Here is a 144,179-nt window from a genome sequence, read left to right as displayed (position 1 = left end):
ATGTAAAGAGGCATTTCCTTTATCCGGATAAATAATCATCATCTCTCTAAGAGAATATTCCTGGAACAGATAATTTTTATGATAAAGTACGCTACACTTTCAGTATACTAAATTGTCTCAAAGGTAACATCTTATAAAGACTGAAGTTTGGGTCAGGTAATGTTTCTGTTGGAAATTTACAAACCCTTTTGCCCTGACCTAGATCTTACACCAATATAAGTCAGGAGTAGCTCCACTGACGTCAAGGGAGTTACACTAGGGTAAAGCAGGTGACATCAGAATCAGGCTGTTTTATTTCTGAACAATGAGACAAGTTGCAAAGGGCATCCAAGATAAAAACAACTGGGCCTGAAATCTGTTCTGTGTCATCAGGGTGCAAGTAATAACAAATTCTTACTGGAATGGGGGCCAGCTCCGGCCCCCAGAAGGGGCGGGGCCTCGGGTGGAAGGGGTGGAGCTAGAGGGATCAGCCTCCCCCAGCCAATCCATCCATGCTGCCGGGCAGTGATTTTAATTGGCCCAGGGTTCTGACTGCTACTGGTAGGGTCCATACTGGCAGGGCCACCAATGCAGGGGGAAGAGGCAGTGATGTTAAGGGCCGCCGATGGGGGAGGCAAAATGGGCCGTGGCAGCACTTTAACATGGGCTGTGTAGGGACTGGTACCAGCGTCTTGCCAGTACTCTGTACAGGCCCATACCGGCTCACTTTCACCCCTGTGTGTCATATTAATTATCTTATTAATAATTGCAGGCTAGAAAGTGAAAGCATCTCTATTCTAAATCCTATATGATGAAAAGTCTCATTGTCACTTATAGTTACTTACTTTACCCAAATGTTCCAAACGAATGGTATTTTTTAAAGAGGTTTTATTGCCCTTAAATCTAATGTAGTAAACAAGAAACACTAAACTCCAGTTCATTTGATCACTTGAGAGTTAAAACATTCTTATCATTAACTAAATGGGAGGTGTGACTGGAGTCCCAGTGGGAGCCAACTGAGGTCAGTCAGTTAGGGTGAACTGCAAAAAATGGGGCAGGCAATCCCCAAAGCTGGTGGATATTCCAATACTTAGCTTTACCAAGCCGGCAGGTGCCACCGAAGCCTGCCTGACTGCTGTGCTTGGGGAGGCAAAAAAGCTAGAGCCACACCTCACTGGTTACTCAGAAGTCAACAACACAGTTCCCTTACAGTAACCCTGCCTCAGGCCTCCTCCTAGACATCCAAGTCAAATATGAGGAGGATTACTGAAAATCATTTTCATCACATAAAAAAGTTCTACCAATCCCAAAGGATCAGACACATTACCTCCAGGTTAATGAATATTTTAGATCTTACCCAAATATATGCTTACAGGCAATTCTTATTATCTAAACTAAAATTTATTTAAAAAGAAAAGAGAGAGAGTATAGGTTAAAAGATCAGTATACATACAGACATTAGTACAATCTTGAGCTTCAGATTCACAGCAGAGATGGTGAGCTTTGTAGATGCAAAGAGTTCTTTCAGAGATAGTCCATAGGTTATAGCTGAATGTTTGTATTCAGGGTGGTCCAGTCAGCACTGGGATCTCAGTCCTTGTGGCTTAAGCTTCCCCTGCATGAAGCCTCAGGCAGATCTGAGATGACAGGATCAGCCATTTTTTATTCATTTTCAGGCTTTCTTGTGATAGCTTGGAGTCCCTTGTCGAACAATAGACACTCATTTCCTGAGTGTCACCGGTAATTATTCACACGGATCCACATAAAGCAATTGCCTGTTTTTCCACCATTCGCAGATGATTTGCTATAGATTTCAAAGAGAGATGAATACAGCAATATCCTGTCTTTACAGTTTATTTAAATGTTAAGATGTCTATTTGATCTCTGAATTAACAGAGGATAGCAGAGACAGGGACTGTTTGAGTATATTGCTGACCACTGTCAATATATATATAAATACACTAAAACACAAACATTATCTACCCATATGTTTTTAAGGATTGAATTTTAGTCATTTATCCTTCAGGATGCTTAACCTTTTCTGGTCATGCATCACAGGAGGAAATTATTTGTACAGCCTCCTACTTTCTCTTGATCCTTGGTGTAAGTATTTGATTGTTCTCTTCTTGATGCATTTTAAGCTATTGTGTAAAAAGTTGAATTTGACATGATGTTTAACATAGGACCAGCTCTCAAAAATATAAATGTTTCACCTTTAGGAGTCTGGAGTCTAATACAACTACCTGAATTGCCAAATGAAACTCCGTGTGTGTGAAACAAAACTTCTGTTTTGTACGGCTCTGTTTATATTATTAAATACTGTTGACTACAGAGCTGATATTCCTTTATTACATTTGAAACAAATTTCTGTTACAATTCCTTGGCATTTTTTAGCCATGATTGAACATACTGTATGTTGCTTGTACTCATCTTTTGCTTTTTGTACTTCTGATGATATTTCAAGCCTGGGAGATCATCAACTGAAAGACCGCAATTCTTTTAAAATTGGGACATAAGTAAAATGGTTCCTGGGAGCTAGGACCACATTGACAAATTCTCAGCCCTCCAGGCAGGTATAAGTACTGAGATGTTTTTGTTTTTCTTCTTTGTCCTTTATTTAGTGTCAGTTTGCTAACCGAAGTGGAGTAAATAACTCACATCAAAGAGTTTATTTGATGAATGCTGCCTTTTTAGCTAGTCACAAATTATCTAGGAAAAGCTTAACAATTTTTTAATGAAAATTCACCACGTAATTTTGGTGAATTATCATCTACAGACCATATGTGAATAGCTTATTGTGCACATTTGATATTCAAAATGTGTTGGCTAGTTTTAACCAGCTGCATAGGTAAGGTATTATTTATCCTACCTAATAGTATGAATACAACTCTTAGAAATAGGGTGGAAACCAGTCTCAGTTTGAAATTCATTTTCAATGAATATTCTTTGATAACTGTTTAAAATTGGTTGTTTCCATTAAAGTTTGATTGAAAATTTTCACCGAAAGTAAATATTGAAGAGATGGAAGTGAATTCAAATTTTCTGTTTGACATGTTCATAGGCCCTTTTTGGAGACATTTCTACAGCTGTAGTGCTAACCTTTACATGGTCCTTGCCCTTCCAGTAGTCAGAGTTCTCAGAGGATAGCCTCTGCTCCTTTCTTAGATTAATCATAACTCCTTGACAGTTTCAATTTTGTTTCTGTTTCCACTGACCACACCAGTGACTCTTGGTACCTCCCTAATCCCACTGGGACCTTTCCCATGCTTTGTTACAATCACCTGACTGTAATTCTTTAACTAATAGTGTATACACAAAATCTTAGATTCAGTTTTTAATCTCATTATTTTGATTAAGTCCAGGCAAATCTGAACCCTCTGGCAGATTTAACTACAGATTTGAAAAAGTTTTACATAATGTATAGGCTTTGCAGTGCCTTTCAGGCCTGAGTTATTTTGGCTTTTGAAAGGTTTTTGGAACATTCCACCCTGTTGGAAGTCATCACTGTAAATTTTATTTAATTCATTTCTTTGTCTAAGTAATGTATGAAATGCTTATCATAAGGCATCCAAGCATGACACAGCAAAAGCCAAGATACAGTACAAAGCATTAAATCAGTCAAAAAGTGCTAGTTGGCCAATTAGCATTTCTTGCACTGTAAACAGTCATCTACAGGTGGTAAAACTGGTTAGTAAATTTGAGTGCCAAGGAACTTTGTAATATAATTATTATATTAGTGAAAGCTTTACCTTGTGTTCAGCTTTAGCTTAGATTTCATAGACAATGTTGCAGAAACCAGATAATTCACACTAATGACTAGGAAACTCATTGTGCATTGTGAATGTTGTCAATAAGTGACCAGAACAAGGCTTAAAACAGAACAAGATGAACTTTGTTCATTTTGACTATTATAAATTCTGTTTTAACTTTTTATAATGTCCCAGAAAATGTACTATAGTCTTTTTTGTAAAAATAAGAAAGTATTTTTTTAATTTTGAAGCCTCCCTTTCAGCCCTCTATTATTCAATCTTTGCTGACATGTGAGGTGCAGCCACATTCTCCCCATTTCTCTATCCTACCCATCTCGAATTATACAGCATGTGGATTAGCTGATATAGTTTATTAGCCAAATTCTACTACATGGGATAAAACCTACTTTCCTTACTCACATGGAAAGATGAATGAATGGATCAAATCCTGCTCTCATTTTATTCCATAGCAAAAGTTCCAGTGACTTTAAAGGAACCGGGGTAGAACATGTATTGAAGCCAATAGTCCAGATACTGGGTTACGATGTGGGCTACTTTGTATTCACCACTGGTGCAAAGCAGGCTAACAGCCAGCATAACCCATTACGAGAGCTCCATCCCAGCAGGAGAGAGATCTTCCAAAGTGTGGATCCGGCCTACCAGCTCCTTCACTACCCCCCCGTTACAGATGGTGTGGCCAGGGGAAAAGGAGAACAGCCAGAGGGTTCCTGCACTTGAGCAATCCTTTGCTGCTGTAATAGTCCTTAGCAGCCCTCTCTGTATATAGTATCATGAACAGGACCGGGTCTACTGTTTTTGCAGCCCCAAGCAGGGCACCGAATTGCCCCCACTGAAGGCAGGGGCAGTCCGTGTGCCATTAGGGCGGTACGTGCGTTTCCGCCACGGCGGCAATTCGGCGGCAGCTTCTGTTTTCAGCCGGAAGACAGAAGCTGCGCCGCCGTGGACAGCTGAACATAGAAGTTGCCACCGAATTGCCGCCACTGCAGAAACGCACGTGCCACCCTCACGGCACACAGACTGCCCCCGCGCCCCCATCCGCTGTGGCAATTTGGCGTGCTGCTTGGGGGCAAAACAACACGGACTGCTACCCCTTGCAGATGGCTGCCCCAAGCATCAGCTTGGAATGCTGGTGCCTGGAGCCAGCCCTGATCATGAGAGAGAAAGAGAACTAAAACTTCTAGAATAAAGGGCGGAAGATCAAACAGTAAATGAACCAGCTGGCACCAAAGCAGCAAAAACAGGCATAATGGGAGTCCAAGAATCTGGCACAAGTAGCCAGAAAGCTAGCCAAAGTGGCCAGCTTGGGATTCCCTTGGTGAAGGAGATTCTCCAGCTACTTTAGAGCCACCATAGCCAGCCCTACATCACTGACCAGCTAGTGCAAGCAAGCAGGTGGCTTTGTCACCTTTGACTTGCCCCACCAGGTTCTGTGTCCAATGTAGCTTGGCCAGATGCCAGGATCGGGCCCATTGTATCCAGTGATGGATGACTTTGTACTTAAATCAATTTGAATGGTTCTGGTGTGAAGAGCAACACTAAAATTAGTTATTGCTTTCTTTTTATAGAAAAAATAATTTTCTTGGAATGCACCATTACAGCTGCCTGCGTGATTGATGAACCATTGCTGGAAAATACCAAGGAGAATATTTGCACAATACTGAAAGCAGAAGATGTAATTATACCAATGATCTGTTTTTTCTTGTAATGCTAGTTATTATGGAATTTAAATGTTCAGTTTCCTGTCAAAAGCAGCAGCAGGGAGAACAAAGTAATGTCCTTACCTCCGCCTGAGTCATTTGTTTGTAGACTACTGAACTATTAAACTCTGGTCTTGTTTGCTGATATTTTTTCCTTTTGAAATCCATGGCTGTTGTCAGTATATTCTGCAAACAAGTGTGTTCCATTTTTTATTATTTAATCCAGGAAGAAGTCAATAGTGTACATACTCCATTTAGAATGTTCTGAGCTGTGCTTTGAGATCCTAATCTTTTTGGCCATATTTTATCATCTTAAATATGGACCCAGTTCATAGCAGTCCTTCCTTTTTGGGGTTCTGTACAGGTACAGAATGCAGACAACTGGAGGAAATTAACCCAAATATTTCTAATTTATGCAGGTCCAGGAAAGTTTACCTTTTGTCATTCAGAGATAAGTGCAGAAAACTGTTTTTAAAAGGCCGACTTCCACACATGCCATTAGTTAAATCCCAGTAATCTCAAAAAGTCTACTAAGTGTATTTCACAGGATTCATTTCAGAATTTTCGTCAGTCTTACTTTGATAGGGTCTTATGTCCCCTAAAGGATGATGGACAAATCTTGTGCCATCTTGCATTCCGTGCACACTTCACCGCTGGTGCACACAGTGCATGGTCATTTACACCTGTACAAAGGGAGCGGGGCATGTTACCACTGGACCTAAGTTTGTTGAGGATTCTGATTTGGTAGCATTTTAGTGCTGCTACAAATGTGGATGGCTGCATTTTGCAAGTGTAAATGAGGTGTAAGTCAGTGATAAGATTTATAGAGGATATAGTGAGAGCAGAATTTGACCCATGGTATTTGGTAGTTATGAAATGTTCTTTTTGTTTGTTTGGTCTTTAAAAAACACTTGTACTACCTGTTTCCCATTATTCTGTTCCTAATCATAGAAAGTAAATCATGATCAATTGTCATCTTTTTGTGAGTTTCGGGAATTGGGCAAATGTTTTCCTCTGAGAATTAGAGGGAGAACACAAAATATTTTTGGCATGATTGATCCCAGATTTGAAAAGTTGAAACATCAAGTACACGTACCCATTACAGTTCCACCTCTTGTCTGAGCTTCTCTGATTATTCCAGGACAAAAGGATTTCTATTTCTGATTTTGTGTGGTGTGGCACTGTCAGAGAGTCCCTGGGTGATGCTCTGGAACTGCTCCCCACAAAGCCAGTCAGGACTTTGGGGAACCTCCCCTCCCTTGGAGCAGACTGTCTTCAGGGCAAGAAGCTCACACAGCTTCACCTTCCTGAGTCTGACATTGGAGCATTCAGCATATGCCCCTCCGTGTGCTTCCCACAGTGAGTCCGCCCAGGCTGGGTCCTGGGGAAGCCAGAGGGTCTTGCACGCACCCCCACTTCGCTTTGCAGACGTGACCCTTAGCCAGCCAGAGGTTTATTAGATGACAGGAACATGATCTAAAACAAAGCTTGTAGGTACAGAGAACCGGACCCCTCAGCCCGGTCCATTCTGGGGCCCAGCGAGGCAGATAACCCCATCTGCCCTCACTTCCCATCCCTAGCCAGCTCCAAACTGAAATTCCCTCCAGCCTTTCACTCAACCTTCCCCCGGCTTCTCCCCCAGCCTTTGTGTCCTTTGTCCAGTTTCCCAGGCAGAAGTGTTACCTGGCCTCCAACCCCCCTCCTGGGTTCTTATGTTACATGTTCAGGTGTTCTCCCTTCCCCAATGCCAGCAGTCCCAGCAAAACTCCCTTGCAATCTTCCCAGGTCAATATTCCCCACTCAGCTTCAAATAATACATCAAGAACGTTCCCACTTAGTCACAGGTACACTTCCCCTTGGCATGCCCCCTTTGCATCCAGGCATAACTTTGCTGGTATCTTCAGCTCCAAAACTTCCTGCTGGCTGTCTGCTTCTGGCTTCACAAAGTTTGAACCACTTTTGGGGTACCACAGACAAGTCTAAATGAACCTGAATACTTCTTCTGCCTCCTTGGACTAACTGAATTCTTCCCTCTCCACTTGCAACCCTAAATCAGGACTTCTCATATAGGAGCCTACCATGCCCTACAACATGCTTCTCCATTTATCTTCCCATTAAACCCTAGCTCTGAGTTCCCCTCTGACAGAGGATAAGTCTACACAACAAAGAAAAACCCACAGGTGCCTGTGCTAGCTACCTCAGGCTCATGGGGCTCAGACTACAGGGCTGTTTCATTGCTATGTAGAATTCTAGGCTCAGGGCCCAGGCTTTAGGGACCAGTGGGGTCACAGGGTCCCAGAGCCCAGGCTCCAGCCCGAGCCCAGCAATCTACACAGCAGTGAAGCAGCCCGAGCCCAAGTTGACTGGCATGGGCCAGCTATGGGTTTTTCTTTGCTGTGTAGACATACCCAGAGAGATCTCCATCTTCTCTATAGTCTCACTCCCCAACTTCTTCAGTCTACTTATTATGGCCTAACTTTCACGCCTGAGGCCCAGAGCCAATTCCCAGGTGCTCACCTCCTCAGGTGCAAAGCATGACTAATTGTGTGCATTTGCTAGCCTTGCAAGTGATGGAGGGCTAAGCCAGGTAGAATCATAGAATCTTAGGACTAGAAAGGACTTTGAGAGGTTATCATAAACCTAGTCCCAGATTTGGACCTTAGCATCCAAAATATGGGGGTTAGCATGAAAACCTCCAAGCTTAGTTACCAGCTTGGACCTGGTAAAGCTGCCACCACCCAAAAAATTAGAGTGTTTTGGGGCACTCTGGTCCCCCCAAACCTTCCCTGGGGACCCCAAGACCCAAATCCCTTGAGTCTCACAACAAAGGGAAATAAACCTTTTCCCTTCCCCCCTCCAGGTGTTCCTGGAGAGATACACAGACACAAGCTCCGTGAATCTAAACAGAGGGATTCCACCCTCCCCGTTTCCAGCCTTGGAAAACAGAAGTACCGAGAGCTAATCTCTCTTTCCCCCTCACCCAGAGGGAATGCCAAGTCAGGCTAGTAAATCTAACACACGCAGATTTCCCCCTGACTTCTTTCTCCCACCAATTCCCTGGTGAGTACAGACTCAATTCCCTGGAGTTCCCCACTAAAGAAAAACTCCAACAGGTCTTAAAAAGAAAGCTTTATGTAAAAAGAAAGAAAAATACATAAAAAATGGTCTCTCTGTATTAAGGTGACAAATACAGGGTCAATTACTTAAAAGAAATATGAATAAACAGCCTTATTCAAAAAGAATACAATTCAAAACACGCCAGCAACTATACCATGTAAATACAAAAAAAACCATATAAATCACTATCTGATCTTTTGTACTTACAACTGGGAAACAGAAGATTAGAAAAGCAGGAAACAGAGATCCTTTCATAGCCGAGAGAGAGATAGCTACAAGACAAAGAACTCAGACACCAACTTCCCTCCACCCAGACCTGAAAAAGTCTGGTTTCCTGATTGGTCCTCTGGTCAGGTGTTTCAGATTACTTCTTTCCAGGTGAAAGAGACGTTAACCCTTAGCTATCTGTTTATGACAGAGGTCATCTATCCAGCTACATGGGGGGAGGGATAGCTCAGTGGTTTGAGCATTGGCCTGCTAAACCCAGGGTTATGAGTTGAATCCTTGAGGGGGCCACTTAGGGATCTGGGGCAAAAATCAGTACATGGTCCTGCTCATGAAGGCAGGGGGCTAGACTCAATGACTTTTCAGGGTCCCTTCCAGTTCTAGGAGATAGATGTATCTCCTATTATTATTCTGTTCCATAAAGCCAAGCAACTCCAGCACTGTGCTGATGTCTCTGCATTGTTGAACACCACATCAAATGTCAATTCCCAATCAGAACTTGTAACCTTTTATGACCAAATGAACAGACCCTCTGTACACCAGGGGTTCTCAAACTGGGGCTTAGGACCTCTCAGGAGGTCATCAGGTTATTACATGGGGATCGCAAGCTGTCAGCCTCCACCCAAACCCCGCTTTGCCTCCAGCATTTATAATGGTGTTAAATATATAAAAATGTGTTTTTAATTTATAAGGGGGGGTCACACTCAGAGGCTTGCTTTGTGAAAGGGGTCACCAATACAAAAGTTTGAGAACCACTGCACACAGTAGCTGAAATATACAGAAATAGTTAATGGGGCAAAAATGCTGGTGTAGACATAGATACCTGGATTTTCAAGTGGCAGATTTTAAAAATATCTGATAGCCAATAGATCTGATTCTACAGGAGGGAAAGACTACATGTATTAAACATGGATAAACCCATTGTAGCAGGGTTGCTTGTCTCTTTAAGGGTCAGGAAGCCTGGAGCCAAACAACCTTGTATGATCATCAGACCCAGCTGGGAAGAGGTCAAGTGATCCCTATGAAGGCCTGAAAGGCCTCAGGGGAAGAGCTGTGGGAAGTAGATTGGGTGTTCTTCTGTGCATTCTCTTTTGGTTGGGGGTGCAAAAAAGTTGTTTGTTTTTTTTTTTGGTGAGTTTTGTGTTTGAATTAAATCGTAGCCTAAGGGAAGGATTAGAAAGAGATTTGGATGTGACATTAGTCCTTCTTGGGCTTGAGTAGACAGACCAGCCATTTACACCAACGTAGGTGAAATGTCTCAGAAGGTGACTCGATCAGGCAGATCAAGCTATTCACTCATTGATAGTCCCAACTCAGAGTTGAGGCACACTTGGTACCCAGCTTGTATCGGTTCTGTGCATAAATACAGGAGTTCAGTCTCTTGAGCAGCCAAATCACAGCAGTGAAACTCTCCTCCCCAAAATGTAATTTTTCAGGTTGGCATGAAAGCAAAGCAATTTCTTTAATGTAGTATATTAATATATCCATGGTTTAACTTCCTGGCAATATCTCTGTTAGTCTTCCCTGACTTAATTTTGAACCTGAAGAAATCTTACAAGGCACAAATGGATCCTGAAAACAACAATGTGGTTAACCTATGCAAGGTGAGAATTGTTCAGATTTGTAGGCATATTAGAACATATAGAGTTCTCTCCATATAACTGTAAATGAACAACCTAAACTTTGGAGATTTGTCTAAGATGTTTATATTATTTCTCATGGGAGAAAACAGAGGAAAAGCTTGGGTTTATTCAGCTGCAGCTCTATTCTCTGGTGTTCTATACGAGTCCTAATATTTTAAGCATTATATATTTTGCATCTGTAAATGCAGGTTTTCTAAAACTAGAACACCAAATTTAATGTTTTTAGAACACTGTAAATCCAGGAACTCTAAAATATAAGCAGTATTTTTTGTTGATCACAGCATTATAAAGCCATTAGCTATGCTCATGCTTAATATTCTCCCAAGCAACATATGAGCATAATTTCATAAAGGCTTGTTGGAATTTAATGGATCAACTTCCTTAAACAGACGTGTCCTGTTTCTTTTGTTTCCTTTTCTGTCTTTGTGGAGATTGTTGCTACAACATTCCATCGATGGTCTCTGCATTTAGTTATTGGTTTCCATTCTAGCACTGAATGCTTCCTCTCTAGCACCTGATCCTTCACAGTATCTTCCTGTTTGGACTGCATACTGCCTTTCCCCCCATGTTGTAAAGTGCTAGGCATATTTATGAAGCTATAGAAATATGAACTACATTCCTATTCAGATTAGTTCATATGCATCCATATGCATTCCTATAACACAGGGGTAGGCAACCTATGGCACATGTGCTGAAGGCAGCACGCGAGCTGATTTTCAGTGGCACTCACACTGCCAAGGTCCTGGCTGCCGGTCTGGGGGTTCTGCATTTTAATTTAATTTTAAATGAAGCTTCTTAAACATTTTAAAAACCTTATTTACTTTACATACAACAATAGTTTAGTTATATATTATGGACTTATAGAAAGAGACCTTCTAAAAAGGTTAAAATGTATTACTGGCACGCGAAGCCTTAAATCAGAGTGAATAAATACTCAGCACACCACTTCTGAAAGGTTGCCGACCCCTGCTATAACACCATCCGGTTCTTATTGCCTACAATAATAATATAATCTACAGACTTTGTCAGTGCACAGCATTTAGCCCTCATATCTTGCTCTGTTTCATTCTCTGTAATGCCCAATATAATATATCCCTTGAATTAACATGTTCAGAACAAATATGAAATCTGTTCTCTCTTTCTCTGGTTCCAAATGTATAGTTGTTAAGACTTGAAAAATTGAACTAGAAACAAAAAGTTTAAATGTGCTTAAAGATTTTCCAATACTCACAGAAATGTATTAACACTAATTTAAAATAGGAAGCATTGTACTAGGAAGATACTGTACTCAATGACAAGTTTACTGAAAAGACCCATTTTGAGAAAACACTAACTTGGAAGAGACACTAATGGGATTTCACTGAAACAAATGCATTTCATATTTCTAAAATATGATATGGTAGCATTTGATTGCCAAGGAATATGGTGGATTTTATGGTGTTTCACGAATACAAGGTAAGGTGTTAAAAGATCAAGAAATAATAGTAATTTGGTCTCATAAAACGCCAATTCAGATTTTTAATTCCTGTCTGATGCTTTGAAGATTTAATGTTTCGTCTTAGCTTTAAATATTAACATTGATCTAAAGATTCTCAAAAACATTCATGTCAGTGTATCACTGGCTTCTCTGACTATTGCCATGTAACGGTTGCTCAGGTTAATTGACCCTTCTATATTACTGTAGTGCCTGTGTTGCACTGCAGCATCAAATTGCTTTGCAATTTCCTGGTTTTTCTGGAGGCCCAGAAGTCTGCTTGCTTTTTTTTTTGTCAACCCAGTAAATTACCTTTATTTCTCTCAGCAGCTTTAGTTTTATAACTGTTTTCATAGTAATCTGTGTTGCTGTACAGAAAGAGAATGCAAATATTTAGCATGGGTTCAAGTTTACTTCTTTGCTTCAATGACTTGCAGGAGATTGTGCCTCTTCAGAATGTCTCAGGAGAAGAATGAATAGCTTAAAAATATATGTTCAAGGAAGCTTTTCAGTTTATTGATCCTAAGATACTTTTCTAAGCTTGCTTTGATAGAACTTCATAAATAGAAATAATAGTGTTGCTTTAAAAGAGATGGAAAAAATAATCGATACCATATATATCTTTTAGATTGTAATTTGCAAAGAATATGAATCGATGGGAGTTATGCATGTGAATCAAGGGTAGTATAAAGCTCACATGCCAGACCTACTTGGGTTTTTCGGCATAAGAGCATAAGAAACTCTGCTGCAGAGTTCTTCTCCAATTGTCCTGTAGAAAGGCATAGTTTGGCCCCTAAACCCACTGTTCCATATGACTGTGGGACACTTTCAAGGGAGAGAAGTTCCATATGGAAGCCTCATCAACTCCACACTGTACAGTCCCCCACTGGCAGGTACACCAAAACCCCCTCCCCTAGCGTGGATTTTCAGCCATGTAGCAAGTGAGGACTTGCGATAATCTCCTGGTGGATTTATGCTTAGATATTCATCCACATCTGTGAGTGGCTACTCCCTTCTGCCACTCCTGTTCCCTCTACAACCTGGACTTTGAGGCTTGTCTAGACTAAAATTTAAAGGGTTGGAATCATGAGGGCTGATGACCCGGTCACTGGGAGAGGCTAGCCTCCGACCCCAACCCTTGTGCCTGAGGCTCTGCCCCTCCACCTCTCCATCTGCCCTCCCTCCCCCAAAGGAGCCCATAGTTCCCCTCCCCAATGCCTCCAGCCCCGGCAGCACCCCCAGCTCCAGTGCCAGCCAGTCCCTGCAGGAGGCAGGCAAGCCAGCCCCAACTAGCCTGGGCCAGGGCAGAGCACTGGGAACTGCAGGAGGGGGCCTGGGAGTGGATCATGTGTGGAGCCACACCAGCCTGTTTGGGGAGGCACAGTCTTCCCCAGCCTATGATACCAGCCACCCATGGTTGGTATTAACATGTGTTTGCTAATACATTCTAAAGGTCTAGTGTAGACAAAGCAGTATAGACCTAGCACATACTCAGCTGGTGGAGTTCAAGTCTAGTTTCCCTTGCTGCCATGTGCTAGATCTATACTGCATCATCTACACTGGACTTTTAGAACATGTTCTCAAACAGGCTAACAACACACCTTTAAATCCTAGTCAAGACAGGCTTCAGGGGCAGGAGAAAATGGAGCAGAGCAGTGCTCTCCAAGCATTGTGGGTTTAAGGGACTCTGTGCCTCTCTGATGACAACATAGGCCATGTCTACACTACAAACTGTGGGTGAGACAAGTTAAATCAGTGTACACCATCAAAGTCTGTATATCGCTCAGGCACATGCATGCTTGTCTGCTTGCATCAGCACTGTCCATACTCACTAGGAGTACTTGTGTCAATGTTAAGTGCAGTTCACCATGGATGGAACTCTGGTGTCTGGGCAATGCCTTTGGGGAAATTTTCACAATGTGTTGTGAGATAGAAATGAGTCACCCAGGGATCTCTGGAAACTAAGAGTCAAATTCCCAGCATGTGACTTTCTGGGGGGCATTGTGATGCAAGTGTGTAAGGCCATTAATTGTCTCTTTCTACACAGGACTGTGAATCTCAGCAATGTGCAGGACATAGTGGATAGATTTACAGCAATGGGGTTCCTGAACTGTCGTGGGACAATAGAGAAAGTGCAGGGGCCCCGGGCTGGGGTCGGGGTGGGGAAGAGTCATGTGGGGAGGTCACGTGCTCCCCCCCTTTAGCTGGTGCTACCCATTTGTGTCCCTCCCATCTGTGCAGCATACCAGTAAGAAATTAATTCTACTCACCACTGAACACATCTTACCTATTCTTCTTTCTCCTCCTAGTTAGGGTCAGGTTTTCGAGTAGTGTGGAGTTGGGGGATCCCTCAAGGCTGCCACTCCAGAAGATGCTGATTAAAAACAGACAGATGTGCCCCTGGACTTACAGACACAAGGGAAAGATAAGTGTCAAAATTTCCTTTCATTATTCCCATAAACACTTTCCATACGACATACTTATTGGCACTTCACCTGTGGAGTGCCTCAGCACACCACTGCTCTCTGACCCCAGTCGTGGTGAGAATGGCCCGCCAGGGACAAGGGGGAAGTATTTTACATTGCATTAAGCTATAACATTTCAGTCCCTGTTCCATAGGTGAGAGAGCAGGGCAATGGCAGTGAGTATTGGCCCTATTTTCCACAGGTTGCAGTGATCTTACCTAATACCTCGCTCCTGAGAGGCACAGAGAACAGAGCTGCTACTGATGTCCCAAAGCTACCTGGACCTGTAGGCTGCTAGCCTCTTTACACACGATCAATATACGTGCTAAGTTCATCCTTTGCCCTACAGCACAAAGACAACCTGCCAACAGTAGATAAAAAGGAATAGTACTGGGGGGGAAAAAAATCTCATGGTCTATGGTACTGTGAAGTAAATTTACAAGGGAAGTGGTAGCCCCGCTGCTTAACCATACAAAACTGATGTAGGCAAACAACTGGAGAATATAATATAGGGGAAAATCCTTCATTGACGGTGGAGTGGGCTAGTATGACTGTATGAATATAGACCTAAGGGAAGCAGGCCAGAAATTCTGATCGCTCAAGTGAATATTTACAATACGTTCAGGGAGACATATGTTTTTGTAAGGACAATCATGCATGCGGTGGTATTAATCAATGAACACAACTGTCCAGGTTTCTGTCTAGCTCAGGGGTCGGCAACCTTTCAGAAGTGGTGTGCCGAATCTTCATTTATTCACTCTAATTTAAGGTTTTGCGTGCCAGTAATACATCTTAGCATTTTTAGAAGGCCTCTTTCTATAAGTCTATAATATATAACTAAACTATTATTGTATGTAAAGTAAATAAGGCTTTTAAAATGTTTAAGACGCTTCATTTAAAATTATATTAAAATGCAAAGCCCCCTGGACTGGTGGCCAGGACCCAGGCAGCGTGAGTGCCACTGAAAATCAGCTCACGTGCCACTTTTGGCACCCATGCCATAGGTTGCCTATCCCTGGTCTAGCTCATCATACTGAGTCACCTTCCCTAATTTGGCATGAAAAAGACATGACTGTGTGCGCAGTGCTAGTGGAGTTGGGATGCCAAAGGTCTGGGCACAAGTCCCAAGGAGCGTTGTGGAGAGAGGTGTTCTGCTGCTGAATCACACCCAAGCTCTGAAGCAGTCAGGATACAGAAGCCCAGACAAACTGTCAAAGCCCGAGTCTGGTCTATATTGAACCCTGGTTAATTTATCTCCATTTATGGAGTTATTTTCTGTCATGCTGAATATTGCGTTACTTTTTGGCTGCTTCAGTGGAGACAAAATATTTAAGATGATTTAAACAAGTAACAAAATCCATTTTAAACCAAAAATTACCCCCAAGTGGTGAGCTTATTGTGTGTGTGGGTTTTTTGCTGCTGCTGTTGGTTTTTTATTATTTTTTTAAAGCTTTTTATGTAACCTTCCTGCTGGGAGAATAATCAAAGAGCGAGATCCTCAGCTGGTGTAAGTCAATGTAGCTCTGTTGAAGTCTGTGGAGCTCCGCTGGTTTATACGAGCTGAGAATTTGGCCCCAAATGTTTTTAATGTTGCACTAGGAAAACTTGAAACATTTTTGTTTTAATGCTGACGTTCACTCCCTTTCTGAAAGCAAAGTAATGAAATTCTTAAGATGATAAAGAAGTGCTTTGATTTCACAGACACGCACATTCCTTAGAGGACTGGATGGCTCAGGGTTTTGGCAGTGGGATACAGAGACTGTGGCCAGTTTAACTCTGGTCGAAGTCAGCGGTAACTGGCAAGTCATTCCCCTCCAAGGCTCTTGAATAACAAAGGAAATTCACACTCCTTGAATTATTAAAACTATGGAAAAACAAAGTTCTGTACCAACACGTTCCAGCATTTAGATATATTGTGGTATGGGAGAGAGAGATGTCCAGTGGGTAGAGCACTGGCCTGGGACTTGGGAGGCTGGATTCTACTCCTACCTCTGCCGCTGGCCTACTGGATGACTTTAGGGAAGTCTATTCCTCTCCTAGTAGCTCAGTTTCCTCCACTATTAAGTGGGGATGGTGACACTGACTTCTGTGTAAAGTGCTTTGAAATCTACTGGTAAAAAGTGCTACATAGAAGCAGAGGTTGCACTATTATCTTTGATCTAGGTTAAATGAGTTGGTGTTCTTATTTCTTACCACATCACTGGAATTGACACTCTTGGGGACAATCTCAGCAGGTAGGGTAAGAAGTAAAAATAACTGCAGAGTGTAGAGCAGAGGTAGGCAATCTATGGCACATGTGCCGAAGACGACACGCAAGCTGATTTTCCGTGGCATTCACACTGCCTAGGTCCTGGCCACCGGTCTGGGGGGCTCTGCATTTTAATTTAATTTTAAATGAAGCTTCTTAAACATTTTTAAAACCTTATTTACTTAACATACAACAATAATTTAGTTATATATTATAGACTTACAGAAAGAAACCATGTTAAAATGTATTACTGGCATGCGAAAACTTAAATTAGAGTGAATAAATGAAGATTCAGCACATCACTTCTGAAAGGTTGCAGACCCCTGGTGTAGAGGGAGTCAGCGTGGAGGAGCAATCTTCTTTCATCTTCTCTGGAGATAATCGGCACATAGCCTGTGCCATTCCCAGGATTTGACCCTAAAGAAATATGTTCTGTTAGTTAAATCAGTTATAAATATACTCTGCAGTACAATATTTAAACAGATACTTATTTTCCCTCCTGGTTTTTCTCTCAGAAAAGAGCAAAGGGACATTGCCCAGCACTCTGTCACAGGGTAACAGCTGCTCTACCAGCACTCTGATCACCATATCAATTAAATCACCCAGGAGTAAACTCAGGGGACAAAACTGCTTAGCTGATGGTTAGAATGGTCTGGGGAGAGTTGAAGCACTAATTAGCCTGTTAACTCAGGGAGTAGAAGCAGGTGGGCAGACTGACTGGCTTTGAGAGTCAGACCTAAGGTCTAAGGGGGTTGTTGTAGCTAAGATGCCAAGCAGTGCTGGACAGGTGATAGAACACTGTAAATAAACCACCCATGATGTTTACAGGCAGAGAGTCTCTAACCAGTCTTGTGCATGGAGGAAGACAGGAGTGGAGGGGACACCCCTTTACATACCCTGAACGTTTTTTATGCAGTAAACTAAAGTGAACCCTCCCCTGTAGACGAACTTGTTACTTGTGAGACTTGCAAAGAAATCTGAGTCGACACAATTATTCTTCCCATTTACTTCCTCTAGTATCTTGAGTCTATTTAGTATCCTAAGTGACTTATGTTATGTCTACACAGGGATAAAAACCTGCAGCTGGACCAAGTCAGCTGACTCTAGCTCATAGGGCTTGAGCCAAGGGGCTGAAAGATCACTGTGCAGACTAGACCGTAGGTTGGAGCCTGGGCTGTGGAACCCTGCAAGGGTGGAGGGTCCCAGAGCTGGGGATCCAGCCAGAGCCCAAACGTCTACACCAATTTTTAGCCCCACAGCCTGAGCCTCCTGAGTCCAAGTCAGCTAAACCAGGCCAGGTGTGGCTGTGCTGTAGATCTTTTATCCCTGTGTCTTTTATCCCTGTAGCCTCAGGAGCTTTTGAGACCATTACCCACAGGGCCCAGTCCAAAGCCCATTGAAGTCAATATGAGTCTTCCCACTTGGAGGGCTTTGGATCAGGCCCACAGAAAGTGAGACTGTTATGTCCTAGATATTTGCATTGCAAACACTGCGGTGAAAAATAGCTGGGTGCCTACTGAAGGTTTTTAAATATAGTGAAAATTAATGTAAATGTTTTTGTTTTGCTAGTACAAGGTATGTGGATTAATAATAATCCATAACATGACTTACAAAAGCTGTCTCCTGTTGTCACTTGCCTTTAAAAAAAGTTCTCTTATGAGACCGCTGCAGGGCAGATATGAACAAGGAATTCATCCATCCTTATTCACATATCCTGGGTTTACTGGGCATCTGTCCGAGGTTCACTTAGACATCTGGAATGGTTTATATTAAAGCAGTGTGTTACCGTGTGGGTGGCGAGCAGTACTTTTACACATGCTCACCCTGGAACTTTCTCCAATGTGTAAAGGTAGCCTGGACTTCCTAAAATGTAGTATCACCGTATCCCATCACTCTCATTAGAACTTTGCTGTTATGTAACAGGCCCCCTTTGGACTATCCTTGAATTGTTTGTTTCATATTTTTTTAGACAGATCTCATCAGTTCCTCACCTTTGAAGTGAAATTAGAGCAATAATACATTTAACACTGCCAGATTTAAACATGTGCCAAAAGCATTACAAGGTAGATTTTTGTTGTTTTTAGAGAATTTAATACTTCCTTCAAAACCCTGTGGGCAAAATATGATGTTACCACATAAAAGTGGATGTCTATACAATAATGTGGTTTGGCCTTCTTCTGGTGTAAAGAAATACTTAATGGCAATAAGTCACACTTCTATAACACTGTCCATCTGATGATCTGAACGTGCTTCACAAATGCTAAAGAAGTTATCCTTGGAACGCTGTGAAATAAGTAAATACAACCCCCTTTTTACAGGTACAGAGACATTCAAGTGATTTGACCAAGAGCACTGCAGAACAGGGAGTTCTGAATTCCAGTCCTGTGACTTAACTATGAAACAATCCTTTCTGTGTCCTCCCTAAAATAATATTATGCTCTGTTCCAATCATTAGGGAATTTGATGCTCTTTTTGAAGATCTCCAAAGAATGTCTGTAGGAAAATAGCAAAAGACACAGTAGCATAAGCTGTTTTCAGGAAGGACATTAATTATGTACGTACATATGTAACATTACAATAGTGCCTAGGATTTTCTCTATATTTCATTTAAAGAATCCTCTTTTTGGCAATGCTGGGTTCTCTATAGTTTATTTAAAATATACTTGGAGACTCAAGCATTATGCTATTGGATCCTTTCCACTTGATGCCTACTTGCCAGAGCTAGGGTAGGGTGCTGAGTCTGTGTTTCCTTTTGTCCTGTGAAATTCGTGTTAGTAACACCTGCTTCACTTTCTGGGGTATAAAAAATGCATGGCTCTATATTTGTGTTGCATTTAATGAAAAATTTATTTCATAAAGATTTCAGTACAATAACCTAGGGTGCTTAGAATGCAGTCGTTAATGAGGTGCCAGTGTTATCTTTGCAAGCCCCATGTAAGGACCTGATCCGACTCCCACTGATGTCAGCGAAAAGATGCCCAGTAACTTCAATATAGCTTGATTTCGCCCTGTATGAAGTTCATAGTTCCATGGCTGCCCAGAGGATTGAGGAGGCCTGGGGCAAAGCAATTTCGGGGGCCCCTTCCATGAAAAAAAGTTGCAATACTATAGAATACTATATTCCTGCAGGGGCCCCTGTGGGGCCTGGGGCAAATTGCCCCACTTCCTCCCCCGTCCTCTGGGCGGCCCTGCATAGTTCACTTCAGGATGGAATCTGGGGAACCTGTTTCTTTCTAAAATGTGAAGGAAAACGTGTTCCTCTTGTTGCTAGATCTAAGAAAGAAATATACAGAGGACCATTATAGCTTCAGGGCCAGCTACTCAGCTGGTGTAAATCACAGCACTTCAATTAAGTGACTGCAGCTATGTTGGTTTTATACCAGTTTAGGACCTGGCCCCACATTCTGAAGGCTAGTCCTTAACAAGGACTGGTACATTTTAATATTTGAACGAATGTATGTTCATATAAGGGAAACCAGTGTTTCAAAGATATATATGGTCAAAGTCTTCCCACAGTTACACTAGTGTAAATCCAGAGTAATTCTAAGATTTATACAAGTGTACCTGAAAGAAGAATTTGATTCCTTTAACCGTTAATAAAGTTCTACAGCTTTTAATGTATCTGAGACTTTTAGTGGGAAGTCAATGGACCTGACACTTAGATTAATTGGAAACACTGAAACAAAGTGCTTTGCTCATTGAGACTTAGGTTTGTTAGTAATGCTCTGCAGAATCTGCATTTCTAATGAATCCAGATTCCAACAAATGCTTCATTAAAATGAATGGTGATGACCTCTCATGCGTATTACAACTCCTCTGCGATATAATGCTTGTCGATTTTCAATGAAGCTGAAGGAAAATCTGAAATCCAACATATTTTAGCAATTAATTCCAAGGGGTTATTTCTAAGTGTGTGAGTGTCATAAAGGCCATTGGTTTGATGGTGGTACGGGGTGGCAACCAAGTGGTTCACCTCATGAGTTTCCCACAGTTTTTGCATGGTCCCTGCCAGGAAATTAGATCCTGAATCTGTAAGGATGTCGGAGGGCCAACCTACCCTGGCAAAAATGTCTGTTAGGGCCTGACAGACAGCGTTAGCCCTGGTGTTGCCTAGAGCTACTGCTTCCGGCCATCGGGAAGCAAAGTCCATGAAAGTCAGTACGTACTGCTTTCCTCTGGGCGTCTTTTTTGGGAAAGGACCCAGAATATCCACAGCTACTCGCTGAAATGGGACCTCAATTATGGGGAGTGGCTGGAGAGGGGCCTTGACCTGGTCTTGGGGTTTTCCCACTTTTTGGCATACCTCACAAGATCGGACATACTTGGCAACGTCCTTGCCCATCCCCTACCAGTGGAAGGAGTTCCCCAATTTGTCTTTGGTTCTGTTCACCCCAGCATGGCCACTGGGATGATCATGAGCTAAGCTTAAGAGCTTCCCCCGGTAGTTAGTTGGAACCACCAACTGTTTTTGCGGCTGCCATTCTTCCCGGTGTCCACCAGAAAGAATCTCCTTGTATAAAAGTCCTTGGTCTATAACAAACCGGGATCGATTAGAAGAGCTGAGAGGCGGTAGGGTGCTTCGTGCCGCCGCCCAAGCTTTCTGAAGGCTGTCATCTGCTTCCTGCTCAGTCTGGAACTGTTCCCTTGAGGCTGGGGTCACCAGTTCTTCCTCAGACTGTGGACTTGGGCTTGGTCCCTCTGGAAGCGATGTAGGTGATGGGGTTGTTTCCGTTGCTGGTGAACCGCTCCCCGCTGATGCACCTGAGGGTATTTCAGGCTCTGGCTGAGCCTCTTGGGTATGGCTGTCTGCTGCTTCTGCCAGTTCAGGCTCACTGGCGCCCTCTGGTGTTGAGTTTGAAGATGTGGTTGCAATTGCTGATGCTAGTTGCTGTTCCAGTTCCGGGCCTGGGACTGGAGGCGCTGTGGCTGTTTCAGTGGTTGGCATGGAATTTGGGTTCACTACCTCTGTCTGGGTCTCTGGTAACACAGACGGGGCCCCTGTGGATGGCTCAGGAGCAGGAATGGGTCTGGAAGCTTGCCTGGTTTGGCTGCGTTTAACCATTCCCACTCTCTTGGCCTGCTTCACCTGGTTGGCCAAGTCTTCCCCCAGTAGCATGGGGATGGAATAATTGTCATAGACTGCAAAAGTCCACATTCCTGACCAGCCTTTGTACTGGACAGGCAGTTCAGCTGTAGGCAAGTCTACAGCTTGTGACATGAAGGGGTAAATTGTCACTTGGGCCTTTGGGTTGATGAATTTGGGGTCTACGAAGGATTGGTGGATAGCTGACACTTGTGCCCCTGTGTCTCTCCAAGCAGTAACCTTCTTTCCACCCACTCTCAAATTTTCCCTTCGCTCCAAGGGTATTTGAGAGGCATCTGGGCCTGGGGATCTTTGGTGTGATGGTGGTGTAACGACTTGCACTCGGTTTGGGTTCTTTGGGCAGTTGGCCTTTATATGTCCCAGTTCATTACACTTAAAGCATCTTCCAGCTGACTGGTCACTGGGTCGAAGTGAGTTACTGGAGACTGGTGAGGTGGAAGAATAGGGTGTCTGTGGCTTTCCTTGGGTTGTAGGTGGGGTCTTTGGTTGCCCTCGGTTGTAGGGTTTATTGTTGGTGTGCCCTCTGGGGTATTCGTTCCCCTTGACAGTAGCTTTCTTGCTTTCTGCCACTTCCATCCATCTGGCTCCAATTTCCCCCGTCTCGGTGAGATTTTTGGGTTTTCCATCTTGTGTGTACCGTATTATGTCCTCAGGAAAACCATCCAAGAACTGCTCCATTTGTATGAGGAGGTGCAGTTCGTCTAAGGATTTAACATTGTTTCCTGATATCCAGGCCTCATAATTTTTCCCAACGTAGTAGGCGTGTTTGGAAAATGACACATCTGGTTTCCACTTTTGGGTTCTGAAATGCCGACAGGCATGATCCGGGGTAATCTCCATTCTTAATCTGGCCTTGTTTTGAAACAGTTTATAATCATTCATTCGGTCCTTTGGCATTTCAGCCGCTACCTCTGCTAAAGGTCCACTGAGCTGTGGCCTCAATTCTACCATGTACTGGTCTTCAGGGATGCTGTACCCAAGACAGGCTCTTTCAAAATTTTCTAAGAAGGCCTCGGTGTCATCACCTGCCTTGTAGGTGGGAAATTTCCTGTGCTGTGGAACAATCATTGGCGCAGGGTTGTTAGGACTGGCTGTGTTTTGTTGCTTAGCCTTTTCTAATTCCATGGCCTGTCTGTGGGTCTCCCTCTGGAGTTCTATCTGTCTTCTGTAGGCTGCCTCTTCTTCTTCTTGTTTCCTTCTGTGGGTCACCTCTTCTTCATCTTGTTTTCTTTTGTGGGCTGCCTCTTTGGCTGCTTGTTCTCTTTTGTAGGCTGCCAGTTTGATGTTTTCTTCCCTTTCTTTCAGCTCCGCCTCTTTTTCTCTTTTTTCCAGTTGTCGCCTGTGGTCTGCTTCTTTGATTTGTGCCTCTGCCTCCAGTTTTGTCTTGGAAGTCATGGTTCCTGTTTTCTTGTGTTGGGGTGCCCTCCGGTGTTTGTTGTCTGAACTGCTGGCTCTGTTGTCTCCTGGGGTTTGCCTAGCAACAGTGCCTTTTTTTTTCTCTTCCTCTAGCTAATCTTTTAAATGTAAAGTAAACCAGAAAAACCACTTTATTTGCATGTGTATTGTGCTGGGTACTTGACTCTCAATCGGAGTGCTATTGTATAACAAAAGACCCTTTGTCACAGCTTGATAGTTCCTTGCTTAATATGCAAGCTACTGCCAGGAGAGAACAGAAAAAAAAATTTCTCTCTGGTTCCTTTTAAAACCAAACCCTCTCTGCTTAAAAGCCCCTAGCATAGAAAAGAAAAATATAATATTCTTACTGGCTTCTGGATTCTATCTTTCCCACAACGCTGCATGCCATGTCATAACATTTCTTCCCAGATCTGGATCTTAGCGTCCAAAATATGGGTGTTAGCATGAAAACCTCCAAGCTTAGTTACCAGCTTGGACCTGGTAATTGCTGCCACCAGCCAAGAATTATACAGTGCCTAGCTCACTGTGGTCTCCCCAAAACCTTCCCTGGGGGACCCCCAGACTCAGATGCCTTGAGTCTTACAACAAAGGGAAATAACCCCCTCTTCCTTGTTTCCTTGTTACTTCTTCCCAGGCTCCCCTCCCTGGATGACCCTAGGAGATTCCCTGCTTCTAGTCCTGGAAACACAAGTACCAAGAGATCTAATCTCTCTTCCCCCTCACACAGAGAGTATGCAAAGTCAGGCTTAGTAAATCTAAGACAAAGAGATTTTCCCCCTGACTTCTTCCTCCCACCAATTCCCTGGTGAGCTGCAGACTCAATTCCCTGGAGTCCCCACTAAAGAAAAACTCCAACAGGTCTTAAAAAGAAAGCTGTATATAAAAAGAATGAAAAAGGACATAAAAGGGTCTCTGTATCAAGGTGACAATATACAGGGTCAATTGCTTAAATGAATAAACAGCCTTATCCAAAAAGAATACAATTTAAAACATTCCAGCAACTACACACATGTAAATACAAAAGAAAACAATATAAACCTATTGTCTTACTATCCTTGTACTTACAACTTGGAAACAGAAGATTAGAAAGCCAGGAGATAGAAAGATCACTCTCAGAGCCGAGAAAAGAACAGACCAAGAACAAAGGACTCACACCCAAAACTTCCCTCCACCCAGATTTGAAAAAGTCTTGTTTCCTGATTGGTCCGCTGGTCAGGTGTTTCAGGTTACTGTTGTTACCCCTTTACAGGTAAAAGAACATTAACCCTTAGCTATCTGTTTATGACAGTGAGATTACAGTGGAATCATACAAAGCAATCAGTTACAAAGCCTTTCTAATAAATCCAGTCCAGAGGTCAGAATCAGGGATTAGGGATTTCTAATAAACGCAAATTTTCTATGTACTGTACTTGGAACTGATCTATTGCCAATGAAGGGAAAAAATCAAATTCCCCTATCCCTGAATAACATAGGAAACTCTCATTCCTTGAAGTACTAAAACTACGGAAACTGAATCAACCTTCCAGTATCTAGGCAGATTGTGGTATGGGAGGAAGTGTTGTCCAGTGGATAGAGCACTGGTGTGGGACTTGGATTCTATTCCTGGCTTTGTCACTTGCCCACTGTGTGCTCATGTGGGAGGGATAACTCAGTGGTTTGAGCATTGACCTGCTAAACCTAGGGTTATGAGTTCAATCCTTGAGGGGGCCATTTAGGGAAGTGGGGTAAAAATGTGTCAGGGGATTGTTCCTGGTTTGACCAGTAGGTTGGACTAGGTGACCTCCTGAAGTCCCTTCTAACCCTGATATTTTATGATTCTAAGTCATTTCACCTCCCTGCTTCTCAGTTTCCACAGCTGTAAAGTGGGGAAAAAGATGCTTCCTCTGTAAAGTGCTTGCAGATCTACTATCATAAAACACTATATAACATTATTGCCTGGTGGCATAAACACGCTCTCTGAGATACTGCTTGAGTTCTGAATGTCTTCACTCAAAATATCACTGATATTCAGAATTACTAACTCATTTAGAAACTCTATCTGGTAGCCTAGGTAACAAGGTAAGCTTTGTCCTAGTTTTTACATCTTGAGATTTTTCAGGACCCTTATTTATTATTATTATTTATTTACTGTTCAAGCATAACTTGCAGTTTTCCACCATTTGTCTATGTGCATGTGGCTAAGAAAGCCATTACAGATCTTGGATAGCCTCTTTTGTGAGTTAGTGTCGGATTTTTATAGCAAAATATGGCATAGAGTTGCTATCAGAGTTGTTTATATCAAATTGTATTAATCACTGAAGATATGCTTCAGGCATACATCACTTCATTGTTATTAGGCTGTATTCACACTGACTAAACACGGTTTATTTTCAGCTGCTACGCTCTAGTTCTTCCCCAGCTGTTCAGTTATTCTGGCCTGCTGTCTTGGCTTCCAGGTTAATTTAGCTCTGCAGCAGAACTAAATAAGAGTAGGTCTTTCAAATGGAAAATCTGGAGTTCCAGTATGTGCCGTCACGGTCACTGCAGCTGTGAGATCTGGCTTTGGTCCTTTTCAACTGTTATCCAAAGATGTGCCCAGTCAACACAAGGATTAGGGACAGGAATAGACTCTTAAATCCTTATTGCTGCATTTGGAAGCTGTCATCCAAATTAGTCACTGCCTCATCTACTGTAAAAGTAAACAGCATGCAGTTCCCTATTCACTACGTATCAGACCCTCTGCTGGTGTAAACAGGTCTACTATAGAGCTCTATTGATCTAACTGGAACTGTGCCAATGTACCCAGCTGAATTTTTGGTCCTGTGTACTAACTGTGGTGCAGTATCGATCATCTGTTTGTTAGTCCTAACTGGTTTATTTTAAATGTGGACCTAACTTGTGAAAAACAGTACTGGAATCTCGATTTCTGAGGCGTGATGGCCATTTTACCTGGGAACCTGGAATTGGCATATGGAACAGTAGCAGGCAAACACTGCTAACCAGAATGCTCATTTGATAGAAAAAATATCGGTTCCTCAGACTTCCTATGAAACAGAATATTATATTCTATAATAAGCTTAGTCCTTTGGCTCAACCTGTGCAGACTTATGCTTTGAGCTGTGGAGGTTCCAGTTCAATCTCCAGTGCTGACCAAGATACTTGTTCTTGTGACTGGCACATAAGTGCTTGTATATCATTAAGTTAATCTTCTTGTCTATATCTGTTGAGAGAGTACCTTTTTAGCTTAAGCTGTAGCAACTTCTGCCATGGGATGCACTGTTACCTAGTGGTTATTAGAGCACTGGCAAAGGAGTCAGGAGACTTGGCTTCTGTTCCAAGCTCTGCCCTGGTCTGCTGGATAACCTCAGGCACTTTCCTGTGCATCTGTTTTGCCTTCTGTAAAATGGGAATAATGAGACTGACATCCTTTTAGAGCATGTTGAGATCTAGTGAGAAACAGTGCTGTATGACAGCTAGGTATTTTTATTTGTTATTTATTTAGCTGGCTAGTGGAATGAAGCCCATTGCCTTGAACTGAATGTAATTGGAGTTGGACAATTATGGTTTTAGACCCTACATTGCCAGCAGCTGATAGAGTCTCTTTCAGCTCAAGTGGTAGATGCCTGTATTTTTGTAGCAGGAGGAACTGAACTGTATCCTGTTTGTGGCCACAAAGTTCTGAATGGTCCTGGTGTGCAGATTACAGCTGTGATGTTGCTATGTGGCAATGCATTTATTAAAATATTTTAGATCCATGTATACAAAATTTCAGGCAGGGTAGGCCTCAGGAGGGGTGTGCTCTGGGCTCCATTATTGCTTTGGTGGCCTATGTGGAGCTCTTGTAGCTATTTAAGCTTACACAATAGACTAGTGGTCCCCAACCTTTTCATCTGGCAGGCACCAGACGAAGGACTGTGGCAGCGGTTGAGCATCCGCTGAAATGCTGCTGAATTTCAGCAGCATTTCGGCAGCAACACCTTTTGATGATGTTGCTTGTTGGCGGCAAGCGTCATCATCAAGAGGTGTCACTGCCAAAATGCTGCAGAAATTCGGCGGCATTTCGGCAGATGCTCGACCGCCAGCCAGGATGCAGGCGAATTTAGATGCCCCCGTGGGTGCCATGGCTCCCGCAGGCACCGCGTTGGGGACTACTGCAATAGACTCTTTCATTTGGATTTCCTGCAGGTAGGATGCTTACTCAACCAGTTGTCACTGGACTCCTGTTTCCTGCAATTTCTGTATTGGGCACTATAGTGCATTTCTGATCATTCTACAAGCCAATGTTGATTCATAGCTCAATTGCTAACCTCCTATATGCCCTTAAAGACACCATCAGCATGTTCAGGCCCCACTCTCATTTATTAAAGGAAAGAACTACAGGTGAAAAGTTTGACTAGCTGTGTTTTGGCTGTGGAGTCCTGAAAAGGAATTGCACAAACAATATCTGTCATGGAACTCTAACCTATACACTATCTTTGTTGGTGAGAAATAATGGAACTCGGACACAAGTAGGGAGTGGAACTTCCCTTCCACTAAGCACAAAACATGTTTAGTTAGGAAAAGGTAGATTTAGTGAAAAGAGATGCAAGTCTGCGGAGAGAGCCTACTGTGGCACTATTATTATTATTTGTATTGTAATAGCAGCTAGGAGCCCCAGTCATGACCCAGAACCACATTTTGCTAGGCACTGTATAAACACATTAAAAAGAGATGGTCTCTTCCTCAAGGAGCTTATAGTCTAGCTATAAGACAAGAGACAATAGATTAATAAAGACAGTCACATGGGGGAGTACAGGGAAGCAATGAGACATTATTGGCCAGCATGATAGGGAGTGGTGTCAGCACACTAGCAGTCAAGCTGTGGTCACAGTGTAAGGAACAAGAATCATTATGTGACTGTGTGACTGCCACACAAGCCCTATTCCTACCAGTTAAAGCTTCCCCAGGAATTTTCATTTGTATCCCTGACTGGCCCCCAAAACTTCCTAAGTATTTGTTCCATGAACCTGTTTGAACTGTCCACCCCTGCTTCATTTTTCCCTGCTCCCTTTAGACGTGTGCAGTGTCTTCCCCATGTCTGTTCCATTAGTGTTTGAATATGCTGCAAACGGTCAACAGTGATGATCAAATCTACAGGGCCAAATCCTGGGAGAGGCTGAACACCCTAATTAAGAAAATGCTAGATAAAGGAGGACAATAGAGATGGATCTGGAATAGGGTGCACAAATAAGGAACCACAATAGAAATCTGACAGTGCATTGCTAGTAAAAGTTCTGTACCACAGGTTTGAACTGTCCTCATTGCTGACCAAAGGTTATTCTCTCTTGATGTATGTATATGTAACTCCTATTAGCATGCCTGGGAATTCTGCTTATGCATGAAAACAGAGTAAAATCCACTGTACTTCTTACTAGGAAAATCAGGTTGCTTATAAAGTGGTTCCTTAGGGCTTGTCTACATCAGAAAGTTGCAGCGCTGGTGAGGGAGTTACAGCGCTGCAACTTTGAAGGTGTACACATCTGCAGGGCATCACCAGCGCTGCAACTCCCTGTTTGCAGCGCTGGCCGTACTCCCGTTTTGTCTCGGGTGTAGAGGATCCAGCGCTGGTGATCCAGCGCTGGTAATCCAATGTAAACACTTACCAGCGCTTTTCTTGACCTTTAAATCAGCTGGAACATGTTTGCAACTGATCATCCTGTCAACACATCTCTTATTTACAGATGCATAGATTGATAGATTGTAAGGCTAGAAGGGACCTCGAGAAGTCATCAAGTCCAGTCCCTTGCCCTCATGGCAGGACCAAATACTATCTAGACTAGGAGTAGGCAATCTATGGCACGGGTGCCGAAGGTGGCACGTGAGCTGATTGTCAGTGGCACTCACACTGCCCAGGTCCTGGCCACCGGTCCAAGGGCTCTGCATTTTAATTTAATTTTAAATGAAGCTTATTCAAAGTTTTAAAAACCTTATTTACTTTACATAGAACAAATAGTTTAGTTTATATATTATAGACTTATAGAAAGAGACCTTCTAAAAACGTTTAAATGTATTACCGGCACACCACTTCTGAAAGGTTGCTGACCCTGATCCCTGATAGACATTTATCTAACCTACTCATAAATATCTCCAGAGATGGAGATTCCACAACCTCCCTAGGCAGTTTATTCCAGTGTTTAACCACCCTGACAGTTAGGAACTGTTTCCTAATGTCCAACCTAAACCTCCCTTGCTGCAGTTTAAGCCCATTGCTTCTATCCTTAGAGGCTAAGATGAACAAGTTTTCTCCCTCCTCCTTATGATACCTTTTTGGATACCTGAAAACTTCTATCATGTCCCCTCTCAGTCTTCTCTTTTCCAAACTAAACAAACCCAATTCTTTCAGCCTTCCTTCATAGTTCATGTTCTCTAGACCTTTCATCATTCTTGTTGCTCTTCTCTGGACCCTCTCCAATTTCTCCACATCATTTACACTGACTTTCAGACTCAATAGGCTGGTTTACTAAGAATTGTCCCAAGTTTAATGTGGACTGAGACATAAAAGAAGGGTGAGTATGTCTTCAAAGTATAGCAAATCTTTTCACTCTCATCTCTCTCTGAGATTACCATTGATTATCTGCCTGGTATTTCTAAAAGGAATAGGATAGGGGTCCAGATCTTCAGCTGGTGTAAGTCAGTGCTGCTCTTTTGTATTCAGTTAGCTACGTCGATTTACACCAGCTGGGGGACAGTTTCTTCCCTTTGGGAGTGGGTATGTATGTATTTGAAGGTAAAGAAAACAAACACCCATTTTCATCTACAAAACATAGAGGGGAAGCAGTGAATGTTCTGGCTTCACACTCCTGGTGATTTAGGAGTACTCAGGAATGAAGCCAGCACCTTAGAAATTTTATATTCAGGCCACATATAAATGCATGTGTCCACATGAAAAACTACAACATAGGGCCACTGTCACTTTAAAAATCTAGTAAGACTCATGGCTATCTGGTTAGCACTAGAATTGGAGCAGTGAAATTCCACTGGACAAGCCATTAGCGAAATGTTGATGGTGGCTTTTCTATTCAACAGCATGGAGAGAGAATATTTTTAACATAGTAACTCTCCAGTAGAAGGACCTACCCCCACCGCTATAGCAGAAGGGCTGGCTCAGTGATTGATTAAGCAGGCCTGGGTCCAGATCAGGACTGTCATGTTGGCATTGTGACACTAAGATACAGGGCTCAGTCCTCAGCTGCGCAGAATTTATACTTGATGCAGCTGAGGGGAGAAGCTGGGGAGCAGCAGGTGGCTCTAAGCCAATCTTGGGCTGACCTTGGGCCAAAATGGTCTCCAACATAACTTACAGCAGCTCAAAGGCTGCTCTTAAATTAAGCCAACTGTAGTGGGGCTGCACAGGGACTGCTGTGCTAGCTACGAATTGGGCAGATTACTGTGCACAATGCACCCCCCATCTGCCTCATACATGCCCCTCCATACCCCCTATGTGGATGGGTGAAGCAGGTTATTGTCCCTGCTCTACATCCCCCCAATAAATCTGTATCAGGGGAGTCCTTAGATGCTCCATGAGGAAAGGTTTTCACTGCTGATGCCCAGCGAAGCATGTAGACACTTCTTTTCAGAAGGGCTGTTTGTAAATATTCTGATTTTTATTAGCAAAGAAAGAAGCCTCCACCCTGCGTGCAGAAGCCGTGGAACACTGGGAACAGTGCAGATACTTCACTGGTCTCCAAGGTTGGGTACAAGATGTGCCAGAGGCTGTTACCTCTTCTGATCACGCCATTATCATGTTTTTCATTCACTTACCAGTGCCAGATTTGGGCATAAGCCAAACCGTTCACCATGCCAGATCATCACAACAAATGCGTTCAAACCAATGAAAACATATCAGCATGGAATCAAATCTGATTATGATGTCAAAACAACCATAAAATCCTGTGCTTGTTTATCACTAACTATTTTGGCTTTTAGTTTATTTAATAAGTTGACAAAATATGGCTTCAGCTGCTCAAAACTATTTGGCACATAGTTAGAATAGCTTGGAAAAATGTTCACCCTGCAAATTCTATTCCACAGTTATTTAGAAAAGGAAGAAAAGGGGAAAAAAAATCAATGCTGGGTATTTTTCACAATAATGTCCTAATTAGACAAGCATGCAATTTGATATATTTTCTGTGATTTTTTTTTTTTAAATTTCCTGGCTCCAGAAGTGATTTCCATAAAAACCTCTCTACTACATTATCCGTTGACCTCTGAATTACCCCAGCTGTAACCAAAATGATAGATATATAGACACATGTATTAGTGGTACTGAGGTTTAAAGGAAAAATGACTCATCCTGTCTGAAATCCCCAGCAAAAAATAACAAAACCCCCAACATACATCCTTTCTGAATAAAATCGGCATTAGACTATCAGCTTTACTTTTGTCACCTAATCCCTTCTCATCTAACTGCTTTTTGTACTTTAATACTGCACTACAGTTGCTGGCTTTAGCTAGACTATGGGCAGAGAAATAGGTGTTTTGGAGGATAGGAAGAGATATAGGACAATGGAGGCTGACAGTATAATGCAGTAAATGTCCAAAGCAGCTTGTCACACCTTTGGGAAGTGTCACATGCCCTCTACTCTACTGGCCTCCAGGCACCAGTAGCTCAGCTGTGTGAAGGCAGGACAGGCGCTACCTCTTCAAGTCATGCAGCTTTATCCATCTCCTTCACTGTATTCCGGGCACACAAGGAAAGCATTAGCACTGTCCCTTGTGAAAGAGAGGGAAACAGCACCCTTTAGTGCCCCCACCCTAGGTAGAAGTGCTTTGACACTGGAATAGCAGCTTCTCCTGACTTTATCAGTATATGGAATGTGTTTAAGATTTGCTGACAAGTCTTTGGGGAATTGAATATTTAGGTGCTTTTCACTGTCTCACCCTTATTTGTGGATGGTAGTTGTTATTTCTGGGATTTATTTAATTTTTTTATAGTTTTTTTCTTTCCTTTTTTTTTAAATAAGCAAATATTAGTGTTTACCATCCCAAATGTGTGTTCCTTCAATGACATTGAACTCCGCCTCCTGCCAAAGCCTGTCCTTCAAGGGCCTCATCTAAAGCCCAGTGAAGTCAGGAGAAAGACAATGACTCCAATTTACTCCACTCCAAGATTTTGGATCAGGCACCTAATCAGGCTGTCCCAGTGAATACACTGAGTCTTTAGAACCTCTTTTAGGGCATTCACATTACATGTTGTATAAAAATCTATTCCCAAAGTTTGCCAAGGGGAGTTTTCATTCACTGCACAGGAACTCATTAGAATTAGTGCTCCGATCCATTAAAGTTGGATTGGAGAGCTAATTCTAATGAGTTCCTGTGCATTTGGAGAATCTCTGTTTCTGCTCCTGACCTGGGGTAGAACAGAGCTGTAAAATTCAAGCACGGCCCTGATCATTTACACCACTTTTACACTGAATTAACTCCATTGACTTCAGAGCTGTTGCTATTAATTTATGCCGGTGTAAGTAAGAATAGGATCAGGCCCAAGGAATCCAGGTTGAATTTTAGCATTAGAGTTTTCGGGCCAGATTTTCAAGTGGTGTCAATTGATGGAACTCTGAGCTCTGCCAATTTACACCAACTCAGTATCTGGCTCATCATCATCATGCTGGATTTTCTAAAACTGAGCCTCTTATTTTTTACTCTATTTGCTCTACCCTTGGATCTCACAACTGAAAATGTTTCCCTGCCCGCATGCTTGGATTTGCTCAGGGATCACATGGGTTTCTATTCCTGAGCAGTGTGGAAACTGCATGATCATATGGAAAATACCAATAATGCTGCTACGTTTTGTTTCCATAGGAACTATAGTTCAAACCAAAAATACTTAGTCATATTGAGAAAGGTTGGCATCTCATGTAGGACACATACTGGGTTTTGTTCTTGAGCAATGGCACAACTAAGGAATTAAATCTGAATGGTAAATGGCTGTTCTGAATTGGAGGTTTGTCTCGTAATTCTTTCTGACCTTTGAATATAAATTGTCCTCATGATCATCTTGCGTAATGTGGTCTTGTATTGTGTATGCAGCTTCATACATTAATAAATTGGATGATGTATCGCTGTTATCTTCTCTTCTTTTCTCCATTTGTCAAGTTAGTTGTTCTAAGTAAAACATTTCACCAAAAAAAAATTGCTAACAGTCCTTTGGTCCTAAAACTATAAAGATTCTATTCTCTTTCAGTCTACGTACATAACTCCCATTGCTAATATAATGGCAGAAGAGCAGTTTTCTCCTTTCAGACTTTGTATTAAGCCTAGAATTTAGCAAGAGGCAAAGAGGGCTGAACATTTAGATGAACAACCAGAATATCCAGTTATTATAGTTAAGGCTAAGCAAGCATTGGAAGAGAGATAAAACCTCATGTTTCCAGGCTTGGGCAAATCTCCTAACTATTAGGGATTAGGGTGAAGCTTTCATGAGAGTCAGCTTTCCCCCATCTGCCTTCTGGAGTTTCTTATACCTTCCTCCAAAGCATCTGGTGCTAGCCACTGTGGGAGACAGATAGTGGATTTGAGGATCATGGGTCTGCTCCAATCCAGCAGTTCTAATGCCTTCCTTGGGAGTCCTGCATGGGAAAGGAGTGCAGGTTCAGGGCCATCCCAATCCATTGACTTCAAAGTGGTTACTCATGATTTATACTGGTAGATGTGAGGTCAGAATTAGGCTTGCTCCATCTAAATTATGGCTATAAAGCCACATCCTGAAGTCCTTACTCCCCAACTTGCTCAGTTCCAACAGTCCTGCCCCTCCTCTCACACCAGTTTCTAATAGGTGTTAACTTACACTGATGTATAACTGGAGTAAGTGTGATCAAAATCAATGTGCTGACTTATATGGGATTTTGGACTGAGTAAAGAGGGAGGGGCTGAATCTCCATCACTCGCCTGTTGGGTCATATCCACCCATGCAAAGAAAAGATAAGGTGAGTCAAGGAGCTCAACATTCTTGTTTGGCAGTGCTTTTTTACGCACTTTACAGATGCGTAAATGATGCCACAGGGAGAGCTCAGGATTGGGCCCATGATGAATAGTCAAAGCTTAGGATTTTCAAAGATGCCTAGGGAATTTGGACTCCTATGGGAAATGGATATCTAGATCCCTTACGTAGCTTTGAAACTCTCAGCCCAATGTCTTATCAAGCGGAGGGAAGGAATGAAAAGCTCAGGCTGACGTTGAGGAATAATTTTCACAACCTTGGGTGGGGCTGTAGCTCCCTGACTCCCACTGACTTTAAAGAGAGTTTCCTGACTGCAGCCCTGTGCAAGAATTCAAAAATGTGACTCAATCTATATCTGAGGGGGCTGTACAAAAGGAAGGAGAGGCCCAATGGCATGGGTTGCAGATGGGCTGTCAGCTCCACCTCTAAATGACCTGGCATTGTTAGTTCATGGCACAGCTTTGGACTGAGTTGTACAACAGCTTTTAAAATGTCCCCCCATCTCACCCCCCTCTTTTTTTGGAGAGTTTATCAAATATACCGTGTTTAGGGAAGAAAACGGATTGGTTGGTGTGAATGCATATTGAGGACTGGCAAAATCCACACACTGTGGGGCCATTTTAAAACATGTTAATTGTTTCTGTAAACTGTGCATCTTTCAGGTCGTCTGGACTATGCTAATTTTTTTAAATAAGGGGAATGACTTTAGGATCAGATCCTGTGGGCTCCTGCCAAGTTGTGGAAAGCTCAAAATGCAGTGGAAAGAAAACAGTGTTGCATTCCCACTGTGCAAAGGCTGGGAGGCCACATAGGGGACTTACCTGACAATAGTTGTCTGTGGGACAGCTGGTGGGGAGCCTTGACCAGTGGGTCAGCAAGCTATGTGAATTCACTCTGTGTATGTGTGCAATTGTGGCTGTGCCTAGACTGCACAGGTACTTAACACATCCCCACCCTGGGTTTTTGAAGATGATACCATCACCTCAGCACTTGCTTATCTCTTTCTCACCTCCCCTCAGAACCCCATACACTAATTTTGTGCGGGGATTGTGAGCCCTCTAGTGGTGCTTAGTGTGTTCTGTGTTTTGAAATCAGCAGGAGCTGGTTATGGAGATAGTGAAGTCTTGCCTGCCTGTACGCAGTTAGTAAACAAAATTTAGTGAAAACCCACTGGACCCATGTAGTTTCTTCATATTATTGAGGCTGTGCAAAAGACAGAACAGTGGCCAGGATTTGGTCATAGAGTTTGATGTATCCTTTCACAGTTCAAAGTGTTCCCAGTTCAGCAAATGCTGTAGTAGCTCAATCTTCATAGTCAATGTGCCTCCACACTTCCCTTGATGGGGCTCCTTTAGGGCCCAGTCTACACACAGAAATGGTGCTGATATAATTAAATGTGTTTAAATCAATGTAGTTAAATTAGGGGGGGTGTGTATGTGTGTGTTCATGGCACAGGGTTTGGGCTGAGTTGTACAACAGCTTTAAAAATGTCCCCCCACTCCACCCATATTGGATTAGGAGTGGATAATATCAGTTTAGTTTAATTTGGTATTAAAACTAAAAATTGCTATTAAATAATTCCGCGTGCCTGTATCTGTAAGTGGATGTATCAATTTAAGTACATCAGTTTAGAAACTGATTTAGTTAAATCAGTGCCATTTCTGTGTGAGGTCAGGGCCGAAGTGCAAAGGGATAGCTCATTCTCTGTACCCATTATTTTCTTGGCCTTTTTGCTAGGATTGTAACAAAGGCTCTATTTAGAACTAACTTTGGTGATGGTTTTTGTAATGGAGACATTTTGCTTGTAATAACCCACATTTCAGAGGCCATCAGATTCTAACTTTCATTTGCAGCCAACCTGACCTGTGCTGGAACTGAATCTAGAAGTAAAAGGGATAGATTTCCCTTTGTTATCTGGCATAAATCCAAAATAATTATACTGAGCTCAGCAGAGTTACCCTGGATTTACCTGCACTGGAGTAATCGAAAGCATAATTTGTCCCACTAACTTTGTATTCTGAGCTAGTCAGCAACCTGTGTTTTGGCACATTTTATATTTTAAAAAATCTGCTTAAGTATAAACTGTAAATGTTCATGACTCTTATGATTCACGGGATAAGTACGGATTTGAGTATTCATACTAATTTTAAGAATGAACATTATTTCCAAGATTAGCCATAATGGAGCCATTAAGTCTACCTTTTAACTGTCATGCATTTTTCCATCCTGGATGCTTTATCAGCAATGCATTATTACTCTGATTCTAGTATTAATACTGTAGCTAAATAAAAAGTTCTTAAATGCTAATTTCCATGAATAGTCTGGTACCATGTTAATATTATCCTATGTGAAATATACTACATAGCTATGTTGACACACAGTGTGAGCAAAATACAAATAAATCTGAATCATGTTTTAGATTTAATGAAACTTAATAATGGCATCTTTTTACTCAACAGTTCTGCTCCCTGTCTTTTCTCTATACTGACAATAATAACTTTACCCCAACTAGCTGTGCTCAACCAACCCATCTATTGAGAAAAGAAGATAGATTCATTTCCAGGTCCTATGTTCTGCATAGAACTGTTAACTAAGTTCAGTTTGTCTTTTTTTACTGGAAGTAAGACCCGAGACACACAAAAAAATCCAAATTGATTTTAATATGTTAGGCAAAGTGTACACTGTTGACATTTAGAAAAGCCATCTTTTTATCTGTAAACTGGACAAATACGATGTGCAGTCAGAGGACCAGTAAACCAAAACCATCCCCCTTTATAGTACTGAAGTTGGGATTTCCTGCATGAAGTTTTGTGAAATCTCAACTCCAAGTACTGTCTGACAGAGAGAGAGTTCTAGTAAACATTTAAAAAGAGAGAGCATGCTACCAATATGTATGTAGCAGAATACGGTATTTTCACTTGCACAGGGCCTTGCTGAAAGTGCGTCTATGTTTTGAAAAAGGTGTGGGCTTTCGGTGGAGCTTGTAACATGCCTGTCACAGCTGATTTGGGAGATCATTTTCAACAGTGTGTACTGCACCATCATTCATTGCTGTGTAATCATAAAACAACATCTCGTGCTCCTCTCCTCCAATGAATAGAAGTGAGAACTTTACATGGCCTACTAAGGATGAACTTGTTATCACACCAAACATTAGATGATCTCAGGCCACCCTCTAGTGGCTATGATGCAAACTATTACATCCCAAATTTGCATGGGATTTCTACGGGAGCGGGCTTAAATCTCTCTAGTGGAGAGGATGGCCCAGGGGTTTAAACACCCAGCTGGCAATACTAGAATATTCAGATCTAACATCTTCTGTGTTAGATAAACTAAGATGAATGCAATTTACTGTGAGGGAGAAGAGTGTCTTTTGTATGGGACCTTAACAAGCAAAGACCTGCCTGCTCAGCATGAACTGTAACCATTACAAGCAGCAAAGAGTCCTGTGGCACCTTATAGACTAACGGACGTTTTGGAGCATGAGCTTCCATGGGTGAATACCCACTTCGTCAGACGAATGTAGTGGAAATTTCCAGGGGCAGGTATATATATGCAGGCAAGCTAGAGATAATGAGGTTGGTTCAATCAGGGAGGAGGAGGCCCTGTTCTAGCAGTTGAGGTGTGAAAACCAAGGGAGGAGAAACTGGTTATGTAGTTGGCAAGCCATTCACAGTCTTTGTTTAATCCTGAGCTGATGGTGTCAGATTTGCAGATGAACTGAAGCTCAGCAGTTTCTCTTTGAAGTCTGGTCCTGAAGTTTTTTTGCTGCAGGATGGCCACCATTACATAGGATTCCTATTAAGAGTAGGAGTTTACATTGTTCTGGCCAGAATTTACTTCCCCCATCGCCATTGTGCTGTATATTTAACTATCATTCATCACCTCCGAAGATGGCTGACGGTATAAAAGAGTGATGAGCCTTACTCTAAACCTCTCTCCAATCACACCAGACTATGTGACATGTCTGAGCTGAACCTGACCCCTCTTTCTATAAAGGGCCAAGCCAAAACCCTGGATCCAAACACACCTTGAACTTTAGGATATTTTGGATCTGAACCTAAACTTTGCAGCTCAGGTTGAGAAGATACAAGATGCTAAATTAATGTTACGCAGAGACCATTATTGGTATCAGAAGAAAGAGCACTTTAATTATGACCTCTGTTTTAAAAATTAATTACAGGGCTTGCCTCCGTTGTTTGGTGAGAGGAGTAGGGGGAATGGGGAATGGTTCATGGGGGCTGGAAAAGACTGATAATATGTTTTCTTCCAGTCAAAGTACACTGACAGGGTGGATAGGGGTATTTGATGTGGGTCCACTGGAGGAGCATGCTGAATCCCTTCCCCACTGCCCCAGTAGTACCACACTGAGCCAGCCAGCAGCCTGGAGACTTAGGGGTTCATTCACAGCTGGGGTTCAGAGGCAGTTCAGGGAGGCAATACCAATTAGGAGCTACTTATGAAACCTATTTAATTCTACACCTTAAAAAAGAGGGAGGCTACTCTCATGAGAGACAGAGGGAGGATGGGTTGTTTGGTTGTGTTGACCAGAAGGCAGGGCAGAGAGTTGTGGGGAAAGTACAGGCACTATTCTGTGTCACTTGTACTCCTTTAGCTCACTGCTTGTATGCCACATGGAAGGAAATGCAGCTAGAAGCCTTTCTGAGGCTGGTGACATTGGAGAGTGCCCAGGGGTCATGTAGAGAGCCAGCTCATACAGTAGTGGGTCCCATTTGTGCTGACCTTGATTCAGAACAGGACAGGCAAAGCCTGTCTTGAGGGCCCTCCATGCAAGGAATTTTTGATACTAGATAATAAACAGGCAACATTGTTATGATAACAGAGGAGCAGCCAAACTTTGCCCAGGCAAATGCCACCTTGGGAACTTGCCAAGCTGCATCTAATTTTCCTAAAATAGAGTAGAGTGCAACCACCTCAACACTAGCATGGAGGCACAGCTGTGGATGCTACAGGTCCAAGCATGAAGTTTTCTGTCCTAAACTGAGCCGCCATGGCCGTATTCCACAGGCTACCTTTGGCTCTCAGCATTCTTTGGCAACCCGAGCAATAAAGGGAAAACTCCAGCACTGTTACTAATACTGCACCACTTGCTACATTCACAAAGAAACTGAAAGTGAATGTTGGCTTTGTCCAGAACAATTAATTGAAGTTATGCATCCTCAACACTTGTATAAGGATAACATGCCAGACCAAAGTATTAGAGTCTGAGCCAAGCACACTGAACTCCATGGGGACACTTACTGTACAACTAAATGTAGAATCGAGATCCTCTGCTGGTGTAATTCAGAATAGCTTCACTGATGTCAATAAGGTTATGACAGCTTGCCCCAGCTTTTCCATAATATAGTTTTACTGAAGTCCTAGCCATACATCTAATACAAACCAGACTGAGCTGATTAGGGGAAAAGGAGGGGAATCTTCTCAACTTTTGAATGTTTTTAAAAATGTGAAGTATTAAAAAGTGATATATTTATTTCAATCAGCTCTTTTGTTGGTAAAAAACGGGGAAAATTTTACATAAATGTTGTCAGTGTTTTTCTCAATTTGTTTTTACTCCAAAATTTTTTCAAAAATCAGAAAAATGTTGCACAGTGCTACTAACACACATACTCGAAACATATTCCTTAAGTTCATTAATCGTGAATGTTTAGTTTTTCTTTTGTCATAATGCATCAGTTCTATATCTTCCAAAAAGAGCTGAAATAAAACTCAGAATATCTTTTAACAAACAGGGCAACCGGGGTGTGGGGGACGACAAGTGGGGCAATTTGCCCCAGGCCCTGCAGGGGCCCCCAAAAGAATACAGTATTCTATAATATTGCAACTTTTTTTTTATGGACGGGGCCCACGAAATTGCTTTGCCCCAGGCCCCCTGAATCCTCTGGGTGGCTCTGTTAACAAAGCCCAGATCCTGAGAAATGAAATAGCATATCACATGTCATAATCCCCAGGACATATATTAGGAAACAACCATAGAACAGATAAATAATCCTCTGGTCCTGTGTCATATAAAACTAATAAATTCTTTACTCTTTTCAAAATATTGAACAAGACTTCTTGCCATTTCAGGTTAAACAGTCTGCCTGTCTCTTTCTCTCTCTCTTCTTGAGGATGTTCTGCTGCCTAATTAAGGAATGGAATCCACCTCTGCCCCACTTTAAATTTTTTCCGTTTGCTTTGAAAAAGAGAAGTTGATTGATTTGTTTTCACCACATCTTGCATAGCCAGTTATTATAAGAGGGGCCAGACTCAGACTTGGAAGCTGTTACTTCCATTTTGTTACACTAGGAATGAATTTGGCTCATATATCCTATGACAGGCAGACCAAGAAAAAATATTTCCCTGGAAATAATCCCAAGTACATAGTGTAAAGGCAAGTGTAAATTTATATATGAAATTCAGATATGGACATACAAAATAAGTCACTTTCTGGCAGCTCAAGTGAAATGCATTCACTACCTTACTTAATAGATCCCTGTATAAATTTGCCCAGCCATTCACTGTTTATTTATGCTGAATATACAGTGCACACAGTCTTCTACTGCCCAGTAAGGAATACAAAACTACTGCCTAACTCAGGCAAATATTCTTAAAATCCAGTGACAAACCAGAAAGTGCTCTTGGAACTCCAAAAGTTAATAAGTCTCCAAAGGAATCTGCTTCCTCATTTTTCTATGCTGCCGGTAGAACTGGTCAAATGATGGATCAAGGCTCACACTTTAAAACTTGGGATGCTTTAGAAGAATGATCCCTGGTTTTGTATCCAAAATACTGAAATGGGGATGCTGAAAAGATATGTACCAGTGGCAGGTACTGATTTGGGGGGTGGAATATTAAAAGCCAAAGTTAGTCTAGGGTATCGCTGGCTGGAATACTGCTCAAGGATTGTAAATGAGCTGAAGCAAAAATGAAAAGACATGTGTGCTCAAGAAAAAGCTGAAGGTTAAATACTATGTTGTTGCAAAAAGCAAACTTTCATGAGCAAACTGTCACTGTAGCTTTCTTCATTCATCCATGGCTGGTCCAGAGATGATAGTGTGAACCTTTCTCTGTCAGTATAGATGTGATATCCACAATCTGCTGATTTTGGATGGGCTTAGAATCAGGAATTGGATCCTTTAAACTGAGCACATTTCTGTTTGACTGGTTTTCTATTTGAGGCTGCTGTGAAATATCTTGCACACAAAAAATGGACTTGGCAAAGCAGCATAGGATGATGCATTATGAATAGGAATGTAGACTTAATAATCAGAGCTCTGGCTAGTCAGCAGTGTTCCTTAATCGTGATAGTCCCATTAGTATGAAAAAACCCTACAGTACAGTCCCCTTGAATACAAAAGTGCCTCTAGATTGCAACCTTAAAGATTGTTGTCCTTATACAGTACCAATGATTGCACATTACCCTTCATGTTGGAGAGAAGAGTTCCCCATTTACCTCCTGAGACAAGTCTGGTTCAAAATGTATCTGCCAAGGCTTGGGGTTTCTTTTCCTCCATCTGTTGGCAATGTAAATAAAACACAGTTTTTAAAAAGGCTCTTGTAATGCCATCTAGCCACATCTCTTAACTATATCATTCCCTGCACCTAAAAGGAGTAATCAGACTCACAGGTCTTTCCTATTTCTGGAGTTGATTTATTCTGGAATCTGTGATGAATGATGCATAGGGCATGTCTTATTATATTAGCTGCACAGTCATGTATGTGAGCTGTGTTGAGATGTGGTTCAAACAGGGAGGAAGAATGGTCTGTGACACAATGATGGGAGTTAAGAACTCTGTGTTCTGTTCTTGGCTCTGCCACAGGTTTCCCATGTGGCCTGTCAAAAATCACTTCACTGCTCTATGCCTCAGTTTCCCCATTTATGAAATGGGGGTAACACTACTCCCTTACCTTACAGAGATATTGTGGGTCTAAATACATTGTTTGTGATCCTGGGCTGGGAGGTGCTATCGCACAGCCTGTGTAACTCTGGGTCATTTTTGTTTCCTGTTTACTGGGTCACAACAGGCCATAACATTTACAAAAGGATCCTGAGCCCAAAAAGGTTGAGAACCTCTGCTTTAGAAACAATCAGCCTATAGGAGTTATCAAATTTCAAAACCATATTTAAAATACATGAAATAACCCTTTAAATAGCTTATAACCATGGAGAAAGAATAGCTCTTTCCTCTCATATAGGGCAGTCAGACAGCCCCGTGTCTGGAAGGGTGCATTTTAGACACTTTAAATAAACTAAACTGGCAATTTCTGGAGGTTTCTACATTTCCAGGATTTTAGCTGGCCTTGTAACGTGCAGTTGGGCAGGGTTCAGAGAGCTGCAGGAACCTCCTTGTACCATAATTACATTAAATAGGAATATGAGCCATCAAAATTCTTCTCTTGGCTTATTTTACTGTTTTTTCCTATTCATCCCATGTTTAGTTTCTTAAACCTGTCCCAGAGGCAACTGGAGTTACTAGACCTTTCCCATCTGATCATTGTCAGATACCTTCTTATTCCACTAGTCAGCTTCAGAATTTAACTAATGCAACCCCTCCTTCCATTTTACTTTATTGCACTTGGTTTTTTTAGTGTCTTCAGAGGGCCCAATCTTGTGAGATGCTGAACATCTCCTGTGAGGGACTCAACACCTTCAATGACAACTGGCTGAGCACCTTGCAGGACTGGGCCCTGAAGCCAAAATTTTCCTAAGCCTGTGTAGGCCCAAGTGACTTTTTGCCTGCATCCACACAGGTTCAGTGCATGTGAGACTGTCTGAGTGATTTTCAGAGCGCGTGTTTACTTCCAGCCAAGTTCTCAGAGTGGCCCAGATGCTCCAAGAGGGTAGAGCCTTGGTGTGGTTAGTGGGATAGATGATCAATCATTGTTTTCAAAAGCACTCAGAGATTCCTCCCGCATGCTCAGCCAGCTGCTCCTGGTTTAACATATCATGGTGATAGCAGATACATGACCAATTAAGGAGGAACAAATTAAACCATTTGGGCATTAGCTAATCAATGGTTGTGCTGCACGCCACATCTGAGAACATGACTAATTTACTAATAATGCAAACACACAGGAGATGTAGCAAAGACCAAGTAGTTGTTAAAAGGCTTGGGAAACAGGGCACAGCCAAAGGAGGTACCAGGGTAAGTGTAAGTGGGAGTGATGGGGGGAGTAGGATGCATCTTGGGTTTGGCAATTTATATAGGAGCTATGCAGACATTTGCTGCAGCACAATATATGACCATAGAGTGGTATACGATGAGGCATCAGAGCAGCCGGAGAGAAAATCTGGCCTTTGTTCAGAGATGGAGAAGACACGCCATCCAAACAGGATCTAGGAACCAAGCAGCAGGAACTTCCTTGATCTCACAGAGATACAGGAAATCCAAAGGCACAGGCTAGGCCTGGAATCCATCTCTGTGAGCAGCTGAAGGGGGACCTGTCCGACAGGAATTGTGTCAGGCAGAGTCCTTACTGCCATGGATATATTAGCTGCTGTGTCCTTTCAGGGACCAAAGGGGATGGCACTTGAATAAGCCAATCTGCTGCCTCCCGTTGCCTTGAGGGCTTCCTCAGCACAGCAGAGAGGACTCAAGATATCTCTCTGGACATGGACTGAAATAAGCCGTTAGCAATAATGTAGAACCTCAAGGAAAGAGCCCACTTCCCTTCCATGACAGGAATACTGAATGGGATACATGTGACTCTGAAGGCTCCTGGAGCTGACAGAAATGGGAAGCACACTGACTGCATAGATATGATGTGCATTGAGCCTACAATGGTATTTGCAGTTGTAGTGGGAGTGTTGAGCAGAGCTCCCTGCAGGTGGCATCCCTGCTTGTTGTGGTGCTTTCCTGTGCCTCTGTAACTAGAGGAGAGTGTTCTCACCCGCTGCCTGTGTCACAGACAGCATCCCCTGTGATCCCCCATTTACAGATCACAGAGCTGAACTTCCTGTACTGGAGGTTACCATATTCCCTGGGCCAGAGTGGTTTTCAGTCCTCAGGTCTGCCCCAGGAAAATGAACTTTCCTGATGTGCCCTTCTGGTTTTGTAGGTAATATTTCATGTAAAGGTGCATGTATGCTGCAGTAGGTTCTTATCCAGAGTGCATGCCTTTTATGTAACATTCCTCCTGTGCCTCACCACAGCTGGAATGAGGATGAAATGAGGGTTTGGCCTTACCCATCCAAGAACATTTTTCATCTGATGTCCTGTGTTTCCTGGGTGTGTGTGAGTTCTTCCTATTGCTCAGTGGTCATCAAATAGACTCTGCACAGCTTCCTGACGAGTGCTCAAGGATCAGAGCAGTGGAGGGATGCTGGCATTTGGCAAGAAGGGGCTACAATAGCGGCTGGGTGCCATAGCCTCCAGGGATGTCAGGCTTCTGAAAAAACCCAGTGGCTGAGCACACAGCTAGAGCCAGAGCATCCAGGCTGGCTGTGTGCTTAGAGCAGGAGATTAAGTTTTAGTGCTCCATCAGCACCCACTCTCACCTCTGGAAATTTCTCAGTTATTCCATTCATTGAGAAATGAATCATATACCCTGTAGCATGGCCAAATCTCCCCCTTGTAATTCCACCTACAGACCCTAAAGAATTAATATTAATTAGACGTCACCTCAACAGACATCGTCTTCCCAGATGCAGAGCAGTGCAATCTTTTAGCTACAGTATTTGTTGTAAAGAATCTGGCCAAGTTTTTGTCTGAGCCTCTGAACTGCACAAAGATTATGCTGGCCATGCCTTGCTTTTTGGCTTCAGTTTCTGATGATCTTCTCAGATGTGTGCATGTGATTTTTTTCCCCCTTCCATTCACAAGAAACAAGAGAAGAGCCATAGACATGCAGTTAAACACAGAAATACATTTTGTACAGCAGACACTTTATGGATGTAAATTATAAACTGGTGTAATCCTGGTTCTACTGAAATCAAGTTGCTATTGACTTGAATGGGACCAGCATTTCACCCATCTCAGTCACCTACCTATAGTATTGTTTTATAATAAATACTATGATAATATTATGTATTATTGGATTATTTTAATATTTCTTCTATTAAGCTGCCAGGCAAAAGCCTTGTAATGCGATAGAGGTGATCCAAAAATACTTCTGTCTGTGGAGCTGGCAACAGAGTTATCTCCGTAACGTGTTTTGATGGACAGCTCAACTCTTAGAGAAAGTAATGGCTTAAATGCTGGCTAACCATGGCTTTACATCCAAAGTGAATAGACTGTGAGGATGCAGAGGGCGTGGGAGAGCGGAAACCCCAAACTAAAAAGGGCCAAACTGGCTCTGGGTAAACACATTTGAAGGTTGTGGTCATGCTGGGTCTAGGCTGAGTGGGCTGTAGGTGGCTGGTGACCACCTACCCAGCTATGTAGTGAGCATTCTGAAATGTGCTGATGAGTTCAGTCTAGTTCCCACTGGACATTGTTCCTACAACAAAAACCACCACAGCAATTATACCCTTGGCAGCAGTCTGGCTAGGGAAGCTCTGGATTGTACTGGTGTATTATATCAATTTGAAGAATAGAGATATTTTGCAAACCAATCCTTTGATATGATCTTTTACAGCTTTTGTCATAATATCAGCACCCAGTAATTATGTTAGGAATCAGATCTAATTTACCTTATAAAATTATTTTCCCCTCTCCATTTGAATCTGCTCTCTCTTCTGGGTTTACAAGGAGACATTGGTTCTCTTGGGCATCACACGCACCAGAAATCTCACACTTGCCTACAATTCCATTTTCTCTTTACAGTTCACTTTAAACTAGAGGTGGATCCAAAACTAGGACACAGAATCCAAACCACTCACAAACATGAGGAAGATCAGATCTAGGCCCAGATTTCAACTTCACTCATCAGGTTTACTTTTATGACGGGCCAGTTCAGAACTCCAAATCCCAATACTCTTGTGAAGAGGGCTTGGGTTTGGATCTGAAGTTTAGGAACTTGGATCAAAGCTTCATGACTGACACATTTTTTCCTATTAACATTACAAAGTTTAATAGTGTGACTCTCCAGTTCTTAATTATTATTATTTATTATAATATATTCAGACATTAAGGCCTCAATCCAGCAAACTCTTAACCACATGCTTAATTATAAGCCTGTGAGTAGTCCCACTGAAATCAATGTAACTGCTCCAGTGCTTGGAGTTAAGAACATGTTTAATACTCTTCTGGATTAAGGCCTTTAGAAAAAATAAAATATCATTGTCACTGTTTCTGGGGAACTGCACTTTGATTTTCCCTCTGGAGTCTACTCCCAGAGTGCTCAGTCAGATCTCGGGACACTTGTCTCTGGGTAGGGACCCTTGTCTCACTTCCTTCTGATTGGGTGTTTTAAGGCTGCATAGCCCTCTGCCTTACATTGGAATGTCCCCTGCAAGCCAGTTATAGATCAGCCCCTGTGCATTGCTTTCTCTCTGAAGACTATGAACAGTATAGTATCAGCAGTTACACATTACCACAGAGCTATTTTGAAGCACACTTATTCATAGGGCACAAGCATTATAGAGAAAACATTAAAAAAAAAAGTTTCCTCATGCTTGCTAAAAGTTTACCAGAGGTCACTTCTAACACCAACATAGGGCTCTGGTAGGTGTCGGTCTTTCCAACTCTTCAGCAAGAGTTGGGATCCTCCTCAGATCTGCAGTTCTGCCAGTTTGCTGAATCAAAAGGAAAACCACCCCGTTTGCTTACACTCAGTCTTTCATACGAAAATCCCATTTTTTTGTCTTGTTGGTCTCTGTAAAACCGAGTTTGAACCAGTCTATGTGAACCACCCCAAATAGTGATACCTCTTCAGAGTGGTTTACAGTTTCTGTGACTTGCCTTAATCATCCCCTACACAGACAGTTTTTAATTCCTGGAGGAGCTGTAGTCACCCTTCCCCAGATGCAGAACAAAATCATACATAAATCATTCATAAATTTTAATATAATGGTCCTCAAAGACACTGCATGAGGTTACAATGTCTGTCATAATAAGGTCAAGAGGAATAACTCAGATGTGGACAAACTGGAGAAAGACCAAAGCAGAGCAACAAAAAAAGATAAACTGATCAGAAAATATGAGGAAAGGTTAAAAAAAACACCAAGTTTGGAAAAGAAAACCCAGTTTTGTGAAAAGAAAAGAGAAGAGGGACCTGATAACAGTCTTCAAATATTTTAAAGGGTGTTACTGAGACCATGGTGATCAATTGTTCTCCATGTCCCTTGAAGGTAGGACAAGAAATAATCTGTGAAATATGCAGCAAGGGAGATTTAGGTTAGAAATTAGGAAAAAGGTTCTAACTATAAGCATAGTTAAGCACTGGAACAGGTCACCAAGGGAGGCTGTGGAATCTCCATTGTTGGTGATTTTAAAGAACAGGTTAGACACCTGTCAGGGATGGCGTTGGTACTCTTGGTCCTGCCTCAGTGCAGGGGATGGACTAGATCAGTGGCTCTCAAAGCTGGTCTGCTGCTTGTTCAGGGAAAGCCCCTGGCAGGCCGGATTGCAGCTCCCACTGGCCGCGGTTTGCCGCTTCGGGCCAATGGGGGCTGTGGGAAGTGGCATGGGCCGAGGGATGTGCTAGCTGCCCTTCCCTCAGCCCACATTCGCCTGCAGCAGCGAACCACAGCCAGTGGGAGCTGCGCTCAACCGAACCTGTGGACGCAGCCTGCCAGGGGCTTTCCCTGAACAAGTAGCGGCCCTAGTTTGAGAATCACTGGACTAGATGATCTCTGGAGGTCCCTTCCAGTCCTATGCTTCTATGATGCTATCCATTCCCTGCATGACCAGGAGTGGCACCAGGGTTTTTGGCACCCTAGGTGGGGGTCCTTCCGTGCTCCCAGTCATTGGCAGCAATTCTGCGGCAGGGGGAGTCCTTCTGCGCTCCCGGTCTTCGGGGCACTTCAGAGGCGGAAGGACCCCCCCGCCACCGAATTGCTGCCCCCCCAAATCCTGGCGCCCTAGGCGACCACCTAGGTAACCTAAATGGAAGTGCCGGCCCTGTGTGTGATCTTGAAATCTTCATTTCAGGGCACAACACCTGGAGAAACAAACACACTGGAATTGAAAAGGAAGGAAACCAAGAGTGAGCTAGAAATAGCTTTACACACCCCTAGGGAAATTAATAGTGAATGAGATCCTCGGTAGAGGGGAGTTTAATGATTCCAGGGAAGGGATCTTCGCCTCTTTTAAATTCTATGGGGATTTCCCCTAAGGACAGGACGCAGGCCGAGCAGAGCAGACACGAGTTGTTTCATGGAGCTGCTCCTCAAGCCTTACCGGCTAAGAACTCCTCCACCCCCGGCCCGGTCCGGCCCCCACCAGCCGGCTCGCATCTCCCCGCGGTTGCGGGGCTGCAGCTACTCCAAGCATTACGGCCCCGTCGGGAGGCTGTGCGGGGAGAGGCGGGGAGCAGCCAGTGCCTGGGCAGGAGGCGGAGCGGGGGCTGCCGCGGCTGTTCTGGGAGGCAGAGCGCGGGCGGCGTGTGGCTGGTGAGTGGGGGCGCTGGGCACCGGGCGCGCTGCAGGCAGAAGGGGAGGTCGGGGCTGTTGCTAACTTTCGGGGTGCAGGGGGGGCGCCCTCCCGGCGTGGGGTTCCCGGGCGCTGCCCGGCCTGGCAGCAGAAACGTGGAGCCACCGGCGGGATCTGGTGGGAAAGCGGCGCAGGGGAGTCCCGAGGGAGCCGGGGTGGGGCCAGCTCCGGCCTCGCCCGGGGACGGGGCTCCCCCATGCAAACTCTTCTCTGCCTTGTGCTTGTAGGGGCATTGGCCGCGCAGTGACCCGAGAGGAGACACCCCCGCTAGCAGCTTCCAGCAGGTAAATCTGTTCCCACGCTGGGTTGGAGGGGGGAGATCTGGGGCGGTGGGGGACTTGGAGGGGGGAGACCCCTGGCCCTGTAGCCCAGCTCGCTGGGTGTTGCCCCTTGCCCAGGAAGAGGTATGTGTGTGTTTGGGGGGTGTTACAGGGCAGAGTGGGAAGAGTGGAACCCCCTGGGCAGGATCCCCAGGGGCAGGCTGGGTGGGAGACCCCTCTCAGGGTACCTGCCCCATGGAGGTGTCAGGGTGAGGAGCGTAGACCAGAACTGTCTCCTTGTGTCCTTGTTCTCCCGGCCTGAACCTCTCTCCTCCCGAATTAGGCCTGGGTCTTTCCCTCCTCCTAGAGAAAATTCAAGAAAGCAGGCTTGTGCCAGCTCCTGTGGGTGGGATCGACACACCAGCGAGCAGTCAGCACATCTGCGCTGCACTTCAGGAGTGTTGGGACATAGGAACGATCACCCCTCACCAGCTTAGACCCAGGGTCCATCTAGTCCATTATCCTGTCTCTGACAGTGGCCAGAACCAGAAGAAGTAACCCCAAATAATTAGAGATGGAGGTTAAGCCTTGAAGCCTGTGGTTTTGTATTCCTTCCAGAATTTTATTTGCATCAACTGTTCTATCTCTGGCTATTCTTGTTATCCTTGTAGATGTTCAGGCCCTCTTTGAATGTTAGTAAGTTCGTGGCTTCAGTGACGTCCTGTGGCAGTGAATTCCACAGTCTAATTATGTGTTAAGTGAAGAAGTATTTCCTCTTAGCAAATTCCAAATTGATACCTTTTAATTTTATTGACAGTCCCTTGGCTCTTGTGAGGTAGCAGATAGATGAACAAGAGATTTCAGTCTCCCTGCTCTAGACCATTCATTATTTTGTATACTTAGATCATGGCCCCTCTTATCTGTTGTCTTTCTGAAAGGTAACCATCCAAATCTCTTCAATTTCTCTTTATAGAAGAGTTTTTATTGCTTTTACTTGCATCTCTTCTCTCTGTAATACCCTTTTTGAGATGGGGTGCCCACTACTGCATGCCGTATTCCAGATGAGGTTGCACTTTTTATATATACTTTTCATAACAGCATGATCTAGAAATGTCTACAAATGCAGGGGACTGGACTAGATGACATCCTGAAGTCCCTTCCAGTTCTATGATTCTGTGATCACATTTTTTGTATTATTCTCCATCCCCGTCCTTATGCCATGGGAGTTTTCTCGGGGGCTGATGGATGGAATTTTCCAGAGCCTGTCCTACAACAGGCAGTTTGGAGCCAGTCTCATGTCTGGGCTCAGGGGGCAGTGGCCTGCAGTTGCTTCCCTGAAGGATTTCTTATGGATGGAGTAGACACAGGTGTCCAAAGAAAAAAGATGGGAAGCCAGCTGCATTGCTGCCAACTTTCCGCAAAAAGAAATTGAGGGTGACCTGTAAATTCCTCAGTGTGTTGAACAGTCCTGTTGTCTGACATTCAGTCTAGCGAAGGGGATAACATGAAGGGATAACATGAGGCAATGTCTGGAATTAAAAAAATTTACATCTTTTTTTCCAGTGAGTTATTAATCATTGGAACAGCTTCCTAAAGGATGTGGTAAATTCTCCATCACTTGGAGTCTTTAAATCATGACTGCCTGTCTTTCTGAAACGTTTATCTACCAGCTGTTCATCTCGGTAAGCAACTGGTGGGTGAATGTCTGAGTAGTGTTATATAGGATGGTCATAACAGTACCTTCTGGTCTTTAAAGTCTGTCACCCCCGTATGTCCTAAGCCAGGATGATTTTCAGGTTAGCTAGAAACAGACAAACTACTATTAAATCACAGATTCAAAATGTCATTCAAAACAAATATCCTGTAAAACACCCCCACCACCATAAAGTGCGGAGCCTGATTCTCCCATGCTGGGCACTCTGTGTCACAGCTTACACCTGTGGAAAAGCAGTGGGAGACATTTCCAGATCAGAAGAGTAGCACTTTGCACAAGTATCATTGACACAAAGTGGCAGGCAGTGCCAATCTGAGATGTCCTTTCTTTCTTAGGTTATGTCCACATACAAGCTTGCACTAGCTTAGTTAAACTGGTGCAAGCCCCTGTGGGGGCACTCTTATTTTGGTTTAGCCTAAACCAGTTCCTAGTTATAAGTTAAATAGAAATAAGTGTGGCTTGAACAAAAATAAGCGTCCATACATGGGTTTGCACTTGCTTTAACTAAATCTGTTTATGTTAAACTGGTTCAAATTGTGTGTGTAGACAAGACATTAGATTTGTCCTCTCCCTATCTATGTTATTCTCTTCTCCTTACCTCTCCCTACTCTATTCTCTCTCTGTTTCACTCTTCTTTTCTATCTCTTCTGAGCCCTCCTGTTTGTGACATCTACCATTAGTTTCTTCTTCACTTCTCTTTCTCCCTGCCTCATGGTTCTCCCTGATTTGGAAGCCAGCCCAAGTGTCCAGCTCACTCTCTTGTCTGTAAGCCTCCATGCTCCCCGTGCTGTGCTGCCAGAGTGAGAGATGAATGGAAGTTCCTGAGCTGGAACTCCACTTGTTTAGGAAAGCAGGGGCAGTTGGCAGAGCCTTCTCTGTGAGGGCCCCTCAGTTTTGGAACCTGCTCTGAAATGGTCCTCCTTTATCAACCTCCAGTGATAAAGTCCCATTCGTTTCCCAGACCTGAGAGGGTTCAGGAGGACTCTGATAGGTGTTGATAAAGAAGATGAAAAATGTTTGTTATATATGTTTGTAATTGGGTGGAGGGAGCCCCTGGAATAGTTTACTTGTAGTCCTGTATTACTGAAATGTGCTAGGAGGGTCTACACCTAAATCCTAAATTGTATAACTGTGGGTGCTGAGATTAGAATGCATGAGTGAAGGAGGGAAACTGTAGGGGTCACCCTCCAAGTGGAAATTAGTTGCCAGTTCAGCATCTGGCCATAGGGGAAACTGTCCACCCAAATACCCCCACATTCCAAAGAGGGGAAGGGAGAGAGGAGTAGGGTGACAGGAGGCTCTCCTATCACACCCATTCTGAACACTGAACCACGACAAAGATCTCTGCAATGTGTGTTAAAGGAGTAACTCTGCTAGCTGATTGCAATAGTAGGCTATCTTCCATTTGGAATAGTGTGTAGAAAATGAACAGTAGAAGATGAAAAGCTGTCTACCGTCCAAGTGTAGAAACAATGATGTGCTCCCCCAGCTGCTGCTGTGAGCAATGGTATCAGTAAGAGGCAAATCAGATAGCCTGAATGTTTGGATTTCTGTATGCAGTGGAGAGTCCGTCAGTTCAGGACACTTTTTATTTGGGTTTCATATCATTGCCTGTTAATCCCCCACATTATCAGACCTGAAGGTTCAGTACCCCAAATAGACTTTGACACAAAACGTTTCCCATAATAAAACTCCTGATTGTTTCACTTTATAGGTGCACTGGAAGAATAGAAGTGAGCTGAAAAGGACCGCACAGGCACCAATTCCTGCAGCCGTGTGGTATTGTGCAACCCAGGAAACAATCCCTCTTGTGTCCACAGTGACTGCTGGCCATAGCTAGTACTTGACAGGCAGAGGTCCTGGACTGCTGTAAATCAGCATAGCACTGAAGTTTAATGGATGAGGGTCTGGTCTTTTGCTTACTCCTTAACCTCTTTAACTTTATTTTGCTGCAGTCCTGACTCAAATCCATGCGTCATTGAAAATTTGGGCCTTTATTTCCCACAAATATTAAAGGAGTTAATAGTCAAGGGTAACATATGGGCTATTAGTCCAAAGAATTTTCCATTTCTACACTTACTTACATAAGACAACTGGTACATTTATATTTGCCACACGATTTGTGATGGCAGATTTTTAAGGAGTAAAATATAGACATGTAGGTAGGTTTTATTTTCTGTGACTGGTTCTGTGGCTAGAGTTTTATATTTGCCATGCCAGAGTAGACTCAGACTCTGTGCTGTCCTAAAAGTGTCTGTTTCTTTATCTTGCTTTGTCCTCCTGGTAGAAAGAAAAATAAATGCTTCCTGATATGTTTTAAATTAACCTTTTCTGAACACTTAACGTAGTTTCAAATGAGCTTTTATTTTGAACGTTCCCAGATAATTTGTAAGTTTATCTGAGAGATTTTGATCCATCAAAATTAGGGCGGTGTGCAGCAACAGTTGCAACTTGCCAAGTTTTTTCAATCCTGAAGTTAACAGGGGTTAACAACATGTAGTTTGGTCAACAACCTCTCCGTTTATGGTACAGCTTGTTTGGGGCATTTAACACTCTACCTATGATAGTGTTGAATATGAGAGGAGCTTGCTGTTATCCAAGGGGAAATGATGAGCAGGACTCTTGCTCCCAAGATTGGCATGACTTCTCTCTCTCTCTCTCTCTCTCTCTTTTTTTTTTTTTTACTGCCAAGAACTAAATATTTTTTCAGCTATGATTTAAAGGAGCTATCAGAAGTTAATCCAGATGTTGATATTTCTTAAGGTTACATAACTAGGGATATCACAAGATCTGTTTTACACTGAAGGAAGCTAATGCAAATTTGAATAAAGACACTGTCAATATCAGTGCATGCAAACAAACAGCATTTTTCTTCTGTTTGTTTTGAAAAACAAAGACAAGCAAGTTACTTTATTGGTTGTTGGGCGTGTAGTTTTTAAATATTTTCAGATGCACATTAGAGGCTTTGGCAAGGAAGCTGGTGATGCAGGCATGTGGAGACAAGTGTGATGCCTTTGATGGAAAGGAAGTGTCAGCCAGAAAATGGTTATCTAGGGGATGGGTGGGGGAAGAATAATCAGTGCAGAGGCAGATGACAGCAAGAGCCAACAAGACCCCATTTTTGTTAACAAGAGCTGCCTGCATGTGGCTGGATGATCTCATGCTATGAAGTGCCTCAATAGAGGGTTCTAAAGTACAGTCTGGTGGCTAGAGTTCTGCACTGCGGTGTGATAAATCCAGACTCCGTTTCCATTGCTATGGGCCAATTTACAATTGGCCCAGGCAAGTGTAGGTCTCCTGAGTACATCTGAATTACAGCAGTAATGAATTTGTCCTAGGCTCACCTTATAGCCTTAGTGACCACCCCCTGGATGGAGATCTTAATAATAATGAGGGTTTCCGTGCTAGCTAATCTGTTGGCCATTAGTGCATATGATAGCAAAGTTGTAACTTGAAGAAGATGCTTATTATGATTTGCTCTAGTTTGCAAATGCTTTTCAGCTGACCTCATTAAAATCCTGCTAAGTGGAGTATTTTGTGATTGCTTTGCCTTTTGAGCTTTCTAAGCATAGTATACTCACCTCCCAACATCCTCAAATCCTAACTACGATTCAGCACAGCCCTGGGCATTTGGCTGTGTGGGGGCCATTTAGATTTTGTATTATCCGTTTACAAATCATTATTCTTGTAGCTGAAGCCATGCAGATTGACAGCAGGTTGGCATTCGATGGCATCTGCTTTCGAAGCAGAGAAAGTCTATTGTCCGTAGGTGGAGGAAAAATGAAATAACACGGTGGGTTTAGTCAGGGGTGGCTCTAGGTATTTTGCCACCCCAAGCACGGCAGGCAGGCTGCCTTCGGCGGCTTGCCTGCGGGAGGTCCCCGGTCCCGCAGATTTGGCAGTATGCCTGCGGGAGGTCCGCCGAAGCCGCAGGATCAGCGGACCCTCCGCAGGCATGCCGCCTAAGGCAACCTGCCTGCCGCCCTCGCAGCGACTGGCAGAGCGCCCCCCGTGGCTTGCCGCCCCAGGCATGCGCGTGGCATGCTGGTGCCTGGAACCCGCCCCTGGGTTTAGTACTCCCCTGTTTGTCCTTTCTGCTCCTGTAAGTGAGAGTGCTGATGCATCGGGTGCAGTAATGGCATGTGGGGAAAGTGTGCAGAGTTGGCTCAGACAGCAGTTCAACCTTAAATTGCTATTTGTACAAGTGTTGGCCTCTCTTCAGGGCTTTGTATTTGGGCCACGCCTCTGAAGTAAATACCAGGAGCCAGTCTGTTGCTATATGTGCCTTTGAAACAGTTAGTTCTTTGTTTGTCAGGCTGGTTAGACTGCACCATGATAGTTTAAATTTAGATACACGTTGAAAGCAACATTTATTTTGGCTTTGGTTTTGAGGTAAATTTCAAGTCTGGTGAGTATGTACAGAAAAGAGCCCAAACTTCAACCTTTACTTGCTGTTCAGTGCTGGCTTACTGCAGTTGGGTGGGTAAAGTAAGTGGGGTATTAGTGGGACTTAGATTGTTTCTTGTTATGTGGTACCCTATCTTGCAATGCCTTCTACCTTTGTACATTGCGTACACTGGGAGTGCAAGATTGGGCCCTAACAGCAAGAGAACTGTAATCTCTTTTGCAGCATAGTTAATTTCATATCATTACAGAAAAAATCTGTGCTCTAAAATAAATGTGGAAGAAATGAATAGCTCATCTGTTGTGTACATGATGTGATTTTATTATGAAAGCTACTTTAACCAAGAATGTGCAGTGATTTAGTTGGGATGTATATGCACTGTAGCCCTCTGCTGGATAGAATTGGAACTACTCAACTCTGTGTCTTAGGCTCTGTACTGCTAAGAGCTAACGCAGATTCTCTTCTAGAGATCTGTGCTTTTTGAAGCAGGAGAATCTGAGTTCTTTTCCTGATGAGTGGTGTTGGTGCACAGTTCCTGACAGTTGTAAAGTTCCTTATTGGCCATAGATTGTCCACATCTGTCTGGCTCTTCTATCTATTTTAGGTACTTAGACTGCCTCCATTGCCATAGTATCTGAAAGCCTCATAATCTTCAGTGTGTATCTTCCCAACTCTCTGTGAGGGAGGGAAGTGATATTATCTCTATTTTACAGATGGCAAACTGAGGCACAGAGATTAAGTGACTTGCCCAAAGTCACCCAGGAAGTCTGTGGGGAAGCAGGTAATTTACCCTAGCCTCCCAAATCTGTTGGTAGCCGGCTTCTGAATTCTTGAACACTCACCTCCTGGTTCTTGTGCCATGATTTAAGTAGGACAGTCATGTTCCTGAGACAAAGAAGGTAACTGAAAAAAGCTTTCTGCCACGTTGTCTAGTTGAAGGAATAAAGTTCTAGGGCCTGGTTTTCAGAATGGCTTCACACACCTACTCCCAATAATTTCAGATGTTGCAGTTCTGGGTGCCCAAAATTGGTGCTGAAAATTGAGCCACAGGTTAAACCAAATGTGTTTTAAATATATATAAAGGAAAGACATATACAGAGTGCATGTAGACATTTGTGTTTCTATAGGTTTCAGCAGATAAGATGAAAAAATGCATGGTCTTTTTAAAGAGTCTTGCTCATGAACAGAGTCAGGGGGTATATGCTGGGTGTATTGCTTTCTACTCTCTGCTCACATTAAGAGTCAAAGAATCTTCTGGCCTGTGTGACTATGGGGAGCATTTCAAACTACAGAAGGTGTCACTCTGGTGTTACCTTTTGGTTTGTGGCATGAAGTGAGATTGTGATTTTAAATTTTACATAAACTGACCTCATTATGACCCAATTATTTTTGTGTAATCTGATCAATTGGTTGGCCTCCATGTGAAAGCCACATAAATTCTGAGGTTGGTTGAAGCAATTAACATTTGGCTAAGCACTAAGATGGTGCTAGTTTATATGGGAAGGGGGGAGATTTTCTCTGACTTGTATCTTGTTCATCTGTGCACAACATTCTCTCTTACTGGAAAGAGAAAATTGACACCCAGGAGCCTGAATCATCAGCCAAAGGATAATTAATTTGAAAGTCCAGGATACTAGCAGCACCATAAGGATCCTGTTGCAGCTTGTTTTATGATGCGGTTTCAAAAAGTAAAGTAAATGCAGAGTGTAATGCAAACCATCTGAAGATGAATCATTGTAACAACGAAATGAAAGATTGCTGATGTATCAAGGAAAAAAATCATTTTTTTAATTAACTTTCTCCTGTATGTCTTGCTTCAGATTACTTGTGAAATTCAGCCTAAAGCTAGTTAAACTGTTTTAACTGGTAGCTGAAAGTCTTGCAGTGCTCCAAGGAAGAGCGAGGGATATTTGTGCTTTGAGCTGTTGCCTCCTTACTAGGGCAAGAGTCTCTGGTGATTGAGTTGTGGGTTCCCTGTCTGGTTCTACTGCCTGAGAAGATGGGAGAGCATGTTTGAGTTGCAGGCAGACACAGGCCCCCAAAGGAGCAGAATAGCTAGCAGCCAGCTGATTTTCTTGAGCCCAGCTGAGCAATGGGAGTCCTTCCATTGGGATGAATGGGAGTTGAATTGAGCCGCTTGTGGTTATTGGCCCTGAAAGTCAGAAAGAATTCAGTGTGCATAGCCCTCCTGGACCCCAAAGTGACATGCCCTTTGCAGGTCAGATCCACATTTCAAGGGCTGTAAAATATTAAACAGTTAACTGGTTAACTGGTAAGCATTAGTCTTACCATTAACCCACCCTAACCGTTAACCCCCAGCCACCTGGGGCCAGTCAGCCCCAGCCCCTCTGGTTGGAGCAGCCCCAGCCCCTCTCCCTTTAATCAGTTAATCGGTTAAACAATATAATTTTAATGGGTTAAATGGTTAACTTTTTAAATGATATTTACATCCCTAATTTCAATAGCATTTCAAAGTAACATTATGGGGAGAATTCAGTTCTGTAACTTGGGAAGAGAATTCTATTCCTGCCTCCTCTGCGGCCTTCCTACTCCTGACTGTATAGGAAAGCCTCTTTCCTTCTGGCAGCAGTTTCAGAAGTACAACAGAGCATTCTTCTCAGGAGGAACAGTGATTCACTGAGATTGAGCAGTTACAGAGAAGCCAAGTGTTTGCACATCATCATTTAGGTTTGACTGTTGACAGCAGTTATTGAGGGGTGTTTGGGGTGGAAGGAAAAATTCAAGATACTAAGGCCTGATTCTGATAGCCCCTACACTGGTGTTACAGTTCTGCAACTCCATTGAGTTCAGTGGAGTTACATCTGATTCTCACCAGTTAGAGATCAGAACCATACCTCAAATGAGGTAGGGGAATAGGCATCAGTTGTTGGGAAAACATGCCTCCCAGAGTCCCTCTGCCAGCAACACTTGCCGTGACAGCTTGGTTACAGTTGCCCTAAACTGCACCCAGGATCAAACTGTCATTCAGTAGCCCCAGCACAGGGCACAGGGCAGATACAAGATGCATCTCCTCTTCTTATTGCACTGGGCTTTGCACAGGCCTATGGATGAACTGGGGCCAATAAGAACATGCTTTTGAAGTCTTTCCCAAGTCTGTTACAGGTGAAGGTTAGACAGTTTAAGCAAATAAAAGGAAATCCTAAATATTGCTTCAACGAATGTGACATTTTCTGCTTTCAAAGATCATTTTGATACAAAGCCAGCCTAAGAGAAAGGGTGTACATATGGGAAATAGTTGCCCTAAATAACTTTTTCCTTATTGCTGAATTCTAAGCATTTCTTGAAAACCAGAGTTTTGTGTTTCTCTTTTCGGCTTGAACAAACAGGTTAGTTTTATAGCCCAGTGTCTTGGTCTCAGTTACAGGGTTTCTGAATCCCTAAGATGTTCGAGTTGTAATGTGTGTGGGTGTACAGTCTTCTCTCCAAAAACATATTTGCAAGGATTGTTTTCAGGCTGCAGTGAGGAGGTGTTGGCTCTGGTGTTTGAGATGTAGCAGCTGTGCCGAGAACGCGTGTAAACAATATTTAAACCCCTACAGACAGGTATCTTTCTCTTGTTCAAGCAAGAATTGATTTCTGTGTTTGACCGTTCCTGTTTACTGATTCTTTCTCTGTGTGTGATGGCAAAGCTGCTAGGTTTGGTAAATTTTATTATTCTTGGCAGATGTCCTGAACTACAAGAGAATGTTGGGAATAGGGAATGGAGGGTTATACTGTTTTAAGTGGAAAATTCGTTCATAGTCACTTGGCCAAACTGTGTGTGATGAATCCAGAAAAACACTCTGGGAAACAAGAACAAGCTATGCAGCTGGACAGCCAGGGTTTAATATATCCCAGTGTATGTATCTTCTGAGTGCTCTTGACTCACTGTTCTGTTCTGCTATATCACTTATAGTGGCTTTTAGTATTGGCAGACCTCTTCATGGCACTACTCATTCAGCTTTGCTTAGTGCTCCAATTACCTGTGTACTAGCTTTGCAGTAAAACATGTGTCTGAAACATAACAGCTGTAAAACACATGGCACTGAAAAAATATTCAGCATGATGCAATTGAGACGATGTTCTCACACTTGCACATGTATACACTCGATATACATATTGCAGTAAATATTTCAGATTCTTCCAATGGATTTGCAAATGGGATGCGGGGAGGTTTGTTCTAAAAACTGAACAATAGTTTATGAATATAATATAAACAGCAGAAAACGGAACTGGCATTTAAATGGTTCTCTGCAAGGCAGCTTCATCCTTTACTGTGGTATTAGCTCAAGCATTTGGCATTGAATCATCTTACTTTGCTGTTTGCTGGTTTCTTAGTGTTAGAGCAGTGCAGTGGCACTTTGTCCTGGGTTTTTGCAGTAAGTGTACAATCTTAAGTGACTCTTTGTCGTAGTCATTGTTTTTCTATATCGTTGAAGGGGTATTGTATTTTCAAAGCAGGTTGTATTTGCAAACTGTTTCATATCAGATGGGGCACAAAAAGGAACAATTGCAAACAGGAGAGTCCATAGCTTATGATGAGTCTAAAGTAACCCCCTTTTTTAAGGTAATTTTGAGGTTTGTTGAGTCTTTGCAATGAGCGTGCTGGCTGTGATAGGCATTTGTGGTGAGCAGCAGTCAGTTCCCAGAAAGATCTTCATGCAGGATGACCTCCAGATTGCACATAGAGTACAGACTTCCACTGTGTTCAGTGGCCGGGATTTAACACCAATTTAATTGCAGTTCCTAGAGTGCCCTCCTGCAGGGTACTCGGTCCTCCTAACTCACTTGCCCGCTGCCATTGGCCATTCAGCCTGCTTTGGTTGCATCCTGGTCCCCTCCCATATCCTCTGTCATGCACTCCATGGAAGACCGTGAGGGTAGGTTGGGCTTTTGCCTTCAGCAAGTTGTGCCCTGTTTTCCAGCGTGAAGTGGTGGCACGCCCTATGCAGCCAGTCTTCCCCCCTACTAGTCCTCAGCCCAACTCTGCATGGGAGCTCCTGATTGTTGGATGGGGAGAGGCTGGAAAGCGGCCATGCGGCTGGAGCAGAAAGAGAGGCTGGTAGTAGAGGGGTAAGTGAGGAGGGGCAGAGCTAATTCTCTCCACAAGCCTGCGAGGTGCATGCTTTACGTGGGTGGGGAAAACAGACATGCAGAGGTTAAGTTCACAAGTGAATCAAAGGCAAAACCAATGCTCAAAATCATACACTGAAATCAAAGGGAGTTTTGCCATTTACTTTAGTGGGAGAAATATCAGATCCTTAATCTCATGCAGAGGCGTTACACTGCATCACTGAAGTCTAAAGAATTTGCTTTTGCTAAAATTAGCTTCAGGTGCATAAAAATAAAACATTCTGATTTTAAATACTTGACTAGTACTTTTTTAAAAATTTTTTTAAATGATGCTTTTGCGATCTTGAGTCCCAGCACATTGGAATAGGGGTGAGAGCAACACTTCTTCCCAGGATACCATTCTCCTTGAAATGCACCTCTCCAGTTGCTAACCCCTCACCCTTTTAATCCTGTTCTTGTTTAAAAAAACAAAAACTTCCTCCAGGTCTGGAATCTGTGTGACACTTGATCTCATTTCCTTTCAGAGACAGGTACATCTCTTCTGTGTCCTGCCTTATTTCTGTCACTATACAGAGCAAACCAGGCCTTGCATGGGCAGTACACAATGGTACTACTGTCGAGTTTCCAGCTGTGGTCACGAGGGGGATGCCAGCTATCATCCTGTTGGCTGTATTTTTGAATAACAGAGCCTTTACATTTGAGGAAGGGATTTTTGAGAAATGGGAGCTGCGGGAAGTATATATAATATAATATATGGAGATATACCTATCTCATAGAGCTGGAAGGGACCCTGAAAGGTCATTGAGTCCAGCCCCCTGCCTTCACTAGCAGGACCAAGTTCTAATTTTGCCCCAGATCCCTAAGTGGCCCCCTCAAGGATTGAACTCACAACCCTGGGTTATCAGGCCAGTCCCTCCCCAAGAGATGTGCTGGCCGCCACTTCCCGCAGCTCCCATTGGCTGGGAATGGTGAACCACGGCCATTGGGCGCTGCGGGCGGCTGTGCCTGCGGATGGTCAATGTAAATATGGTCTCATGGCCCACCAGCGGGTTACCCTGACAGGCTGCAGGTTGCCCACCACTCACCTAGATCCTTTTTCTATTATAATTAGGGATTTTTTGACTCATCCTCATTAGGGTATCTGAGAATTATTTGTACACAGGGTATCGAGTTTTTTTTTCCCTCTCCTAATATTCTGTAGATCCCAACCGTGTTGAAGATGAAGTCCTGGATACTATCACTGCTCTTGACCTGCATTAGCTGCACATGGCACACGCAAGCTGAATTTTTCACCTCTATTGGTAAGGAAAGAGTCAGTACAAAATAACCTGATGTTGGAGCGAAGTGTATAAAATTCTCTAGTGTACACAAAAAAGGTTCTCTTTTGGTAAGCCTCACACTGTAATCCCATCAGACAGTGTTTACGTTAGAGAATGCTACACCATTGCAAGCCTAATGCAATAGTGTAGAGCAGGATTTGTGCCGGGGCCACTTACTCCCTTTAAGCCTCACCAGTAATGAGCAAACTGGTGCAGATTTCTCTCATACAGACAAGGCCTCAGTTTTGAATAAAACATGCAAAGGGAAAAGATGACTCATTCTTTGCTGTTAATTGGCATTGCGTACCTGTTCTGGCTTGAGCATGGCGCTTAAACCTTACCTGAAGGTTTAATGCTAAATCACTGAATAGCTAGGAAACCTTTTTAGTTAAAAAAAATTTTTTTACATGTAAGAACTTCTTAGAATTTGGGAGCCTAATATGGTAGTTTTGAATACACCAAGAGTGATGACTTGTATCCTTTTCACACTACTTCACATGAAATTTAACAACATGTAACAAAGCTTCATGGTAAATTCACTAGCATTTCTTGCCAATATCATTATGACTGTTTCTCTTTCACCTCGGATACAATGACTGGGCCTACACATTGCCCAGCTTAAATAGCTTGTTTTTGAAAAGTCCATTTATGGACAGATGAATATGAACCACAGGCAGGATTGATAATTGCTTCTAGTAAATCTGTATTACCTGCTTTGAACTGCACACAGATGAAAAGTTACAGAATGTATTTTACCTGTATGATTAAAGTGGAGTTCCTATACTATGGCTGAATTGTTTCTGCTTCCCTCTCTTCAGTGTGACCTGATTTAAAAAACAAACAAACAGTGTTCTGCAATGAGAGTTAATTTAAGCTGTTTTGCAACAGATGTCAGTTACTGCACATGCTGGGTGCAAAAAGAGGGCAAAAATAAAATCGTGATTTTTGCCCCCCACCTCCCACTTTAAAACAAGTCTTTTCAAGTCCTCCTATAAATTGTACAGTAAATTAATCAGAACTGTCACATAGAATAGCTGGAAACTTTGAAAACAATCAGACTAGTGATTCCAGCCCAAGCTGCTTTAGTTTCTTCTGTTTAATAGCACTGTCTCAGTATACAGACCTCAGAACACTGTTGCTTATGCAGGTAGATTGTTCAAAAGCACCTCAGAGATTGAGAAGGACAAGGTCCTATTAACTTTCAGTGGGACTTATGCTTCTGTATCTATAATGCTATATTGTGAATAGTGCTCAATATTCAGTTGTGATTTTAATGGCTTCAAAAAGATTTATGGCCCCTTTAAATCACTGGAGTTACACTGGACAGGCATCATGCCTTGAGTAGACTTCTGCTTTATTTTGTAAAATTCCTCAGTCAGAAGAAAACCTATTGAGTCTCATACAAAACAGATTGTTCTAAGCTGCGTTTAAATGTCTGTGAGGAAAATAGGTAGAAACTTATTGTTTGGTAGTCTTTCTTTTTCTTGGCAGTTAAAGATAACTTTTGATATGCCGTTGTTGTGAATGACCTTCTTGTCTTACATTTCTCCATTTGCCAGTCTGACCCAGGCTGAACAGAACTCATTTCTGGATTTTACCTAGGATTGCTACTTAATTATAATTCAGTCATAATTACTTGGTAATGCAGAAAAGAAATCTGCAGCTATGTTTGTCAGTCTAATCAAATCATCTGTGTGCGTGTTCAGCTGTGGTTGACAAAAAATCAAGGGCTTCTCATGTGTAAAACAAACTGAAGTAAGATTTGTATACTAGCAATCTCCGTTAGGAGACTGTCTGCACATTGGTTAGACTGCGAGCGTCAGACTGTAAGTCTTTTATATTTGTTGTTTCCACAGTTACCATTTGCAAGCCCCAGACCAAGGAACCGCAATTCTAACTAGTGCATGTGGCACTGACTAATAAACTAGCACTATGACCTAATCTGTGTCCACATGCAGAGCAGAAGCCATGGCAATTATTTTGACCTCTAACTGTGTTGGTTGTAGCTCTAATTATGTCAAATCTCTTTTGTCTGCACAGAGGTGCAAGTAACTAATATTAAAATCATTCAAAGGCAATGAAGGGGTCACAGCAAAGTTCCTCCAGAAGACATTAAGGCTGACATTTTCAAAGCCACTTAGAGGATTTGGACACCTGGTTTTAACAGGAATTCAGTGTCTCAGTCTCTAGGCTTTTCTCATTTTAGCTTCAAAGCAGTAAATTGCTTGAGCCTGAATATGTTGATTCTTCAAGCAGTTTTACTAGCTGTAGAGTATCTGGGATGTTTCCCCTCTGCCCATGGGAAAGGGTAGTCCCTTGTTTTACTTGTGTAGTAAAATGTCTCTTTCCATTGTAGGTCAGATGACAGACCTGATTTATGCAGAGAAAGATCTGGTGCAGTCTTTAAAGGAATATATTCAAGCAGAAGAATCTAAACTCTCTAAGATTAAAAGGTAAGGGGACGGATTGCATAACAAATCTGCACTTCTCCATATTATATATGTTGAATTTACAATATCATCTTTTCTCCGTCTCTCTTTTGTTGGCCTAGATAGTAGTGCCACTGCTTTCCCCAGTGCCTGACCAAGGCAGAGGGATAAATAAGTGCAAGCAGGCTGAGGCTTATTCCAGCAAAAGCAGGGTTGAGAGGGACCTGTTGTCCTCTCAAGTACTGGCAATGGCCAAGAGTGCATTTTCCATGAGTTGAGATGTCGGAACATTTCTTCTTGCAAGAAGACTTTGCCCTAGTTATCTGTGCCCCTTTCAGCTGGACTGTGTCAACATGTTATGGGTGAACTACCCTCATAGACCACTCAGAAGCAGTAACCTTAAGGCAGAACATGGCAGGCTGCTTGTTTAGCAGACCTACAATGAGCACTTTGCACCCCATGTGTTCCATGCTGCACTGACCTTATATTTACTTCCAGTGCAGCTAAAGGTGGCTTCGGATCTATAAATTCTTATATATTCTGGGCCCTGGCTGCCTCAGAAGCCACTTGTCTCCTTGTACATAACAGCTGAGATGTTCCTGCTGATCACCCCTCTTTAAATGTCCCTGAAAGCGAATTGTATGAATTTGTTACTATTCATCTATTTAAAAAAGAAAAAAGTTAAGTTCACCCAGAGCATTGAGTGTTGGCATGTGTTTTGTGAATAGGGATTACAGCGTCACAGATAGAGAAACAACACTCAGATAGTTCTGTAAAAGATTTAAATCCATTTTTTTCAGGGATAGATTTTAGAAGTGCTATTCACCTATAATTGGGGCCAGATTTTCTAAAGTGCTCAGAGCTTATTCTCAATGGGAACTTCTGGGCACTGAGAATTTATGAATATCTTGCCACTTCATTTAAGTGCTTCAGTAGCTATTGAGCTCTCTTGAAAATTTGGCCATTAGGGGAAAAGTAATCTACATCCCTCACATGTTTTGAAATCCAGTCAATATATTTTCCTTTAAACGGAGATGGTCAGGTCAGTTTAGATTTCAAATGTAGGTTTTTGTTACAACAAACTTTTGCATGAATGCAGCAGAAATGTCTTTTGTGTATGTTTTAAAATTTCAGCTGAAATTTAATTTAAATAGAAATAATTAATTAAAAAAATCCCCCACAGTGTTCGCAGCCTAAATGTTGCAGCATTCTACTAATATACGAGAACAAGAAACCAGAGCTCGTTAGATACTAATTATAGGCAAAAATGAAACTGCCATATTATGATAAAATACAGGCCAGATTCTGCCACCTTTACTCACTTAAAGTGTTACTTTACTGTTCAATTGGTCTCACTGGTTTCACTGGGGCTGTTTATGAAGTAAGAGTCTACTCAAGGTGATTAAGAGTATCAAAATTTGGCCCTCCTTTTGTACAGCAAAAAACCCCAAACAATGTAAATAGTGAAAATTAAATTACTAAAATTGAAAGAATATGAAAAATCTAAAGAATGTTACTAGGAACCTGGGTAAAGTAATCTGCTTTGATGGGTACGTGGGTTTTAATCTGACAGGATCTCTTTAAAGTATGTCTGAAGAATTAGTAGTTTTGGATTCCATTTTGAGCTGGAACATTATAATACACGGAAAATACATGAGCAACTTGGGGATAATTGCATAAATTTGTACTAAATTATCTCTACTTTAGTTGGAACCATTATTACATTGGTGACCCACTGATTATGAAACTGCAAGCTTGCAAGTGAAAGCTTATGAACTATGCTCAAGGATCTTGCTTAGAGCAAAGCTCTTTTATTGTTCACTTGTTAGTTTTGCCTCAGTAGCGTGCTTAGGTCCCACTGCATATTGGAGAGAGAAATTTGAAGCTCTGGTGCATGCACCATAGTTCAGCTAAGAGATCAGATAAAGAGAGGGATGAGGGCACGACTGTATCATTAGTAAAGAACCATATATTGGACTAAAAAAAGAGTTCATCTATGACACTCAAAAGAATATTAGGACTCATCACTATCATTTTTGATTTTGGCAACTTACTTCTGCATGAGCATATGATGAAACTATGTTCATTAACCTATTGTTAGAAGAAAAGAATCCTAATAACTTGAAGAATTAAGGGTCTGTCTTCCCATCGGTGTGCATGGATGACTCCCATAAGAGCCTGAACAGCTTTTGGAAAAGCAAACAGATTCTGTAGTGTTTGTGTGATGTAAATGAGAGTGACCTTTTAAGAATTACAGTGTAGTTCATCTTGCACTATGTATCTTTTTCAAAATTCAACATGATATAAATTGTTGGCTGAGACAGTAATGCAAATAAGATTTGTGCCCAGTAGCCTTAAAGGTAGGAAATATTTATATTTTATTTTATATTTTAAAAAAATCAATTGTGCCATGATTCACCCTTACGGAGTTAAAAGTAAGTGGCTGGCTATATATAGCAAAGAAAGCTGGCTATATATAGCAAAAGGAGCAATTCCGTTTTAGATATGATGATAGTAGGGAAGACATGCATTCATAAAATGATCTCAGATTGAGACATGCTATTCTTTTTCCAGCTGGGCTGAAAAAATGGATGCACTGACTATGAAATCAGCTTCCGACCCAGAAGGTTATCTTGCACACCCAGTAAATGCATATAAATTGGTGAAGCGTTTAAACACTGATTGGCTGGAATTAGAGAATCTAGTTCTTCAGGACTCAACAAGTGGTAAGGTGTTCAAGGGAAGAAAATAGTTTCTGTAACTTGCTGCAAGTCTGCTTTCTCCTTCCCCTGCTCATATACTGGAAATCTGCAAACTTAATTGTTGCGAATACTGTTGCCTGAGTTGTGTGAAGCTTATAAACTAATAAATAACTTGTTTACTGCCTACCATTCACCACTCCCCAGCTACCATTAAACATTTTCCTTTGGTCAATACCCTGATCTGTCGCAGAAGCAGTGCCATTAGTTTGATTATGGCAGAAGCCCTTCATGCTATTTTAGAAACATCAAGCAGAAGGAAGAAGAATATGATATACTGAAAGGTCCAACTATTAGGACAATTTTTATTTAAAGTGTTTTTTGTCTTGAGACTTTGGCTTTATAAGAGAGGTCTTATCACACTCAGTCTTCCCAATCTGTTTTTATTCTTTTTTCCCTCCCCAGCAATAGTGCCTCTAGTCTTTGGCCTGTCTTGGCCTTTGGATCAGAAGATAGAAAGACTTAAGAATCAAACTCTGCTGCCCAGACTGGATCTCCAGGGGCTTCTGATCTGCTCTGACATAAACAGCTGGCAAACATTATAGACTTAATGTCTATATATTCCTCTATTATTCAGGAGTTTATCCTTCTAAAAGGTTCCATAGCTAACCCTGCCTCTTACTGCATTTTCTTCACAGAGAACCTGTCTTAATCTTGCTTCCTTAAACTTAAACATTTTTAATGTCAGTTTATTTTTATTGGACTTTCTGCAAGTGAAAGAAGAAAAGGAGGAAATATTTTTCTTTGAACCCCACTGCATGTTTTCTCTTTCCATTCTGCTTATGCTAAAATTTTAGATGCTTTGAAGTCTGTGTGTTCAGCCAAGAGTTTTATAGCTGTCCTGGAAGAAATAAAATTGTGAACTTTTCTAACGACTAGATCGCTGATTCCACTGAGCACTTACCCCTGTCTTTAATTTTGCTCTTGAAGATTTCTCTGTAATATTTTGTAAAATCAATATTATTGTGATTGACATAATACTTAAAATGGACGTCAGAACTTTCGTTTTCTTCCCTTATTATTATTTATTATTATTTACAACCTTTCATTTAATTTTGGATAGCTCAATGCTAAAATTTATTTGCATAATGCACTTGAAGTTCTTCCTTTGTGCAACCTGTTCTGTTAACTACTGTGTTGAAAGAAGAACAGAGAGACTGTTGAGAGTATCCCTTTTAAAATGAATGCACTGTGGCTCTGCTCTTACACCTTGTGTGATGTTGGTCCAGCCCTCTCTGTTTCATTTTTTGCTATTAAGAAGACCCCAGATGAACACTTAACTTGACCTAAGTTTCTTTACTTTCTGACATTTTCACTCTTTGTTAGAGATGGGTTGAAGCAGTTTGAAAATACATAATCAGGCCTGAAGCTCAGCCCACGTACCAAACTAAAGTGAGATAAGTACACAGTCTCTCCCCAAACACCTCCTTTGAAATGTCATCAATGGGATCTGGGAAGGTCTGGGAGCCTCTCTTCGGTCATCTGAGGTCTTCACATCTCACAGAACTCCTATGGATTAGCAGATGCTTGAAGTTCACAAAGTTTGGAGGCCTGCAAAGGTTCAGCCGATAATGTTAAGATCCTGCGTCTGCCTTGGTGGAATGTTGCCAAAGGAGACATGAGGGAGGATATTGTGGGAGCGGGAGGGGTATTAGAAAAAGGCATTAAGGGAAAATGAAAATTATTAGGTTGAGGCTATAATATCCATCACCCTACTTTGTTAATGGCACATCACATGAGAACTGAGCATCTTCTGTTAATGCCTCTGATTTGCGCTCATAAGCTTTGCCTTTAAGCCAAGATATGCATATAACTGAAGAGTCTGACAAGAGAGCTGTTTGTTTAAATCTCCACTGTTTGATTCTCATTGAGGATGTGTTGCAAAACAAAACACATGTTCCCAATCCTGGGCCAGTCTGGTATTAATTATATGCATCTGAGTTGTGGAGTTAACTGTTTTCTTCTTTTAACGGAAAGGTTTTATCGCGAACCTCACAGTTCAACGCCAGTTCTTCCCAACTGAGGAAGATGAGACAGGCGCTGCTAAGGCTCTGATGCGTCTACAGGACACATACAGACTGGACCCTGAGACCATGTCTAAGGGAAAACTACCAGGTAATGGTACAGCAGCCACCTCTGCTTGAAGATTCAGCTTGTATTAAAGAAGTGATTTTTATTGACATGTTCATGATGGCAGCGTTTCAGGAGACTGGGCAAAAATGTCAAAAGCAGCTGAGAAGTCCCTTTTCAAAAGGCACTTAGAAGCACTTGCAAGCCTGAATCTTTTTGAAAGTCAGTGGGATTTAGGCTCTTAAGTCTTTACTGTTCTTGAAAATTTTCCTCATTAGCTTGTCCCCTATTCAGAAAAGGATGGATAGAGTTTTGAAACCTTGTGTTGTATTTGTCTTAAATGGAATAAAATTCTGCACCAGTTAGTACATTCTGAACAAACTAAACAAATAATAAAGTGGTTTAAATGCAGTTTTCATTGAGCAGCTCATCAGCAGATATGACAGGAATCCCTCCAGAAAATGGCTAACCTGTCTCCTATCTCTCCTTTTTATAGTTCTTATTATTATCAGTCAGTCATTGAGTGTCAGGCTCTGAGAATAAAATGAAAACTTTAGGAATCAGGGCTTCTTACTGCCTTTCCACTTTTAAAAGATCTTTAGTTATTAATTCTAACCTTTTTCAGTTGTGCTCAGCATTGGCCTAACTCTGCTCTGCTGTGAGTTTTGCTGTTGACTGCAGTGGGAGCACAGTCTGGCCAATTCTGAGCACTAGTGATAATCCCTCCTTTCATCTAATATAATTTCTATAGTAACACATCAGATAGTTAGCATAGTGTTTTAAGGTATGTCTTCTTCTGACAATGTCAAAAGTCCCCAGTTTTAAATTTTCTGGGGGCCCTGCAGACAGAAGTTCAGATTATACACACAAGCTTAGAAGAGCAGTGGAAAGTGTCATGCATTGTGTACTACAGGTTGCAAGTTGAAATTGGGTCTAATCCAGTGGAGATCTTAATTTGTAGCTGGCCTTAACATCTGTGAACACAGACACATGCATTGAAATGACAAGTTTGTGAGTAATGGCGTATACTGGCCCTTTAAAATTGGACTACCCCATTCCAGGAATTCTGGAGCAAACAAGGGCCTGGAAATGAAAAAGGGCAGGTGTTGGGAGACAAGAAGTGGCCCTGAGAAGGGGTAGTTAGTGTCTGGGGAAAAACTAGGTTGCTCTTTCTTTATAGGCCTGGGACCGGGAGCCTTGTGGTATACGGTGAGGGTAGGCTCTCCTCGCGTCCACTCAATCAGTCAGTCACCAAACCAACCCTGACACCCTGGTCAGAAACAAAAGGGTCCCCGTTCTCACTGGGAAGAAATAGAGACAATCTGTTTGCCAGTGCATTGTCAAGCCCCAGGAGGGCAAGGGATGACCCAGCATCTCCTTTCCAGGCAGTGCAAGGGGAATGGAACCCCACCACCCAGGAGACACCAGGCGGAAGGACTTTGGCTGTCAAGGTTCTTTTGGTTTGAGTGCTCTATTTTTTTAAAGACTTTTATGGTCAGCCCTGCTGAAGCTGGACCAGTGGAACTTAAAGGGCTTGCTGAGAGAGAAAGGGAGAGGGCCTTTAAGGCTATCACCCAGTTCAAAAAGGAGGTTTCCCAAATGTCTGAGTACTTGCTTCTTCATGCATCCAGCTGCTAAATCAAACTAAGAGCAGCTACAATTATCCTGTATAATTTCCTAATACTACCTTTCCCTGTAATCAGCTACTGCCATAAAGATGTTATCTACTTGGCAGTGGGAGGCGATGACACTCTCACAATTAAGATAAGGTCCATACTGTGAAGATGATTGAGAAATCCTGGTGGAAGGTCATGACTTTTGTTTCCATGAAAGCCTCAGGCTGCCATCCAGTCATATCCATAACATTTTGCAAATAAATTATTTTCACTAAGCCTAGGAGTGCAAGTGTAGCCACTGTCTCTAGTTTCTGTATGCATTCCCAGAGCAGGCATCTCCACCAAAGCCAAGTAATTTTTTCCAGCTGATTTTGAGAGCATAGTATATTACAGCAGTAGCATAAATATGCCTTCTTGTGCCGACTACACATATGTGGGGCTGAGAATGTGAGCGACACTTATCGTGGTGTCAGATTTGCGCATACGTAGGTCACGCAAGATGGCTTGTGTGTTATGTCTTTTAACTAATGTCTTCAGTGACTAGTAGAAATAGATTTTTGCGGGCACAAGCTTTTGCTTTACTTTCAAAAGAAAACGCTAATTACGGTAATTGAAGCCTCATCCTGTCATAATTATTATTGTAGTAGCTAAGGACCAGAAACAGGGGTTAGGTTCTCATTGAAATTGTAGTTGCTGTACAAGCAAATACACAGAGATAGCCCTTGCCCCACAGGGCTCACAACGAGATGAAGAATGACTTGGTGTGCAGGATGTTAGGCTGGGACTTGGGAAACCTGGGTTAAATTCCCTTGTGTGCTACGGACTTGCTGTGTGACAACGAGCAGGGTGTTTAAAAACCCATGACAGCAAGTCTCAGAGCCCAGGTCTGTAGGTTTGTCCTGCGACACTAAAAACAAACGTGTAGACATTGCAGCTGGGGCTGGAGCGCAGGCCCTAAAGTCCACCCCTGATCCTGGGGTTCAGAGCCCAAGCTCCAGCCCAGGCCCAAACATCTACACAGCCGTTTTTAGTGCTGTAGCAGCAGCCCAAGTCTCTCAGCTCTGAGCCTCACTGCTGCTTGCTGTGTAGTCGTACCATTGGGCCTTGTCTACACTACGATGGGGTTTGGGGGGATCGATCTGAGTTAAGCAACTTCAGCTACGTACTTAGATCTACTTACCGTAGGGTCCACACTATGCAGTGTCAACTGGAGACACTCTCCCATCAACTCCCCTTTCGCTTCTTGTTCAGGCGGAGTACAGGAGTCGATGGGAGAGCGAACGGCGGTTGATTTAGCGGATCATCACCCACTAAATCGACTGCTGTTGCCATGTTGAACCCCCAGTAAGTGTAGACAAGCCCATAGTCTCTCTGTGCTGCGGTTCCCCATCTGTGAAATGGGAATAATAGCACTTCCCTACCTTACAGGGGTGTGGTGAGGAGAAACATACGAATGATTATGAAGTGCTCAGATATGCTATTTGGGAGTCAGGTAAGTATCACAGATGGAATGTAGGCTAGAGCTCACAATCCCATTGACTTCCACAGGAAATAATCGCATGGAGCTATGTCAGGATACAGCTTTTAACTCTTTAAGGTAAATGGATTTTGGTCAGTGATAGAGGATCTGAAATCTTGGCAGGGGGTCCCCTTTTAAAAACCTTTTCAAACAAGATCAGTATTTACAGATATCTCGCAGCCAAAAATATTTTCACTCAGGATTTGCAAAGAGCACTTATAGTTTCTTTTATTGATAAATTTAGGGACAAAATACAGATCTTCTTTGACAGTGGACGACTGCTTTGGCATGGGGAAGACTGCTTACAATGAAGGAGATTACTATCATACGGTGCTGTGGATGCAGCAGGCATTGAAGCAGCACGATGAAGGGGAAGATGCAACCATCACCAAAGTGGAGATCCTGGACTATCTCAGCTATGCTGTCTTCCAGCTCAGTGACTTACACAGGGCCGTGGAACTCACCAGGCGCCTGATTTCTCTCGGTGAGAAGTATAAATGATTCATTTTTCTAAAGCCAGGGAGGAATGGGCTGTACTATAGGTGGCAGTGCCAAGAACACCCATGCTTCAGTCAGCAAAATAAGATTTACGGAGAAATGTCCTACCCTGTGACACACAATAACATTAATATTGGGCACTACAGCCTGTTTGTATAGAAAGCCCTCTTCAGTTCACGCAAAGCTGATCCCAAGAGCAAACTCATGTCTGACATGGTGCAGCATCAATCGTGTGTACTGTCTGTCATGGAAAGAGGCTTTTTGTTCTTAGTGGCAAAAGTTTTATTGTCTGAGGCCTTTCTCTCCATATTGAACTGACTCTCTCAGGATGCTGTTTTTTCTACTAAATCCTACCAACTTCTCTGCTTCATTACTAGGCTTCATGTCTTTTAATGCTTCTTTATGCCAAAAGAAAATACTATTGCCCACAGGTTATTAAGGGACAGGATTTTTCAAATTCTTAAATGAACTTGGTGTAATTAGGCTTTTAAAAAACACTGTCTTTAGCTCATAGCAGATCAACTTTCATTTCTTCCTTAGTAAGAGAGTGAGCTACAGGTTAAGTCATATGGGAAGGAATGATTGTACCTGGTTGTATGACCTAGCCAATCTGAAATGCAAGGTATGTATTCTTCTCCAGGTCATGCCCTAATCAGCTGTGTTATGTGGCTATACACTTGTAACCAGTTGCTGTCTTTTATCCCAATGTTGGCTGCATCCCAATAGGGGGTAAAGTGATCTTTACCTACACCCCGCACTCCCATCCCCAGTTTAACTTTGGAAAGATCTTGGGAATCAAAATCCCCATATAAATGTGAATGTGTATTACTATAAAATACAATCTTCTGTGCCAGGGCCTGGGCAGTGTCTGCAAAGTACAAATAAATCATCCTTATCACCATCATATAATGGGACAGATTTAGCAGTGGCTGCTCAGAGAGGCTCAGTGGTTTTATCAATATAAGGAGGTTTGGCCAATACTTGCCTGCACTCTTGATGCTATCCAGTGTGCTTAAATAAGAGAGCCTTGCTAATCTGTGGATATCTGCAGATGCAGATCCAAATTTTATATCTAGAGCCCTGCAAATTTTGGATATCCGCTTGATATCCACGAATATCTGCAACCATGGATATCCACCTCTGCAGCCCATGTTTTTATCTGAGCGAAACTCTATAAATAAGTGCTCCTAGGAAAGCTCAGAATTATTTACATTATAGAATAAAAACTGGGCAGAGGAGGAATCGTTCTTCGTGTCTGTCTCAAAACTGCCTTAAGCTATTAATGAGGACCAGGGAATTATTTCTTTCTTGGTTCAGGCAGTTAAAATCTATTGATGATGCCTGTAGACACATCAACATTGATTTAACCTAAATCCTCACGAGATGGAAGAGATCTAATGCTGTTAGTATTGCAAGATCACTCCTTGAATAAACCTACTACATGGCACAATCCTGAAATTTTTGCTAGAGATTGGCACTTACCAAAACCCCGTTGCTGACCATCCGCAAACTTTTGGAGATATTCTTGTCCAGATTTGAACTTTGCAGCTCTGATCCATCTTTAACCTTCACTCAAGGCAAGATTGTGCCTTGCACATGGAGCATGGGAGGGGCAGGAGAAGGGGGCTGTGCGGTAACTGGACTAACTCAGCCAGACCTCCTCCTCGTACCTTCAGCATGCGCCCACCTCAGAGGGAACTCTACTGTCTGTGGAGAGGATGCTGCATATTGCCAACTTGACCTGGCTGGAGCAAAGTGGGAGTGAAGGTCAGGGCTCGGACCTTACCCCAGACATTCCCACTCTCTTTGAAAATTGCGGTGCCTGTGTGGGTGCTGGTGGGGACTTTGTTCTCCAACAGGATAACAGCCAGTTCTCACAGTTCCTTCTTTCAGTGGCTGTGCACAAGGATTCATGTCAGGATAGGGGACAATTAGTCTATTTCAACTCTCACCTCTAGAAGAACATGTTAAGGAATATGTAAGCAAAAGTCACTTTGTAGGAATCACTTTTAGATGGCTTAATACTTTCCAGTACCTTCATAATCTCAGTCTCAAATTTGAAATGGGAAAAAGAATTTAGCCTTACCATTTCAACAGAAACCTAGGAGGATATCTGGCTTAATGTGAAAGATACTTCAGGTTCTTCTTCCTTGTGATTCGGGAAAGAAAGTTACTAGAGCTTCCCCTGAGATAGTGCTTGGGGTGTACTACAGACCGCCGGGATCTGATTTGGATATGGATAGAGACCTCTTTAATGTTTTTAAGGAAGTAAACACTAATGGGAAATGTGTGATCATGGGAGACTTTAACTTCCCAGATATAGACTGGAGTACAAGTGCTAGCAAGAATAGTAGGGCTCAGATTTTTCTGGATGTGATAGCTGATGGATTCCTTCACCAAGTAGTTGAAGAACCGACAAGAGGGGATGCCATTTTAGATTTGGTTTTGGTGAGCAGTGAGGACTTCATAGAAGAAATGGTTGTAGGGGACAACCTTGGTTCGAGTGATCATGAGCTAATTCAGTTCAAACTAGATGGAAGGATAAACAAAAATAGATCTGGGACTAGGGTTTTTTATTTCAAAAGGGCTAACTTTAAAGAATTAAGGAAATTAGTTAGGGAAGTGGATTGGATTGAAGAACTTGTGGATCTAAATGTGGAAGAGGCCTAGAATTACTTTAAGTCGCAGCTGCAGAAACTATCGGAAGCCTGCATCCCAAGAAAGGGGGAAAAAACCATAGGCAGGAGTTGTAGACCAAGCTGGATGAGCAAGCATCTCAGAGAGGTGATTAAGAAAAAGCAGAAAGCCTACAAGGAGTGGAAGAAGGGTGGGATTAGCAAGGAAAGCTATCTTAGTGAGGTCAGAACATGTAGGGATAAAGTGAGAAAGGCTAAAAGCCAAGTAGAGTTGAACCTTGCAAAGGGAATTAAAACCAATAGTAAAAGGTTCTACAGCCATATAAATAAGAAGAAAACAAAGAAAGAAGAAGTGGGACCGCTACACACTGAGGATGGAAAGGAGGTTAAGGATAACCTAGGCATGGCCCAATATCTAAATAAGTACTTTGCCTCAGTCTTTAGTAAGGCTAATGGGGAGCTTAGGGGTAATGGAAGGATGACAAACAGGAATGAGGATATGAAGGTGGATATTACCACATCTGAGGTAGAAGCCGTACTTGAACAGCTTAATGGGACAAAATCGGGGGGCCCAGACAATCTTCATCCGAGAATATTAAAGGAACTGGCGCATGAAATTGCAAGCCCGTTAGCGAGAATTTTTAATGAATCAGTAAACTCAGGGGTTGTACCGTACGACTGGAGAATTGCTAACGTAATTCCTATCTTTAAAAAAGGGAGAAAGAGTGATCCGAGTAACTATAGGCCTGTTAGTTTGACATCTGTAGTATGTAAGGTCTTGGAAAAAATTTTGAAGGAGAAAGTAGTTAAGGACATTGAGGTCAATGGTAATTGGGACAAAGTACAACATGGTTTTACTAAAGGTAGATCGTGCCAAACCAACCTGATCTCCTTCTTTGAGAAGGTGACAGACTATTTAGACAAAGGAAATGCGGTAGACCTCGATTTCAGTAAGGCATTTGATACGGTTCCACATGCGGAATTATTAGTCAAATTGGAAAAGATGGGGATCAATATGAGAATTGAAAGGTGGATAAGGAACTAGTTAAAGGGGAGACTACAATGGGTCGTACTGAAGGGTGAACTGTCAGGCTGGAAGGAGGTTACTAGTGGAGTTCCTCAAGGATCGGTTCTGGGACCAATCTTATTTAACCTTTTTATTACTGACCTTGGCACAAAAAGCGGGAATGTGCTAATAAAGTTTGCGGATGACACAAAGCTGGGGGATATTGCTAACACGGAGAAGGACCGGAATATCATACAGGAAGATCTGGACGACCTTGTAAACTGGAGTAATAGTAATAGGATGAAATTTAATAGTGAAAAGTGCAAGGTCATGCACTTAGGGATTAATAATAAGAACTTTAGATATAGATTGGGGACGCATCAGTTGGAAGCAACTGAGGAGAAGGACCTTGGGGTATTGGTAGATCACAGGATGACTATGAGCCGCCAATGTGATATGGCCGTTAAAAAAGCTAATGCGGTTTTAGGATGCATCAGGTGAGGTATTTCCAGCAAAGATAAGGAGGTGTTAGTACCGTTATATAAGGCGCTGGTGAGACCCCACCTGGAATACTGTGTGCAGTTCTGGTCTCCCATGTTTAAGAAGGATGAATTCAAACTGTAACAGGTTCAGAGACGGGCTACTAGGATGATCCGAGGAATGGAAAACCTGTCATATGATAGGAGACTCAAAGAGCTTGGCTTGTTTAGTCTAGCCAAAAGAAGGCTGGGGGGGATATGATGGCTCTTTATACATATATTAGAGGGATTAATATTAGGGAGGGAGAGGAATTATTTAAGCTTAGTACCAATGTAGATGCAAGAACGAATGGGTATAAACTGGACACTAGGAAGTTTAGACTTGAAATTAGACGAAGGTTTCTAACCATTAGAGGAGTGAAGTTCTGGAACAGCCTTCCACGGGGAGTAGTGGGGGCAAAAGACATATCTGGCTTTAAGATTAAGCTTGATAAGTTTATGGAAGGGATGGTATGATGGGAGAGCCTAATTTTGGCAATGATCTTTGATTATCGCCAGATAAGTATGCCCAGTGGTTGGGATGTTGGATGGGATGGGATCTGAGTTACTGCAGAGAATTCTTTTCTGAGTGCTGGCTGGTGAGTTTTGCCCACATGCTCAGGGTTTAGCTGATCGCCATATTTGGGGTTGGGAAGGAATTTTCCTCCAGGGCAGATTGGCAGAGGCCCTGGAGGTTTTTCGCCTTCCCCTGCAGCGTGGGGCATGGGTCACTTGCTGGTGGATTCTCTGCAGCTTGAGGTCTTCAAACCACAATTTGAAGACTTCAATAACTCAGGCATAGGTTAGAGGGTTGTTATAGAAGTGGATGGGTAGGGTTCTGTGGCCTGCTTTGTGCAGGGGGTCGGACTAGATGATCACATTGGTCCCTTCTGACCCTAGAATCTATGAATCTATGAAACTGGACTCCAGAACGTTAGTTTAAAGCTGGATTGCAATGTACAGCACACATTGGAGATTCAAACAGCCACATGCCAACCTTTCATATATCCTATACCTGTCAAACAATGCATGTTCAGTGCTCTCTCAAAAACTTTAATGTCACTATCTTTCCTTCTCCAAGCTTGTGTATTTTAGGGGTGCTGGATGAGTTGGTATTACCAGTTAACATTAAGAAATGGATTGCAGTAACTATTCTAATGGGCAAAAGAGTTATTTTAAGAAAATGGTAAACTGCAATTCCTCCCTCATACACAGACTGGCTTAGTGAGCTCTGTACTACTGCAGTAATGGAAAAAATGAGTCTGTTTAATAGAAATGGTTGGAAAAAAATATGAGCTGGCCTCGTCACACATGAAACTTTTGCATCCTTCTGCAGTTTAGTTGATTTTAGTCCCTGATATTTATAGGTCGTATTCTCACTTATTTATCTATTTAGTTACTTTAATAATTGATGCCTTGAATGACTTCTTATGGGTTCAGGTTTGGGGGCGGGGGGGGGGTTCTTCAGGTTCTGCAAGTAATGAATGATGGATTCTTTTATTTATATGCTACTTCCATGTTGTGCGTATACTTATATATATTTTGGTTTTGTTGTGTTTATATTTTATATAAAAACATACAAATAAAATTAACAGGATTACAGCCATCTCTGCAGGAGGACAAAAAAGGTGAAGAAACACCTTGAGCTCTCCCTCCGATTTATGCAGCCAATCTGGCTTTCAGTTCTCATGGATTTCAGAGATGGAAGCCCACTGAGTATGTTTGCGCCTCTATTCGAAAGCAATCTATATCTGGGGGAGGCTGGCACAGGCAAGATTGCTGGTGCAGTGTTGATGGGCTCAAGGCTTTCTCTGACTAGGTTACTGAGTTAGGATGAATGAATTCCATTATTTTTTTTTCTTTTCATTCTCCCCCAATCAAGATTCTGCTCACGAGAGGGCAGGCAACAACCTGCGATATTTTGAGAAGTTGCTGGAGAAAGAGAGAGTGGCAAAGCTACTGAATAAGACGTCAGCTATAACAGAATCGGCAGTACAAGGTGGGGTTTATGAGAGACCTGCTGACTACCTGCCAGAGCGTGATACCTATGAGGCTCTCTGCAGAGGCGAAGGTGTGAAAATGGTGAGAGAAGTACAACGTGCTGACTTGGGATGTTCTTCCTACAGTACATGTTACTGTATAGACTGCCTAGGGCTATATCGTGGTAGTTCCTATGGCTTGTAGTAAAGTTTGCAGTTTGATTTGTAGTGTTCCTTTCCGAAGCTACTTTCCAGAACACATGCTCCCTGCCAGATGCCACTGCCCCAGCAAGTATGTAACTGTGCCATCAGCAAGGGATCTGTTTTCAAAAGTTATCCCTTTCTATTCAGAAATATTCTGGGGGAAAATTAATAAAGGAATAGAAAATGTCTGCCTGTGAGGGGAAACAAAGACTGTGAATGGCTTGCCAATTACAAAACTAGTTTCTCCTCCCTTGGTTTTCACACCTCAGCTGCTAGAACAGGGCCTCATCCTCCCTGATTGAACCTACTTCATTATCTCTAGCTTGCCTGCATATATATATACCTACTCCTAGAAATTTCCACTACATGCATCTGACGAAGTGGGTATTCACCCACGAAAGCTCATCCTCCAAAACGTCTGTTAGTCTATAAGGTGCCACAGGATTCTTTGCTGCTTTTACAGATCCAGACTAACACGGCTACCCCTCTGATATGTGAGGGGAAAGACGCAGTAGGTAAATTGAATCAGCCACAGTGGTTGTGGTAGAATTTAGGTGACTCACTGGAATCTCTTTACCATGATATTATTGGAGTTTCTCTAACTCTGCATTGGGGATTCAGAATAGTGGGAACTCTCTGATTATCCCTAAGTAGTATCTGCTGGTGAATGTTGACCTCTTAATGGTGGCCTCTGTATAGAAACAGAATCCATTAACTTTCTAGCTATTCCATCTCATGTTGGCCCCTGAGTAAATGGAAGTCATTGTTCTTTTTTTAAATTATTATTTAAGCAATCTGCATAGTATCAGTTTTTTAAAAATTCTCCTCTTTCCCTATCCCCATCATTCTCATATAGACTAGCCCAGATGTTTACTGTTCTCTGCCAGTAGATGGTGAAAGGAACATAGTTTTGATAACTCTGCTTTTGCTGTACATAGGAAGCCTGTAGGCTGTGGTTTCTTGTCCCCCTTAAGTAGCAACAGCCCTTTCTGACTGAGCTGGGTTTCTGTATGTATAAGTAGGCTCACTGGTGCCGGGCTTAGGTTCTTCCTAATGCGGAGTCATTGAGATATTGCACTTGGAAGAGTTGAGAGCATGTTTCTTAATTAAGTCCACATTGGAACTTCTAGCTGTTTAACAACTAAGTGTTCGGAAGTCATAATATAAACCTACATAGAAAAAAGTGCTCTCTGCTGCTCATTCATGGAGTGTTGCAGATGATTGTCCTTCCAGTGTGTCCGGTCAACCATTCTGAACGCTCATTGTAGCTGGGTGTACTAGAAGCTTTTTTCTATCAAGGATCTATCATGCTTTTACTACTGTTGAAATCAGTTGTCTCTATGGGGCAACCATTTTAATCACCATTATAGAGGGCAGAAGGGGAGCAGTCTCTGATCCCTGTCTTCAAACGTGGCTGTAATTCCTAGATTAGACACTGCTTTGAGGTCTTCTGGGTTTTGCTTTTCTTTAGAAAGAACAGGAGTACTTGTGGCACTTTAGAGACTAACAAATTCATTTGAGCCTAAGCTTTCGTGGACTTTTGATGATGTGCTGGAGAGGCTAATAACAGAACGCCACTAGCTGTCACCTTCAGTCCTCAACTAAAACCTCTCCAGCACATCATCAAAGTTCTACAACCTATCCTGAAAGATGATCCCTCACTCTCACAGATCTTGGGAGACAGACCTGTCCTCGCTTACAGACAGTCCCCCAACCTGAAGCAAATACTCACCAGCAACACCTCAGAACAAAAACACTAACCCAGGAACCTATCCTTGCAACAAAGCCCGATGCCAACTCTGTCCACATATCTATGCAAAGGACACCATCATAGGATATAATCACATCAGCCACACTATCAGGGTTCGTTCACCTGCACATCTACCAATGTGATATATGCCATCATGTGCCAGCAGTGCTCCTCTGCCATGTACATTGGCCAAACCGGACAATCTCTACACAAAAGAATAAATGGACTCAAATCAGACATCAAGAATCATAACATTCAAAAACCAGTAGGAGAACACTTCAGCCTCTCTGGTCACTGAGTAATAGGCTTAAAGGTGACAATTTTTGCAGCAGAAAAGCTTCAAAAACAGACTCCAATGAGAAACTGTTCAACTTGGATTAATATGCAAACTAGATACCATCAATTTAGGCTTAAATAGAGATTGGGAATAGCTGAACCATTACACATGTTGAATCTGTTTCCCCATGTTAAGTATCCTCGCACCTTCTTGTCAAACTGTCTAAAATTGGCTATCTTGATTATCACTATAAAAGTTTTTTTTCTCCTGCTGATAACAGCTCATCTTAATTAATTAGTCTCTTAGAGTTGGTAGGGTGACTCCCACCTTTTCATGTTCTCTGTATGTATATATATCTCCTCACTATATGTTCCATTCTGTGCATCCGATAAAGTGGGCTGAAGCCCACAAAAGCTTATGCTTAAATAAATTTGTTAGTCTCTAAGGTGCCACAAGTACTCCTGTTCTTTTTGTGGATGCAGACTAACACGGCTGCTACTCTGAAACCTTTCTTTTCTTTGTTTCAGCAGTCTTGCTGCAAAGCCTTACATATAAAATACAGAACTCTAGTCAGTTGGCTACTTGCTTTGTCATTTGGTTTCCATAACCTGTAATTTATTATGATTTTTAGAGGGTAGAATGTCACAGCTGTTACTGGGTAACATAGGGAAGAAAAGACTATTCACTACTCTTTTTACTCACAGAAGATTGTAAAGTAACAATCTGGGCCTTTAAATTTTCTGGGCCAGATAGTGTGGACATTCAGTTTCCCAATATCTTGGGTAACATGGTATAGAGGACACTTTGGTTTTGGTCTTATAAATTTAAAGAAAACAAATGTGTGTGCGTTTGGGGACTTATATTTCAGACACCTCGGCGACAGAAGAGGCTGTTCTGCAGGTACCATGATGGAAACAGAAATCCCCATCTGCTCATAGCTCCCTTTAAGGAAGAAGATGAATGGGACAGTCCCCATATCGTCCGATACTATGATGTCCTGTCTGATGAAGAAATAGAGAAAATTAAGGAGCTGGCTAAACCGAAAGTAAGTGTCCCCTCTTCTACTGTTTCCATCTCACCAGTGCTTGCTGTTTCAGCACTTTATCTCTAACATGGAAGACTGAGCAAGTGGATTCAAAATGTCTAATTTCACATCCTGGACTATACAGTGCAACTCAACTACATGCGATGAACTTAAGGGTAAAACTTTCAAAAGCAGCCTAAGTGACTTAGGGGCCTAAAGCCCAGATTTGTAAAGGTTTTTAGGCATTGCTTTGCTCAGTGTTGCAGAGCCTAAGTTTCTTTTTCAAAAGTGACTCATAAGGAGCCTAAGTCCCATTATTTTTCAATGGAGACTTAGGCTCCTAAATCACTTTTGAATATGATGCTTTTGAAGATTTTACTCTAGAGCATATCAAGCAAGAATCAGAGAAATAACGTTGCTTCGGTTGTTAAATGCTTCCTCTTTTGTTTCTTTGGAGGTATATTTTTATTGGGTTTGTTTGATTGTTGTTGTTGTAAAAGCAATGTATTCCACCTTAAAAGAAAGTATGTTAACTAGGATCTCTGTCTGATCTAGGCTGTTTCTCCATTGCAGAATGGAGCTGCAGTGTTCTGAAGTCATTTGGTACAGAATTATTGCATTGCGTAAAATATAACAAATAGAGCATGCTTTTGTGTGCTCAACAACAGCTTACAGTCCTGAATGCTGGAACCTATTATGAAAGAAGAGTATTGGTCAAGGTGAGGGCTTGACCTACTTCATTTCCAAAGATTCTTTAGGATCTCTAATTTCTACCTGGACAGCTGGGAAGAGGAGGGCTTGATTCTTCAGCACTCCCTTCTCTGCTCTTAGGTGCATATCAGATGCAGTGCCAGGGGCTCAAGTCTTGGTGTGGCACCTTTTTACCCAGACTCTTCTAAGTTATAGTGACATAATATATCATAAACGATGATATACTGTGTTGTACAGCTAATATGCACCTAACATTTCTTTAGCCTTCTGGTGCTGCAGTTGTCTTCCTTTACTTGCTAAACTGCAAAAGGGAAAATAATGGCAGCTCAAGACCAATTATAGATGTTAAACTTGATTCATTCTGCTTTGCAAAGTCTGGCAAGATACTAAAATTAAAAGCTTTTATATTGATTGTTACATAATGATTCATGTTAATCGTTTCTTCTAGCTATTGCTATGAACTATGTGATTAAAATAGCAGTCAGGATAAGCTTTCTGCATGTATTTCTGAATGAAATATTTTAAGAGATAATTGGAAATGGAGTGAGAAATCGATACCTTTTAGCAACATGAATTATATTTAGTAAGTTTCTGAGGCTAGATTTCTGTGTTTATCAGCCAAGTGCTTTGGCAGAAAATGTTATTTCTTTTTGAAGACTCACACCTCCATTAACTTAAATCTTTTTCCTGATGCTTCACCATGACATCATGCTGTAAACTGTCCTTGGGACTTCAAAAGCTTCAGATAAAACAAAAATTCAAACTAGCCTCTATCACTGGAAGCTTTTTCTAGTCTGGCAAAGCAAATGGGCTATAAACATAATAAGACAATAATTAACAATTGACTTAATTTAGTGTGTTTGCTGTTCAGGATTTCATCTATGAAATCACCTCCGGGTCTCTCACTAATTTTATATCAGTGTAGCTCCATTAACTTCAATGAAATTACTCCCAATTCCTCACCAGTATATGTGAGATCAGGATCAGGCCCAGTGTATGTAGGTAAATGTAATCATTTTAGATGAATTTATAAATATTCCTGCATAGTTGTTCACAAACTTAATTTGTCAGCATCTGTCTCAGACCTAACTGCTGGACTTACTTTGAAACCCATGGTGTTATGCCCAGAAGGGTGGAAAATATAACATTATGATGGGATAATTCTAAATAAAATAAATGTAATTTCACCCAGGAAACTTTATTCAGTAATCATTTAAGTTTTACAGGCAGAGCTCTGTGAGCTAGTGTGTTACTGTCTTGGATTTGGAAAGGTTGTGGGAGCTCCCATGTTATCCCTAATATTCTAGAATATCTCCTCAAGAAATCACTCCTCCCAGTTCCAGACATTATCCGCAGGTTTAAATGTTCCAAGACTTGGTCTTTGAAGAAAAGCAGCATGCGTGTTTTGAGAGGGGATAACTATTCAGAGTGACCAGGTGTTTTTTATGCTCAGTTTGCAAAATACGATCTTTTTTTTAGTCAAATGTTAAAATTGCCTTCTAATGAATCTGTTCCTCACTATCAGCTGTGAACTGCTGGAAGCATCAATAAAACTGTTAATTTTACAGGCCTGGATTGCACTGGGAGAGTGTAGCATGGAAGCATATAGAATGTAATCATAAATTTTAATAATGGCTTCTTCATAATACAGATGTACCAGATTAGACAAAGGTGCATCATAAAGAGGAATGTATAGAGCCTTACTGAACTCAGACTTATAATGCACAATCGTCCTGGATTCTAGGAAAGGCCGTGTTGTTGAAATACTGAAGAAGCAGCCTGGGGCGGGGCTGGAGAGAGAGAAAACTGAAAGTGAACTGAGACTTCAGCATGAAAAGAAAAGCTGTTGTGCTGTTAAGTAGGAAAGAATGGAATTTATAGTAGAGTAGAATTTTAATAAAGATGCTATAAAGCCCAGAAACCATATATTGCACACATTATTTGTGTATTCGTTTAGGAATGAAATCTAGGGTGTTTTTGTTTTGTTTTTTTAATCTGCTATTATTAATTATATGTTGTAGTCAGATCTACTACGAGCTGAATACACAGTTAAAGTCAAGAAGACAAGCTTTAACAGAGAAATGGAGTATTCTAGCACCACACAGATGAGATACCAATTAATAAGTTTGTAGCCAGGCATATTTTAGCTTCTCTTCTTGTTCAAGTCAACTGGTGACCATAGAAAGAAACCATATGGGGAACCCAAAGGAAATAGAGGGTAATGAGGAGTTTGGCAAGCTAAATTATATTACAGAAAGCAACACTTCATTGTCCAAATAAAGAAAAACATTGTCAGCCTGACTTTCCTGCTGTGAATTATGGAGCAGGATTCTGGAACAAAATACCAAATTAGTCAGAATTATGGGGGAAGTTGTGCCAAGAGCTGTGGGTAGAGACAAGAATCCTAACAAGCAGATTGGAAGGGAAACAGGAAGATGACACGTTTGGGGAAATATGAAGGAAAATGTGATTATGCATTGGAAAAAGATACAAATGTGTAGAAAGATTGTGATTGAATGAGGGGTGACATGTAAGTAAGTGGGTTTGGCACTCTTCATCTTCAAAGTGATGTAACTTGTTCATCCCAACAGCATCCTTGTAGCATAGGCAAAAATTACGCATCTTACAGATAGAGAAACTGAGGCACAGTGAAGTGAAGTGGTTTGCCCAAGGTCACACAATCAGACCATGTTAGAGCTGTGATTAGACCTCAGGAGTTCAGTGTTCATTCTACTAGGCCACAGTGCTGAACATTCTCACCTGATCCAACAGCAGATACATCCCCAGCCCAATAATCTTGTTCCCAGCGCTTGTGCCTAGTAAATCCAACACTAAGAGAAATAAGAGCTGGAAATGAGCCTGTGCACTTCCATTGAGGCAATATCCATCAAGTAGACAAGTTGAGGACTTTCTTGCTCAGATGAGCATGCTCCCGTGTGATGTCAGTGAGCTGGACCTCGTGAATTCCTCAGTTGCCTGTACTGTAATGCCTAACCTACTTCATAACAAAGTCATTGTTTTTCTCTCCTGCTCCTTGAGAATACTGAATACAATTCTTATGATCTACCTCAGCCCACCTTTCAAATAGTCAGGCTGAATCCATAGAATATCCAAGAGTTAACTTTCTTTCTTCTCTGTCAGTAAGGACGCAAACTTCATGAGTCATTGATTTTCTGTTGTACCTGCTTGCTGATATTGACCCAAGCCATACTCCAGACAACACTACTTTCCAAACCTATTCGTCAAGCAACGTCAAATTATAGCTTTAACGGATATCATAGTTTATGCAGCCTCTGAGCCAGATTCTAGTAAGGAGGACGACCGCTATATCCCATACACATTGCATCATAGACTGTTCTAGTCTGAAATCAGAAGAAGTGCCAGATTGGAGCTAAGAATTTCACCCAGAAATATATATCTAACCCAGGAATTCAGAGTCTGGCAGTTGGGGAGGGAAGTAGACAATTGGTAGAATTTTGAAACAGAGGTTTTTTTAAACTATTTATTCTTTGATAATTTTGTCCCTGGCATTTCTTTTGGCACAGTTGGCACGAGCCACGGTACGTGACCCCAAAACAGGTGTCCTCACAGTGGCCAGCTACAGGGTGTCAAAAAGGTAAGATGACTATGAAAGAGCTTGCATCCTACTGTTTTGTCTTCCAGCTCCACTCAACCTGAAGGCAGTGCTGTAGCTGTCACTAGTCCACATGCTCTTCTTAACATTCTTCCCTTGTCTGCCTGCTTTCATTGACAATGAAGAATGCAATCTATCTGATTAGATCGCGTGTACTGTGTTTTATACTACATCTAAGACTAGGCAATGAGTTTTTTACGGCCTTTAATTAATGCCTTTTATTTTTGTATTCTGGAGGTTGAATGTGTGCAAATTCTGGTGCCTTAGGTGCTTTACGAGACTTATATAGACAAGAGCCTCTATTACTTTAAATAGCAATAACACTAATATTAACTCTAAAGATACTTTACTTTAATTCTGAACTTAAGGATTTATGAATCCTTACATTAATATACAGTTTAGAGTAATATAATAGAAATTTAATAGGCAGGATTTTTTTGTGTGGAGTGTCTGTCCAGCTTTACTGATCTAAAAACACAAATATTTTTGTCCCTTTGCTTTTGGCGACAAGAAGACCTGTACCTAATGGTTTTCAAACAAAACTCAAAATATACAGTTTGGAATATCAAGCAGTATTCTAATACTTTGCACATAAAGTCTCACACCACCTTGCTGATGTTGGAAATTGTTATAACAGTTATGTCTATAGAGAGGTTAAACCTTCATAGATTAATATAGTTTTTAAGGTCAAAAGGGTCCATGTGATCATCTGGTCTGATATTTTGCATAAGCCAAGCTATAGACCTTCCCTGAATGAATTACTGCTTTAAGTCCTATACCTGTAGTTGAACTAGAGCAGCTGGTCTCAAACTGTGGGTCACGATCCCATTATAATGCGATCGCCAGGGCTGGCTTAGACATGCTGGGGCCCAGGGCTGAAGCCGAAGGCAAAGCCCGAGCTCCGCCAAAGCCCAAGGACTTCAACCCTGGGCAACAGGGCTCAAGTTATAGGTCCCCTGCCTGGGGCGGAAGCACTTGGGCTTTAACCCCTCCCCATCTAGGGCAGAGGGGCTTGGGCAGGCGCAGGCTTCGGTCCCCCCTTCTGGGGTCGTGTAGTAATTTTTGTTGTCAGAAGTGGGTGGCGTTGCAATGAAGTTTGAGAGCCCCTGAACTAGAGCATATCTTTTCAGAAAAACTTCTAATGGTGAATAGAGAGGTTTAGAGACTATACAATGTAACCACGTCAACACCCTTTTTAAATCCCTCCATTGCCTTCACTCTACTGCATTAAGTTTGAGGGCCTACACTTAGGGTGACCAGATGTCCCGATTTTATAAGAACAGTCATAATTTTTGGGTCTTTTCTTATATAGGCTCCTATTATCCCCCACTCTCTGTCCAATTTTTCACGTTTGCTGTCTGGTCACCCTGTCTACACTACAAACTTGCATCGGTGCAGCTGTGCTGCTGTAGCACTTCTGGTGAAGATGCTCTAAGCCAACAGGAGAGCTTAATAACTCCACCTCCGTAAGAGGTGGTATCTGTGTCGACAGAAGAAGCTCTCACACCAACATAGCACTGCCTGCACAGGGACTTGTGGTCTGGATAGCTATGTCGCTCAGGGGTGTGGATTTTTCACACCCCTGAGCAATGTAGTCATACTGAAATAAGTGTGTAATGTAGACCTGGCCTTAATACCTTCTCCAGGTTCAAGGTGGGGCTGTAATCCTCTGTCATCTTTTTCTAAAGGGAAGCATATTATATTTCCTTTTTAAGGTTATCAGTCTTATCTCCTGCCCCTCTCTTGTCAAGCTCCTGCAGAGCATTTACTCAGTTTCTGGATGAGTGCTAGGCACTAATCTGTGCTACACTAAGACTGGTTGCTGCTGGAGTAAGCCAGTAGATTGTAAACGTGATGGGGAAGGGCAGGAAAATCTTCCAGCTTTTCAAGGCAAGATTTCCGTTGACTTCAGTGGGCTTTATGTCAGGTCCTGCGAGCCCAGTTGCTTCTCTCTATTGCATCTGTTCACATGTTAAGTTCATCTTCTCAAGGAAAAGGACATTTGTTATTTCCCTTTGCTTTTCCCCAATATCAGGAGGGCCAGGACACTGGGTTTCCTCATGCTTAAAGGCTGGTTGTATTACGTTTCAACTGCGTCATGCACATTTTCAACCTCCTAGTCTTCTGACTATTACCTCTACCCTACTTCCCTGCATGATGTTTTCTGCCTCCTTTGGTGGCTGTGTTTTCATTTTTCTCATTCAGGAAAATCAGACCTATATAGAGAGTATCCAGCATCATGCAGCTCTGTCACACAGCGTCTTCTAAGGGGAAAGTCTTTTTTGAAATCCAAAAATCAATCTGATTTTGCACCTAGACAACCAGAAATGTGCACCTAGATTTCCAATGCTAAATCTCAAGGTGGAAATGTTTCCTGGAAGTTTTGCTTAAAGATCAAAAACTGAGTCATGTGCTAAAAAGAGAATATAGTGATTTGGTAAGGGGAGGAGGGAGTCACAGTGATGTCTCCATCTTATGTTATCTTGGGCAGGGATATCTGATGGACAGGGCAGTCTGTGGTTGCAGGACAGGTTTTAACAGAAGGCACTCTTTTTTTTTTTTTTAAACTAGTGAGTAGAATGGGTTCCTGTTATCTAGCGGTTGGCAGAATAACTGCACATTTCAGGAGCAGCAGACATGTTTATGTGCTTAACACAACAAAGGTTTGCATAGCAGGCAGGTCAGTACAATTTCAGCTGATGGTGATGGGTTGCACTGGCCCAAAAAAATCCATGTGCTTGTCTTTATTGTCTGTACTCCTAGTTGCAGTCTCTTCGGTCCTTTTTGCCAGTGCATATGAGAGTAACATTTTTCAAAACAAACCAACTTCATCAGCATCAGAAGCCTGCAAAACTGCATTCTCCCAAGTTTATGGGGTATTTTTTTTTAGATGAACACAAGAGCTATAGCTGGTTCCTCCGTACAGCTAACTCCATAACTGCTGCAGAGGTTCTGGATGCACCATAAATACCTATCAGAATCTTTGAAATCACTGTAGATCTTGAAAAGCTGCAAATCACTCAGCTTTTTTGCCTATCAAGATTTTATATAAGGGAGCACTTTTGCCGCTGATTTGCTTAAGCCACATGATCTGGCGTTGCTCCAGCTTTTCAAAAGTTATTGCCTTTGACTGTTTTTGCTTATATGCTCTGTCACACTTTTCAACAAATAAATGGTGCCAGCAAGCAGCCAGCACCTCAGACACTGAAGCCTAAAATAAGAAAGTTTTGGCTTAAGTGGGTGGATAAAAATGTCAATGGCCCTTTGCTATGCCTGGAAGTTCTTTGCTGTGTTCTCACCTTCTAGTTTCGAGAGCGAACACCCACTTTTTGCAGTTTTTATTAGTAAAAGTCTTACAGAACTGTGCAAAAACCAAAACCAAAGCTTTCACACCTGTCTCTGCTGTCTGTGAACGAAACTAAATTTGAAGTACTTCGCAGGTGGCAAAACCTTTCAGAAACCGCCAAAGGTTCTGGTATAGAGTCACATGTGGTAAAGCTGTGTCTGGCAGAGTGAAGGAGTATGCAGTGTAGTGAGAGCCAGGTTGGTCCCAAGATATTAGAGAGAAGGTGGGTGAGGTAAAATAATGAAGTAGGGCTGTTCTGAGTATTGGATTTCTCATTTATTTTTTTGCTCTTTTCCCCTCACCTCTGTACCCAGTTCATGGTTGGAGGAACACGATGACCCTGTTGTTGCCAGAGTGAATCACCGAATGCAGCATATCACGGGATTAACAGTAAAAACAGCTGAACTATTGCAGGTTGGTTCTGATATTTCTTACCTGGGTTAACACCGCAATGTTCTGTAAGCAGCTTCCAAGCGTGCCAGTCAGTCGGGTGGGTCAGGATTTAGCCTTACATGGAAGTGAGTGTAGGAAGGGGTGATTTTCCCAACCATCTCACTCAACAGGTATCAGAAGACCTAAGCAACGCAGAACCAGCACATTCCCATGGTGTGGGTGGGCAGGGACCCCATGAAGAGTGTCAGCATAGTCATTCCACTTCCTGCTACAGAGCCGTGCAATGGAGCAGTTTGTTCTCTCTGTGGATAGCAAAGATGGAAGAATAGAGGGCAGCCAAGGAATAACATGTGGAGCCAGAGAATCTGCATTACTGGCAGTCCATTAGCCAGTACTGCCATTTAGAGGGAGGTGCAGCAGCCCCACCCCAAGGGAGGATTCTTTTTCTTAGTTTGGCAGCCATGTAGGTCCATTTAAAGCAGTGGTTCCCAAACTAGGGGCGCGGCTTGTTCAGGGTAAGCCCCTGGTAGGTCAGGCTGGTTTGTTTACCTGTTGCATCCGCAGGTTCAGCCGATTGCAGCTCCCACTGGTCGCGATTCGCCGCTCCAGGCCAATGGGGGCTGCGGGAAGCGATGACCAGCACATCCCTTGGCCCGCACCGCTTCCAGCAGCTTCCATTGGCTGAGAACGGCAAACCACAGTCACTAGGAGCTGCGGTCAGCCGAACCTGCCTAAGTGGCAGGTAAACAAACTGGCCTGGCCCACCAGGGGCTTACCCTGAACAAGCTGCCCCCCTAGTTTGGATCTTTGCCTTCAAGAAGAAAATATTTGTCCTCCCAACTATCTAATTTGCAATTAAATGTGTTTGTTTCCCCCCACACCCTAGGTTGCTAATTATGGAATGGGAGGACAGTATGAGCCACATTTTGATTTCTCAAGGGTAAGATCACAGTGTCAAATTCATTCTACATTAATGCTGAATGCAAATAGTACTTTAAAATAAGGTTCATTTTGAGAGATGATGTAATGTTTGTTTTCATGAAAAATGATTTTAATATTAACCTAGGGCCTGACCTTGCGAGGTGGCTAGTGACCTCTGCTCCTGTTTGCTTTGGTATTTAACAGCTTGCAGGAGGTACTTGGAACCTTGCAGGATTGGGTATCTGAGTACCAGACAGAAAGAGACAGTAGGAGTCCACGAGTGCCACCTAAACACAGTCAGTGACCATGCCAACCCTACTGGGGAGCTATGGGTCGCTGTCCTTTTAGGATATATTCCATTTATAACTGTTTGGTTTAAACCAATGTTTTGTTAGCTTGTTACAGTTAAATCCGAATTCAGATTCTGGTCCTACATTTGGACCCACTATCATGGACTCCCTGCGCCCATCAGGGTCCCACTTATTTTATGAGCACATAGTTCCACGTTAATGTTTCTGAATACAGGATCGGGGCCTTTGTCAGCATTAAAACAGAACTTCAACACGGACAGCTCATGTTCATTATCAGACTTTTACAGCTCATAAGCAAGTTTTGGCTTGTTAGCTTTACTGAACATCACTTTCCTGTTAACTTGGAGTCTGTGTAATCTCTGGATGCAAATAAATACATTTATGTTCTCTTTAAAGACTTTGAACTAAAGGAGGTTGATAGACTTTCAATAAAGAATGCAAATTAGCCATCAAATTGGCCAGCATAAGCTTTACTCTTGGATTAGGCACTTAGGAAGGAGCTGCACTTGGAATTTAGCTAGTAATTGCTGCCAAAGTTAAGGCAAGGCAACAATTAGACTCAGTATGGGTTTGGACTGGTTCTCTCCGCTCCAGGTGCGTTTGCAAATTCCCATATTTTGCAATCTCCACGCAATTTTGCAGCTCTTTGTTTCCTCACAGAACTTTGTACAGTATGTCCCACTTTGAGCACTAATGTCAATCACTCAAAACTTTCAGACCTGTTTTTAGGAACCCAAATTCCAAAATCTTCACATAGGCTGCATTTGGCAGAAACACGACAAGCCTGTGATGGTCCAAATTTTAAACATTTTCTTATGAATTGTTGGTTTCAAGTGGATTGTGTATGTTTTAAATCACAGTGCCTTTTGTGAACCCATTTCAGGACAGATGTATTCTTGCATCCAAAATTGATTTGAAATAGTTTATATTTTTGAGTGTGTTTTTTTTTATCCAGATTTTCTCCATTACCTGTCTAATCTTCAGGATTTTCTTGTTTGTTCCTTCACAACAATGCATCTTAACATCTCCTGGCTGAAGTTTTTTTTTGCTTTTGGCACTTGAGATGTTAAAATAAATTGTAGCTTGTATCGGTGATGGGAGGTGATTGATGCCACTCTTAAACTGACTTTAGCATGTGATCCTAAACAATAATGAATGAGGCCCCCAAGCTTTTTCTGGGGATTAATGATAAATTGGGATTCTTGTTCCATTTATTAATCCCAGACAGTTGGTGGGGTCTTGCTGCTGTCATTATTGCTATTACAACCTGTTACAGCTAGCTAAAAATACTCGGCTCTGTTTCTCAGAGAGAGAGTATGTTATATGCAGGGGCGGCTCTAGGCGTTTTGCCGCCCCAAGCACAGCAGGCAGGCTGCCTTCGGTGGTTTGCCTGCGGAGGGTCCGCTGGTCCCACGGCTTTGGCAGACCCTCCGCAGGCAAGCCACTGAAGGCAGCCTGCGCCTGCGGGAGGTCCGCCGAAGCTGCGGGACCAGCGGACCCTCCACAGGAAAGCCGCCGAAGGCAGCCTGCCTGCCGCCTTCGCAGCGCCCAGCAGAGCGCCTCCAGTGTCTTGCCGCCCCAAGCACGCGCTTGGTGTGCGATGCCTAGAGCCGCCCCTGGTTATATGTGGGAACAATTGGTTAGACCTGCACCGTTGCTGCTGCATCAGACATTTAGGAAAACTAGGGGTCTGATACAAAGCCTGCCGAAGTGAATGGGGATCTTTCCATTGACCTCAGTGGGCTTTGGATCAGGCCCAGTAATACCAATACAGCTGCCATCCACACTGAAAATTTCATAAGGGTTATAATATTTATTTGCAGAATGTCTGTGCTCTATGCCCTAATATTTCTATTCAGATGCTTCTGATTGCTGAAGGATCTGCATTGATTCAATTCTACGTATACTTTCCCAACGTGCACATTGCATGCTATTGCAAAACGTAGTTTGGCTGTAAGACATAATGCCTTTATATGCCACTCCATATAAAGTGTCCACATTTTGTGTCAAACTACTGGAATTGTTTCTGCAGAGAGCTACACGCATGTAACATTAGTGTGAGCCTGTTTGGAACTTGGGTTAAAGTTGTTATCTATTACAGCGACCCTTTGACAGCACACTCAAAACGGAAGGAAATAGGCTAGCAACGTTTCTTAACTATGTAAGTACCTCTGTGTCCTTGTTGTTTGTGCTCTTGAAGTTTGCAGTTGATTCTCATTTAATTTTATAGAAAGATGAACCTGATGCTTTCAAGCGTTTAGGGACTGGAAATCGTGTGGCCACTTTTTTAAACTACGTAAGTATGATAATCCTGTACGTATCGAGTGATGCTTTCTGAAGCATCACTTTTACAAATAACCAGTTGCACAAGCTGTAGTACAGACTCACTAAAAAGCTATAGCATCTGAAAATGGGTATTTCCTTGTTCTCACACCATCTGCTGCTATCACTGTTCAGTATCGCTTAACCCCAATGTGGAAAACATAATATGAATAGAGACTAAATGTTTCTCTTGTTTACACTGGAACAAATCCATTTGTTTCACTGGATCCACACAGATGCGAGAGGAGAATTTGACTCAGAAGTTTCAAAGTGAAACTTTGAAAGAGGCTGAGTGACTTGAAACATAACCTTTCACTCAGCATCCTAGCCATCGGATGTTTGTTAAGGGGACTTCCATCTTTTTCACCCATGGTTGATAGCACTTGATGTTGTGGATCTTCTGGCAGTTTCCCCTTTGTAATTCTCCGCTCAAAGCTAGCATACTGTAGTGCAGTTATTGCCTTTGCAAATGGAGACATGACTAACAAAATGCTACTTCAGTTAAGAAACTCTTCTACAAGTGCAAGTACTGAAAATGTTACTATGGGGCATTTCCAGCATGGAACCTAAGGGCCACATACACGAATTTCCCTGACTCATCCCCACTGAAATGAATGGGAGTTCTGCAAGCAGATTCCAAGCTGTATATTGCCCTGCCTGTGTTTGTATGGCTGTTTTATTCTGACAGTGACATAGAGGTTATCTGATAATTATCTCAATAGTCTGGATCTTCAGTCCTGTTATATAGTATAGTTTGTGGATGATACAGGGTAGGTGTCACCCCATTTGCAAAATGTTTTGAATGAGCTGATATTTTAAATGTCAAGTGCAGCTTATAAAAACAACCAGCAACAACTTGACTGAAACAATAAAACAGTTGTCTGAAACAGTGGTCCCAAATGAGTCTGTTAGTTAGGATGAAATTTCAGTGGCCATGGCTTATATTGGGCTTTTCACATTTTCTGACCAGCCTTGGCTGAGATTTAAAATAGTAACAATGAAATACATTGTCAGTTCTACATGTACAACAGCAAATTTCCCTTATTATAGGACATGTACAGCGTGGCAGTATGTCCTAGGTGCCTATTATAAAAGATTGTTTTGTTGCTGAAATGTAGGTTTTTAATTTGCAAAGCTGCATGCACTATGCTTTCTAGATTGGGGAGAGAGGGAATTGGCCCCTCATGCCAATGGCATCCTGTGCCCTTTTACTGTAGGTACCAAGCTGGACACCAGAGTAATAATAATGACCAAATCAAAATGAGAAAGTATGATGGTATTTGGGTTGGTAATGTTTTCAGAACACAAGATCCAGTCTTGCTCCCATTGATGGCAATAGTGGTTTGGCTGTTGATTCTGCTCTCTTTGAAGTCAAACCCAGTTTTATACCTCTTCACTGGAGGCCTGATCTAAAGCCCACTGAAATCAATGGAAATACATAGAGACGTTTCTGACATATCAGTCTTCATCTTCAAAGGAAACCTGCACAACCTTTCAAAAGATGAGCCTGAACAGGTCGACTAAATAGAGACACTGAGTTTGTGGCTTATTACAACAACCTGAAATGCACTAATGCCCTCTTTTTGTCCTATGATTGCAGAGGTGTTAACAGGTCACTCTATCTTGAAGGGTCCCTTACAACACGTGCTAACAACTTATGCTAAACTATCTGTTCCACCTTAGGTTTAACTGTGACACTCACAGTACCTTTCCTAGACCTGAAGAAGAGCTCCATGTGGCTCAAAAACTTGTCTCTCTCACCAACAGCAGTTGGTCCAATAAAATATATTACCTCACCTACCTTATCTCTCTGTATAACATATACATGTGAAGTGAACAAAAATCTTCGGCTACTTTTAAGCGCCTTAAAGGCTGGACCAAGCTGAGACATTCTGAGGATCACCCAGACCAGTAAGGGGTTCTCTCACTCTCCTGCCTTATAACTTCAGATGCCTTACTGCTATGCTGCTGTAGCTCAAAGCCCTGACACCAATAGCAAGCATACAAGCATAACGATCTCACCCTGCCTACCACCAGCCTACTCACTCTCAGCAACCCTTCCCATTCTGAGTCCCCAGATCCATCCGCTCTAAGTTCTTAACTACCATACACTAAGGGCAGGTCTTCACTACCCGCTAGATCAGCAGGTAGAGATTGATCTTTCGGGGATCGATTTATTGCATCTCATCTAGACTCGGATAAATTGATCCCTGAACGCGCCCCCCATCAACTGTGGAGCTCCAGCTCGCGAGAGGCGGAAGCGGAGTCTGTGGGGGAGCGGCAGCAGTCAACTTGCTGCAGTCCTCACGGCCAAGTAAGTCGACCTAAGATACGCTAACTTCAGCTACACTATTCACATAGCTGCAGTTGCGTATCTTAGGTCGATCCTCTCCTCCCCCCCCAGTATAGACCAGGGCTAAGACTCTTCCCCTGAGGTTCATCACCCCTGAAGGAGTGAAACCTGCTCCCCCGTTACCAGCTAACTTTTGGAGACATATTCTCTCAGGTCTGGTCTACACTACAGACCTATACCAGGAGAATTACAATGCTCAGGGATGTGAATAATCCACATGCCTGAGCGCCATAGTTATATCGACTTAACCCCTGTGTAGATGGCACCATGTTGGAGAACCTCTCCCACTGACATAGCTACCGCTTCTCGGAGAAATGGATTAACTACACCAACAGGAGAGCTCTTTCCATTGGGATAGAGTATCATCATTAAAATGCTACAGTGGTGTAGCTGTAGCGTTTTAAGTGTAGATGTGTCCTCAGATTGTGTTCATTTATGGTGAGGGAAATTCCCTCCTTTCTCAGTTTGGCAGGACAGGGGTTTTCTTTTCAGTTTCAAGTTGTTTCAGTGTTTTCCCACTCATTCTAATGGTCCACCCTTATCTTTGCCTGGTTGGACAATGGATGGGTACTTGAAGTTAGTTTTATGTAAACAACTAGCTTGAGAGGTATACATGAAGTTATAGTACTAGTCATGAGCAAGGGTATGATTTGGTCATGGAGGTCACAGATTCTGTAACTTTAACACATCCCCATGACTTTTGGCTTCAGCTTTGACTTCAGCCCCGGATGGCGGGGCTCAGGCTGTCAGCCCCAAACTTTAGCTTCAGCTCTGCCGTGACCATACACTGACTTTGTCTTTTCTACCAAGACTGTTCTGTGAATTTTGCTTAATTTTACCATAACAAAATCATATCCATAGTCAGGGGCATATTGTTGTACATAGATTCATAACCATACCCTGTATACATATCTCATAATGACCATCAAGTTCAGAACATTCTAAGCTTTCATAAAAACCTTAATTGGCATTTTTTTAAATATAAAATAACATTGTGTACAACAACTGCTCATTCTTTGGGGTTCAGACTCTCTCTTCTCCCTTTGAGGAGTCTGGACCCTGATTGTCGCACAAGTTTTATGTGTTCTGTTCACACTTCAAATTCAGCATCCTCCATGTAATTAATTGTCTGTTTATACAGTGTATGATTTATAACTTTTGTGTTACCACTGGTGCCTTGGGGACTTTTATAATGGTTCAGTGGTTGCGATTTGCATGCTCTGACATTGCATCATAAAATGTTTGTGTTATGGTGACTTTAACTTATTTTCCCAGATGAGTGATGTAGAAGCTGGAGGTGCTACAGTTTTCCCAGATTTTGGGGCTGCAATTTGGCCCCAAAAGGTAACAACTGCTTTATTTGTATATACTCCTTCTCCTCTTTCCCCACGTGCACACTAAAGTTAGTGAAAACGTTGCTATCGTACACTTATATGATACGAGTGGTAGTAGTGACTTATTTAGGGCTGCACTAGATTATGGGCCTGCATATTGCCATTGTAGAAAGCAACGAAACCTGGTTCTGGGTGACTGTAGAATGGCAGTCTGTACACAGTCTGAACAATTCCTACAAGGGGCAGCTTTTAATGGGAAAGGAATTGCATGGCGGTAAGATTACTACCTGCTCCAGACCCAGTACACCCATACTAGATATTAAACACATCATCTGCTCGTTCCTTAGGGTTTTCCTTTATCTTAAATAAGAACAAAAAAAGCATCCTCATCTTGAGCTTCCCCTTCAGTGTGGCAGTGTCTAGGTTTTCTCCTTTCAGGACTCCCTGGTCACTGTCCCTAGTTCTCTGTGACTGAGAGAGTCCCAGCCGATTTATATGCGTGAGTTTGAGCTAAGGCTTGGCTGCCCAAGTGAATTAGCGCAGCAGCTGTGGCTCTCCTATGCAGAGTTGTAGCTCCTGACATAGGAATAAAATGGAGAAACCTTGGATCAATTTAAATAAAGATATAGACAGTCTCATAAATCCAGAGTGCACTAAGGGAGGGAGGGAATGAGAGGTTTTTTATTGAACAGATGTGAAGCTTAGAAGAGCAAAGAGAAAAGTGAGATAAATGAAGGGTTGGAGTTTAAATTATTTAATTTTGATATACTGTCAGCAGTGAGCCACAAGCTTGAAGTTTGGTGTTTTTACTTTCTCTCTCTCATACCTTCTCTCACATATACACATTCTGAATAGTTGCGTTGAACTTTGTTTAATCCAGACTTCCGTTTTCAGGGGACAGCAGTGTTTTGGTACAATCTTTTCAGAAGTGGCGAGGGTGATTATCGAACAAGGCATGCAGCTTGCCCAGTATTAGTAGGGTGCAAATGGGGTAAGTCATTGTCCTCTGCTTGCCTTTAGTAACAAAAATTGCAAGCTGACTAATACATTCCCCTTTCAGTGAAAAGATAATATTGTTTGAACTTCCTTCAAAAGGATTCTGTAGCTTTGGCATTGCTGTTTTCACTTTTGCCATTTTCAGTCATAAATATCCATCACCCCACCAGTGTTGCATCAAATAAAAATAACACATTACACCCAGTTATTGCATTCTCTAGTCACTGTTGTGAATATCCTTTTTTTTTTTTCATGTTGAGCACACTTACAAGGCTGCTGCTTCAATATGCTACATCTCTAGATCCAGATGCCATCAAAATCAAGGATGGTTGGGGTTCAAGGCACTGATCCTACGAAAACATATAGATGGACTTAACTTTAAATGTGCAGGTGGTCCCACTGAGGTCGGTGTGACTACTTACCTGCTTAAAAGTTAAACACGTGAATAAGTGTTTGCAGGATAGGGACCTAAGTAATTACAGAGGTCCCTTTGTGGTCATATCCCCAGGTGACATACTCTGCCTGGAATATAGAGGGTGGACTCGTTAGGTGGACTGGTGACCTGGAAAGTGATGATGTAGTTTTGACTAAATAGTATCTGAGCAATTTCTGCGGCACGGACACTTGCAGAGCACTTACGAGAAATAACACAATTAAGAAAAGATCAAATGGAACCCAAAGAGAAGAACTTTTTCTGCAATGTACTTAGGAACTGGTTACTTTCAGATCACCCTAAGTAAAGCAATTGGCATGTGTGTGTCCCCCAGCTAATTCTAACCTTGCACTGGAATATGTTTTTCATTACCACTTATTCAAAATAGACAGTTTTACAACAGGTTCTGGAAGTAAATAGATTCTGATGTTGTCAGGCCAATGGAAAGTGAATTCTGCCTTTGGGCCTCAGATGTTCATCTCCACAGCCTGTGAACAAAAATCCACATCCTCAATCCTCTATCCAGCTGTTTTGTGCTGGAATATAGAAGGTAGATTCATTAGCTGAGAATATTTATGGGAATACACCGGCTGCACAGAGGTCTACACCACCCATTCTCCCACTCCAGCATAAAGAGCATTGCAGAGGGAGAATTACCAAAGCACCCCGTCATAAACAGATAGCTAAGGGTTAACGTCTCTTTCACCTGGAGCACCTGACCAGAGGACCAATCAGGAAACCGGATTTTTTCAACTTTGGGTGGAGGGAATTGTGTGTCTGGGGTCTTTGTTTTCTGGCTGCCTGATTTCTCTGAGCTTTGGAGAAGTAGTTCTGTTTTCTAATCTTCTGTTTCTAAGTGTAAGGACAAAGAGATCAGATAGTAAGTTATATGGTTTCTTTTCTTTGGTATTTGCATGAATATAAGTGCTGGAGTGCTTTGATTTGTATCCTTTTTGAATAAGGCTGTTTATTCAATATTTCTTTTAAGCAATTGACCCTGTATTGTATCATCTTAATACAGAGAGACCATTTGTATTTTTTCTTTCTTTTTTATATAAAGCTTTCTTTTAAGACCTGTTGGAGTTTTTCTTTACTTCAGGGAAATTGAGTCTGTACTCACCAGGGAATTGGTGGGAGGAAGAAATCAGGGGAGATCGGTGTGTGTTGAAGTGGCTAGCCTGATTTTGCATTCCCTCTGGGTGAAGAGGAAAGTACTTTTTGTTCCAGGACTGGAAACAGAGAGGGGGAGTCACTCTGTTTGGATTCACAGAGCTTGTGTCTGTGTATCTCTCCAGGAGCACCTGGAGGGGGGAAGTGAAAAAGAATTATTTCCCTTTGTTGTGAGACTCAAGGGATTTGGGTCTTGGGGTCCCCAGGGAAGGTTTTTCAGGGGGACCAGAGTGCCCCAAAACACTCTAATTTTTTGGGTGGTGGCAGCAAGTACCAGGTCCAAGCTGGTAGCTAAGCTTGGAGGTTTTCATGCTAACCCCCATATTTTGGACGCTAAGGTCCAGATCTGGGAATAAAGTTATGACAACCCCACACTGTGGGGTGATCCCAAATTGGCAGAATAATGCAAAGGGGAATGTTGCCACCATTGCTATAAGTTAAGACTAGCCCCAGAATTGGGGAATTGGAAAGGTACTTTGCACCCCCTCCGCTGAGTCTCTTTAGCTCTTGTGTGGGAGAAGGAGGAACACAACCATTCAGTTCAACCACCTCATTTTGTTAATCCAAACAAAATTTCATCCCTAGAAACCAAGCGTTGAAGGTTACATGCAGGCTCTATGTACAATTCTAACTAATTTATCTCTCTGTTCCACAGTTTCAAACAAATGGTTCCACGAAAGAGGGAATGAGTTCTTAAGACCTTGTGGGTCAACGGAGGTTGACTGAAATCCAACCAGCTACCAGCTCTTCTTTGTGTCCCTTTCCTTCTCTTTCAGTTCATTTCTAAGAAATGACCCATCGTCTATTATGAAAGAGCTCTGGCACTTTTTATAAAGAATGTCACGTCTATAAGTGAAAGAAGCAAAAGCCTGTATTGACTTGGCAGTACTTGGTAACTATTATTTCCCCCCATCCCTCTTCCAGTTTCACCTTCTCACCACCACACCCTCCCAATTTCTCTCTTCCGTCATAGCAGTGCAAACAGCACTTTTGGTGATTCAGTGCATTTGAGTGCCTGGTCCTGTGCCTTTCATTCCTCAGATGTTTTAGATGTTAAATATTTCATTGAACCAAAGTTTTGTGTACATGTTAAATTTATTGTATTTCTATGGATTGCAAGTTTTAACAAATAAATGCTGTTTCAAAAAAAATAATTATGTCCTCTACTGTGAGCTTGTATCTAATGCTGTATCATAGCTTATCTATGGATCTGGGCCATCTGCTTCATTTAGAAATGTTTATGATCAGATTTGGTCTAATACTTCAGAGCTCGATCACACAAGGTGCTGAGCACCCACACCTCCTTGTGAAACCAGACTGAGCTCAGGGAGCTCAGTACCTTGCAGGACTGAGCCCATTGTGTAAATTGGTGTAGCTGTATTGAAATCTTACAACATGCTTATAATATTGTGACTTGGCCTGGATTTTACCTTTTATCTGAATTGACTTCAGTGGATGGGTTGCTTGAGTCAGAACCTCTGGATTTGGGCCCAGGCTTACTCCAGTTAACGTAGACTTGTCACTTTCATTTTTAAAATAAGAAATACAAAAGTATGTACAACACAATAAACTCCTGTGCTTCCATTATCTTAGGAAATAATTGTATATGGGAGACCTAAAATCTTTGAAAAATACATAGGTACATTTATGACAGTCTCTAGTTACGATTTTAAACATTTTCATTATTTTGGTGTGGAGCCTTCGAATTTTTGTGACTTTTTCATCCCAAAAGTAGACATTTCCATTGCATAGTACTGTGCCTTTTTGCTGCAGGGAGCCCCTGATCTAATAAAGCACTTGAGTGAATGCTTAACTTGAAGTCAATGGGACAACTCACTAGCAAAGTTTAAGCACGTGCTTAAGTGTCTGGATAGATTGGGGCATGTGTTCTTGTGCTCAGGTCATTATTATCATTTTCTTCAAACACACAAGGAGCCAGATTCCCAACTGTCTTGCATCTTGTGTTGGTCACTTAACGCATGTGAAGGGAGTGTAAAGTGCTTCCATATCACAATGGTTTCATAAAGGGTCAATGGCTAGAGGATAAGACTACACAAAGCACAAGACAGTAGAAATTGGAGCCTAATATCTGTATTTAGGTCCTTTACAATTGCTTCAAAAGTTAGGAGATGATTAATTATGGGGAGTTAATAGCACAAAAGATCTAGTAGAATTGAGAAGAAATGTTTTGAGGAAAAAATTAAGAAATACCGAGCCAGATTGTGGCTGACTCTTGTGCAGATGTGCCGGGAGGTTAACTTCAATGGGAGTTCTTCTAGCCGCTACTGGTATGAGGGTGAATATAGAGTATTAGTGATTTCAAGTGAACTCCTTAGAGTGAACCATAAAACCCTACACTACTGCTTAAAGAATACATTGGACTAATGGGAATGGCCTTGACATTCAGGACAGACTTCAGAGACAGAAAATTCAGTTAACTCGCAATGTCTAATTGCACCCATAATGTTATCATAAGATGAACATTGATTTCTTCTCCATTGTACATTTGTAAAGTAACTGTTGAATGAACTAATATTTAAAACAATTATCTATCAACATCCTCTTGAGGGCTGGAAGCACTACACCTACTAGATTGTGTTCTTAGGGAAAGAGCAATTTAGAGCGTATTGGATTTCATATGGCAGGTATAATGGACATCACCATCCCTGGTATGATGGTAGGCTGGTGTGGCTCTGATTCAGCAATAAGCTTGAGCACGTGCCTACATTTTCCATTGAATTCAATGGAATTACATGCTTAAAGTCTGGTACATGCTTAGGCCTGATTCTATAAAGTTCTCATCATAAGTTTTCATTTCACCATGAGAGGCAAATACACCCTTGAAGAGAAGGCTGGAAGGTTAGATAAACTAATAGAGCTGATTGAATCATTCATTGTGAACGATGTGGATGGGAAGGGTTGTTCATTGAATAATTATTTGTGAATAAATCTCTTTATCCTACAAACAGCTGCCGTAAGTAATGTGAAATCATAAGCACTTTCACAAAACCTATGGTAATAAATGCAATACGCTACACTCTCCACTTGAAAATCTGAGTGTTTCTCAATGTTGGGTAAGTGTTGTCCCAATTTTATAGATGGAAACAGGCATAGAATGGCTCTGTGACTTGCCCAAGTCCACATAGTGAGTCCAGTAGCAGTCAGGAACAGAATTCCCTGTTTATTTGACCCTGAGGGCAATCCCCTTTAATCTGCGATGTCCTTAACACAGAACTATTGACTACAATTTGGTGGTTTTCCCGTAATCTTTCACAGCTCTTGTCCACAAGAGTTGACAAGAATTCTTGTGGTTTCTGGCTGTTTCTTCAGAAAACTCCACTGATGAGCTGTAACTATGTTGGCAAAATCTCTTGAGCACAACAAAAACGCAAGAAATGATGTGCTTTATTTTATACCAATGTGTGCAGCATATAGCAAACCCACAAACATTTGGATGAAACAGAGATGGGCCAAACCCTAAGATTTTTAACCCATTTGAATTTTAGAGTGTGGGAGAAGAATCTATTGTAGCTATAGATTTCTAGAATGACCATTACCATGTATATAGACTCCAACAGACCAAATCAGAACTCTAGTCAAAAACTGCAAGTCACACCATCTCAGCCAAGAAGGCTGAGCTAGACAAATGAATAATTCACACACCAAACTGACTTCTGTTCACTCGCTCCTGTTTTTCCAGGTAAATGCGTATAATACATAACAGATACGCTCACCTAGCCTCCGGCCTCACCTGCAGAGAAAGAGGTGGAATGAGTGTGCATGAAAGTGTTTGAACCCTCAGGGCATGGCCCTTCATTATACTATGTACTCTTACAGCTAATCTGATTTGTAAAGTATTGATCTCTTAGGTCTGGAGAGTCTGGGCTTTTGTGCAAAACAATGTCTCAAACTCCTGGGTGTCCAGTATACTTCGAGATGTGTGTACAGCTTGTCAGATTGCATCCACCATTCTGTTTCCTGGCTTTATAGAAGATAGACTAGCTATGTCAGCAAGCCTAAAAATGAGCCTCCAAGACATTGTTTTCAGACCTAAAAGAGAGAAGCTTGTGCATGTCTTGGAGTTATCAATGCCTTCCACTGTGCAGGGAGAGGAGCGATTTTATCTGTGCGTTACAGGTATGGTGATTTCTTCACACAATTATTTTAACCTGATAGAATTCTGTCTCATAAACACGCTGCTCATGCTTCTATATTTCACAGGCTATAACATATAACAGCAGCTATTTTGATCTAGTAATCTGAATGGGATTTTTTTTTTTTTTACATTTTCAATTTACCATAATTATTGTAATTTGGGGATGTTAGTACATCAGGTTTAAACAAAAGGGTTGGTTTTTTTAGAGCCAAGTTTGTCTAGAAATGTAAAGAACATTTGACAAGAAGCTGTTAACAATATTAAAGTAATACATTTGACACTGAACTGCTTTTTAATAGATGGCATTTCTCCTTGAAATTAATTGCACATTTAGATGGAAATGACAGTATTTATTTTGGCTCTCTTAGTCTGTAGAAGCACTATGGAGATTTGTAGTGTTCTAGAAATGATTAATAATGATATAATTTTGCAATGGAATTGATACCACAAACCCGGCAACACTTCATGGAGAATATTTGGGATCTGAGCCACACAATTCCAATTACTTGCTTTACCTCTGTGAGAATATATTTTCATTCTGGAATGAATACGAAAAGCATCATATTTAAACTGGCAAATACCTTTTGACTCTCCATATTGCTACTGATAAATTCTTCATAATGAGAAGACTCTGATGGAATTCTTGTAAAAGTGGTCTTTTATTTAAATAATTCCCTGTCCTCTACTCAAAGCCGATTTAGAGTGACAATATCAAAGCTCTCTGCATCCACCATTCTGCTCCCTGGTCTTTTTAAACATAACTAACTAACTTCAGGGTTCTCAATAACCTCACTATTAGCAATGTTCCAGGCAAACATACTCCACCCTTAGAAGATAATGAAAAAAATTAGCGTTAAAAGTCATATCTCATCAACCCAAAGAGAGTGAAGATTTGCTAGAAGATAATAGGAGGAGGGGAAAAAACTTAACTCAAAAGTCTAGTAACAGAGAACAGAATTCAATGAAATCTGTGTGCATTTACTTAAAGCTCCAAACTATCTTCAATGTCAGCCAGGTTTTGACTTTAATTGAAAAATGCAGTATTTGATGCTAGGGGATGGACTTTTTGGATGGGGTGAGTTGTTTTTTGAATATTTAAAAGGTGAAATTAAAACAATTATTTCATCCTAAATATGTTCTTTCCTCAGCTATTTTATATTCATGATTAATAAAACGCACTGATATGTAATGCACATGCATTATCACATGATAATTGTTTTAAAGATGTATAAATTTGAGGCACAGCCTATTTCTAATTGGGCTAATGTTGCCAATTACTGGTTGCTGAATCCCAAGCCATGCTAATACAATACAAGTCACACTTGTCTGTTGTGAGCACTAGTGGCATATTGCAAATGTAGCATGGTATGGAATCATTTTCCAGTTTATTATGGCCTGTGTACTTTGAACAAAGAGGGTTTTTTCCCTACAAGGCTGCAGAATATCTCCATGCCACAAGTAAATGCTTTTACTTTATCAATATAAAACAGCAATACGTTCTGCAAGATGATATAAAAAAACATGCATGAAAATGCAAAAAAGCAAAATTACACTAAAGGCTCTGAGAAAAGCAAACCAGCAAGACAGTTCCCCCTAAGGCAGTCTTTGATACTTGCCTCTTACCTAGCTCTACAAAGGCATTTGTGGACTATGCCTGTCCCAGGGAGGGACTGGTTTCGGTGATGTAACTGAATAGCTTTTTTACCTCTGTCATTCAGTGTGATCTTCTTGTGATCCCGACAGTCCCATCACATTGACAGATGTTACAGTGATGCACACAGTATTTATCTCTATCCACGAACAGTGCTCATCTGTTCATTAGAAAGGGCCCAATTATGCGAGTTAGTCAGCGTTTTCCCCACTTAGAAGAGTGTCATTCTTGCTGCATACTTCCTGGTCCTGTCCAGCTCCTGTTAACCATGATGGAAGTTACACCCCTGAAGGGAGGTGGATTAAGCACCATATTCATATCCAAACATCTCACGCATGTAAAAATAGGCTTGGTATGGTTTGCATTAACATGAGTATATCGCAGGTTATGATCTTGTGGCAGTTTAATAACCTTGATGTTTCCAACAGCAGATGTAAACAGCAATTTATGGCTGGGTTGTTGTTTTTGTTAATACCAAGCAGCATTAATTGAATGTGTTCAATTGCTTAAAATCCACTAGAACTGTGGATGGTGTCAGTCTTTTGGGGACTGGACTGCTTTATTCCTCTTATAACCTTCACTACATGCAACGCGCCCTTTATCACTTAGCTGAACTTGTTTTCTAGCACCACCAATAGCCTAGCATACGAGAAGCTGGGGGACAGGAAGGAGAGAGATGGTTGAACACCTAAAGGCTGGTATTGGAAGGCACAGATAGTAGCATCATTCGATCAAGTTCCATGACCTTTGTTAGGAAGAATGTAGCTGAGACTTTAAAAGATCTAAGTCTTGTCTGTTCTGGATGTAATTCAGTGTTTCCATGGCACTCTTTGTAACAGCAGCAATTGCCCTTCACCTTTAGCCAGCAGTTCCTGGCTGTGCACCGGTTCCCAGATGTGGCTGTATTTCAGTGGTGAAGTGTTTCCTGCAGGGTAGGATTGTGGCTGATTGTTCCTCAGGTGACCTCATGCAGAAGCCAGGCACACTGTAATCCTTGCACTCAGCAGAGCATAGGGACCACTCCGTCCTTGAAACCCCAGGCTACTAGGCAACTCAAAGGAAGAGGCGCAGAGGGGCATTGTCTGCCCTCTTCCCTACTCTGTACCAGAACTAGCTAGTCAGAGGGTACATGCTGTATCCTCCAAGGGAATGTGCACACTATGCCACTTCTTGAGTGCCTGAGTGCTCTGGAAGGAAGCCCAATCCCTACTGGCACTTAACATAGGGTGGTGTGACTCCACACTGACCCTGGGCTGCGCAAGTGTCCATCTGGCTCCATACATACAGGACTAGAGGGTGCACATAAAGAACTTAGGGGAGCTTTGTAAAAATGCTTTCAGATTGTACAGGAGCTTTATGTCAGCAAGGAAGTTTTCTCACTGTGTTTGAACAGCCGACTCCTGTGCATGACAGATGCTGATGCCATGTGGACTATGTCTACTCTGGAAAGGCATCCTCTTATTTTACAGTGTGTAGGCAGAAGATGAACCACCCTATTTCCCTCCACGCTAGTAATGGAAAGCAAGGTCAGACACCTGGTTTGTTAAACCCTGACTTGACTGTAATGTGTGGAAACACATTTCATTAACCACTATGCAGCCAACGCATACCTCCAGCTGAAAGGGGAAACCACTTAAAAATCCAGATTCCCCATGTTCACTAAATGAAATACTTGTACTTTTTTGTTCTATATTTAATGTTGTTTGTTATTATTTCCTGTCCCAGTTACCAGAGAAAAAGATGTGAAAATCATCTATTTGATCACTGTGGAGGAGAAGACAAGCATTCAGTACAAAATCGATTGTATGTGGCTGCTGAAAGATCTAACCTTGATAGATGGAAAAGAGGCCATGCAAGTAAGTCGAATTGCTCTGTGATGGTTACCTCACAGGTAATTTGTGGGGATATTGTGAAGGTTCTTGGAAGGCACCTCACCACCACCTGCCCAGGAAGTAATCTTGTCTGTGCTGTGGATCAGCTCCCAGAAACCACCAGTCTGTGTCAGCACAAGCACTGCCTTTCAGGCCTCCACAGGCCTCGCTCTTGTACGATACTCTGGGGACCAGCACGTCGCTGAACACCATAGTACTGGAACTTATTCTTGTTTTCACTACAAATATATCATCAAAGGACAGAGATTCTAGCGAGAGTGAGTAAGAGTATTGGAAACAAATGGTTACATATAAAGCAAAATCCTAACACGCTTTCTAGAGATTACATTTAACTAACAAGTTGACTTCCTGACTGCAGAGGTCTCTCTCACCCGAATTTCTGTCCAGTGATTTTTCCAGCCAAGCCTGGTTGAAACTCCTTTGTCATGAAGCAAAATCACTGTCCTTTTGCTTCCTCGCTGAAGGGTGAAGGTGTGTATCCTTTGTCCACCAAGTACAGTAGAGCAAGTCTTTGATGAGGACCTCCAGACAAGATTCTCTTCCCCTCTTCCTGTTTGTTAGTTTGTGTCTGAAATCCACACATTCAGTTCAGCCTACACAATACTTAATTTATATGCAAACAGCCAGCTAGATACACATTTCTTGTCTGACAGGAAACCTGATTTCCCCTTTCCAGGTGACCAGCCTCTAAACACAATTTTCAGTATATGTACATAAGTCTTTACACAACATTCGTGTTGGCCTTTTGCAACAATAACCAGGGTGACACCAGCTTTTATTTGAGACTTCACATGACACTCTTTGGTGAACAGGAATGCACGTGTCAGATGCCAGAGATGGCCGTAAACCTTATGGACCACCGCTGTGCCCCCTGCCGATTGGCACTAAGAGGTTTCTGGGTCACAGATGCTTAACAGTGGTTTTCTATCAAGGAAAGGCCTAGCATTAAAAAAAGGTCTGTCAGTTGTTACCTACATCAGCTGCATTGATTTGGGTAAAATCGGTGTCTAGCAATGGTGAGAGTCAGGCCTTTTCAGATTTTTTTTTGTCTAAATATTTGTCTTGGCATATGAAATCTCAGTGTGTGTTGCCTCTTATCCCCACTCCAGTTCTTTTCATGCCAAGGTGCCAGGTAAACGTTCCAAAGGACTTAAGTTACATTGGCTTCTAAATGCCACTTTCCAGAGGCACCTTAGTCACTTAACCCCACAGCTGTTTTCCTCAGGGGTAACTTGTATTCCTCCTATGGAACAGAATTTGTAGCCTACAGGTGAACAGATGGTGGGATGGCCACATTAGTGCTGACTGTCCTATGAAACTAAGTCCTGGGCTTTATCCCAGATACCAAAGGAGATTGATTTTTCTGGCATGAATAAAGTAGTCTGATTGGGGAAACAGCCAACGTAGCACATACTCTTCCCACAAGTGTTCACATGTGAAATCTACTCCAGCTCGAAAGATCTGAAAAGCCCAAACCCTGGTCAGCAGCTGGCCTGTGAAGAGATTCTTTGGCTGTTTGGTTGCTTTGGTGGGGGGAAGAAGACAAAATAAGAAACATTTGAACATTTAATGCACCACTCTGCCCATCTGGGTGGAGGAAGGAAACCTACAAGAAAAAACACACTATGCGCATACAACAGATGTAAATATTCAGAATGCAATCAACCATATGGTTACTGTCCACTATCTGCAGTAGCCCAAATCAGTGGACTACATGTCTAAGACTTTCTGCCCATCTCTTCATGTCACTCTGTCCTTACATCTAAATGCTCAGCTGGAGGCGGGCAGGCAAAGATGGTTCTACATGACTCAAACCAGCCTCCAGCGCAAGTCAGAGCAGGCTGAGATTCAATTACATGCTGAGCTCTGGTCCCACCTTCCCTGACTCCCATTTTGCCCCAACCTGCTTCCACCGTCCCCCTTAAACCAAGAGGAGCAGGTATGTGGAGCCAGCTATGCCATCTTCACAGCATGAGAGTTCCCCTACAGCAAGGGAACCCCAGCTTTCCAGGTGGGTTGCATTGCCTTAGATGGAATGGGGGCCGAGGATCTCGCTCTCTGAAATGGTAAATTCTTCAGGGCAGAGACTATATCTTTGGCCTGATCTACACTGGGAGGGATCGATCTAAGTGACGCAACTTCAGCTACGTGAATAACATAGCTGAAGGTGACATACTTAGATCTATTTACCGCAGTGTCTTCACTGTGGTAAGTCAACGGCTGACACTCTCCTGTCGACTCCGCCTGCGCCTCTCGCCCTGATGTAGTACCGGAGTCGACGGGAGAGCGCTCGGCGGTCAATTTATCACATCTAGACCAGATGCGATAAATTAACCCCCGTTGGATCAGTCTCTGCCTATAGATCCAGCTGGTAATGTAGACAAGCCTTTTGTCTCTGTCTAATATTATCATTTAGCACAATGTGGCCCTAATCTTGACTGGAGCCTCTGGCTGCTACAGTAATATAAATATGAAATACAACTCAACACGTGTCTTGCATATTGCCTATATACTTCTTATATAGCTATACTTCTCGTAGCTGGCTGACAGCTCTTGGATTACATAATGCTTGTTGTTTTAATTTGTAGGATTACCCGAAATTTGACATGCATTTTGAACATGTTTATAGCTGGGAAGCCTTCAGCACTGCAGCCAAATATGCGTTTACACGGTGCATACGGAAAATGAGCAAAATTCACTACAGAAGGGACATTGAGTTTGTGAATTTTGACGACGATTATTTAAGCGACGCTGGACTCTTCCAAGTATCTGAAGATACGATGCTTGCCTTGAAACTTTGTATACAGATTTTGAACTGTGCGTGCCTTTTGGGCTGCTTATAGGAATACAACTGGGTGCAATGCTCTGATCTTGAGCCTTATTAAAAATGACCTAATTTATGTTATATCTAATGACCTCTATTCTGAATACTTTAGGTCTGATTCTGAGCTTACTTACACCAATACCAATCTGAAGCCATTGCATCACAGGGAGTGGAGATACACCTGGTGCAGAGTGAGACTAGAATCTGGGCTATTGTGTACACTGCATGTTCAATGCTAAACTTTCAACAAAGTAATTAAATCTAAGTCTAATAAACTGCCCACGTGGTACCATTTTTCATCTGGAATTGTCATGGAGCAAGTCTTTATTGTCGCATGAGAAAGCAGGCGTTTGTTTTGTTTTGTTTTTTGCTGTAATTTAAATAGTTCCCAGAGCAGGGATGGGCAAACTTTTTGGCCTAAAGGCGACATCTGGCTTTAGAAATTGTATGGAGGGCTGGTTAGGGGAGGGGGGAATGGCCCAGTCCCCACCCTCTATCTGCCTCCCCTGCTTCTCGCCCCCTGATGGCCCACCCCCAGGACTCCTGTCCCATCCAACCCCCCTTTCCCTGACAGCTCCTCAGACCCCCCTCCATCCACACACACACACACTCCCACTCTCTGTCCCCTGACTGCCCCCGGAACTCCCACCCTTGACTGCCCCTCACTGCCCCATCCAACCCCCCCTCCTTCATGACCTTCTCCCCCACAGATCCCTGCCCCATCCATGGGGCCCCGGGCAGTTGCCCTGCTTGCTGCCCTCTAACACTGTCTCTGGCTTTTATATGCAGAAAAACAGTTGTTGTGGCACAGATGGTCCGTGGAAATTTTATAATATGGGGAGGGGGAAGGGCCTCAGAAAGAAAAAGGTTGAGAACCCTGTTTTAAGACTTATCCATCTTAAGTTCTTTGCTTGTTAAACCAGAAAATAAATGTCAATTGTTTTGCAGAGTGTTTGTGCTAAGAAATATTATTTCCAAATGTTCTGAAACAAAACAAGGATCAAAACCAGATATCCTGGACGCGCCCTCATTGTAATCCCAGGCATTTCACACGCTCCGCCATCTAGCCCACAGTGCAGACTGAATGTCTTTTATTAAAGGATCATTTCAGACTCTCGCACATGTAGCTTGTTGTCTTCTTTCTTGTCCCCTGTGTGGACTGGAAATATTAGACCATTCAACTTCTCCTCAATCTGTAGCAAGGATGTCTTTCAAGCAGGGATGTAGTTCCTGCTGTGCTGAAATGACAACCCTTGTTCCAAGTGGTGGTACTCCTGATCCTTTTGCTAATGCGAAATGAGAAGGTAACAAGAGAACCTGGATTAGCATTTGGTGCATTGTTATTGCAAATGGAAAAAAACTAGGACTGTCGATTAATCGCAGTTTACTCATGTGATTAACTCAAAAAAAATTTTGATTAAAAAAATTAATCGCAATTAATCACAGTTTTAATCACACTGTTAAACAATAGGATACCAAGTGAAATTTATTACGTATTTTGGATGTTTTTCTACATTTTCATAGATATTGTATTCTGTAAGTTAATATTATTTTTAATTACAAGTATCTGTACTGTAAAAATGATAAACAAAAGAAATAGGATCTTTCAATTCACCTCATACAAGTACTGTAGTGCAATAAATCAATCCCCGATACATTGAACACTACCTGCCGATCTGGTTGGTAATATAGACATACCCTTAGATAATGAAAATGAACATGCGTCAGTCCGCTCTGCTTTGGATTGTTATCTAGCAGAACCCATCATCAGCATGGATGAATGTCTCCTGGAATGGTGGTTGAAGCCTGAAAGGACATATGAATCTTTAGTGCATCTGGCATGTAAATATCTTGAGATGCCGGCTACAATAGTGCTATGAGAATGCCTGTTCTCACTTTCAGGTGACATTGTTTCAGGGAAGCATTATCTCCTGCAAATGTAAACATACTTGTTTGTCTGAGCGATTGACTGAACAAGAAGTAGGACTGAGTGGACTTGCAGGCACTAAAGTTTTAAGTTTTATTTTTGAATGCAGTTATTTTTGTACATAATTCTACATTTGTAAGTTCAACTTTCATGATAAAGAGGTTGCACTACAATACTTGAATTAGGTGAATTGAAAAAATACTATTTCATTTGATTTTTTTACACTGCAAATACTTATAACCAAAAATAAATATAAAGTGAGCAATGTATACTTTGTATTGTATGTTATAATTGAAATCGATATATTTGAAAATGTAGAAAACATCCAAAAATATTTAAATAAATCGTATGCTATTATTGCTTAACACTGCACTTAATCTCAATTAATTTTTTTAATTGCGCGATTAATGATGATTAATTCTTTTAATCGCTTGATAGCCCTAAAAAAAAACAACAGGAGAAGTCTAATCCAAGCTAAGGGCCACGTCCTGCTTACCTTCCTCATAAACGTAGCCCCACTGAGTTCCCCAGCTTATGTGTAGGCCTCTCCACTCCCGTGTACAGTAAAAGCACAAAATGGGTCTTGACTTTCTTTTTAGCCTTTTATGTATGTGGGTAACATTCCACGGCTGGTCTGAGCCTCGTCATTCTCACTGGCTGTTAGTTGGAAACAAAGCTTCACTTCAGTCTCAAGCGTCATGGAAATGAGAAAATCTCAGAGGACAGTGAATGGCCACCATCATAGTCAAGAATCCTTCAGGGATTACAGGTTCTGTAACATCACTCACAGCGACAGAAGCTGGACCTTTTCTATGCCTGTGGCTTTTGTCAGCGGATGGCTCTCCTGCAAATGAACACCTCTGAAGTTCAGCCACCACCAGTGCAAGGGGCCAACCTGAGAGAGACAGAGCTAGAGAGAGCTAAAGAACATGCAAAAGCTTTCCCAGCTATCTGGCTTAAGAGGTAACTTGCTGAGTTATCTGTGATCTTTCTATTTCCAGCCATACCATTTCTCTTCCTGCCCATGTAAGAAATGTGGAGAAGAGTAGAGAATCTCAAAATGACTCATCACTTTGGGGTAGGAGAAGTCAGCATAGTGGTTCTGATTCAAGCATTAGCTTATTGGGGATGATAATTAGTCCCAATGGGACTACTTGTTCCTTTGGCTGTGTGGCAGCTATGCATGATTTCCCTTCCAAATCTAGCAGCCGCTGCCTAGCTGGCAAGTATAGAATCAAACGCCTGTGCTCCAGATAGACAACTGTACATGTGGCATTGCTGATCCCTCCATAGGACGTGCCACAATGTCTTAACCTGAGGTGGTTTGACAGTGGAAGCCATTATAATAATCTTCCAAAGTGCAATTAACATACAACGTAGTATTTCTTCTCGTTTCTGGTTTGATTCCCTTCTCTTTCCCCTATTTCTTACATGGGTGGGAGTAAATGAAACACTACCAACTCAGCCACAAGTATGTAGGGGCTTTCATTATCTCCATTAAACATAATACCTGGCTTCTTGGGGTGTGTCTACACTGCACGCACAGCCTGGGCTCTGCCTCGGCTTTTCGTAGATTCCAAGGCCAGAAGGGACCATTGTGATCAATCAGATATTTGGGGAATGCAAACTGTCCATGAAGAAAGAGGCTCTCAAATCACCACATCAGCCTGGGCCTGGTTCACATTACACAGCCAGAAATCCTTCATCCGTATTACAGTCCTGACTTTTATCTGTGCTGCTACTAAAAGAAGGCAGAAAAAAATACAGGCCTGGAATGTATGTTGCTTTATCATGACAAGCAGATCTGAGTTGAACCCACGCATGTCTCCTTCCCACCCTTGCGCCTCTGTTTCTGGACTATAAGGGAGTGAGCTGTTTCTAATCAGCAGACAAAGGAAATGATGTCATAGGACTCTGGCTTATAGAGAGTTTCTATTGTTGCCAAAGTAAACAATGAAAATCTGTTAGTGATCCCATTACCCAGCAGTGACCTTGTTCATTGGCAACCTCATGTACAAACTCTGGTTTTAAAAAGTACAGGGAAAACTCCAGTGTTCAGGGCCTCCTGTGGGGCGTGGTTCTGCAGCCCTTACTCATGTGGGTCATCCCAGTGAATTTAATGGTGCTACTCACAGCAGGCTAGATTGGCATAGCCCTTGCTTGGCTATGCAGAGGAAAAGGGCCCCCCCTTTAGTCTCTTACTTGGCCCTGCTAAGATTGTAACTTGGGCCCCCTGGACAGAGAGAAAGGGCCAGTAGAATTTACTTGGATGATAGTTCTCCTTGTGAGCAAATGGGATGGGGCAGATGGGACACAGCACTGTGTCTAGGAGGGTGGAAGAATTGCGACTCTACATCTCATTCTCTGCACTGCAGCTGGCATGAAGCAGCTACATGCAGGGCCGTCCTTAGGCATTGGCAGAATAGGCAGGGGCATAGGGCCTCATTCTCCCTGGGGGCACCACGCTGCAGGCAGCCCCGACAGTGTAGAAGCAGGGCTGCTGGGTCCTAGAGAGAGCCGAATGCAGCACAGTCTGAGGAATGGGATTGGCTGCTGGGGTCTCTGGGAAGGGGGGGGGGGTTGGGAAAGGAGCTCACCTGTGAGTGTGACTCTTTCCCCCCGGCTGAGGTCAGGTGAGGCAAGCTCTGTGGCTCTGGAACCAGAATCCTTTGTTGTCCCCCATAACATCCATTCTTCTCCCCCCCGCCCCATGGAGCACCCCCTCCTTTCTCCCTCCTCCTCAGGAGCACCCCTCTCTCTCTCTCCTCCCTCCCCTCCGCCAGGGCTGGGTTGGGTGAGGTGCTGCAGGGGAGGGGAGAGGAGGCAGCTGGCTGCCTGCCTGCTGAGGAATGAAAGTGAAAGTAACTCACTTCCTGGGCAGGCGGCAAGGATTGGAATGTCACACAGGGCTGGGTTGGGGTTAGCCAGATGTGTGAAAAATCAGGACTTGGGGTGGGGTGAGCAGATATCCCTATTTTATAGGGACAGTCCCAATTTTGGGGTCTTTTTCTTATATAGGCTCCTTTTACCCCCTTTCCCTTCACCCCCACTGCCTGTCCTGATTTTTCACACTTGCTGTCTGGTCACTCTAGGTGGGGGTAATTGGTGCCTATATAAGACAAAGCCCCAAATATCAGGACTCGCCCTATAAAGTCAGGACATCTGGATCTGGCCACCCTAGCTGGGAAGCGCCTCTCCCCGGGCTGGCAGCTGCCAGCGATCCATCTCATCCGGGGGGAGCTGCACAGGGCAGGATGAGCTGCTGTGGCTCCATGGGTGACCTGTCTGAGATCAGATGCTGTGCTAACTTCACCATGGTCCGTAAGGGTGGTGGTGGTGCCCATTGGCGTGTGATTGCACCTGAGGGTTTGCTGCTTCTGTTGCCACTCTGCACCCCAAGAGGTGGATTTTGGGGTCTATTGCAGCTGTTGGAGCAGCAGGCTGGGGGTGAGCCAAGCATGAAAGCAGTACTGTGTTGCCATTTAGATTGTCATTTAACAACTTTGTTTGCCAAAAATTCTTGCTAACAATCCTGAATCCAATTTCAATATATTTTTTTTTAAATCAATATCTTAGCCAAAAACAGAAAATTAAGTTGTTGACAATTATTAGTGACAGGTTTGGTTAAAGGCAGGGGGTGGGCCAGTTTTCATCAGAGAAACAAAAAATGTTGACTGACTTTCCTATAGCCTGTTACTCCTGATAAGAACCCTCCAACAACTGTAATATGCTCATCTTCTTACTAGTGTATAAAGCAGGGGTCGGCAACCTACGGCACATGTGTCAAAGGTGGCAGGTGAGCTGATTTTTGATGGTATGCAGCAGCAGGCTAAGCGGCTCAGCCCATCTCTGCTCTGGGGTTCCAGCTGCTGCCCTATTGCCAGCTGGGATACCAGCCATCGGCTCCATTCAGCACCTGCTGCTGGCCTGGGGACCCCCAAGGAACCCCAGGCTGGCAGTGGGCTGAGCAGGCCAGCTGAACCACTCAACCTGCTGTCAGCCTGGGGTTCCATTCACTCAGCCGGCAGCGGGCTGACTGGGCTGGTGACAGGCTGAGCAGGGCCGGTGGAGGGTTGAGTGGCTCAATCTGCTGCCAGTCTGGGGTGCCAGCAGCACTCAGCCTACTGCTACTCCAGGGTTCCGGCTGCCGGCCCCTTGCCAGTCAGGAGCTCAGCCGCCAGCCCCACTCTGCCTCCTGCCAGCCTGAGTGAGCAGAATCCCAGGCTGGTAGCAGGCTGAGGAGGGGTTGGCGGCCGGGATCCTGGCTGGCAGGAGTTGGTGGTCAGAACCCCAGACCAGCAGCAGGCTGAGCAGGGCCTGGGATCCTTGTCTAGGGTTCCAGCCACCAGCCTGCTGCCAGTTTGGGGTTTCATTTACTCATCTGGCAGTGGCCTGAGCAGGACCGGTGGCCAAGACCTCAGATAATAACAATAGTTTATTTATATAATATAGACATAGATAGAAACCTTCTTGTGACGACCTGGGAATGTTCTTGATGTTTCCTCTGAATACTGTGTTGGTGCCTCAGTGTCCCCTATGCAGTTCTTAAGTATCTAGGTGGTGGGATAAGGGCATGTGATTGCTGAAGAGCAAAGGGACAGTGCACCTAAATGCCTGGCACTCTGTCTCCTAGCAACTGATGGCCTGGGCCCCTTCTCTGCAAAGGTGCCAGCTGAAGGTGTTGGAGACAAAGGGATCAGGTGACCTCCTGGCCCGGGAAAGGGGCTGAGGAGAGCGGAGGGGCTGGGAGGGGGTTGTTAGTCTGGAGCTGGCTGGGGTCGAGGAGTGAAGTGCAGACGTGGGGGGTCTGGTTCACTGCCCCCCAGAATGGACCCGGCCGAGGGGTCTGGTTCGCTGTATCTACAAGCTCTGTTTTAGACCTGTTCCTGTCATTGAATAAACCTCTGTTTTACTGGCTGGCTAAGAGTCACATCTGACTGCAAAGTGGGGGTGCAGAACCCGGTGGCTTCCCCAGGACCCCACTGAGGCGAGCTCACTGTGGGAAGCGCACGGAGGGGCAGAGGATGCTGAATGCTCCAAGGAGAGACCCAGGAGGTGAAGATGTGTGAGCTTCTTGCCCTGAACAAGTCTGCTCCAAGGGACAGGAGGCTCCCCAAAGTCCTGACTGGCTTTGTGGGGAGCAGTTCCAGAGCATCGCCCGGTGACTCCGTGACACTTCTACAAATATTAAAATGTATTACTGGCACGAGAAACCTTAAATTACAGTGAACTTGGCACACCACTTCTGAAAGGTTGCCGACCCCTGGTATAAAGTGACCATATGTCGTACTAAGATTCTCCTGCTTTTTTTTTTCCCTGTGAGTCAGTATAACTTTTGCCAGCCCAGAAGTTGGGCAGCCAATGTTTTATGTTTTCACAATGTTTTCTCCAACTTTCATAAAGTAAATACATAGTTAATATGAGTTTAAAAGGCCAGGGACACTTCTTTGTGAAGAATCTGTACAGCAGATCATTCCCATAGACGAACCAGAAAATAAATTTGAGGTTGAATTTTTTAATGTTGTGATGGATAAAGCAGTATCTGCTGTTGATGAAAGGTTTAATACCTTGCAAGTACACCATGAACAGTTTGGATTTTTGTATGACATAACTAAATTCAACGAAATAGGAAAACAAGAGCAACTAATGACAAAGTGCAAGAACCTAGAGAGCCTCCTGAAGCACGGTGATAGTTTTGATTTAAATGGACTTGAACTGTACGAAGAATTGAGTACACTGTCATCAGTGTTGCCACATGCAAAATCGGTGATGGACATTGTACAGTTTATTCATACCCGCAAACTTGTTGACATATATCCTAATGTGTATATTGCCACTCGTATTCTACTGACAATTCCTGTAACAGTAGCATCAGGAGAACGGAGTTTCTCAAAACTAAAACTCATTAAAAACTATCTCCGCTCTACCATGAGTCAGGAACGCTTAACTGGTCTTGCTATTCTTGCAATCAAACAAGATACGACTTTGTCTTTGTCATACGATGACATTATTACTGATTTTGCAGCCAAAAAAGCCAGAAAGATTGCTTTTAATTAAAAACAAATCTTTGTTTCAATACCTTTTCATATAAATTTCCAATAAAATTTTGATAAATTAAAAAAAATATATTATTTGCATCATTCTGTCATATCAGAATTTTTTCTATAGTGCTGCTTCTTTAGTGCTAGTCCATCAGCATTACAGTGTGCTTCATTAGGTTAAACTGGTTTTAATAACGTGAATGTGGCAAGTTTTCCAATACTGTAAGCTTATGTTTGTGTTGCTAAGAGCAGATCAGGCACAGGGGCACCAGTTTAATAATTTCGCCTAGGGCACCATAAATCCTAAGGCCGGCCCTGGCTACATGCCATCCCTCAGTCCGGGCAGAGTGGAGAGTTACAATCTATTCTGGCACATAAGCACTACTCAGTGTGTGTAAGGTTGGGAGGGCAGGCTCTCAGTACATAGATATTAATGGGACTGTTTCTCTGTTAACATAGCAATGCTGTCTCCATAGCTGTGCAGAGCAGCATGTGGCCTGAATTAAATCTGTCAGAGAAAGCGTGATGGAGCAGGTTCTCTGAACTGCTTTGCCTGTTATTTAGGGTTGCCAATGTTGTATTTTTAAAAAGGGGACTGTTTTCTTAGCATTCACACCCCAGCCCTCCTCCCATTATTACTATTACCATTATTATTATTATTATTATTATTATTTATTATTGTCATCATTATTAATAATAAGCAGTACTCACCTACATTCACTAGTGATATTTCTTGTTGCTTTTTGCAGCATTCAGCAGCTCCTGACCTTGTTGTACAGACATGGAAAAACTAAGGGACATCCCTTGTAATAGGGAAAGGTTGGTAACCCTATGCCACACTTTGAGGCATGCCATGTGTTTCCTGAAATTCCCTACCAATATTTCAGAGATTCGAGAGGGGATATGAAATTATCCCAAACTCTCCATGCCATTAGAGGCAAAGCATTTATAGGCATCCTAGCCCTGCATCTTTGCACCTTGTGATCACCACATACTCTGAGCAAGGTGAGCACCGAAGTTGGTGTAAAATGCTGTCATTCTCATATGCTAACATTTTACACCTGGAACAGGTGAAATTATGACACAAACTGCAGGACAGAGGGACTCAGGTGTATCTCTACTGCAAAAGAACTGCTGTGGGCATGGCCCATCCCTGGACACCTGTGAAATCCTGGTGCAATTTCCTGCATTTTAGATATTTTTGATGCACACTGTGGCCTGACTTGGACAAGTGCTGAGTATCCAGCACTGAAATGCCTAAACATGTCCTTAGCTGCCTCACTTTAGACCCCTGTTTTTTCAAAATCTTGGTCTTTTGGTTTGATTATGAAGATTCTGGTTTCAGTGGTAGAGCTAGTCAGAAAATCCCATTTTTTCCTGTTAAATTTCAACTAGCTTTAATGGTGACTCCTTGAGAACCTGGCTCCAGCTACATCAGCCCTACTGAGCTGGATTTCTGCTATGGATCTGACTGGTGGTTTGAGCTAAGTCATTTTGGAATAATGCAGTGTCTGAAGCTACTGTGGGCATTGGGCAGCAATTCACATTGTCGTCATCTGTGGGCTACACACTATAATTGTGGACTGAGGTTCTGCTTGGAGGCCAGTTATTTTGTCCTCTCCAAAGCTGGCTTGCAGTGTGATTGGGATTCAGTAAATGGTGGCAAATAAGAGAATTGCAAGAGGAAGGAAATCCTGATGAAAACTCTGTATGAAATCATACAGTTTGAGCCTGCATTCTCCACTCATCAGGGCAATCCTGACCTACGTGCTGGGGCCAGATCCTCAAAGAGTATAAACTGGTGTAACTCCACTGAAGTCAATGGCATTCCTCCAATTTATACCAGCAGGGTTTGGGGCCTGTACATGAAGATTGAAAGCCCTAAATGTCTGGGACTCCTGCTTGAGAGGTCATTTCTCTCCCTGAGTGCTCCTACCACAGCCATGGTCAACGGAAGTGCTTGAGCTGAATCCAGGTCGATGTAAACAAGAGAGAGCTGACAGTAAGGTGTCTCCCTGACGGTGGCCTTTGGAACTAGCTTCCTCCTTTGATCTGTCACTGTTCAGATTTTTTTAATTTTCCCTGGTATATTGCAAGGCCAAAAATGTTTCCTCCGGCTTCTGAGAAGATGGTGTGTGAGCTGAGGGTCTCAGGGATTCAGTAGATGCTCTCTTATGTATGGCAGTCCTGTATAGTATAACATAGTACTGTTAGGTTGAAAGTTGCTAATGACTGCCAGTTCATGAGTCATGGAGCCAAAGACAATCCTGGGCCTTGTTAAATGAATGGGTGTCCCAAGCACTCTTTCAGGCTCAACAGAAGGAGCAATCAAGCCCCTTTGTGTAGTACAAACAGCTGGAGAACATGGGGATGACCGCCCAAGGCAATAGGCACATGGCAGGTCAGAGCTAAGCTGTGCAGACTGAGCAGTTTCCCTGGTTATAAACACAGGGATGTCACTAGGATATTGACTGCAAGCTGGATGTCTGGAGGCGGAAAGCCAGAAGACAGAGTTATGATGAGTGTGAACCTGACAGGAAGCAAAGAGCTACGGCTCCTCAGGCACTGAACTTGCTGGAGTAGCAGACATGAAGATTTCTGAACTTTTTGCTCTTGGTTGTTTCTCCAGTTGTCAGGGAAATAGGACTGGCACACCAACGATACACCTGACCTGCATCATCGATTTCTCCTCCAGATAGAAACAACACTGCAAGGCCCTGAATTCTAACTAATTGCTGGGGCCAAAGAGAGCAGTGCTGTGTGGGATGGACACTTGCAGATAACTTAAATCTGAAGAAAAGAAAAAGTAATAAATTAGTAATACCCTTGAAGTCAGGGGGACTGCTCCTGTGAACTGGGGTTCCAGCGTAGGGAAAGTATCCGCACATTTTATTTGACACTGAGACAATTTTTGTTTGATCTGGTATATTACTAAAATTCAGAATTAATAAATCTCCCAATTTTACATAGTGCATTAGTATCTCTTTAACTCATGTGTAATGAGTAGGTCTGTCATTGGCATAGACTTAAATATATTCAAACAGCCTGAACTGGCTAAATATTTAATAAAATGCATTGTCATGTAATAGCTATTGGCACCCTAATTAACTGAACTTCCCACCCCTTGGAGTCATCTCCAAACAAAGGATGTGTGGTGTATCATGCAAATCAATAAAAAGAGACAAAATATCCCTAATAAAATACTGCAGATAATAATCAGTTTTTGCTGATTGAGAAGTGCAGGTAGGTAAGACTTGTAACATTATCTGATCTAGTAAATACATTTTCATAAAGTAGTCCTAGAATTACCTCCTTATAATTGCGTTGCTCATGATGAAAAACAGCAGCCTTTCAGCTCTTCTTAGTAAGAAGCTTTACAGAGAATATATCATTGTGGTTTATCATGTGTTTGTTTTGCTCTGAGTAAATGATAACTTGGATTTTCTAGATAACCAGCATGGTTTTACTAACAGGAAATAAGGGTTAGCATGTAAAGTGGCAGATGAGAAACATTTTTAAAAGCTCAGGTGAATTTCAACATTGGGAATAGCAGCAATATGGAATGGGTCCAGAGACGATAACAGATGGTGAGCTTTTTTATCCTTTAACCACCAAACGGAGACAGCTCAGACTATCTGAGAATTCTGTGATCTCTTGGAAGTTGTCATTTCAATCACTGTCAGTTCTGTTTGTGGCCAAAGCAGTCTGCACATACTTCACGCAAGCGACATGAAATATCTGACCAATGCATTGCACTGATCTGTAGCTGTGAAGACATGGATGGTTCTAAACCAATGCACATGATGGATTTCTTAATCCACTGATCATTAGATACCATTGTTAATAAGTCCCATCAATACATGGTGTGAAATCTGCTAATTCATTAGCTGATGATGTAGTACCTAGCACAGAGCTGTTAAAATGCATGAGCTTGAATCTAATTCCTACATTGTCAGTTTGCCAGGTGGATTTGTATTTTGGATTGTTGTGTCACATCAACACACCACAGCAAAAGGGACAATGCATTGCATCGTGTCAATGTGGAGTATGGGAATGTTTTCATATTGCTCTACACATAAGAAATGTGTGTGAAAACAGTTGGTAGCTCATTCTCAGCAATGAACAGAAGTATGGGTTTAAAGTGGTTTGTTTTGGTTTCAAGTCTCTGAGGAATATACCTGTAACCACATTATAAAAAGGCATTCATTTTCCCTCATATGTCAATTTGAACACATTAACAGCCCAGGAGACAATTCATGCTGCTCACAAGCTAAAATGTGTAGTATTTCTTCTTCTGGGTGGCTCTGATCCTGAAAACCTTACACATGAGTCATAACTATTTGCAAGATTGAGTTCTAAATCCGTAACCTTATTTTAATCGATGCTGTATTTGTATTACTGTAGTGTTAGGGTGACCAGATAGCAAGTGTGAAAAATCAGGACGGGGGTGGGGGGTAATAGGAATCTATATAAGAAAAAGACCCAAAAATCGGGACTGCCCATATAAAATCAGGATGTCTGATCACTCTATGTAGTGTACAGGAGCACTAGTCATGGATCAGGACCCATTATACCAGGAGTTGTACACATACAGAACAAAAAGACAGTCCCTGATGCAGGGAGCTTACAATTTAAATGTGAGACAACAGAAGGTTCTAGAAAGACTAGAGTGTACAAGGAAACAATGAGGCAATATTGGTCGGTATAAGCAGTGCGCTCTGCACAGCAGCAGCCTAACCATTGTCACATTTTTTGTAGGCATCACAGCTCAAGAGTGTTTTGAGGAGGGTATGATGGGGTTTTTACCCCACGCTTGCCCAGAAGGGGTTAACGCAGACTGAGCAGGGGACTAATGAACCCAACAAGACACAGCTGAGGAGAATGAGGTGACTAAACAATCCCCTGTTTGAATGAGGGAGCCTCTCTGAGGAGGAAGGTGCTAGGCTGAGGTAATAAAGGCAGGAAATTGATAGTAGACAGGGCTGCTAGGAAAGTCTACAGTCACTCCCTGGGAGAAGGGAGGTGTGTTTAGGCTGACAAACATGGGGGGAGCCAGGAAGGTAGAACAGGGCTCAGGGAAAGGCAGCAAAATCTACAAGGAAACACAAATTGATTGCAGGCTAGAGGGTCGCAGAGCCTAGAGTAGAGGGTGGGCCTGGGTTCCTTTGCCAGCCACTGAGGGAGGGGCACTATGAGGCAGTGAATAGGAAGACTGCCTGAGCCTGGTTGTGGGATGAGACTTTCCAATCTCAGAAGGGGACAGTGCGGAGAGTGATCTGGCTGGAGGCCTGAGTCATGAAGAGGCAGCAGCGGCCTGTGGAGCGACAGAGGTACTCTAGACCTGCAGAGAGGGACTGCATGCAACTGTGGGAAGGTACATGACCTGGCGAGCTATTCCCCAGGACGGCCAGGAGGAGGCGCTATCCTAGCGGTGAGTGGTGTACCCTGTGACACAGCAATTTGAAGATGGATAATGAGGTAGCTTTGTGGGTATGTGTGAGGCAGCACGGGAGAAAGCACAAAGGTGCTCATTTGAAATTTTAACATGTAGGAAATGGACGCTACCTGGGCCGATTGGAATGAGCATTGACAGCTTGATATTAAAGGAGCGCCGCCAGTGTTTTTTCCTGCTGTTGATAACCTTTGAATCCATCCTTTTACATAACCCTTTGGAAGCCTTAAAATGAATCTCCTTATCAGATTGTTCTTCCCTCCATTGTTTGTGCACAAATGAGTTTGTTGCTTTAGGCTCCCCACAGGTTTGCTGCTGTATGAATTCCAGGCTGCCGGTGCTGGTCTCTTTCTGTTTTTGGAAAGAGAAACACTTCAACATTTGTGTTTAGGGGAAAAAAACACTTAAATAATTACATGGACTCTGCAAACAAAATTAAGAAATAATTGTAAGAGGTGGAGTCTGACAACCTTGACTGTTTCCTTTTAAAGTCGCATTCCCTCTACTCTACTGCTGTCCTGTATTGTATATCTGATGGTATATTTTTAAGGCTTATGTCAACAACACCGTTTACCTGTTTAATAAACAAAATTAGTAAATAAAGGCTATATGGCACTTAACATGAAGGGTCAGATTTTAAGGTCCCTCTTTTTACTGGCTGATGATTGACTAAATATTTCAGCACTCAAATTGTTTCCTATTTTAACAGCCGAATTATTTTTAATGACTTCAGGTGTAAGGACTCTCATTACAGTATTTGTATTCCAAAGTGCCCTTCTTTGGGCCAGTTTCATCCCTTTCTTTGGAGTCCCATCCCCAGGGATACAGCAGAGAAAGGTTGGAAGATGCATTCTTTGCTTGCAAAAAACAATTTCAGTGTTCTTCCTTTTTAAAAAAAATATACTTAACTTTGTGTGGAAATATAGACTCAAGCCGGCAAGGGTTTGAGCTCTGCCAACCCCCTCTCAAGTCAAAGGAAATTGACAGCACTCAGAATTTTTCAGAATTAGGTTCTCTCTGGCCAATTGCCATGAATTAGGCCCCCAAATTTATAAAAAAAAAAAAAAAAAAAAAGTCCCTGTACTGGGACACGCAATATGGCACAGTTATTCCTAAAATTATGGGATTTCCTTTTCTGACAATTTCATATAATTTTTTTCCGAATTTGGGCCCGGCTCCTGTAAATGCTTACATGTACTTAATTTTAAACATATGAGCAGCACCACTGACCTCAATGGCACTGCCTGCATGAGCAAAATTAAGCCTTTGCAGGATAAGAGCTGTACTTTGCTCTGAAATGTGGGTCAAATGCTATAAAATGTCTGGGCTTTGGGCATTGGTTAACAGGAAATGAGCTAGATGGTTAAGGTGTTTGTTTGTTTTTTTTAGATTGCACCTTGAAAACTACTAGTTCATAGCAGTTTGTGGCCTGTGTGCCTCTTACTAACACATGCCTGAGTGTCTCTCTTTCTGCACTTGCCACCATGCCCTGCCACTGAATGTTTGTTTCTCAGTCTGTGGTTATACTGAATGTTTGATGTACTTTCATAAGCAGCAGCTCTAAGTTCAAAAAGTTAAAGACTTTCTGCAAGTTACCAGACTGTGGAGATTTCCATCCAAAACAACTGTTCTGTCAATAGCAAAGTCCCTGGTATTTTACTCTTGGGGGAATTCTATGCCACTGTGCGTGCACAGAATTTATGTCCCCCACAGATTTCTTTGCTTCCCTGCAGAAAAAGGACTGCTTTGGGATGCCCAGCCTGACACACATTGGGCTTGATTTTTCAGAGATGTAGAGCACCACTGCTCCCACTGGTCTCAGTTGAAGCTGTGAATGCTCAGCACTTTGGAACATCAAAACATAGATGTTTAATGGTGGTTGCTCAAACTGAAGCATGAATGATTTTTAAACTTGACAAAATTGTAACCAAGCAACATGGGGGTGGGGGAGAGGGTAACATTGAAATGCCTAGATAGAAGAAATCTCTTGCTACTCTTGATTACCTGGCAATTCTGAAACAAGTTTTGGGCCCAATCCTGCAAATGCTTAGAAGTGTGAGTTACCCTAGTTATGTGAAGTTTCACTAACTTCATTGCTTTTTTTTTTTAATAAGTGTTTCCTATGCAAGAACCAGAGTTAAAACAGAGCAGATTCATCAGTTCTTCAGAAAGAGGGTCCTAGCTTGGACCCATTAGGCCAAATCCATGATAATATACAGCATGAATCCAAAGTAGCTCCATGGAAATGAATGCAGTTATTCTTGATTTACACCAATGTGAATGAATAGAATTTGGCCCATTCTTATAGTATTCTGCAGAGCAGATTCAAAGAATGCTATGAGAGGAATAAGCACTGGAAGAAACTGCTCAGCTCTTAGTTAAAAGATAAATAAACAAAAGAAAAATGAAGTGTTGCTGGGATATCTTGCAACAGACCAAATAGGTGAGGAATCTGCCTGTGTGAAAATAAGGAAGCTATAATAATGAAAAAAACGACCTACTGTACCCTGCAAAACTAAAATACTTACGTGTAAAGCTGATACCCAAAAGAGATCACTTGGAACAGACAGGGCTTAGAACATGGCATGATCACAATTTTTCAGATTCATTAAAAGACACATGCTTTGACTTATTTTACAAATATGCTTTCAAAGCAAAGATTGGTCTGAACCTTGAGGATTTTTTTTGACACATAACTTATCGTGTTCGCTTCCTTTAGACTTATGTTTTCAGTGTTGCAATTTTGCATGATTATTATTATGCCAGTGCTCACTCTTTTTAATAAGAGCCTGTAAGGAGGCGCCCTGGCTCCCCGCCACGCCTGAAGGGGACGAGCCACAGCAGGTGCCTCAGTGGGCGGAGTCAGCACGGCCTGTCCCCGCCCCCGGAAGTCAAGGGGCGGGACAGGAAGTATAAAAGCCCGGCCCCAGCGCTCAGTTGGAGGCAGGCTGCCGGAGAGGACAGACGCTGGTGCCCGGGCTCCCGCCGGGCTGAACCTGCCCCGTGCCCACTACCCGGAGGAGCGCTGCCCGGATCTGCCCCGCGCCCACTACCCAGAGGAGCACTGGCCGGACCTGCCCCACGCCCACTACCCAGAGGAGCGCTGGCTGGACTTGCCTCAGACCCGGTACCCGGAGGAACGTCGGCCTGACCTGCCGTGTGCCCGATACCCCGAGGAGTGGCCTGAGCTTCCCCACGACCGGTACCCGGAGGAACCTATGGTCTGGGACCCACCAGACGACGCCGGCAAGAACCAGGTACCCAGAGAGGGGGAGGTTGGAAGTAGCCCGGGGGTAGCCGACCCTGGTTTGGCTACTGAAGAGCCCGAACCCATGTCAGTGTGTTGCGGCCAGGATCCCCACTGACCGCAGCGGGTCTTGACCGCTGCTAGGGCCCCGGGCTGGAACGCAGTGGAGTGGGAGGGCCTGCGTTCCCCCTGCCACCCGTAACCGGGTGGCAGACTCCCCCTCTTCCCGCCTATTGCCACTGCTCTGCCCTGACCCAAAGGGCCAGAGCGAATTAGACTTGTGTTTGGTGCTCCGCCCGGACCAAGGGCTGGGCCCCTTTGACTTTGTCACTGCTCTGCCCTGACCCAAGGGGCCAGGGCTAATTAGACTTGTGTTTGGTGCCCCGCCCGAGCCAAGGGCCCGGGCTGATCCTGTGTTTGCTCAGCCCCTGCTAGGGGCCTGAGCCTGAACTATTACTGCCCGGCCTGTCCAAGGGCCTGGGCTGATACTGTGTTTGCTCAGCCCCTGCTAAAGGCCTGAGCCTGAAATATTACTGCCCGCCCTGTCCAAGGGCTGGGGCTTATTTACTTTGAGAGCCCCGACCCCGGCTAGAGGGCCAGGGCTCTACCTTGTTTACAGACCTTATACCCCACTCAACACCTGCCGAGGGGCTAAGCTGACCCGGACTACAGTGCGTAAGGAGGCGCCCTGGCTCCCCGCCGCGCCTGAGGGGGACAAGCCCCGACACGACCAGCTTACAGAGCCGTATTATAAATTACTAGGCAGTGGCATAGGAACTTAGTTAAATGACACAACTGAACAACCAGATCAAAGAAAAGGGGGAGAGAAAATATACTGCACAGCTTTCAATGGCCACAACATTTTAAGAGTGTGTATTAAGCAAAGTCCCCTTTCAAACATCTGTGCTAGCAAATGCGTTCCAAAACTGGGCACACTGCCAATTGCTGAGTCTTCTCAGCAGAGAGGCTATGGATTGAATGACTATGGAGACTGACTTTCCTTTTCAGCTGTGGAGGTGACCCTGCCTGGCAGGGCCGTACCTGCTTTATGACTAAGACCAACATTTCATCTTCCACTGGCACCTATATCAAGCACTAAAGTTAATTTGAGACACATTTGCAAAAGTCGCCTTAATTCTGGGATCCTAACTTGAAATGTCATGGTCCTGATTTTCAGAGGTGCTGAGCATGAGCACCCAGAGCTCCCCTTGACTTCAATTGGGGTTGGAGGTGCTCAGCGTCTCTGACAAACAGGGCCCAAGTGTCTCAACTTGGGCACCCAAAAACCAATTTTGAACCAGGATCCTTCATTTGTTTTAAGGTAATCTCTACCTTTTCTGGACCAGCAAAGCCAAAGAGCAGTGAGAGACTAAAACCATGACATGCATCTGAGGAAGTGGGTATTCACCCACGAAAGCTCATGCTCCAAAACGTCTGTTAGTCTATCAGGTGCCACAGGATTCTTTGCTGCTTTTACAGATCCAGACTAACACGGCTACCCTCTGATACTTAAAACCATGTTGACAAACGTCTGGAATAGTCATGCTGTCGACAATGATAGTTGTCAGTGTGCAGTCTCTACTTAAGAGTCTCTGTTCAGTCATGGCTAGTGACATCTAAATGTAGGCAGGTGAAGATGTCACAAAGGTGCACTCAGAGCCAATTTACAGTAGCAGGTACAAGACATCATGTTTCAAAAGCTCCCACCTTGCCTGTCCTCAGGAGCCTTCACTGCTCCTACATCATTCTGTGGCTGTCAACTCTCTATTCCCTTTGAGAAATTCCTCTGCTTCTGTTCCAGACCACCACCTACCATGTCTGGGACATGTGCAATGAAAGGACACTATCCATCCAGTTACTCTAAAACAGTTCCCATCTCCAAGTTGCTCTCAGAGCTGATTTCAATGGACTTGAAATATTATAGCAAAAAAGAAAGTACAGCTTTCTGAAGCTTGTGAATCATATCTGGCAGAGCAGAACATTCCCCGCAGAAGACATATCTCAAGCAAAAGTATCACTGAAATATGTGATATTTTCCTAGGCAAACTAAAAACATCATTAGAAGACATAATGGGAAGTGTTTTTTCTGATCACACACATCGGGACTAGCTGTGAGCCAAAATTTTGTATGCACTCATGCATCTGGCATAGTTCAAAAGAAAAATTCTGTAATTGGAGGGAAGCCATTATTTCCTGGAAACTGACTTCTCTCAAAATACAGAATTTATCTTTTGGGCAAAGCTCTTGAAAGAGCCCTGATGAGCTTTAAAAAACCTAGTTATTGAAATACTGATTTATGTCAACAGACTTGTGGTTGATTTTTTCCTATCTGTTCCAGCATAAACAAGGCATTGTTATAGGGTGGTGGCTATTGGCAAATCTACCATGTTGCCCATTATTTTAACATATGTGGCCATTATTTTATTTTTGGAGATGGTGAAATAAAGGCTGTAACTTACACAATAGGAAGAATCATTTTAGATATTCTCAGATAGCAGGAGAACACCAGCTGAAAACTAAATGATTGCTTTACTGTACAGCGCCAGTTCATCCAAGATCTCTTCACAAGGTGGAGCTGTAATGTGGAAACACAATAAATGGCTTTGAAAAGCAGTAATTTATCTGCTGGGCAAGATGTTTGTAGGAAATACATTACTTCTCCAAAATGAGACCTTTGGGAAATCTGTACCCCTTCCCTGTAGCCGGGGCTTTAATTCAGCTGGAGCTATCCAGAACGGAGCTCCGGTAAATACTTTCAAACCCCTGGGGGGCTGCAAGCCATTTTTGGGGGGTCTACAGGACCCCATGGCTGAAGCCTAGGGCCCTGAGCTTGGACATCTCCCGTGGGGCTGGAGCCCTGAGCCTGTTGAGATCTTTAAAATGTTAGTGTTTCTCCCCCTCGCCTCCCACCAAAGGAAAGAGCATATAAAGGTGCTCAGTTCCAGCCTACACAGGATGTATTTTGTCAGGAGCCTTGCTTCAGAGGTGCTGCTTCCAAATTCACTCTTCATCACTCCCTTGGCATGGCCCAGCTCCCAGCAGTTAGCAGTGCCAGAAACTCCCGACCTCCCAACAGCAGGGTGGTGCTCTGGCCAAGCCGCAGAAGATGGCAGGGGGAGAAACCGAAGACACTCCCTCAGCAAAGGAGATTAGGGAGGAAAACATGCAGAGTCCCACCCTTGGGGTGGACAACACACCTTGAAAGCAGGAACCAAAGGGGGACCAGGGAGGACGAAGGAACTGTTGATCTGGTGTAGAGACACTTCTATGGAGGGAAGGAGCGATTCCCAATGAGGAGCGGGGCAGCCAAAGAGATTCCCTTGCACAAAAGAGACACCTTGCCTCACACACAAAGGGAAATACAGCAAGATGGAGACCCAAGAAGAGGAGGAGGGGTCATCAGAGGGAAGAGGAGAGCCACTGCAAAGAGAGGGAGTGATCTCCAGAGGGAGTGGAGAGACCCTGAAGTGGGGCGGAGGAGAGGAAAACTATAGGAGAAATCCACCCCTAGAGACAGTGAGAATGGAGAGCAACTAGGGACTTGGCGTGAACTCCCGAGTTCTGTGGGAGATTCAAGGGGGGGTGTCTAGTGGAGGGAAGAGAATTGGGAAGCAAGGGGTGGTGACATGGCAGAAAAACTAACTGAAAAACAAATGCTGAACAAAAGTGAGAGTCACAAAGACAGAGCCAGAAAGTGAGAAATGGGGAGTGAAAGCTGACAAAAGACAGACGAGAAGCCAAGAGCGACAGAAAGTTACTATTCCTCTTTGCAGACTGGCGTCAGTACCAAGTGCCTGCCTTGCAGTGCTTACAAACTGAAGAGAGATGTACACATGGATGGGGCTGGAGAGCAATGAAAAACCAGTGCAGTTCAATGGTGAAACGGAATGTATGATATTTGGTTTGTATTTTAATCAAGGTTTTAAATTTTTATAGACTGTTTGGGGCCAAAAATCTGACCCAAATGATTTATGCACACTAATTCTCTATAGCAGGGACCCTCAGGTGAAATGGTTGTGTAGGAGGATTTGAGTGACCTGGTTATGATAGAAGGTGGGTATGGGAGCTCCATAGTCCTGTGTATGAGAGAAGATACCATGCTCTGGTTTATGATATTTCTTTTGTCTATTATAATGTTGCTGGCTTTTTGGACATTGGCTGGTGACACGGAGTCACTGGGCAATGCTCTGGAATTCTCCATATGAAGCCAGTCAGGACTCTGGGGGAGCCTCATCTCTGTGGGCATACTGGCTCCAGGGCAAGAAGCTGACGTAGCTTCCGCCTTCCTGGGTCTCACCTTGGAACATTCAACATCCCTTTTTCTCACTGTGCGCTTCCCAGAGTGAGGCCACGCAGGCAGGGCTCCTGGGGAAGCCAGAGGGCCCTGCACCCCAACTCTGCAGTCAGTCCTTACTCTCAGCCAGCCAGTAAAATGGAAGGTTTATTAGATGACAGGAACACGATCTAAAACAGAGCTTGTAGGTACAGAAACAGAACCCTTGAGTCAGGCCCATCTTGGGGCATGGAGGCCAGAGCCCCATCTAGGCCTCCCTCCATTTCCCCAGCCAGGGCCAAACTCAAACTTTCCAGCCCCTCCTCTGGCCTTTCTCTCTTTCCTGGGCCAGGAGGCCACCTGATCTCTTTGTTCTCCAACAGCTTCAGGCCATCAGTTGCCAGGAGACAGGATGTTGGCCATTCTCTATGCAGATAGCATCACGCTGGCCCTCTAAGGCTCTATAACAATCTCAAACCCTTATCCCACCACCTAGATACTTAAGAAATGCATAGGGGAAACTGAGGCACCCACACAATATTCAGAGAAAACATTAAGAACATTCCCACTTCATCACAACTGGATATTTCTGGGTGTAGTTAATGGGAAATGTGGAAGTCTCTTAAGGGGCCTGTTTTTTGGGTGCCTGTTTATTAGCATTTCAACAACAAAAATGGCAAGAGGCAACTTAGTCAAATGCAGATATGTCTTAAAAATTCAGGAAGTTGTACCATCATCTTCAGAACTTTTCAAGGGATGATTCCTGTCTCTCTCTCTCCCACTGCACCCCCACTGTTTCTGTTGACTTGTTACAGGTCTGTGTTTGGGTTCTTAAGCTTGGCTATGTTTGATGTATTGAAACAGACTGGCAGTAGTTAACTGAAATACTCAGTTCTCTTAGTAGTTGTTAATCCTGCTGGGCAATGTTAAATGGGTTCTGCTGATTCAAAGGCAGATGGCTAATTACTCTACCTGGACATAGGGAAGGAGAGGATCTAGACTATGGGCTGACCAGGCCTGAGGGAGTAACCATAAGGAGCAGCTAAGCATGGTGAGAATGTTTGAACAGAACATTTTACATTACATTTGAAGTGATGTGTATACTCCTGGATACGGAATATATTTATTGATAGTGCTAGCACTGACTCACAACTTGCAGCGCTGCTGCTGTATGATTTCTACGTGAATTTAAAAGAGGTCTTTACATTTAAATATTAGCCTCTGTAGACACTTTGTGAATATAGGTAATCTACAACAATGCTGTCATGAACCTGATTTTTTTTAAATAGACTTACTCACTGCTATCACTTTTGAAGGTGTAGATTGGTTTCTACAAATAATTGTGCTCACAGTTTTTCACCCACCAATAATGGCACAAATTCTGCCATTTAGCCATGTAAGTACTTGATATGTAATAATCAGACAGATGTCTAGGTGGTATTATTTGCACTTGCAAAAACAGGTTGCTTTTAAAATGAATGCTGTTTGGTGCACATGAGGAGTAGCTAGTCTGGGGTTTTAATGGGTATTTTCTGCAAAGAGAAAGGTATAACCTCTTAATTGAAATACAGCAAGAAGGGAACAGCTGGTATTTAAGAGAGATTTTGGGGAACTGTCTGGGTCAGGTGTTTAACAGTTGGATCAAGAGCCTTTATTGTGACTGTTTTGAATCCATGCTACGTTTGTAGGTACCAGAAGCCCTTTTCATTTGAAGGCCTATGGGGTTTGTTTAGGGTTTTCTTTTTTTGCACAACTTTCACATGCCATTGGCTACTCAAGTAATGCCAGTTCACCTATTTGGCAGCCTGAGTGGAGAGGCTAAGTGGTGAATGAGACTTAGAACTACCTTTCCCTCCTAGAGATGACTCTTCCAAGTGGAAGCACACTAGTGAGAGCATCCTGGTAAAAGCTACCTTGTAGTGGCCTTTTGCTCACTACAGGACTTCACTCTCCAAGATGACCAACACTTCACTTTTCAACAGCGCTAAGTTCACCTGCAGAAATGAGAGTGTGTTTCACCAAACCTTCCTAGGAGAAAAGCTGGGCCATACAGGAAATGATGAAGCAAAGCGATGACCACTGTTGACATTGCTCTTTGTCTCTTGCTTCCTTTCTCGACCACAGTTTTATCTGAAACTTGTATCTGAGGAAGGTCTACATCAGTTCGTCGTAACTTTTCCTGTTTTATTTTCTATTTAATACACAGTCACACTTCACTTACATCTGCTCAATTAAGGAACTCGAATATAATTTTTAAAGAGCTCATTCAGTATAGAGCATGTTGGCATGCAAGTATGCATGGATTTTTATTTATTTTGTTTTAAGTCACTAAAGGGATGTAGTTTTCCGTAACACCTCGAGATTGAAAACAAAGTAAAGAGGTAGGTTTGTTTCTATATCTGATTAGGGAGTCTGCTGGTTATAATGAAATAGCATTATGAAAAATGAAAACCAGTTTGAATTCTATGGTTCCAGTTATTTAAAAAAAAAACTAGTTTAATGTCTGCTTTTTTTGCGAAAGGCAATATTTAAGTAAAGCAAGAGTGACCATTACGTAGAAGCTTGTGCAGTGATATGTAAACATGTCCTGGTAGGATTGTGACTATGGGAGAAGAACCCACCTGGGCTGCAAATTGTTAACTCCTGTATCTGCTGCGGGGCTGTATCAAGGCCCAGCAGTCATGGGGAAGCTGTGTGAGCTTCACAAGTAACCCCACCTATGAACTTACAGGAGGGATATAATTTGGTGTTCTTTTCTGGGGAAAGGGAGTGTATGGTGGCAAAGATAGGTCAGAGAGACCACAGAAAGATGCTTGTGCAAATAGCTGGGGGTGTTTGGGGGATTTTTGTCAGTGTTTTTGACTATTAATTTTGGTGGCAGTTAAAAGACAGCCCTGAGCTCCCATTAAATTAAATACACTCCCCAATTTTTAATTTATAAGGGGGTCACACTCAGAGGCTTGCTTTGTGACAGGGGTCACCAACAGAAAAGTTTGAAACTCTCTGGTCTAATATGCTGACACCCCTCCTCCCGAATGACTTCTCTCCCAGACAGAATAATGGGGGGAGGGGGAGAATGGGGGCATGCATAGCCCCTAGCATGGAGCAAAAGAGGAAATGAAGATAGACCACCCTAGGGGAAATGAGGTTAAGGAGGTTCAATCAGAGCTCTGCTATGTGGGGAGAATGAGGGCCCCTGGAATGGGGAAATGGGAGATCACACAGGGGGGATGGGGCACACAAACCTCTGCTTCAGAGGGGAAGATTGGGGGACCCTTGGATGGGGAGGTAGATTGGAGACACCTAGTGGGGGGGGGAGGAGGAAATGAGGGGGGGTCACACAGAGCTGCTGCTGTTGGGTGAGGGGAGTGAGGGACTGTGATATGGGAGGAATAGGGAATGGGGTTACAGAACTCCTGGTGGGGGGATGATTGGGGAGAGTTGCAGAGAGTCCCTGAAAAAGAGGGAGATGGGAGGATGGGGCAAATGGAGGGATGCAAGGAGCCTTTGGTGTGTGCAATAAGATCAGCTGACAAACTATTAAATGTGCAACCTCCTAGTCTGTACACTTTTGGGAATTTAGGCTACCAGATAATATGGAGCCCTACTGGTTAAACAGAGTATCACAGGGGTGGGATCATATTACACCTGTGCTTCATAATCTAGATTAGCAGTTTATTAATTGTTAGGTGGAGTTTAAGATACTGGTTTTGATCTGTAGAGCCCTAAATGATCCAGGACCTGGCTGCTTCCTCTCTTTCCATATGAAAGTGTGGCAGTTTTGATCAGCGGAGATTTCAAGGTGAAGCTATTTTGATTTAGGCTCTTGGTGGTTTTCCATGCAAGTCTCCATTTAAGAGGTCACTCCCATTCAGAGACACTGCAGAGCCCATTCGTTTAACTCAGCTGGTCAGATATATTTTTCTAATTACACACACACAGAGTTTAATTATCTTTCATTGGAGGGTGAGATGATTCTCATCTTTCCTGTTCCTTTGAAGAATCTGTTAACTGGGTTTTTAAAATGTAATGTAAAGAGGGTATGATTCGGTGCTCTTGTACAAACTCAAATAAATAAAACTTGCTTTCCAAGTACCCAGAGTGGTTGCCTATACACTGAATTATCCATTTTTATTTATGTGTCTATATGTGGAAAACACAACTTGCGGATATATAGTTGTCACTCTTACCACACAGTAAATATCTGCAATTGCCTTGAATAGTTTGCAGCAAGCATTAAATATCATGGGCCAAATTCTTCCTCTGAACTTGTTGACCTTAGCTCATGTCACTGATTTCGATGGGAATCTGTCTTTGAAATATGAAAGGTATTTTCTGTTAAGTCTACATGTGAGAAACATAACCAATTTATAATTAAAAGTAGAAAACTGTGTAATGATTGATGTGTAAGACCTAATATGAACCCTTAGAAAAAAGGAAAATCAGAATAAAACTTCACTCATCCGTGTTTTCATCTGTTTATTGCAAGTGCCTGAAATTAATGGGTGTAAATGCACAGAGGCACCGTAGGCAGTAAATTAGCCAAACTCAAGCTGGGTAGAGTGGAGGCTGTGTGTCCTTAACTCTGAATTTTTTTCCATTGTGGGCTTAAAGAAAGAAACGTGAGCAATACCACTGACATGGAAAATGGGCCATTCTGACTAAGGTCAATAACTTCGCAGCTAGAAAAGATGAACATACACATAAATGATAACGTCTGGGAACTTTCATTTGTTTAATTTTAGTAGGTTTGACGATTTTGCTAGCATAGATTGATGATGGGGTTCTGTTTTCGTATTGCACATTCATTTTGAATCATTCCACAATAGGTAATGGAAATACAGCCACTCTTCTTCATTGCACGGCGCTGCTATTTGTGCAAAGTTGACATATTCTCTGCCAGACTACATATAATCTTTGATAATACCTCTTTACAAACTAGCACTTGTAATTTTCCCACTACAAATAATCAATTCTATACCTGACCTAGAGGTTTTGGGTGGGGTTGTTTTGTGTGTGTGATAGCATAAACTTGGCTTGATGTGATCTATATAGAACACTTGAAAGAAAAAGAGATTCTTTTTATAATAGCACCCACCACAAGATTGGAGGAAAGTGAAAATGTATCAACTGAAATCACTTTTAAAAACTTGGTTTAAAATTTCTGTAGGTCACTCAGAGTAGAGATAATGCATGCATGTATGTTTCTGCTTGGAAAAATACTCCTGAACCTTTCTTGAACTCCCTCCCAAGTTGACAGAAAACCATTGATAACTATTCTTTGAGTATGGTCTGCCAACCAGGCCTTATAGTAATTTCATCTACACCATGTTTCCCTACTTTGTTTATGAGACTGTCATGTGGAACAGTGTCAAAAGCCTTAATAAAATCAATGTGTATGTAAGGGGACTGTTATCCCCTTACTAATATTCAGGGGGGAGTGTTTTGGTCGGCTAGGTCTCAGTACCAAAAGGGGAAGGGTCGTTGGGAAATCAGGACCCTGAGACTGACAGTCCCCAGGGGCAATGGGGAGAGGCCAATGCTACAGGGCAGCCTGATTTCACAGGACAGGCACGTTAATCAGGGAGTCAGGAGGCCAGGGGGGTCCTGTCCTCCATGTGAGCTGGAATTGCAGGGGTTAGACAAAGTGGGGCCGAGCTAAGGAGAGAGCAGGGGCCCAAGCTGAGCTGCTAGGAGCAAAGCTACAGCCCAGAGAGAGCAGACCTGTCCTGGGAGCAAAGCTGCAGCAACCAAAGCCAGAGGGGCCAGAGAAGCAGCCCAGGACACAGGTCAGAGCTGGAAGCAGAGTCACAGAAGCAGCCTGCAGAGCAGACCTGTCCTGGGAGCAGAGCTGCAGCAACCAGAGCTAGAGGGGCCAGAGAAGCAGCCCAGGGAACTAGAGGCAGAGCAGCAGCAGCAGCCGTGCTGAGGCAGAGTGGGGCAGTCTGGAGTTGGGTATAGTGAGTAGCTGGGGAGAGCGAGGGGGACCCTGGGCAGTGGGCTCAGCACATGGAGACGCCTCAGTCAAGAGGCCCTTCAGGCAAGTCTTGGAGGGGGATTGTAACCCTGACAGGGTGAGGGTGACACTGGGAAGAAGGGTCCTGTCACCTAGAGCCTGAGAGCGTGTGGCCACCACCAGAGCAAGCATCCAACCCACAGTATCCCTGCAACACAGCCAGGGTTTGGGCAGGAGGCCTGGGACCTACAAGAAACAGACTGTGAACTGCCCTGACATCCCCGAGACACTGTTTGTGAGGTTCCCTGCCACAGAGCAGCGTGATGTGTTTCCTTCAAACTTTCCCATTTTTCTTTATTCCTTTTAAAACTAATTGTTAATTAAATAAACTGTATTGCTTTAAATGGTATGTAATGACCAGTGGATCAGGAAAGTATCCAGTGCAGAGAGAGCACCCCTGAGTGGGGACCCCTAGCCCCTGACCTAGGTGACCAGAGCAGGGTTGGGTGTTGAGCCCCCCAGGAATCCTGAGCCCAGCCTTGTAGGGGTTATGAGGACTCTGCCAGACAGGGGAGTGCAAGGGGAATCCTTAAGGGCAGGGAGGCCTCTGGGTAAGGGAAGTGGGAGGGATCCTTCTGCTAGCCCATTTCACTGGGGTCGTGCAGAAGCCAGGAAAGTTCCGCACAATAGCAGGACCTATAATAGAAGTGGCCAGACCTACTAGCCCTCCTAGCTACATATGACAATCTTCAGAAGTTCTGAGAGCCAGAGCCAGCGGCGTATTACCGCCTAGGCCAACAAGGCCTAGGCCTAGGGTGGCAAATTTACAGGGGTGGCAAATTTGCTCACGCCTCAGCCCCAACTCTTCCCCTTTCCCAAATCCCCGGCCCGCCTTCTCCCCCAGGTGCGCTGCGCTTCCCTCCTTCCTCCCAGGCTTGGCGCGCGAAAGTGCTGGGAGGGAGGGAGAAGTGAGTAGTGGTGTAATTGGAGAAGGCAGAGCAGAGGTGAGCTGGGGCCCACGGGCGCAGGGAGTAACCCAGGGGGGCCGGGAACTGCTCCCCGCCCCAGCTCACCTCCGCTTCACCGCTGCCATCTCCCGAGTGTGCCGCAACTCCCCTTCCCCCCGCTTCCTCCCAGGCTTGCCGCGAGGGAGCGGGGGTGAGCTCGCATGGGGGGGCAGGGAGGATGGCAATTTTTTGTGGGCCTAGGGGCAGCAAATTTGTTAATCCACCACTGGCCGGAGCACAGCTGCCAGGAACCAGGGCTCAGGGCTTAAGTCTCAAGCCCTGGCAGATGTGTCCTGCAGGTCTGAAGCCCCAAGACCCTCCCCCCGCTGGAGAGAAACTCCTACTCCACCATCCCATTGCAAGGCAGAGTCCTGAGCGCCCCCTGTCCCCTCAGTCTGGTAAGCGGAGAATAGGGTGGCAGAGGGGGCGTGCGAGTCACACTTGAATGGCAAAAGAGCCGCATGTGGCTCGTGAGCCACAGTTTGGCCAACCTGGTATATAGTGTCTATTTCTTCCCCCGTATCAATGGGCGGCGCATATCGTAGGCTGGGGAAGGCTGTGCCTCCCCAAACAGCCTTGAGTGGCCCCGCCCCCTCCTGCTTGACCTTGGCCCCAGCCCAGGTAGGCTGCTCGCCTTCTGGCCAGGAAGCATGCTGGGGCTGGGGCTAGGGTGACTGCCGCAGGTCTGCAGCCAGGACTTGGGGTGGCTGGGGCCATGCCATCCAGAGCTGGGGTGGAGGGATGAGGGAGGGAAGCTGGGCTTCAGCAGGGCTGGCCTGGGGCTTGCCTCCCTGAGCTGTCAGTTCACCCGCCACCCATGCCCTGATCCACTAAGTCAGTAATGCTATCAAAGAAGAAAAGTAAGTTGGTTTGGCATCATTTGTTCTTGAAAAATCCATGCTGACTATTCCTTTAATTTATTATTCTCCAGGTGTTTACAAATTGTTTAATAATTTGCTCCATTATATATCTTTCCATATATTCAAGTTAGACTGACTGGTCTATAATTCCTTGGGTCCTGCTTGTTCTCCTTTTTAAAGATAAGTACTGTGTTTGCCCTTTTCCATTTTTCTGGGACTTCTTCCATTGTCCAGGAGTTCTCAAAGATAATTACTAAAGGCTCCAAGATTGCTTCAGCTACTTCCTTAATCACCCTAGGATGAATTTCATAAAGCTCCACTGACTTGAATTCATCTAACATATCTAAATATTCTTTAACCTGTTTTTTCTGTATTTTTTTCCTTCCATTCCTTCCTCGAGATTGTAAATATTAGTTGTGTGGAGATCTAGTCATCATTAACCTTTCTAGTGAAGACTGAAGTAAAATTAGCATTAAGCATCTTAGCTTTCTAGATGTCATCAGTTGTTAGCTCTCCTTCCCTGCTAAGTAGAGGGCCTACACTCTCCTTCATCTTTCCATTGCTCCTAATGTATTTAAAGAACCTCTTATTGCCTTTTATGTCCCTATCACTTTGTGCTTTAGCCTTTGTGACTTTGTCCTTACATGCTTGTGCTCTTCTTTTGTACTCCTACTTATCAAGTTGACCATGTCTCCACTATTTGTAGGATTCCTTCTTTGAATTTTTATGATTAGTCTTTAACATCTGTGAAAAGAATAGGCAAGGTATGATCTATTTTTATTATCTATTTGTTAATGTTTCTTATGGTTGGCAGGCACGCAGCTGAAGCTCTATTACAGCCCTCTTCACTGGCAAGTGAAGGGAAATAAAATCTCTTTCATTCTAACTGGCTTCTCTTTAAGCTAAACTACTATTCAATGATTCAGCCTTCTAAACATTTGAAAGGTTTAAGGCACAGCACTGAGATCAAGATAAAATCACAGGCTGCTAACATGAAACAGTGGCTGTCAGTGAAAAAACCACAGTGAAAAAGTATCTTTGCTAAAAGTGGTTTGTTTCCTGGCAGATGTTTTTTTAATGCCTTTTAGAAGGTGAAGTGGTTCAAAATATATGCAGAAATTTAGCTATGGCTGAAATGACCTCAATGTGTTGTCAATTGACTGCATTTACTGTATGCGCTGTGAATAGTTCAGTTTCAGGACACTAACAAATATATTTGTCTGTATGTGTAGGCCCCACTCTTGCAATCACATCCATGTGAGCAGCTGGCCAAGCCCATCAAGAGAATTTGGGGTCCAGTACCTGTTTTCTGGGACTTATCTCCTCCAATTTCACCCCTGTTGCATGCCCCTTCCCCCTCCCAAACTTAGGGATCTGGTATAATTGTCCACCTCGCCCCGCGCTCCCCAGTCAGCCATGTAGACCATTGTGCCTGGATTGAGCCCCATGGACTTCAGTGAGCTCTGAGTACAGCTGCATTGTGATTAAAAAAACCCACAGCATTGAGTCTCAGAGCCTGAGTCAGCTGACGCAGGCTCACAGACCTCCAGCTGCAGGGCAGTACAATTTCAGTGTAGATGCTCAGGCTCCACTTTGAGCCTGAGCCTCTACACTGCAATTTATTAACCCCACAGCCCAAGTCAGCTGCCTTGAGCCCACTGCAGCCATGCCGCGGGTCTTTTGTCACAGTGTACACGCACCCTCAGTGTAAAATTATGAGGCTCCAGCTAAGCAGAGATGAGATCCCTACACTACAATGGCACTACAATTGAGATATCAACATTTGCAATATAAATATCGTTCACAGGCTTGGAACTTTGCTAAATGACCATTCAGAGGGCAGATGCTAAAATTCCTGTTAGTCCAGGGCAAGTTTTAAAAGTTGGCAAATTTTTATTTTTTCTTTTTCTTTTAAATTCTCACTTATGCAAGTGCGCTGCAAGAAGTGGTCACCTTGGCTGTTCCTCCTGTTGGCAGGGATTATTCCTTATGAGCAGTGGTGCAAGACAGTGTGTATATTCACAAAACAGCTGTTTAGACTGAGCGCCTAATTTTCAATAACATCATAACTTTTACCTCCATTTCTAAATGGGTTGACTGCAGCACAAGGAGTGTTAATGGCTCGCCCAGAGGTCACATACTACCATGAGTCGTGTGCTTAAGCCTGGATTGGGACCTTCTAACTACTGTTGCATTACCTGAACTCCAACCTTAAGGCTTTGTTGCTGAGCTTTATTGAGTAAACTAAGTCCGCTTTCTTCACAGTTTTAGAACATTCTGCTTGACATTGCTGGGCATGTAGGCAGCTGTAGCTTTTTCCTTGTATTCTTGATAAATGCTGTGTCTTCCTCCTCCTCATCACCTTTCAATAAGTTGTAAAAAGCATGCTTTGATATACAGCTGTTAGCTTGAATAATAAATAGTCTAAGATATAGAAGGAAACAGTTTGAGCTAGACTAGTAGGAGTTTTCATATCTGTTTGATAGATCTTCTTTGTGTTACAGTATTTGCATATTTTCCTTTACCGTCAGCACTGTCAAGGGACCTCTTTTTTTTTGTCCTGTAAATTCATGGCTGTCATGTATACAGTAAGTCCAAGAGTGGTGAATTATATTTAGAAGTAGCAGAGGTTACAGCAGTGAGATTATATTTTAGCTGTAATTTAGTATTCCTCTAGATTGCTGAACTGTGTAGAAGATCAGTTAATATGATTTATGACAGTAGATCTAAATTCTTGTCTTAGTCCTTCGTTATGCTGAAAATAACCACAAATTTTGCTTTACTATACAGGACTGTCACATCTTTCTCTGTATTTCGAGATGTTTTCTATATGGGAGACAAATCCACAATGGGGAGTCACAGCTCCTTAAACCCCTGCAAAAACCCAGCTTTGGAAAACTAGCCATAATTTAGGCTTTGTTGTCTGGATGTTTTACTTTCATCCACACACATAGAAAAAGTGGTATCAAGCAATCAGTCTTTGGAACAAACATTATTGATCCCTAAGTATAGCTGCTAGCATTGTTGGCCAGTTAAGTTTAACTGTTAATGTAGCATCTGCAGTACCTGGGTAGGCCGTTTGTTTCCCCAAACTTAGAGGTCAAAGGAATAGCACTTATTCCAGAATGTGAATATTCTTCAAGGCAAAGTGTGCGTGGTCAACCACTTCAGCCAACATCTGTCTCCTCTATGAAAAACAAATTAGATATTTCATGGGAAGATTTTTTGGGGGGAGGGGGTCAGGCCCAGCACCATTGTTGATTTCATATTCCACAAATGCTGCTTAGTTGTACAGAAGATGCCACTGTTCTGTTGGATGATCTTCTGCAGACCCTCTTGAATATAATAACCATTCAAAGACACTGCTATGACTGATGTCTCTTTTCAGTTCTTTCCTACACTCAAAATCTCTATTTGTGAGCATGGGCAGTGTGTGAACCCCCACTTTGGCGAGGCTAGTCCCCCAGCCCCACCCCTGCCCCATCCCCTGCCCGCCGGAGCCTGAGACCTCCCCACCACTAACCAACCTGCCCCAACTGCCCTGACCCCTGGGCCCACCCAACTCCCCGGCCAGCCCAGGTTGAGTTCCCACTGGTTTCGGGGAAGAGCATGGGTGGGGCCACCGCCTAGGTTAAGGGAGGCTTAGCGTTTCCTGGCCTAGTATACCCACCACCGATGCTTGTGAGGGCTGCCCTGTTCCCAAGTGGAAGACATGGGTCTGAATGGGGAAAACCTGAAAATTGTACTAAGAGTTTGGGCATTCCTGAGGATTTTCCTGTTGGCATAGATGATTGATGCCTAATGCATCAGACAGGGTATTTGTCCTATCTCCTAACCACTGTGGCACTGGGAGACCCAATGACCCCCTCAGTAATTCTAATCCCATCAAGATGAACCGCCACACTTCACTACAGTGGCTGAGGAAGAGACATGCTTCTGTCCATCGCTGCCTAATCCCCTGACAACTGATCCTTATGCCACTAAGAAATACTGAGACTCTCCCATAAAAACACCGGGAACAGGAGAGGCTGCAAGCAGATGGCAGGCAATGCAGCACTGCCACAGTGGTAGGCTTCTCCCTCTGTTCCCTCCCTACGCTCCAGTACCAGTTGTCAAGGCTGTGGCACCTTACCACTGGTACCTTTCTATTGTAATTACGTACTGTAAATATAATGGTTGCAGAGCCCAAAGATGTTCTGTACCACTAGTTCATGGCCAAATTATCTGTGGTTTTTTTTTAAGCTGTTCCACTATATGCTGTGGCCTGGTTCCCCATTGCTTTGCAAAGCAGCTGTAAAATGCTGTTGTATCAGAATGGTAGTGTCTGACATCCATCTGGCATTTGCTATGCACAGGTGTGACTATACAAGATTTAAGGTATGGAGAAACAGGCCTAGTATCTTGAGGGCCTTTGTCCTTAACATCTTGCTGGATTTGGCCCCAAGTCAGGAAAGGACTCTCTACCCAAGTAAAAAATTATAAAACTCTGTAGCTCAATCTTCTGCAAGATTGTACTAACAGAGACAGTAGTCAGGATCACATCAATAAGATTTACTGAATCAAAGTACTGTTGATTTTCAGAAGTGTCAAGTATTTTTATTTAAAAGCTTCTGTTAAAAGTAATGGTTGCAATGCAGTGTGATTTATAACAGACCACCTGATTAATGGTTCAGGCCAAGACTCATTCCAGTGTGTCATGCCGCAACCCTGAAACTCAGCCCAATACCCCATCACTTTACAACAGAAATAACCACTATCTCCTCCTCACTCCTCCCACCCACCCGGTGTTGTGGTTCTGTGAGGTACTGAGCCCCCTTCGACTCCCACTGACTTCATTCTTCATTGGTTTCATGGGGGTTGAATGTACTTCACAGCAAGGCCAGGCTGCAGGAAAACTAAACCACAGCAGGAGGAAACTGTTGACTCTGTTAATAACTACAGCCCCAATTCAGCAAAGCATCTGAATTGTCCTGTTGAAGACTTGTATGCGTACAGTTCAAAATGTACTTAAATGCTTTCCTGAACTGAGGCTGTATTTCTTATTACAGCCCCCCTCGTCAACCCACCTAGATCTGTAGCCCAAAGTTACGTTTTTCTTTCTGCCTTATCTGCAAAACATCACAGCCACCATATCGTGGTTGTACATATATATCTTTATTACACATAATTCAATTTCATTTTCAATAACTACTGTAATTTATCATCCACACTTAGCCTCAAATCTCGTTTCTTCTATAACATTTTGATTGCTACACATGGCATGTCTATTTTCTTGTTTTCC

The 144,179-nt window shown here is 43.0% G+C and overlaps 2 protein-coding genes and 1 long non-coding RNA gene across 11 annotated transcripts; 2 read left to right on the top strand and 1 right to left on the bottom strand.

Annotated features, from left to right (window-relative positions):
* Positions 1-48,519: 48,519 nt before the first annotated feature.
* P4HA2 (prolyl 4-hydroxylase subunit alpha 2) lies at positions 48,520-100,766 on the top strand. Of its 7 annotated transcripts, XM_030573557.1 has the most exons (17): positions 48,520-48,592; positions 48,860-48,916; positions 59,937-60,084; positions 61,286-61,385; positions 63,760-63,856; positions 66,407-66,558; positions 68,569-68,706; positions 72,041-72,280; positions 78,337-78,536; positions 81,533-81,709; positions 85,945-86,015; positions 89,694-89,793; positions 90,659-90,712; positions 93,235-93,300; positions 96,955-97,023; positions 97,908-98,004; positions 100,268-100,766. In XM_030573557.1, exons 4-17 carry the CDS (start codon positions 61,304-61,306, stop codon positions 100,336-100,338), a joined length of 1,614 nt encoding a protein of 537 aa, XP_030429417.1. In that variant the 5' UTR covers positions 48,520-48,592; positions 48,860-48,916; positions 59,937-60,084; positions 61,286-61,303; the 3' UTR covers positions 100,339-100,766. The 7 variants fall into 7 exon arrangements, with proteins under 7 accessions (XP_030429417.1, XP_030429419.1, XP_030429415.1 ...); XM_030573555.1 differs by lacking the exon at positions 59,937-60,084 and having other exon boundaries at positions 48,526-48,592; XM_030573558.1 differs by lacking the exon at positions 48,520-48,592 and having other exon boundaries at positions 48,686-48,916.
* A 2,868-nt stretch (positions 100,767-103,634) lies between these two features.
* Positions 103,635-110,154, top strand: LOC115656130 (exocyst complex component 1-like). The gene is made up of 3 exons (XM_030572448.1): positions 103,635-103,749; positions 107,145-107,275; positions 109,900-110,154. Exons 1-3 carry the CDS (start codon positions 103,635-103,637, stop codon positions 110,152-110,154), a joined length of 501 nt encoding a protein of 166 aa, XP_030428308.1.
* A 733-nt stretch (positions 110,155-110,887) lies between these two features.
* On the bottom strand, positions 110,888-114,703 carry LOC115656199. Of its 3 annotated transcripts, none has more exons than XR_004001597.1 (4): positions 114,660-114,700; positions 113,573-113,803; positions 112,559-112,957; positions 110,888-111,421 (listed from the first exon to the last, which is right to left on the bottom strand). It is a non-coding gene; the product is annotated as an uncharacterized LOC115656199 (long non-coding RNA). The 3 variants fall into 3 exon arrangements; XR_004001596.1 differs by having other exon boundaries at positions 112,559-112,906; XR_004001598.1 differs by lacking the exon at positions 113,573-113,803 and having other exon boundaries at positions 114,660-114,703.
* Between the last annotated feature and the right edge of the window lie 29,476 nt (positions 114,704-144,179).

This window comes from Gopherus evgoodei, chromosome 8 (assembly GCF_007399415.2).
Source record: "Gopherus evgoodei ecotype Sinaloan lineage chromosome 8, rGopEvg1_v1.p, whole genome shotgun sequence".
Taxonomy (NCBI): domain Eukaryota; kingdom Metazoa; phylum Chordata; order Testudines; family Testudinidae; genus Gopherus; species Gopherus evgoodei.
This window is presented reverse-complemented; position numbering and strand designations above follow the sequence as displayed.

Excerpts from the sequence above, each read along its gene's own strand:
- P4HA2 (XM_030573560.1), top strand. The coding sequence starts at position 50,527 with ATGACTGCCTGTCTTTCTGAAACGTTTATCTACCAGCTGTTCATCTCG. Across the intron at positions 66,559-68,568 it reads TCTTCAGGACTCAACAAGTG|GTTTTATCGCGAACCTCACA; the intron begins GTAAGGTGTTCA and ends TTTAACGGAAAG. Across the intron at positions 93,301-96,954 it reads TGGCCACTTTTTTAAACTAC|ATGAGTGATGTAGAAGCTGG; the intron begins GTAAGTATGATA and ends TTATTTTCCCAG.
- LOC115656130 (XM_030572448.1), top strand. The coding sequence starts at position 103,635 with ATGAGCCTCCAAGACATTGTTTTCAGACCTAAAAGAGAGAAGCTTGTG. Across the intron at positions 103,750-107,144 it reads ATTTTATCTGTGCGTTACAG|TTACCAGAGAAAAAGATGTG; the intron begins GTATGGTGATTT and ends TTCCTGTCCCAG. Across the intron at positions 107,276-109,899 it reads ATGGAAAAGAGGCCATGCAA|GATTACCCGAAATTTGACAT; the intron begins GTAAGTCGAATT and ends TTTAATTTGTAG.